The sequence below is a fragment of the Rattus rattus genome, chromosome 1 (assembly GCF_011064425.1).
Source record: "Rattus rattus isolate New Zealand chromosome 1, Rrattus_CSIRO_v1, whole genome shotgun sequence".
NCBI lineage: Eukaryota > Metazoa > Chordata > Mammalia > Rodentia > Muridae > Rattus > Rattus rattus.
Genome location: NC_046154.1, coordinates 120,871,757 through 121,015,935, shown reverse-complemented (window position 1 = coordinate 121,015,935; position 144,179 = coordinate 120,871,757). Strand labels below are relative to the sequence as shown.

At 39.8% G+C, this 144,179-nt stretch overlaps 1 protein-coding gene and 1 non-coding gene across 5 annotated transcripts; both read left to right on the top strand.

Moving 5' to 3' along the window:
* The first annotated feature begins 35,144 nt into the window (after positions 1 to 35,144).
* Positions 35,145 to 118,435, top strand: Fbxl4 (F-box and leucine rich repeat protein 4). 4 transcript variants are annotated; one of them, XM_032905185.1, is made up of 10 exons: positions 35,145 to 35,277; positions 38,486 to 38,570; positions 47,702 to 47,811; positions 48,545 to 49,126; positions 58,784 to 59,129; positions 66,512 to 66,756; positions 79,422 to 79,635; positions 100,533 to 100,604; positions 111,075 to 111,387; positions 117,924 to 118,435. In XM_032905185.1, the coding sequence occupies exons 4-10, from the start codon at positions 48,615 to 48,617 to the stop codon at positions 118,085 to 118,087; spliced, it is 1,866 nt and encodes a 621-aa protein (XP_032761076.1). In that variant the 5' UTR covers positions 35,145 to 35,277; positions 38,486 to 38,570; positions 47,702 to 47,811; positions 48,545 to 48,614; the 3' UTR covers positions 118,088 to 118,435. The 4 variants fall into 4 exon arrangements, with proteins under 4 accessions (XP_032761076.1, XP_032761069.1, XP_032761084.1 ...); XM_032905178.1 differs by lacking the exon at positions 38,486 to 38,570; XM_032905193.1 differs by lacking the exon at positions 38,486 to 38,570 and having other exon boundaries at positions 48,530 to 49,126.
* Positions 72,573 to 72,702, top strand: LOC116890564. Its single transcript, XR_004386734.1, has one exon. It is a non-coding gene; the product is annotated as a small nucleolar RNA SNORA17 (small nucleolar RNA).
* Positions 118,436 to 144,179: the final 25,744 nt, after the last annotated feature.

The window sequence follows — 144,179 nt, the reverse complement described above, 5'->3', positions numbered from 1 at the left end:
AAGGCATTTAATCAAGAGGAGGTCAGTTAAGAGAAACTGCTAGTTTCTGTTTCCAGACTTGCCCACGGCTTTCAGAAGGGGGCAATTTTCTAATGGTTATGTCGTTCACTGATCAAAGACATGCATCCATTTCTCCATTGCCACAGAGTGAAGTCCCGAGGCCAGCACAGACTCAAATTCTCAGCATGGCATTTAAACCCCTCAGTGATTTATCACAAACCACCACTCAAAGACATTTGTCACTTATCCCTTCTGTGCTCCAGGAATATTAATCTAAACTTTGAGTTTAAACTTTGAAAAATCCCTTAATAAACATTACTAATAATTTCCTTAAGCAAAGACTGATCATATTTAAATCTTTTGCTTCCTTCTTCCTTCAAATAGTAAAGAGATATAAAGTATGTAGAAAAGGAAGGGGACAGGAAGAAACACAGGATTTATTCTCTAGGGTTCCGTGTCAGATTCTGCTTTCCAAATTCGGCTAGGGGAATATTTCTGATTCTACCCATTTTCATTTCTATTTTTAAAATGTTTTGTTACATTTCATTTGCGTGTATGTGTGTGAGAGAAAGACAGTGCATGTGTATGTGTATGTGTTAGTGTGTACGTCTGTGTGTGTCTGTGTTTGTGTGTGGGGGGTGTACGTACCACATGGTGCATATGTAGAAAACAGAACACAACATTCAGGAGTCATCTCTCAAATTCTACCATATGGCTCCTGGAATTGAACTCTGGTCATCAGGCTTGGCTACACATATCTTTACTTGCAGAACCACCTTGACAATCCCTACTTTAACCATTCTTGGTGAGTTATATTCTTACTCACCATGAATCTGGAACCTATAAACCCTTCCAGACAATGAATATGACAAAAATACTAAGGCTATATGAGTTGTAAAGGTAGGCCAGAGTCAAGAGAGGCTACACTTCACTTGTCCTTTGGTCTTTGCACTCTGTCAGCTTAATGCAATGAAGCCAAACTAGAATTTTTGGAAGTGGTCTACACAAGCATAAGTGAGAGCAACTCAGGTTTCCAGTTATTATCTAGGGCTGAACTATAAGACACGAGGAAACCACCATTATCTTGTTTTATATCCTGACCCTTACCCCCAATTTCTAAGCATAGTAAACGGTCTTATTCATCTAGTTTTTGAATGATTTGTTACAGACACAATAAGAATAAATCTTTTGGACAATGAAACATATAAATAGCATTTTGGCCCTAAATTTGAGCTAGAAATGACCAAGAAGCAACTCTGTTTTTGGATTATTTTAATCAGAGTTTTACCCTGAAGTCTGAAGTGATACCTGGTACCCCTGACAGGTTCTCACCTCAGTTACCTCTTGGGTCTTCTCATTGTCTCTGTGTCATATCCTTGTCAGGCACTTCCTTTGGGCACCATTACATCCCTGGTGAAGACTGCTAATGTTATTGATTACAAGCCTCAGTTACCTTGGGAAATTTGAAGTAGTAAACTTATTCTGTAAGTGCTCTCTTGAAAAATCACTTCGGGGACTGAGATCACTAGGGGAAATGTGTTTGTCACAGGGTCTGAAGACCTGATTTCCATTCCTGTGACTCACATGGTAGAAGGAAATAATCAAGTCTCAAAGAGTTTCCATTTAGCTACTGTTCCCGTACTTAGGCAGGCACACACACACACACACACACACACACACACACACACACAGAGAGAGAGAGAGAGAGAGAGAGAGAAACAAATAATTGAGTGCAAAATTATTTCTTAAGACAGAACTTATTTTGTTTCTTTCTTTCCCCAAGACCCAACTCCTCAGTCTCCTGAGACCCAATCTTCTGAGTCTCAATCCCACCTCTGTAGCAAGCTACAGACATCTCCCTTTCATCTTAGACTCCTGCCCTGATAGATTAAAAGATCTTCTCCGACCAATTTCCTTCCCTCAACTCATTCCAATTATTCAGCCTCCAACACCAGTAGGTATTCTCTGTGAACACACCCATTGAACAGGTCAAGAAAATAGACAACACACAGCCATCACCCTCTCTAAAAATACAGGGAGGAAACAGAAACAAAGGAACAAAATACCCATCCAATAAAGACAAATCCAGAAACCAGCACCTAAACCTTTAATTGCCCCAAACCCAAATTCCAAGAAACCAGCATAAAAACACAATCAACAACAGCCAGGATAATATGTGCCCACTAGAATTCAGCTATCTGATCACAGCAGATCCTGAATATTTCCACATAGCTGAAGCACAAGATGATACCTTAAACAAGATTTATAAGTATGATAGCGTTCTAATAAGTTATAAGGAAGAAATTAATAAATCCCTTAAAAAGTTAGGAAAACACAAATGAACAGTGTAAAGGAATAAATAAAAACTTCAGTTCAAAAACTGAAGTTTGGAAAAGAATTAATAAAAAAACTAAAGTGAAGAAATTCTGGAAATAAAAGAATTTATGAATTTGAACAGAAACTATAGAGGCAAGAATATAAGAGATGGAAAAGAGAATCTCAGGCACTGAAGATGTGATAGAAGAAATTGATATATTGGTTAAATAAAGTGGTAAATATAAACAAAACTCCTGATAGAACACATCCAGGAAATCTGAGACAATATGAAAAGTCAAACCTAAGAATAATATGTATTATCATCATTATTATTATATAACAAGCTCAAAGGTCCCCAAAATTTTTTAACAAAATAAAAAAATCTCCTAACATAAAGATGGAGATGCTTATAAAAATGTCTAAATAGATTGGACAAGAAAAGAAAGTCCTCTCATCATATAATAACCAAATCACTAAACATATAGAACAAAGAAATAATAGTAAAAGTTGCAAAGAAGAAAGGCAAGGACCATAAAAAGGCAGACCTATTAGAACTATATTGTACTTCTTAATGGAAACTAAATGCCAGAAGGGCCTGGACAGATGTGCTACAGACTTGAAAAGACCACAGACACCAGTCCAGAGTACTATACCCAGCAAAACTTTCAATCACCATAGAGGAGATTCCATGATAAACTCAAACTTAAAGAATATGATGTATAAATCTATCACTTACAAAGGTACTAGTAGGAAAACTCAAACATAAAAAGATTAACTACATACATGAAAACACAGGGAGTAATCTTATAGAAGAAAAATCAGATGAAAGGAAGCACATGTACACAAACACACACATACCACCACACCCAACAAAATAGCAGGAACTGACAGCTGTTAGTTATTGATATCTCTCATTTTCAATGTTCTCAATTTCCCAATAAACAGAGACAAATGAACAGAATGGAAATACTTTTTAGAATTAAATAAGAATGAATACATAGTTATCCAAACTTATGGGATATAATGCAAGTGTTGCCAAGAGGGAAGTTCATAACACTAAGTGACTATATTGAAAAAAAGAAGGAGAACGAGAAGGAGGAGGAGGAGGAGGAAAATGAAGAAGAAAGAGGAGAAGGAGAAGGAAGAGAAGGAGGAGAATGAGAAGGAGAAGAAGGAGAAGGAGAAGAAAGAAAGAAAGAAAGAAAGAAAGAAAAGGAAGAAAGGAAGGAAAGAAAGAAAGAAAGAAGGAAGGAAGGAAGGAAGGAAGGAAGGAAGGAAGGAAGAGAGGACTCATATTAGCAGTGTAGCATCTGAAAGCTCTAGAAGAACAACAGAAGTATTCATGCCCAAAAGAAGTAGATGGCAAGAAATAATCAAATTCACTGCTGAAATGAGCAAAATAGAGTCCAAAGGAACAATACAAAATGAGTTGCTTCTTTGAGAAAATCAAAAAGATAGAAAAACCCTTATCTAAACTAAATAAAAGGCAGAGAGAAACTATCCTAATTAACAAAATCAGAAACAAAAAGAGGGACATAACAACAACCGTGGAGGAAATCAGAGAATCATAAAAACATACTCTAAAACCCTGTACACCACAAAACTGGAAAATCAAAATGAAATAGATAATTTTCTAACACTTAGAAAAGTTAAATCATGAACAGATAAACAATTTAAACTAGACTTGTAACTCCTAAGAAAATAGAAGAAGTCATTTAAATAAAATCTCCCACTAACAATAACAACAACAAAAAGACAGTGCTTCTGTGGTTTAGCAAAGGATTCTACCAGACTTTCAAAGAAGAGTTAACACCAATACTCCTCAAATTATTTCACAAAATAAAAACTGAGGGAACACTTGCCAAATTCATTCTATAAGGTCACATTTACCCCTATACTCAAACCACAGAATGACTCAATAAAGAAATTATTATAAACCAATTTCCCTTTTGAACAAAAATGTAAAAAATTCAATAAAATATTTAAACAAACCAAATCCCAAGAACACAGCAAAAAAAATCACTCACCAAGATCCAGTAGTCTTCATCTCTGAGATGCAGGGATAATTCAAAACAGGAAAATCAGTAAATGTAATCCACCATATAAACAAATTGAAGAACAAAAAGAGGAATGATTATCTTAATAGATGCAGAAAACCTCTTTAATAAAATACAACACTCCTTCATGATAAAAGTCCTGGAGCTATTCGGGATGCAAGCAACATCCCTAAACATAGTAAAGGCAATTTACTGGAAGCCTGTATCTAACATGAAATTAAATGGAGAGAAAAATACAAAACAATTCCACTAAAATCAGGAACAAGACAAGGTTGTCCACTCTCTCCATATCTATTCAGAATAGTTCTTAAAATCTTAGCTAGAGAAGTAAGACAATGGAAGGAGATCAACTGGATGCAAATTGGAAAGAGTCAAAGTACATTTTTTACAGATGATATGATAATATATAAAAGTGAAACTAAAAATTCCACCAGAGAACTCCTTCAGTTGGTAAACAACTCCAGCAAATATGATAGATACTAGAAAGTTCTCCCATACTTATGGATTGGTAGGATTAACATAGTAAAAATGGCCATCCTGTCAGCAAGCTACTGACAGATTCAAAGCAATTTCCATCAAAATTCCAACGTAGTTCTTTACAGATCTTGAGATGACAAATCTCAACTTCATACAGAAAATCATGAAACAATTCTGCACAGTAAAAGAACTGCTGGAGGTATTGCCCTTTCACATTTCAAATTGTCCTACTGATGTATAGTAATAAAATCTACATGACATTGGCATAAAAGCAAACATGTTGCTCAATGGAGTTGAATTGAATTGAAGACCCAAGTATAAATCTAAACACATATAGAAACCTGTTTTTTTTTTTAAATAAAGAAACTAGAAATGCACACTGGAAAAAAGATAGCATCTTCAACAAATGGTGCTTCGCAAATTGGATGTCAGCAAATAGAAGAATGCAAATAGACTCATATTTACCACTCTAAATGAAACTGAAGCCCGAATTGATCAAATACCTCAACATAAAACCAGACACAGTGAAACTGATAGAAGAGAAAGTGGGGAACAGCCTTGAACTCATTGTCACAGAAGACAACTTTTTGAACAGAACGCCAATAGTGAAGTCCCTAATATCAATAACTAATAAATGAAACTGAAATATTTCTGTAAAGAACACTATTAATAGGATAAAGCAGCAATTGACAGAATGGGAAAATTTTTTTTACCAACTCTGAACTCAATAGAAAACAGGTACTCAAACTGTATAAAGAATTCCAACTAAACACTTAAAAACCAAATAATCCCACTTAAAAATGGGGAATAGATCTAAACATAGAATTCACAGTAGAAGAATCTCAAATGACTGAGATACACTTATAGGAATGTTAAGTAACCTTAGCCACCAGAGTAAAGCAAATAAAAGCCACTTTGAGATTCCATCTGTCAGAATGACTAAAGTCAATAATTTAAGTGACAGGTCATGCTCACAAGGATGTGAAGCTAGGGGAACACGCCTCCATTGCTGGTGGGAGGGCAAACTTGTACAGCCATTATGGAAATCAATATGTTGGTACCTCAGAAAGTTAGGAATTGATCTATCTCAAGATCCAGCTATACCTTTAATGGACATATATCCAAAGGCCACTCCACTCTCTCTCTCTTTCTCTCTTCTTTCTTGATTGTGTTTTCCTGTAATTCTTTCAGGGATTTTTATGTTTCCTCTCTAAGGGCTTCTACTTGTTTACTTGTGTTTTCCTGCATTTCTCTAAGGGAGTTATTTATGTCTTTCTTGAAGTCCTCCATCATCATGGTCAAAATGATTTTAAATCTAGATCTTGCTTTTCTGGTGAGTTTAGATATTCAGCGTTTGCTTTGGTGGGAGAATTGGTCTCTGCGGATGCCATGTAATCTTGGTTTCTGTTGCTTGGGTTCCTGCACTTGCCTCTCGCCATCAGGTTGTCTCTGGTGTTACCTTGTTCTGCTATTTCTGACAGTGGCTTGACCATCCTATAGGCCTGTGTGTCAGGAGTGCTGTAGACCTGTTTTCCTCTTTTCTTTTAGCCGGTTATGGGAACAGAGTGTTCTGCTTTCAAGTGTGTAGTTGTTCCTGTCCACTAGCTTTCAGCTATTCCTGTGGGCGTGTGTCCTGAGTCCACCAGGCAGGTCACTTGGAGCAGAAAAGTTGGTCTTACCTCTGGTTTTGGGCCTGAAGTTGCTCCTCATGGCTGGATTTCAGCTGTCTGTGAGGGCAGCAACCAGAAGGGCCTGCCCCTCCTTCTGTGTCCCTGTGCACAGAGGGCCCAGATGACACTGGGAATGTTCCTCTAGGGTCAGAAATGTGGGCAGAGAGTAGTCTCCTCTGGTTTCCCAGGCATGTCTGCACCTCTGAAGGTCTCTCATGGGATTTGTTTGCAGGTAGCTCTTTGACTGGGTCTGTTTAGCTCTGGGCACAGTCTGGACCGCGCAGGGCTCCTGCAACTTGACTGCCCCCAAACTTTTTTTTTCTTAAAAACAAGAGAATCACTCTCTGCTTTAGAATATTTGTCCTAATTGTCTGTGTTCAATAACAGCGTTTACACAGCATTGAGGAAAGGGAGGCAAAATGGCCACAGTTCTGTGTGTTGTAAAAGCTCCAATACTCTTTGTTCTACACATCCCTTTCTTATTACCAATGCCAGATTCTTCCTACCCTTTTCTTGCTTTGTATATTTATATTAGTGCCTTTGCCCAGAAATCCCCACACTATTTGCTTGGGGTCTAGTTAGACTGGACTTTTATGTAGTCAGGCCTAGCGACAATCTTATTCAGGTTTTTCACTCCAGGGAACTTTGCTCATAATGTTTTTAGACCTTATTCTTGTGATTATTTGCACACATGTATCACGCTTTTATGTGAATAGCAAGCTCCCTGCTGATCTTTACTTCTGTACAGGATTTATCTTGATGCCTTTCAGTGATCCTCGGTGTACATTTGTTGAGTCAAATTTCTAATACAAAGCAATGGTAAACTAGGAAGTGTAGTGTTATAAGTTTTATTTACCATGCCATATGGAATGTAATTTACAAATTTCAATTTTGAATGTCAATAGGAGTCTAGGATTATGTATATGTATACATTTAGATTATACAGATATGTATACATTTAGATGTGATGTAAGTTGATATGCCATTTCCCACAACATTCCTAGAAATTGTATTTCTCATCTTTTGACCTTCATTTTGTGAATAAATGCATAAAAGAGTCTAGTTTGCTTCCAGAGAAATTTAATGGGATGGGCTGGAGAGATAGCTCAGTTGTTAAGAGCACTGACTACTTTTCCAGAGGTCCTAGGTTCAATCACAGCAACCACATAGTGGCTCACAATCATCTGTAATGAGATCTGATGCCTTCTTGTGGTATGCATGAAGAGATTAACAGTGTATATGTAACATAAGTAAATAAATCTTTTAAAAACAAAAAAGTTTGGGGAAAATTTTGGCATTCATTTAGTGTTTAATCTAGGTAATTGGTAGACTCCCACAGTAATTATTTAGTTTAGCTTAAGAATTAACAAATCCTTGTAAAATGTATGAACATTTGAACATTGTGACAGAAAAGTACAAAAAGAAATTTAAAAATTTTTTATTTACCCTAAGTTTAATTTTTTTAACAGTTTGCTATCCCAAAGTATTTGCTAGATATATTGAAGAGTTTTGACTTTGGGAATGAAAGAAAATACATATAATAATTGTTTATAACACACATGAATAAAGGAATTACTTCTTACACCTTTCATTCAAAGATATTACTATCAATCTGTCTTTATGTAAGATTCTACAGCTACAGCATGCCCAGTAACCTAATCATCTATTGTCAAAGAATTAGAGTCTGTGTTAATATTATACTAATTCTTAAAAATGAATAATTAAGATATGGGATGCAATGTCTCAAAAATCTATATTTTGTTTGGTGTGTGAAGTAACAAACCCTGAGGTGTGAGTTTATTAAGAAAATTATGTATAGGTCTTCATGAATATAATAAGAATCAGCCCATCAATACAAATATTGTTGCATATCCTCATTTAAGGGTGAAAAATTCAATTCTATAAATCATAGTCTGGAAGAGTAGTATCTAAATAATTCCTCCTGCTTACATGGACCTTACATTACTTACAATGCTTACATTACCTTCCTGTGGGAAGAACATAGGTCTTTTGCATAGTTTCTTTGAATAGACACATTTAAGTGCAGATGTCATTATGGATACTTGACAAAGTATCAAAAAGGAGATATAATTCAGCTAAGATTACAATGCCAGAGAAAGGTCTAAATCACCTCCAGAAATTCTGTTGTAATTAGCACAACCCTGAACCCAGAAACATGCAAGGCAACAAATATTTGTATATCTGGACCCTTCCAGGTTATTGTGGGGATTCAACAGAACTGTCATCAACCTTTGTTTTTCTCCCCACAACACAGTAGTGAGAAATAGCAGTGAGCCAAGGATAAGGCACTCTATAGGAATGTGGTCCCCCCACTTCAGAAAAGAATATAGATGGAGACCTGACATGCATTATGTATAACTACTGAGAGTGACAGTTTGATCATAAACACTTGATATTATGGCTTATGGAATTTTGTCACTTGGCCGCTCATGATTATAGAATCTGACACTGTAAATCAAGGGCCTCTCTAGATATGTTAAAGTAGAAAAGTTGCCATCGAGGTGATTCTGGGAAGCCCCCAGTACTTGGCTATAGGGAATTGAAGGTAAATAACAAAGACGTAGTTGTTCTAGGCCCTTGTCATGAGGCCTTGTCTAATTTTGGTGTGTGGCTGGTCCGTGCAGCTAGGTCAAGGGTAGCAGATAATGAAAAGGAAAGATGATCATGATTTAGAAGTTTGGGTTGGTTTTAGCAATGGATTGAAAAACAACATTCATGCCTGCCCATATTTCTCTGCCCTATGGCACTGGAAGTGAACACCGTTTGCCATCTTGGACTAATTAGATGGACCTAAGAAATTCTTCTCAATATTGGAAACCTTTCCCAAATTGTATAAAAAGGCTTTAAAAATATAGTAAAATGTAGTGTATCCCCTAAATGCTATATTCTGGCTACTTGTCTTCCTTGAATACATAGAAATGTTATCAACTTTAAGTGAAACATCATGAGGTTGTGTCAATAGTACCAAGAGGGACTGGAGAGATGGCTCAGTGGTTAAGAGCACTGTGTGCTCTTCCAGAGGTCCTAAGTTCAAACCCCAGCAATCAAATGGTGACTTACAACCATCTATAATGAGATCTGGTGCCCTCCTCTTGTATTCTTAATCAAAATAAATAAATAAATCTTTTAAAAAATAGTAGCAAGAAAGAGAGCAAACTGTCCTCTGTTTATATATGTGCACAGCAAAGTTTACAGAGAACGTGACTTGACTGATTCAATGTGTTTCCAAAGGAAAAAGGTATATTAGATTCCTGAAGAAAACAAGGCTGAGGAAACTTTGGCCATAAATCAGCAATTACTGGTAGTTAGTCAATATCATAGGTTTGATAAAGTGCCAGAGCTTACTAATGGTATGAGAACATTAAGACATTGGTCACAAAGTCACAGCAAGTCCTTGTGCAGATTTACTTTGAAGCTGTCTGGACTTGGAGCTGCTGTTCTGAATAACAATTGTAATGTTTTTCTTATGTCCTCATTTCCAGGGTACTGGGCTGTGCTCACACTTGCTGAAAACAAAAGCAGGCCAGGATGGACAGCAGCTGCAGGGGTGACCTTGCTGCACCACAGCTCTGACATTTAGAAGTTAAAGTATGAAACTCAGGTATTCACAACATGACCCAAAATTCTACCCCATAAATTCTGCTAATGTTGGCTACTAGGCTTCTCAATTACTTGCGAGATTGGAAGTTGAAATCTTCTGAGATTAAAAGGATATCCACTCATGTCATCACCTCGTGGCTTTTACTTTGCATCGGGCTTCATAGTAAATGAACGTGAATTGACTCTTCCCAGTTCTAGGGACATCTAAGACAGTCGAAAGGAATGCAAATAAACGTTTAACATGAGTTCATACATTTGCCTCACACCAGTCTCCATGTGAAGTTCAAATATTTATTGCTTTGTAATATTAATACATGTTCATGGGAAGTCTTAGGCACAATATTTTATAAATCAAATCATCTTAAGCTTTTCACTCAAGATATAATTGAGGTTTTCTTGTATCCATGTCATCTGGGAGCTTGTTATAAGTTCACAATGAAGACCCTGCTATACCCCAAATTAAATTCTTCCTTTTAATATGATCCCTGGAAGATTCACAAGCACATGAAGCTTGGGTACTACTCGCAGGTACTCATTTAAAAAAAAATCCCTGCTCATTTTCATATCCATAGTTAAAGGCACGGTATATTGAAATGAATTATACTAACAATTTGTATTTAAGACTGAGCCTTCATTGAAGTGAAGACAATTTTTTAAAATTTTATTTTATTTTAATTAAAATAATGGCACCATACTCCTTTCCTCTCCTTCCAACCTCTCTTATGTTTTCCTGCTACATCAAGCTCACAATTTCTTTTTCCTTATTGTTATTGTTAATGAATGTGTGACTAGAACCATGCCAAAATTCTATCACCTAAATACTAGAAATGTTGGCTACTAGACGTCTTGATTACTTGTGAGACTGGGTCAGGTGAAGTCTTGGGAGATTAAGCAGATATGTACACTTGTCATCATCTCATGCTTTGATCTTACATTGGCTTTCCTCTTTCATGCACGTACATTTCTAAGGCTGGCCACTTACTATTATATACTAAGGTAGGAGCTCATCTTTAGAGAAGACTGATTATCCCTCTCTTAGCCATCACGAACTGCCTGAAGCTCTAATCTAGGTTGGGTCTCTGAGATTTTTCCCATCTGTGATAGTGTGTCAACTGGTCTTGTCACTATTCAGGTCTTCGTTAGGCTGCCATATTTTGAAGTTTCATGGGTGTATATCCCCTTTTGTATCTAGAAGACACAGTCTTACAGCAGACTTCCTGGTTATGTGGTTCTTACAATCCTTCTGCTACTTCTGTGATGCTTCCTGAACCTTAAGTATGGCGATTGTGTTGTAAATAGATTATTTGTGGAAGGGCACATTTGCTATCTTCATTTTGAACAGTTGTGGCTTTTTGTAATGACACTGCTCTGCTACAAAAGGAAGCCTCTGTAGGTATAAATATTTAGAATGCAGTTAGGAATTACATCAGTTGAGAAATATGGCAGTAGTATGTTCTCCATCCACGACCTCACTAGCTGTGAGTGGTTGACTAAATACAATACCAGACATGATTTCCCTTCTGTCAAGTGGGCGTGAAGTCCAGTTAGAGAGCTGTTGATTACAACCAAGATACAAATGCTACTGTTTCACCTTTAGAGATATTTTTCCATGCTGAATACTGTCATAATCCATAGTCATCACATATGAGTAGGGTTATTGATTGATTTCCTTATTGGCAGCTTGCATAGCACATTCCAGTCCTCTGAGATCTAATCCTTGAGAAGCAGGCTTTGGGGTAGCATACAGTGCTAATCCTCCAGGTCCTGTCTCTGAAGTACACGGTATCTTCAACTACAGGAACTTAACTTTGATCTCTTAGAGACAACCAAGGGCAATTGCTTATATTATTTTGAGAGTCCTTTGATGCCTGTTATCCTTAAGTTTTTAGACTCTAGCAACTTGAAAGTGCTCATGCCTGGTACTGGTATTTTTTGTTAGTCTATGACTCTTGCCAGGAATACTATTGTTACCCAAAGTGGTGTAACTTCACTTAAATTATTTAAATTTTCTCTCTCTCCTCCTCTCTCTCTCTTCACACACACACACACACACACAGAGAGAGAGAGAGAGAGAGAGAGAGAGAGAGAGAGAGAGAGGGAGAGAGAGAGAGAGAGAGAGACTTTTTCTATGGGGGGCATCAAGTAGGCTATTTCTGATTTCTGGCTATTATGAGTAGAGCAGCAACAAACATGTTTGAGTAAGTGTCTGTGGGATAAGAAACATCCTTTGGGTATTAAGATAGATTAATTCCCATCTTCCAGAGGAACACACTGTTTTCTATAGTGGCTGTACAAGTTTGCACTCCCACCAGCAATGGATGAGTGTTCCCTTTGCTTCACACTTTCACCATCATAAGCCGTCACTTGTTTTATTGATCTTAGCCATCCTGCTGGCTAAGGATGTTGAACAGTTTACTTCTCAGCCATTTAAGATTGGGAATGGTGAGACATTCCCCAGTTCTTTTTTTGTTCAGGATTATTTTAGCTGTTCTGGGATGTTTGAAATTCCATATGTAGTTAACAATTGTCCTTTCAAGGTTTGTAAGAACTATGTTGGAGTTTTTATGGGCGTTGCACTGAATCTGTAGATTGCTTTTGGGAGGATGGCTATTTTTACCTTATTAATCCTACTCATGGGAGATTTTTCTATTTTCTGATAGCTTCAATTTCTGTATCGAAAGACTTGTAGTCTTTTTCATACAGGTCTTTCACTTACTTACTTAGAGTTACCCTCAAGCCATTTTATATAATTTGAAGATATTAGGAAAAGGTGTGGTTTGCTTGACTTCTTTTTCAGTCCATTTGTCATTTTCAGATAGGGTGGCTATTGATTTTTGTGACTTAGTTATATCCAGCTACATTACTGAAAGTGTTTATCAGTTATACAAGTTTAATGGTCACTTATGTATACTATCATATAATCCACAAATAAAGACACTTTGACTTCCTCATTTTCAATCTCTATCCCCTTGATCACCTGCTCTAACTAAGATTTCAAGTACTATATTGAGTAGGTATGGAGAGAGTGAACAACAATGTCTTGCTCCTGATTTTAGGGGAATTGCTTTGAGTTTCCCTCCATTAAGTTGGTGTCTTCTATGAATTTGTTGTAAACTGCTTTTATAATGTTGAGGTATATCTTTTGTATCCCTAGCTTCCTCAGGACTTTTATCATGACAGGCTTTTGGATTTTGTCAAATCTTTTCTGCATCTAATGAGAACATCATTTAGATTCTATCTTTCAGTTTGTTTATATGGTGGATTACATTTATTTATTTACCTGCATTGAACCATAACCTCCCTGCATCTCTGGGATAAAGTCTGAGAGCATGATGGACTATCTTTTTGATGTATTTTTTTATTCAGCTTGCAAGTATTTTATTGAGAAATTTTATATTTATGTTCATAGAGTAAATTGGTCTTTAATTCTGGTTTCTTTTATTGGGTCTTTATGGGGTTTGTGTATCAGAGTAACTATTGCTTTATAAATCACAATGAGTAATATTCCTTCTGTTTCTATTTTGTGAAACAGTTTGAGGAGTATTGGTATTAACTTTCCGTTGAAAGTCTGATAGACATCTGCAGTAAAACTATCTCAGTGTTTTTTTGGTTAGGAGACTTTTAAATGACTGCTTTCATGTCACTAGGGTTTTTACTTTGTTTATTTGTTTATCTGATCTTGATTTAGCTTTGGTAGTGATACATATTAAAAAAAATTATAGGTTTCTTTTAGACTGTGTGGTTGGGGCAATACAGGTTTTTAAAAAGTATATCCTTATGATTATATGAATTTTCTTAGTGTTTGATTTTTTTTTACTTCTAATCTTTATTAATTTGAGTATCTCTGTTTGCTTTTTAGTATTTTGGAAAAAGACTTGCCACTTTTACTGATTTTTTTTTTTTTGAAGTACAACATTTTGTTGCACTGATTCTTTGTATTGTTTTTGTCATCGTCATTTGCTTGTTTGTATTTAATTGATTTAGCGAAGAGTTTAATTATTGCCATCATTCACTCCTTTTGAGTATAATTCCTTCTCTTTGCTCTAAAGCTTTCACATGTGCTTTTAAATCACACGTATGACAGGTCTCCAAATTTTCTTTTATTGAGTATTTTTTATTTACATTTCAAATAGTATTCCCTTTCCTGGATTCCCTGAGATAAACCCCTATCCCACCCCCTCCTCTTCTTCTATAAGGGTGTTCCCCTCCCCATCTGCTCACATGCCAACCCCTCCCCCAACATCCCCCTACACTGGAGGTTCTAGCCTTGGCAGGGCCAGGAGCTTCTCCTTCCATTGGTGCCCAAGAAGGCCATCCTCTCCTACATATGCTGCTGGAGCCATAGGCCAGTCCATGTATAGTCTTTGGGTAGTGGTTTAGTCCCTGGGAGATCTGGTTGGTTGGCATTGTTGTTCTTATGGGTTTGCAAGTCCCTTCAGCTCTTTCAATCCTTTCTGTAATTCCTCCAATGGGGACTCCTTTCTCAGTTCAATGGTTTGCTGCTAGCATTCACCTCTGTATTTGACATGGTCTGGATGAACCTCTCAGGAGACAGCTATATCAGGCTTCTTTAAGCATGCATTTCTTGGACTCATCAACCTTATCTAGTTTTGATGGCTGTATATATATGGGCTGTATACCCATGTGGGGCAGGCTCTGAATGGCCATTTCTTCAGTTTCTGCTCCAAATTTTGCTTCCATATCCCCACCTTTGAATATTTTTGTTCTCTGTTTTGAGAAGGAGTGAAACATCCAAACTTTGGTCATACTTCCTCTTGAGTTTCATGTGGTCTGTGCATTGTATCTTGGGTAATTGGAGCTTTTGGGCTAATATCCAATTATCAGTGAGTGCATACCATGTGTGCTTTTCTGTGATTGGGTTACTTCACTCAGGATGATATTTTTTAGTTCAATCCATTTGTCTATGAATTTCATGAAGTTGTTGTTTTTCACAGCCAAGTAGTACTCCACAGTGTAGATGTACCATATTTTCTGTATCCATTCCTTTGTTGAAGGGCATCTGGGTTCTTTCCAACTTTTGGCTATTATAAATAAGGCTGCTATGAACATGGTGGAGCCCGTGTCTTTGTTGTATTTTGGAGCATCATTTGGTTATTTTCCCGAGAGGTATAGCTGGGTCTTCAGGTAATGCAATGTCCGATTTTCTGAGGAAACTCCAGACTGATTTCCAGAGTGGTTGTACCAGTTTGCAATCCCACCAACAATAAAGGAGTGTTCCTCTTTCACCACATCCTCGCTAACATCTGTTGTCACCTGAAATTTTTATCTTAGCCATTCTGAATGGTGTGAGGTAGAATCTCAGGGTAGTTTTGATTTACATTTCCCTGATGACTAAGGATGTTGAGAATTTCTTTAGGTACTTCTCAGCCATTTGATATTCCTCAGCTGAGAATTCTTTGTTTAGCTCTGTTCCCCATTTTTTAATAGAGTTATTTGGCTCTCTGGAGTCTAACTTCTTGAGTTCTTTGTATATTTTGGATATTAGTCCTCTATCAGATATAGGATTGGTAAAGATCTTTTCCCAATTTGTTGATTGCCATTTTGTCCTAATGACAGTGTCCTCTGCCTTACAGAAGTTTTGCAGTTTAATGAGATCCCATTTGTCTATTCTTGATCTTAGAGCATAAGTCACTGTGTTCTGTTCAGGGAAATTTCCCCAGTGCCCATGTGAGGAAGACTCTTCCTCACTTTTTCTTCTATTAGTTTGAGTGTATCTGGTTTGATGTGTAGGTCCTTGATTCACTTGGACTTAAGCTTTGCACAGGGTGATAAGAATTGGTTGATTTGTATTCTTCTACATGCTGACCTTCAGTTGAACCAGCACCATTTGTCAAAAATGCTATCTTTTTTCCATTAGATGGTTTTAGCTCCTTTGTCAAAGATCAAGTGGCCATGGGTGTATGGGGTCATTTCTGTGTCTTCAATTCTATTCCAGTGATCTACCTGCCTGTCTCTATACCAATACCACACAGTTTTTAATCACTATTGCTCTGTAATACTGCTTCAAGTCAGGAATGGTGACTCCTTCAGAAGTTCTTTTATTGTTGAGGGTAGTTTTTGATATCTGGGTTTTTGTTTTTGTTTTTCCAAATAAATTTGCCAATTGCTAACTTTGTGAAGAATTGAGCTGGAATTGAAGTAGGATTGCATTTAATCTGTAAATGGCTTTTGGCAAAATGGCCATTTTTACTATATTAGCCGTGCCAATTCATGAGCATGACAAGTCTTTCCATCTTCTGAGATCTTCTTCAATTTCTTTCTTCAGAGACTTTAAGTTCTTGTCATACAGATCTTCACTTGCTTGGTTAAAGTCACACCGAGCTGTTCTATGTTAATTCAAACCATTGTGAATGGTGTCATTTCCATAATTTCTTTCTCCATCTGTATAGCCTTTGACTAGAGAAAGGCTACTGATTTGTTTGGGTTAATTTTATACCCATCCACTTTGCTGAAGTTGTTTATCAGGCTTAGTAGTTCTCTAGTAGAACTTTTGGAGTTATTTAAGTATACTATCATATCAACTGCAAATAGTGATATTTTGATTTCTTCTTTTCCAATTTGTATCCTTTGACCTCCTGTTGTTGTCTGACTGCTCTGGCTATGACTTTCAGTACTATTTTGAATAAATAGGGAGAGAGTGGTCAACCTTGTCTAGTCCCTGATTTTAGTGGGATCGCTTCAAGTTTCTTTCCATTTAGTTTAATATTAGCTACTGGTTTGCTGTATAGTGCTTTTACTATATTTAGGTATGGCCCTCGAATTCCTGATCTTTCCAGGACTTTTATCATCAAGTGGTATTGAATTTTGTCAAATGTTTTCTCAGATTCTAATGAGATAATCTTGTGTTGTTTTTTCTTTTCTTTGAGTTTGTTTATATAGTGGAGTAAGTAGATGGATTTCTGTATATTGAACCATTCCTGCATCCCTGGGATGAAGTCCAATTGATCACGATGGATTATCATTTTGATATGTTCTTGGATTCGGTTTGCAAGGATTTTATTGAGTATATTTGCATTGATATACATAAGGGAAATTGGTCTGAAGTTCTCTTTCTTTGTTGGGTCTTTGTGGTTTAAGTATAAGTGTAATTGGGGCTTCATAGAAGGAATTTGGTAGTGCTCCATCTGTTTCTATTTTGTGGAATAGTTTGAACAGTATTGGTATGAGCTCTTCTATGAAGGTCTGAAGGAATTCTGCACTAATGGTCCTGGACTCTTTTTGGTTGGGAGACTTTTAATAACTGCTCCTTCTTCTTTAGGAGTTATGGGGTTGTTTAGATGGTATATCTGTTCCTGATTAAATTTGGTACCTGGTATCTGTTTAGAAAATTGTCCATTTCCTCCGATTTTCCAGTTTTGTTGAATATAGGCTTTTGTAGTAGGATCTGATGATTTTTTTAATTTCCTCTGATTCTGTTGTTATATATCCCTTTTCCTTTCTGATTTTGTTAATTTGGAAACACTCTCTGTGTCCTCTGGTTAGTCTGGCTAAGGGTTTATCTATCTTGTTGATTTTCTCAAAGAACCAGCTTTTGGTTCTGTTGATTCTTTGTATAGTCCTTTTTGTTTCTACTTGGTTGGTTTCAGCTCCGAGTTTGATTATTTCCTGCCTTCTACTCCTCTTGGGTGTATTTACTTCTTTTTGTTCTAGAGCTTTTAGGTGTGCTGTCAAGCTGCTGACATATGCTCTCTCCAATTTCTTTCTGCAGGTACTCAGAGCTATGAGTTTTCCTCTTAGCACAGTTTTCATTGTGTCCCATAAGTTTGGGTATATTGTACCTTCATTTTCATTAAATTCTAAGAAGTCTTTAATTTCTTTCTTTAGTTCTTTCTTGACCAGGTTTTCATTGAGTAGAACATTTTTCAACTTCCATGTATATGTGGGCTTTCTGTCATTTTTGTTGTTATTGAAGAGCAGCTTTAGTCCATGATCATCTGATAGGATGCATGGGATTATTTCACTCTTCTTGTATCTGGTCAGGCCTGTTTTGTGACAGATTATATAGTCAATTTTGGAGAAGGTACCATGACGTGCTGAGACGCAGGTATATTCTTTTTTTTAGTGTGAAATGTTCTATAAATGTTAAGTCCAGTTGGTTCATATCTTCTGTTAGTTTTGCTATGTCTCTGTTTAATTTCTGTTTCCATGATCTGTCCACTGATGAGAGTAGGGTATTGAAACCTCCTGCCATTATGTGAGGTGCAATGTGTTCTTTGAGCTTTACTGAGGTTTCTTTTATGAATGTAGGTGCCCTCGTATTTGGCACATAAATATTATGATTGAAAGTTCATCTTGGGGGCCTTTTCCTTTGATGAATATCAAGAGTCCTTCCTTATCTTTTTTTGATAACTTTTGGTTGAAAGTCGGTTTTATTCAATATTAGAATGGTTACTCCACCTTGTTTCTACAGACCAATTTGTTTAGAAAGTTGTTTTCCAGCCTTTCACTCTGAGGTAGTATCTGTCTTTGTCTCTGAGGTGTGTTTCCTCTAGTTATTTTTGTTGTTAGAGTTAGAATTATGCTTGTGTGTTTCTCTTCTTTTGGTTTCATTGCAAGCAGACCTCTTTCTTGATTTTTCTAGGGTGTAGTTTCCCTCATTGTGTTGAAGTTTTCCATCTATTATCTTTTGTAGGTCTGGATTTGTAGAAAGATATTGCATTAATTTGGTTTTGTCATGGAATATCTTGGTTTCTCCGTCTATGTTAATTGAGAGTTTTGCTGGATATAGTAGCTTGGGCTGGCATTTGTGTTCTCTTAGGGTCTGTATGACATCTGCCCAGGATCTTCTGGCTTTCCTAGTTTCTGGTGAGAAGTCTGGTGTTATACCGATAGGTCTACCTTTATATGTTACTTGACCTTTTCTTCTTACTGCTTTTAAAATTCTGTCTCTGTTTTGTGCATTTGGTGTTTTGACTATTATGTGACAGGAGGATTTTCTTTTCTGGTCCAATATGTTTGGAATTCTGTAGGCTTCTTGTATATTTATGGGCATCTCTTTCTTTAGGTTAAGGAAATTTTCTTCGATAATTTTGTTGAAGATATTAACTGGCCCTTTAAGTTGGGAGTCTTCTATCTCTTCTATATTTATTATCCTTAGGCTTGATCTTCTCATTGTGTCCTAGATTTTGAGGATGTTTTGGGCTAGGAGCTTTTTGCATTTTACATTACCTTTGATGGTTGTATCGATGTTTTCTGTGGTATCTTCTGCCCCTACGATTCATTCTTTTATCTCTTGTATTCTGTTGGTGATGCTTGCATCCATGATTCCTGATCTCTTCCTTAGGTTTTTTATCTCTAGAGTTGGCTCCCTTTGTGCTTTCTTTATTGTTTCTATTTCCATTTTTAAGTCCTGTATGGTTTTGTTCATTTCCTTGACCTGATTGGTTGTGTTTTCCTGTAATTCTTTAAGGTATTTCTTTTCTTTCTTTTTTTTTTTGTTCTTTTTTTTTTTTGAGCTGGGGGATGAACCCAGGGCCTTGCTTCCTAGGCAAGCGCTCTACCACTGAGCTAAATCCCCAACCCCCCTTTAAGGTATTTCTTAAGGGACTTTGTATTTTTGTGTTTCCTTTTTAAGGGTTTCTACTTCTGTTGTCCTGTATTTTTTTTAAGGGAGTTATTTATGTCCTTCTTAAAGCCCTCCATCCCATCATAAAATGTGATTTTTAAATTCAATTCTAGCTTCTTAGATGTGTTTGAATATCCAGTATTTGCTTTGGTGGGAGAATTGGGCTCTGATGATGCCAAGTAGTCTTGGTTTCTGTTGCTTAGGTTTCTGCACTTGCCTCTCACCATCAGGTTGTCTCTGGTGTTAGTTTATCTGGCTGTTTCTGACAGTGGCTTGACTCTCCTCTAGGCCTGTGTGTCAGCACTACTGTAGATCTTTCTTTCAGCTGGATCTGGGAACAAAGAGCTCCTCCTGGGTTTGTGTGACCTGCAGCCTCCAGACAGGTTGCTTGGCACAGAAGAGTTGGTCTTACCTCAGCTCTCTGGTGTGTAGGCGCTCCTGACATCTGGCTTTCAACTCTAGGTGCAAGCAGAAACCCGTAGGGTCCTGCCCCTGACTGCTCTGAGGTCCCTGTGCCCAGATGGTTCAGATGGTACTAGGCAATTTCCTCTTGGGTCACAAAAGTGGGCAGAAAGTAGTTGTCTCCTCTGAGTTCTCAGGAATGTCTGCACTTCTGAAGTCCCAGCTCTCTCCCCCAGGGGATTTGGATGCATGGAGCTGTGGGGCTGGTTCAGTTCAGTTCCAGGAGTAGGCAGAAACCAGCAGGTTCCTGCAGCTGACTGCTCCTATATTCCTATATCCAGAGGCACTAAGCAGTTTGCTCTTGAGCCAGGAATGTGAAGAGAAATAGACAGAAGTGGTGGTCTGCTCTGAGGTCTCAGGATTGTCCACACTTCTGGGAGTTCAGCTCTCTCCTCCACAACTTTTTTATATAGGCACTTAGTTCTTTGACCTTGCCTCTTAGAACAACCTTCCTTGTGTTCCATAAGTTCAGGTAATTTGTGTATTCATTTTCTTTGAATTTTAGGAAGTATTTTCTTTCTTAATTTTGGTCTTGACCCATTTTTCATTTAGTAGTGAATTGTTCAGTTTCTCTAAGTTTGTAAGTTTTCCATTATTGATATCCAGTTTTAATCTGTGGGGGTCATTTAATATGCAATGTGTTATTTCAATTTTCTTGTATCTGTTGAGACTTGCTTTGTGTCTGTGTATGGGATCAGTTTTGGAGAAAGTTCCATGATGTGCTGAAAGGAAGATATTGTGCTTGGTTAAATGTTCTATAAAAATCCGTTAGGTCCATTTGATTTAAAATATCATTTAGTTCCAATATTTCTCTGCTTAGTTTTTGTCTGGATGATCTGTTCATTGGTGAGAGTTGGGTATTGAAGTTTCCCTCTCTCACTATGTGAAGTTCAACATGTAATTCATGCTGGAGTAGTCTTTGTTTTTATTTTTTACGAAGTTAGGTATTCTTGTGTTTGGAACATAGATATTAAGAATTAAAATGTCCTCTTGGTGGATTTTTTTCTTTGATGATAGTGTACTTCCCCATCTCTTTTGAGTATTTTAATTTGAAATGTGTATAGTCAGAAACTGAAATGGCTACACTAGCTTCCTTCTTAGTTAGGTCATTTTGCTTGGAATATCTTTTCCTACTCCTTTAGCCTTACGTCATCATCATATTGATCTGTCAGGTGAAGGTGTGGTTTTTTGGATACAGCAGAAGGATAGATCCTTTTTTTTTTTTTTTTACATATATCCTGCTAGTCTGTGTCTTTTTATTGGAGAATTGAAACTATTCATGTTGAAAGATATCAATGACCAGTGTTTGTTAATTCTTGTTATTTTGTTGTTGTTGTGGTGGTGGTGGTGGTTGTGGTGGTGGTGGTGATGATGGTGGTGGTGGTGGTGCTGCTGTCACTGCTGCTGGTGATGGTGGTGGTGGTGATGGTGGTGGTGTGTGTGTGTGTGTGTGTGTGTTATATGTGCATGTTTCTTCTATTTGAATTTTCTAGTCTAGTATTTTTTATTTCCAGCATTTTCTTGTGTGAAATTAACCTTTTTAGGTTGAACGTCACCTTCTAGTGTCTTCTGTAGAGCTGGATTTGCTTAAATTTGGTTGGAATCTTATCTAATCAACTTATTTGGTTTTAGTCTCATTCTCTCCAACCATGGTGATCGAAAGGTTTGCTGCATATGGTAGTCTGAGAAGGTATATATGGTCTCCTGGAGTCTATTGCACATCTGTCTAGGTTCTTTTGGCTTTTAGAGTCTCCATTGAGAGGTCAGATGATATTCTAATAGGTCTGCCTTTTATATATTACTTTGTCTTTTTTTCTTAGCAGCTTTTAATGTTCTTTTGTTGTTGTTGTTCTGTACTTTTAGTGTTTTGGATATTATGTGCCAAAAGAACTTCCTTTTATATTCTAATCTATTTTGTTCTGTATGTTTCTTGTATCCTGATTGGCACCTTCTTCTTTAGGTTAGGAGAATTTTCTTCTGTGATTTTATTGAAAATATCTTTGATCTGGGTTTCTTCTACTTTCTCTACTCCATTAAAATCAGTGTAATTATATACTCTATTATTTGTATATTTGTTTTTCATGGTGTCGCAGATTATCTTGGTTCTTGGTGCCCGGAAATTTTTAGCTTTAACATTTTCTTTGACCAAGTTATTTATCCCTTCCTTCTCTTGTATGTTGTTAGTGAGGCTTGCTATTCAAATTAGATTGTCCTATTCAAATTGCTAAATTTTCATTTCCAGATTTCCCTCCATTTGGCTTTTCCTTATTGATTCTATTTCCATTTTCATTTCCTTCCACTGTTTGCTATGTTTTCATAGGTTTCTATAACGGGACTTAGTCATTCCCTTTTTGAGCACCTCTATTGTGTTCATAAAGACTATTTTAAGGTCCTTTTCCTGTGTTGCAGCTATTTTGGAGTATTCGAGGCTTGCTGTGTTGTGTTGATGATCTCAAGTGGAGACATATTGTCTTGCCTATTATTAGTTGTGTTTTTATGCAGGTTTGGAAAGACTGCAATTCTTGGGGCTGATATCTGGCCTCCTTTTTCTCAGTGGGTGGGTGGGTGTTTTTTTCCTCTTGGTTTCTATGGTCCTGTCTGGTTTTTAGGATAGTGTGTTGGTTGTATATGACTTGGTAGGAAGTTCTTCTGTGATCCTGGTAAATAAGGCCACTGAGAGTTCAAGTTAAAATATATGTCTGAGTATTAGAAGTTGACACTTAGGGATGGAAATGGAACAGGAGTAGGGGGCTGAAGGGGTTTACAGGAGTGAGGAAACTAGGATGTTCCACCAGGATCTGCCCAGTTCTTTGAGATAGGCACAGAGTGTGAAAGGAGGCTGCATCATGTGTTCCGCTGCAGAGCTGGGATGAGACTGAGAGGTTGGAATTAGAAGAATACAGGGAGAGGTAAGATTTGCAGTTAGCCTATTTGCTTCCCTGATCAGAGTGGTTTGTGGGTTCCCTGGAGTTGGGGTGTGGGATAAAGCAATTAGAAGGGGGAGAGAAGATAGGAGGGGAAGATCTGTGTGATCCACTGAAGATGGGGTTAGGGGACAAGATGCTGCAGTGGGTGTTCTTATAAAAAGCTGGGGATAAGATTCTGAGATTGGACTTGGAGGATCTGAGGAAGAGTGACATTTGCAGTCATCCCATATGCTTCCCTGCACACCATATTTTCTTATCTGTATATCAGCCCAAGGACATTTAGGCTGTTTCTATTTTCTAGCTATTGTGAATAAATAGTATGGCAAGTATCTAAAAGATACAGAAGAGAATGGCAAAACCTTTGAGGATATAGCAAAGATTGTTACAGCTGGCTCATATGGTAGATTCATTTTTAGTTTATCATTATCATATTATCTTAGATTATTTATATATATGAATTCATATATATATTCATGTATCTATATATCTATTTGAATATTTTCCTGCCAGTATTTCTTGCATACCACATTTATGCCTTACACCTGAGCACATCATAAGAGGGCATCATCTTTCCTGGAATTGGAGTTATGGATGGTTGTGAGACACTATGTGGGTACTGAGAATTGAGCCTGAGTCTTCTGCAAGAGCAAGAAGTACTTTAAATTGCTGAAACATCTCTCTAGCCCACTTGGAGATTTTTGAGAATTTCTACTGTTGCCTGTGCCCTGGAAAGCTATCTACCTGACCTTATCTGCCCTCGGAATTGGGGGCGAATTGGTGCAGACTCAAAAATACAGATTCTAGGAGCAGGTAAGAAACGCTACAGCAAGCTCTCTGAAAACAACTGCAAGCTCTTTTAATACCCTCCACCTGTGCCCTCATTGATCCCAAGAAAGCATCTCTTCTAAACTGCAGTTCTTGATTGGCTGGTATTATTTGCTTTAGCAGTCTTTGGTCTCTCAAGCAGTCCTCAATTAGGTCCTCCTGCGGGAGATGCTTTTGTGGCTGTGTGGGCCCCTGGCATTTACATAGAGGTGGCCCATTGTTGACTCCACCTTGGAGGATTCACAGTATACTGGACTGTGCTTGTCTTAGGTTGTCCTGTCTTCCAGGATCTTACCCATCATCGACTACCAGTCCTCAGAGATATTGCTCAGGAGGCATGTCACAGAAGGGGGAGATGAGGAACAGCCTACATGGTGTTCTCATGTGCCATCCAGGCTTTAATCACTTCCTTAGTGGGGTACAATCAGGATTTTCAACAGCCATCAGCACCTGGAGGCTCACCTTACTTATGGAACACTGCCTGGAGATATTGGGTTCCAACAGTTTGAGGAATTAGAGTCCTATTCAGAAAGTTTTCCTACATCAACCTCATGTAGATACTTATTACTGTGTTTTCTTCTATCAATTCATATTTTAGGTTTCACACATATCTTTGATCCATTTGTACTTAGCTTTTATTCAGGGTGATGGGTTCAGGTCTAATGTTATTTTCTACATATGAACATCCATATGAACTATTTGCTAAATATGGTGTCTTTTTCCGATGTATGTTTTTAGAATCATTGTTAACTATCAGATGTTTACAGTTAAAAGCAGTAATGTTTGGTGGATTTTGGGGGATCTCATATGTATCATATTTTCTTGCCTTATTACTTCACCTAGTACTTCTAGAAATATATTGAAAGAAAGGAGGAAAGTGAATAGCCCTGTTTTGTTCCTAATTTTAATAGGATTGCTTTGATTTTTTTTCTCTGTTTAAAATGATGCTGGCTGTGGGTTTGTCATGTATAGCCTTAATTATGTTGAGGGATATGATCTGGAATCCTACTTTCTCTTTATTATGAAGATATGTTGGATTTTTCTGTATCTTTTGAGATGATTTAAGCTCATTTATATAATTTAATACATTTATTGACTTACATGATGAACCATCCTTGTATCTCCTGAATAAAACCAACTCTTGATTGCTGTAGATGATCTACTTATTATATAACTGTACTCAGTCTGCAAGTATTTTATTGAGGAGTTTTGCACCTATCCTCATCATAGATATTGGCCTGTAGGTTTTTGTTGTTATCTTGTCATTGCCTGGCTTGAACAAAAATTTTTTTTCAGAGACCACTGATATCGTGATTTCCCCAAACAATCCTATTTGATGGAGAAATATCCTCATGGGCTCCTGTGTTTGAACATTGAGTCTCTAGCTGGTGGTGCTATTTTAGGAAGGTTATAGAGACACTGAAGTGGGTCACTAGGGGTGGAGCCTCGAGCTTTATACTGCTTTCCAACTGTGTGTGTGATGTAATCAAGCATCTCCTGCTCTAACCTACATGCTTCTCCAACACGATTCACCGTATGTTACCTTAAACTATAGCTAATATAAAACTGTTTTCTCTATGCCTGCTACTTTTTATTGCTGTAGTAAAATACTCTGACAAAAAGCAATGTAGGAAGAGTTTATTTTGGCTTGAGATTCCAGCAGGATTGAATCCATCCTGGTGGGGAAGACAACAGGCAAGGGAAGCATGACATCCGGAGCAGGAAATTCATTTTCATCTGTATACAGGAAGTAAATGAAGGGGACAGGATGAGATGCTTCTTCCTCCAACGCTCTGCTGGCTAGTAGTATCATAGTCATCATCCCCAGTAACTTCATCAAGTATGAAACAAGTGTCCAAATACATGAGACTCTTGGGGACATTTCACATGTAAGCCACTCTAGTCCTTTAACTGGCTTGTCACATTGTGGGCCAAAGCAACAAGGGAAGTAACTAATAAGATTTCCATCATTAAGATTTGACATCAGTGAAAATAGGTCAAAACTCTACTCTTAAATGCATGTGTTGGGCTTCCAGGAAAGAACTTTTGAGCGTCTACGTTGAGGTTTTCTTTCAGCTGCATCAAAAGCTATAAGAAAAAACAGTCATCATTAGGGAAATAAGGCACACAATATGAAATTAGCTTAAATCTCTCCTCTTGTGCGGCAGTCCAACACTATATGAATGGCAGTGTACTTAGTAAATGGTAAATAAAGTGCTGGGTTCCATAACGGATTGATCCCAACTGGCCATCATTACGTTTTATCCGGCCCATCTCCAAGCTGTTTGTGCTGTTCTGGCAGCTGCAGGCTTTGGAAGGGCAGGAGGCCAGGAGTAGGCGCAAAAAGAAATGAAATGCAGCCCATAGCAGTTCCTGGCTCCTTGCCTTTTTCTGTTCCATGGCCTGTGTGAGTCATTTAATTTGGAGAGAAAAAACTCCTATTCAAGAGCAACCAAATCCTTCAGCATTAAAAGTGAAATAATAAACCAAAAGAGAAATAACAAGAGAATCCTGGTTTTTTATCCTTATTCTTGGTGATATTTTGATGATCATGTAAGAGTAAGGATGTGTGTGTGTGTGTGTGTATAACATATATCTATATCTATATCTATATCTATCTATATATATATATATATATATAGATAGATAGACGGAGAGAGAGAGAGAGAGAGAGAGAGGAGAGAGAGGAGAGAGAGAGAGAGAGAGATGGTATTCCTGACTGCAGTTTCCCCCTCTATCCTCTCTGCCCAGCATCCCCCCCATACACTCCTCCCTTTCTCTTCAGAAAAGGGGAGGCATCCCATGGATATCAACTTAGTTTTAGCATATCAAGTGGAGGTATGATTGGGCACATCTTCTATTGAGGCTAAATGAGGCAGCCTAGTATTGGAAAAAAGGGTACCAAAGACAAGCAACAGAGTCAGAATCAGCTCCTGCTGTTAAATGTCCCATGTGTAGACCCTGCTGCACAACTGTACATATGCAGAGGACTTGGGTCAGTTCCGTACATGCTCCCTCATTAGCAGGTCAGTGTCTCTGGGCCTCTATGGGGCCAGGTTAGCTGATTCTGTGGGTTTTCTCGTGGTGTTGCAATGATACTTTTTTTATTTTTAATTCTGTTAACCTGCCGATTTTTAACCAGGAGGGAAACATAAAAGTGAATTTAGAAATAATTTTTCGATATTTTTTAATGATTTTTGAAATAGAGAATTTTCTTTTCTCAAAAGGCACCAGCGAACTTAACAAAGAAACTCTAAACTGGGTGTGATTGCCTAGGTTGAAAGTCCTAGCATTTATAAAGTTGGGGTCTGAGGATAAACTGGACATGGTAACCTAGGCTGGTGAGTCCTAGCACTCAGGAAGCTGAGGCATGAGGCATTTTTAAAATAAGGTTTTCTATTTAATCTTGGAGAACTTTCTAGATGTAAGTAGAGTATTTTGATTTTATCTGCCCCACTCCCTGGACTTCTCTCCATTAGCCCCTCTGCAGGCTTCTTCTTTCAAGTTCATCCCCCCCATTTAAACCTACTGAGCCCATTCAATGCTCCCCCAAGAATGGGGATATCTACTGGAGCATCAACTGACCACGAGCTACACCCCTATAAAATTGTGACTCTTCCTCCTTCAGTAACCATCAACCACAATAGCTCCCCAGTCAGGAGTAGGGCCTCCTGGGCCCCTCCCTACCAACCCTGAATGTTGACCATTGGTCTTCTAACAGTCTTATGCATATAACCATAGTGGTTGTGGGTTCATGAGTGCAATGGCCGTGTAATGTCCAGAAGATAATGAGTTTCAGAAATCCGCCATGACCTCTGACCCTTGCCTTCTGCCACCTCTTCATAATAGTCTCTGAATCTTTGAGGGATGGAATATATAGATGGTCGTTTATGTCTGAACTCTCTATCCCCACTTATGCTCTTTGAGTTCAAACTCAGACTGAGCCATACAGGAAAATTTGTCTAATAGAAAGGAAAACAAACAAACAAACAAACAAACAAACAACAAAAAACCCCAACTCTAAGCAGCAACTATATTCAAACGATCCTATTTAAAGATGTATTTATTAGTTTTCCTATATTTTTAAATTTTTATTTTATGTGTGAATGCTTGGCTTGGATGTATATGTGTACCACATACAGGCTTGGTGTCCATGGAGGTCAGAAGAGGGTGTCAGGTCCTGAGGGTGCTGAACTAAGGTCCCCTGAAATAGCAACAAGTGCTCTTAACTCCTGAGACATCTTCACCCCCTAAGGAAGCACTTTTTGAGGACCTTCTTTGAGATTACCTTTTTCAAGAGTCACTGAAGACATTCATTTATGTTAAAGACTGTATTGTCAAAGGGTACTGGGCTTAGGGAAAAACTTATAATAAAAACTCACCATCTATTGTAAATATTAAGTTACATGTAGCTATTTTGAATTGTTTGTGTTAGAATATAAATTGTACTACTTATTTTAAGAATATGGAGAAATATTTTTGACTCAATAACAAGAGCAGGATATACATCTTTGTGTATCAGTGGAGATGAGCAACCCAGATAATCCTGGTCTCCAGAGTTTATTTAAATGAATAGGATATGTTAGCTTGGAGTAGGGGTATTAATAGTTATACAGGGGTACAAATAAATGAGTAAATACTGAAAGTTTATCAGAATAATCAGTTCTTTTCTATTCTCTGCCAGGCAGGGTAGACTTGTCAATCATGTGTGAGGCTTTGGGGTTGATCCTCAGTGATGAAAAGGATCTTCTGATGAGGACAAGACATTGAGGAGAAACTGAAGCCCTTGATCTGTGTGAGCGTCTATGTCGAAACTGTCCGCTGACCAGTGAAGCTTTAAAGAGTGGAAAGGCTCTACCTCTTCATTGCTTACCTTGTCTTTCTGAAGAGATGACACAATTAATGTAGATGCAATGCTTTTAGAAGAGTCATCACATAAAGAAAAGAGAAAGGAGCCGGGCACTCAAGCTTGTGGTTTGAGTTTCCTGGCTTTTCCACCCATTCTAGAACTGCAGAGGTGAAGGTGCCTTAGAAAAAGACCTAGGGTATCTTATCCCTCATCTCCATGCTACCTCTCTCATATTATTCCCAATCACTGGAAACCTTAATTATGTCTTTAAGTAAATGAAAAAAGAGACAGAAAAAAGACCGGCAGAAATGAAAACTGTACAATCACAATAGGTTTTTGCTTTTCAATGTATTTTATTTCTTTTAGGCCTCTACTAATTTGGCTTATAGCTTTATCAGGTTGTTTTAACCCATCTTAGTGACATTAGGTCATGCTAGTATATTAAATATGTTAGGAATTGTTCACTAGAAGGTACAAGGAGACCAGCATCCGGGTCTCAGTTTTATAAGCCGCTTGCCGCAAATCTAAATCTCTGTAAATCACCGAGTCGCTTCAGGCTTTTCTCGTGGCTGATAACAATTTAAAAAGTTAAACTAGAATGATCTTGAAGGCTCTACACTGACATTTTGCATTGAAGAGTCTCAATTACTGATCTTCAACATGTGTTAATAAATATTAATAATATTCACCCATTTGCATACTATTTTATCACTCACAAAGCACTTTCATTTATATGATCTCTTTTAAATTTCTCTAGTGTCTGTGAGTTAGTCACATTTCATAGAAGTGCCAGCAAGCTCCGAGAAGCTATAACTTATCTAGGATCACAAGTTCCTAAGCATGGCAGAGCTGGACAGACAGGGCTCCTGAGAGTATTTCATTTTTTTCTTCCTGTTGCATACAGTTACTCCAAGGTTATGGTAATATGGAAACATCATTAGTTGTTATTGAATTGTAAAGCAATTCGTTATCATTTTCAGAAAGCCATTTTGACTTACAGTTGGAGAACTAGGTATCATTGACAGCTCCGAGGACATGATGTGGACAGTTCTTCTCATTTCGGAGCCTGCTTCTAGGTCTGTAAAAAACGGGTTTGGACTATATGGGCTTGTTTAAAAATGGTTTTCTTCTTGTTGAAAATTTGGATATTCTTAGTAGTTACTATGACTACTTTTTAGACTAATATCTTGAGAGATTAATATCAAAATGAAAAGCTCTTATGATCTGTATGATGTTGAAATCACAGACTAAATGGTTTCTATCAGTGGCTATTACTCATGTTCTCTGGTCATTAATTAGCACCTTAAAAATCCCTATCATTACTGCTTGAATTCTGGTTTTCAACAAGTTAGTTCATTTAAGATTTCACAGGGCCAAACTTGGTGGTGGTGCAGGTCTGTAATCCAACCTACACAGGAGGGTGAAGATGAGGCAGGAAGGTTGCAAACTCAAGTCCTGACTAGGGTACAGAGTAAGTTCAAGGCTAGTTTGGGAAACTTAGAGAGACACTACCTCAAAATAAAAAGTAAAAGGAAGACTGGGTTTCTCAGTTTTAGAGAATTTATCTAGGATCTAGTGTGCATGATGACCTGGGTTCCACACCCAGACACACTCGCACACATACATACAGGCACACACACAGGCACATTCACATCCACACATACACACGCACACAGGGGCACACACACATGCAGGCACACTCTCACACACAGTCACATTCATACACCCAGGCACATACACACACACAGGTACACACACACAGGAGAGCTCACAGATTATTTTGGCTGAGTTTTGTGAAAAGCATGTGGCCTTGCATTTTCTAAGAAGTCTTGATTACAGAGAACAACTAATTGGAACAAATGACAGAAAACTAAGAGGAACTCACTGTGGGGACATTTCATTTTGAGCGATGCCTTTACCTTCCTGATGTAGGATTTTATGGTCACGCATGCTCACGATCCCAAAAGGTATCTAACCGATAGACATTTCATGAAGAAGGTCATTTGAGAATAGTGGTGGGGAGGGTGGTGCTTCAAGGGGTCAGGCCAAAGAGGAGTTTTGAACCTGCTGCTTCTGTGTGTGACTCCCCATGGCAGCAGAACATTGTAACTTTTGAAACTAACACGGATGAATCACAACCAACTTGCTGAGCTGGTGACTTTATGCACAATTAAGCCTTGTTGGGATTTTATTTTTAATAGTGCCATTACAGCGTGGGATGCTTTTCAGCTCTGAAAAACATTCCATTTAATAACTAGGCATTAGTTCACACACTAAATCAGGGCACCACTAACTGATAAGCATCACCCCCCCCCCCTTTGGCCTTATTGTGCCCCTGCCCAGAAAACAAAGCAAGGCCCTTGGGAAGAGAAGTTTCGAGGGAGGATTGCCTGGGTGATGACAATTCCATTTAGTCACAGAAGGGAAACGTTGCTCTCAGCTGTTTCTTTTCTTAACATGAATCAGTCTATTTAACAACCAGCATTTTAAAGAACATTGAAATAAAAAAAATAGAGCATCATCCCTGGTTTCAAACATTATTACCCCCAACCTCAACACATAGTCCAAAAGAAAAGCAAGCAAACAATAGCACTAACTATATCTTTGAAAAAAAGGTAGAAATTGAAGAAATTAAAATATATATAAAAGGACGGGCAAAGAGCGTGCACCAACAGACATAAAAACGAATGCCAAAAGCAGCAGCTTGTAATAAGTAAATAATATAAAAAACAACAAAACTGCAGGATGTTTATGAAGAATAGGCTATACAGTCTTCTTCTCCTCCTTTTTTTTTTTAACATAAGAGTAACTGAAGAAACCACCACTACACTTAACCTGAATTGTTCTCACCAACCTGATGCTAAAAGAAACCATATCAAATTAAATGAGTAATTTATATGATTCCCCATCTACCTTAAGACCAAAAGTTGACAACATTAATCTGTTAGAAGTCAGAATAGGACCGGAGAGATAGGTCAACAGTTAAGAGCACTTGCTCTTTTAAAGAGGACCTAGGTTCAGTTTCTAGCATACACATGGTGACCAACAACCATCTATAACTCTAGTTCTAGGAATCCTGACAGCCTCCAGTGACTTCCACTGGCACCAGGAATGCAGGTGATAAAAACACTCTTTTTAAAAAGTCAGAATAACGCTAACACTGGGGGAAAGGCAATGGGAAAAGATCAGAAGGACATATGGGGACTTCTTTTTTATTTTTTTATTGGACATTTTATTTATTTACATTTTAAATGTTATCCCCTTGTTTCCACTCTGCAAAACTCCTATCTCATCCCCCTCCTCCCTACTTTTATGAGGGTGCTCCCCCACCTACCCCCAACTCCCACATCACCACCTTAGCATTCCTCTACACTAGGGCATCGAACCTTCACAGGACCAAGGGCCTCTCCTCCCACTGATGCCAGATAAGGCCATCCTCTGCTACATATGCAGTTGGAACCATGGGTCCATCCTTGTGTACTCTTTGGTTGGTGGTTTAGTCCCTGGGAGCTCTGGTTGGTGGATATTGCTCTTCTTTCTATGGGGTTGTAAACTCCCTCAGCTTCTTCAGTCCTTCCCCTAACTCCTCCATTGGGGTCCCTGTGCTCAGTCTGATGGTTGGCTGCAAGCATTTGTATCTGTATTGGTCAGGCTCTGATAGAGCTTCTCAGGGGACAGCTATACCAGGTTCCTGTCAACACATATTTCTTGGCATCAGCAATAGTGTCTGGGTTTGGTGCCTGCAGATGGAATAGATCCTCAGGTGGGGCAGTCTCTGGAGGGTCTTTCCTTCAGCCTCTGCTCCACTCTTTGTTCCTGTATTTTTTTGGACAGGAGCAATTCTGGGGACTTCTTGCTAGTAATTATCCAGTTTTTATCTGAGGACTTATTATGTGAGTGTGTTCCCATTTTTATCCAACTGTACAGTCACTTTTTGTGTCAGCTTCTTTTTCACTTTCCCTTTCCTTTCTATTTTTTTCTTTTTTGAAGACAGGGTCTAACTCATCCCAGGAAGGCGATGAGTTTGCTATGTAACTGAGATTTGCCTAGAATTCCTGATCCATTTATCTCTGTCTCCCAAGTGCTAGGACAACCAATGGACAACTACTATATCCAGCTTTTGTGTCCTTTCCTGAATATGTTTTATCCTTCAGTTAGAACCATAACGCTACTTGAGACCCTTCCCATGGGCAAGCACCGGTCCATGACACTATTAATGATACTCTGTTATGCTTACAGACAGGGGCATGTTGTCCTCTGAGAGGTTCCACCCAGCAGTTAACTCAGACAGATACAGACACCCAAAGCCGAACAGTGGATGGAGCTTGGGGACTCTTACGGAAGAACAGAAGAAAGGAACTGAATTACCAACCAAAAAACATACATGGTCTGGACCTAGGCCTTCCCACACACATGTTGCAGATGTATAGCTTGGTTTTCGTGTAGGTCCTGAACAACTCGACTGGCTATCCCCAAAGCTGTTGCCTGTCTATGGGATATGTTCTAGCTGGGCTGCCTTTTCTAGCCTCAGTGGGAGAGGAAGTGCCTAGCCTAGCAGAAGTGTCAGGGTTGAGGGATACCCAGGGTTCTACTCAGCAGGATGTAAAGTGAATAAGTAAAAAATAAAATAAAATTTAAAAAATAAAGATAGTGAAGAAAGGTAGAAATGTGAAAAGTGAATAAGGACTAAAGGAAGGTCTGTTCTTTGTTTAAAAAACATACTTCATTCTAGAATGAGAAATTTCTGCAGTTTAAATAGGATTTGAGTTCTTTATAGGCATAAACTGAGGAATTATATCAGGAAATAGAAAGGGTCAGCTTGTCATTTTTATTTTTAATAAATTAGCATGATTTAAACCCAAGTTTTATTTTAGAATAACTATTCAGATTTACAAAGACCCTGTGATGAATAGAGTGAGATAACCAGACAAGTGGACCGCACAGTTACCCCTTTTGTTCACAAGATGGAATGCCCTTCTGGATGGCCTTGAAGTCATTGAGATCTGCCTGCTTCTGCCTCCCACCATACCCAGTTCCAATACTCTCTTTTTAGGAAGCAGCTCACAAGGTAGTAAGTGCCACAGTCAAGCGTGGAAGATGGAAATTGAGTTTGAATTTCTTGATTAAGATTTCACATCCGTATAATTACATGGCATACCATAACAGTTTCACTTCATGGGGTGGTTTGAATGAGCTGCCTTTCATATGCTGGGCCATTTCAATACTTGGTTCCCAGTTGTTCTGTTTGGGGAGGTTTAGGAGGTATGGCTTTGCTGATGGAAACCAGCCATTGGCTATTTCCTGGTTTGTCCGTTCTACTTCATGTTTGCTGTTAGAGGCATGAGCTCTTAGTTGCTTATGCCGCCATACCTGGTGCTTGCTGCGATGCTCCCGTATGTAATTGTGATGGATTCTTAACCATCTAGAATCCCAAGTCTCAACCCTTCCTTGCATAAATTGTTTTGGTCATGATGTCTTCTCACAGCGATGGAACAGAAAGTAAAGTAAAATTAACAAGTGTTCTTTCTATTTTGCTTCTTCAGGAGAAATTTGGAAATGATGAATGGTTCAGCATGTTATTGAAAGTTTCCCATTAATAAGGCTGGAAAGATGGCTCTTTCTGAGAACCTGTTTGGTTCCCAGCATCCACTTCTGACAGATCACCCCTGTCTAATTTCAGCTCCAGGATATCTGACCACTTCTGCCTTCCATGGCATTTGAACACCTGTATGCACGTGAATAGGACACACACACACAGACACACACACACACACACACACACACACACACAGATTAATAAAAAATTAAAATAAATCTTAAAGTTTGTCATTAGTGGAAACCTTCTGAAAAGGCAAATGTAACGACAGCAAAAGAAAGATTCCTTTGAAAAGAAATGGAGACTAAGGGAGACCCTTGACAGCGTCTTCATCACAGGGTCTTCATCACAGGTGGTCGGGTGAATATGAGCCTGAAGGTTTGTTTCTGCGTGCTGAAGAATTTGTTAATTAATTGGTGTATTGGCCTGCTGAGAACTTCTACTGCCCTAGAAGTTCTCATTCTACTGCTCAAGTGCTGAAGGGCTTTTTGCATAATACCTGGGTTGAGTCACCAAGTCCGAAGAAGCTTCAGCAGAACTACATTAGTTTTGGAGGGCTATCTTTGGAAGGACGAGTCGTGTAAAGGTTCTGCCACCCACTGTCAGTTCTGGATCAAATGGGCCATTTCTAAACCACCACTGGCTTTGCTAAGCAGCTCAAAAGACAAACAGTCCCGCAGCAGCTAGCCTGGCCCTGGCCCCGCCCTTTGCCAGGCTCCGCCTCGTCGTCGCCTGGCCCCGCCCCGCCTCCCGGCCTCGGTCTTCCTTCCGGGTCGCGCTGGGCCGGGCTCGCCGCCGCGGCAGCAGCACGGGATACTGGGAGCAGCCTCCTGCTGCCCACGCTGCGGGCTTGTGGCGAAGCTCTGCTCGCCCAGTCCCGGACCCTGCAGGGTACGGCGCTTTCTTCCTTCCTCCCTCCTCAAGGTCTCGACGTCCCCCTCGGCGTGGGCGGGGCCGGGCGCGCGCCACTCTGGGGAGCGCGGGGCGGAGGCTCTGGGCCCACGCGTGCCTATGGTGCTGTGCTGCTGTGCAGGCGGAGACCGGACGCGGGTGCGGCCGTCTCTTGTCGGGGCTCTCTTGGGCCTGACGCGCTCACGGCGAGCTGCGGACACCCGGCCTGCAGGCTGCGCAACCGTGACTTCCCTCTCACGGGGGAAGGTTTCTGTCCAAGCAGGCTCAAGGCACGAGATGCCAAGCTGCAGCCTTCTTTCCATGGTCTGGGGTGGGCCAGGCACTTGTCACTCTGTTTTGCGATGGGGTTGGTTCTGCATTTCCTCTGTTTCCCAAGTGCTCCTAGTCCCAGAGCTTTTGGGATTCAATTCTACTTGCAATCCACAAAGGTTAGGAAGTTAGCTGCTGTGGCCCACTGGTCTGCTCTGTTGGGAGCCACCCGCTCCCTCTGCTTCCTGCGCACACTCTCTGGTCTGAGTTTCTAAGACAGGCACACTGCTTGTCTTGCACACTCTTGTCCTAACGATAGTGAGTATAGGGCCCCTCGCACTCCTGTATCTTGGAGTAAGTTCTTGGGTAGGAAGTTCAGTCTTACTTGGTGGCTCTAAATAATAGACAGCCTTGAGTATTCATTGAGTTCCATTATTTCCAGACGTGAGTACCAATTTTAAAAATTCCTGCCCCAAGTTTTGGCTCTTTTGAACCCTGTTCTGCCTTTGCTTTCAAAGTCAGAGTGGTCAGGGCCTAAGACCATGGTTGTTTGTGGTCTCATTGCTGCTGTCTTACAGTGTTGTTTACAGCTGATGTTTCACTTCCAAATATGGTCGTCGAATAGAAGCTTCCTGGTCTTTCCTTATCAAGTCATTCTTATTACCCAGTCCTCTCAGTTTGGAGGAGTTAATATTTGCCATCTTTGCTCTAACATTGGAGTCCTCTTTGGCCTTAAGAACGTGAATTGTGAATAACCCCCACCCCTCCTCCGTGCACGTGCCCAATGGTTTGCTGTTTTGGTGTGGGAAAAATAAAGCTGTGCCTTTTTGGTTATTACTAGCTAGTGGCTTAAGCATAATTTGTTGAATTCTGTTCTTCCTGACAAGTGCTGGTATATGGTGGACACTTGTGTCTATGTGTTCTTGAGACTTTCTGAACTGATAGGAGCGACCTACTTCCTGTGGTAATGCCATGCTGCTCTTGTTACTCCAGCTTTACAGCGTGTAGCGATTTGAACCTTGTCTGGCGTATTGTGAACATCACTGAATATTTTTGTAATGAACATTTAGTTGGGGCCAGATTGGATTCCTTTTGCGTTTGAGTGTTTGTTGAGATGGAGTGCTCGAGTGCTCTCTCTCTCTCTCTCTCTCTCTCTCTCTCTCTCTCTCTCTCTCTCTCTCTCTCTCTCTCTCTCTCTCTCTCTGTCTCATGTATATATATATGTTCTCGGCTCCCTTAGAGATTTTGTTGCCCCTGGCTGCTGAGAGCTGGGGTTAAAGGTATGTAGCACTGTACTCAGTTGAATTCCCTGTGTCTTGCACCTCCCCCTAAAATGCCTTGTCAGTTTTTGAGATTTGTAAATTTGTCTCCCCTTTGGCCAGTTGAATTAGTGGACATTCTTAAATAACCCCTCATTTTGCTCACTCAGTTCACCCTGTAGAATTGTTCCACACAGAAGCTGATTCGCAGTCTGTACATCTGTTGGTCTTCATGTGTGTAGGGTCAAGTCAGTCTTTATCAGTGCTAACATTCTATGCCTGTTTTCAACCCAGGTAAACTCATTGCTCCTCTCAGATATCTCTTTGAGTTTCATCATTCCAACAGGGTATCCCAAACAGAATCAATTTCCTGTGTTGATATAGTAGATGTGTAAATAATATTCCCTGCTTAGTATTTTGTTCTTTCCTGATAGAAATGCGTGTAAGTGTGTTTCACATAGTCTGTGGTGTAGCTTTCTGCAGCTTCCACTTAGTAATAATCACTGGTGAGCGTGTCTTTATATAGAATGACATCTTATCCTTTAAAGGCCTTTTTGGTTCATTACTGTAGGAGCAACCTAACGTTGAACCAATCTTCTTTTGGTATTTAGAATAGTACACATTTATTTCTGCTACAGGTGAAATTACTAGGTCATTTCTGCATGTAAATAGCTGATTCTTGTTTCCTATGTCTCTTTGCTTGGTGTCAATTAGTCTTAGTTTGAAGATATTAAGTGGAAAATTCCAAGGGTAAACAGTTTGTAGGTTTTAAATCCCGTGCTATTCTGAGTAGTGTGATGAAAGTGCATCCCTTCCTGATCTGTGAACTATATCTTTTTCTAGTCCAGCAAAACACCATATGCCCATTACATATTAAGTAACAGACCGGGCTATCAGATCAGCTGTGTTCAAGTAACCTTTTTTATTTTTAATTTAATGTTGCCAAATTTGGCTCAAGAATACTGAGTTTAGAAATCCAAGCAGGTCGAAGAGAAGCCAGCCAGTAAATATTTCCCTTATGATTATGCATGTATGGGGCATGCATCTATATAGAAAGCAGCATAATCTACCTAGGATTCTCTGCTATCCATGGACCACAGTGGGATTTCAAAACATCTGGTGATTGAGGGACATTATTGTGTATATTTGCATATTTGTTTATTTTCTTGGTGCAAATGATTACACTGTTGGGTGAAAGAGTACTTATAACTTTTACTTTTGCAGGGTTTCCTTCACAGTATCCTTTAATATGACTGTTGATAAGGAGTCTAGGAGATGGGTCAGCGCTTAAGAGTGTTTGTTGCTTTTGCAGGGGACCTGGGTTTGGTTCCCAGCATTCACAACTACTTGTATCTCCAGTTCCAAGAGATCCATTGCTCTCTTCTAACCTTTGTAGACACCAGACAAGCACATGGTACACATTCATACATGCAGTCAAAATACTCAAACACACAAAATAAAACATATAAATCTAAAACAGTAAATTTTTAAAAAGCTTGATAGTACTCAATAGAAACAACTTATAATGCTACTTTTGTCATATTGTTTCAAGAATGGTTACAAGTTTGTGATTATGTCCTACTTAGAAGCCAAGAGTCTGTGGATAATTTTGGAAGGCTTGGGGCACCTGGATCAGAATCAAAGCACTGTCAGACTATGCCATTTTGTGCTGCCCACAGGGTCATATGACAATGGCCACATGACACTAGCACCTGCAGTCAGCTGTGTTAAAGGGGGAGAATCCCGAGTCTTTCATAGTGAGCTGTAAGTAAACATTCCTGTCTTTTGGGGTGAAGATGGAGACATGCTGGTTATTTTCCTAGATAGTTAATAGAACTGTGCTATTGATTCCTAGAGAGAATTCCATATCTACCAAGGCCATTTGCTCTAAACGTCAGTACGCTTTTGTTTGAGACATGCAGAGATACACTTGAACGCCATATTGAGATAACGGTCACTTTTTACATTTGGTAGCATGGGGATGAAAAATGCTATCTTACTATTGTTTTAATATGGCATGATTGATAAGGTTGAGTAGCTATTTCTTTTCTCATCATTTGAATTTTTGTTATGTACCATATACCCTTTGTTTATTTTTTATGGGATCCTCTTTTATTGACTTGTTATAATTTTTTATATATTGGGCCATTAAGATTTGACAAGCCATTAATATTTTTTCTCAGTATTGCTTCCTTTAATTTTCATTTGTATTTATGTGTATTGCTGTGTGTCTGGCACCCGTGTGTGGGGTACCTGCAGGGGCAAGAAGAGGGTGTCCGATTCTTCCTCTGCAGCTGGAGTTATAGGCGGTTGAGAGCAGCCTGGGCTGGGTACTGGGAACTGAAGTCAGGTCCTTGGAAGATCAGTACGCATCCTAACCACTGAGCCATCTCTTCAGTCCTTACTGCTTCTTTGAAAGTTGATTCTAAGAGCTCTTGCTATATAAATATCTTGATTATATTTTTCTCGAAACTCATATAATTTTAATGCAATTTAATAATTTTCTTGGGATGTATATTTTCTTGGAATGCAAATTATGACCCAGAGTGAATTTAAAAGAGTTATGCCATTTTAGTCAGTAGAGATCTATGATACTGAACATGAATTTTTGCTAGATAAGTTATCTGAAAATCTCAAAAAACAAAAAACAAAAAACAAAAAATAAAAACAAAAACCAAAAAAACCCAAAGTGGAGTGAATGTACTCTGCTGTACAGAAATGGATAGATAGTATTTGGGTAAATTAAATGCGTATAATTAGTGTGGCTTTAACAATTGGGGATGCTCTTTCTTTTCTTTGTCTTCAACCTCACATCCCTAGATTTTAGTTAAATGTTAAATGTATGCCTGTAAGTGTGTGTGTGTGTGTGTGTGTGTGTGTGTGTGTGTGTGTGTGTGTGTGTGTGTTACAAATTCAGGGTTCTTGCCCCACCTTGGGACTCATCCTGTGTGTGGACACCAAACCCTGGCATTATTGCTGATGCTAAAATGTACTTGCAGACAGGAGCCTGGCATGGCTGTCCTCTGAGAGGTTCTGCCAGCTCCTGACTGAGACAGATGCAGATACTCATAACCAACCATTGGACTGAGCCTGGGGACCCCAATGGAAGAGTTAGGGGAAGGACTGAAGGAGCTGAAGGAGATTGCAACCCCATAGGAAGAACAACAATATCAACTAACCGGACCCCTCAGAGCTCCCAGGGACTAAGACACTGACCAAAGAGCATACATGGGCCAGTCTGTAGCTCCTGCTACATATGTAGCGGAGGACGGCCTTATCTGGCCTCAGTGGGAGGGCATGCGCTTAGTTCTGTGGGGCTTGCTGCTGCAGAGATGTGGGATGCTAGAGGAGTGAGGTGGGAGTGGGTGGGTGGAACAGCACCCTCTTACAGGCAAAGGGGAGGGGAAATGCGGTTGGGCGTTTGTGGAGAGAGACTGGGAAGGGAGAACAACATTTGAAATGTAAATAAATAAAATAAATAATACAAATTAATACAAATTAATCTACTAATTACCTTTTTTTTGCAGCCAAAGAAACATACTAAATATGACTTAGGAAAGATGTAGGAAACTGTTGAAAAAAATCAACCTGTTTTCTTATGCCTTAAAAAAATTCAGAGTGCTTCTAAATTCCGTCTTTCCTATATAATCTTTCTTGTCCATGATGAGACAGTGAAGGAAATGGTTAAACGTAGATACCATACATCTGTAAGATACTCTGTCTGTCTGGTAGCCTGTGGCTACCAACACCTTCACTGTGCCAGACAGCATGGTGGGCAGGAAGAAGCTTCGTATCTGTACCCCAGAAAATAATCATTCAACTCATCCTTCAGCTCTCCTTAAAAAAAAAAAATCCCCTTTTTTATTCTTTAACTAAATTAAATGAGTTTGGTGAAGTGTTTTGGAAGTTTAGATGTACTTGTTAAAGGATCCTGGGGAAATGGGAATGAGAGTCGATTTTGCAAAGTAACCATTAGTATTCTTCATTTTAGTTAGGTGTGAATCCAGTCTCTTGCGTGTTCCACTTTCTCACAAGATACCCGACTTCCGGAGATCAGGCCCTAGCCCAGACTCCTTGGATCACATCCCTACTGTCTCTAGGGGATACTTTGAAAACTGGGAGAGTTTCCCCGTTCCTTTCAATTTTCTATCATGTGGGTTCCCTGCTTTCAAAACTGGATGGGAATCATTTTTCTCCATTGGTCCATTGAAGAACTCCCCTATATATTCTGCATTGGAGCCTGCGTTTATCAGGCTCTGTCACTATAACAGATACCTGAGGATCCATTCAAGAACAGGAAGGGTTTATTTTGGGTCAGTAGTTTTGAGGTTCTAGTCATGGTCACTTATCTCTGTTGTCTAGGACAATGGGGGCATAGAACATTATAGCAGAGCGTGTGAGGAAGGCCCGTTTACCTCATAGAAGTTGGGAGTCATGGATGAGCCAGGGTCCCCATGTTCTCTTCAACTCCTTCTCTCTGATGATCTCTTTTCAGTAGAAGTCTCCTCTTACAGGCTCAAGTATCTCCCATGGTACTTAGAGGCTGGCATCTAAGCCTCCAACACAGCCTTATTGAAGCAGGGGCAGGGGCAGGGGCAGGGGCAGGGGCAGGGGCAGGGGCAGGGGCAGGGGCAGGGGGCAGGGGCAGGGGCAGGGGCAGGGGGGGCAGGGGCAGGGGCAGGGGCAGGGGGCAGGGGCAGGGGCAGGGGCATTGCAGTCTTGTTGGAATTTTTAAAGAAAATCTTTTTGTTCTTAAGATATTTAAAAAATAATTCTGTTTTAAATTGTGTGTGTGTGTGTGTGTGTGTGTGTGTGTGTGTTTGTGGATTTGTGTACACTAGTGTGGTGCTCCTGGAGGCCATAGAGGGCTGCTGGAGATTTCCTGTAGCTAAAGATTTTGGCGGTTGTGAGCCATCTAAGAAGAATGCTGGGAACTTAACTCCAGTCCAGGCAAGAGTGGTGCGCACTCCTAATGCCCGAGTCATCTCTGCCACTGCCCACTACCAGCAAACAAACCAACAAGAAGATGCATTAAGTGGAGCATAAACTTAGGGGAAGAGAGGCGCTAAAGGTTTAAGATACTGTCTTCATATCTTTTTTGCTGTGCTATATGTTTTTCCATATGTTTTAAGCATATAGCATTAAAATGTAAATACTTGTGATAAAGGAAGCTAGGCTTTTGCTAACTTGTGCTTTGCTACTCAATAGCATACCTGGTTCCAGGACAGCATTAACCTTGCTGTGTACTCTTACCCTATAGGCTTGTCTTGGTTTGTCTCTTGTCTTAGCTCTTAGTACTCGTTTTACTCCCCCAGTTTCCCCTCTCTCTGTGAGAACTTTTACATTTGTGTTTCTTCTGGTTCTCCACAATCAGCTCATGTCCTTAGCACAGATTTGGAGTGCTAAAGCTGTTTCATATTTGAGAAAATAGCTGTCTTTTGCTTCTCCAATCATATCTTTCATGACTCTTTCTTTAATTTCAATCAGAGCTCCTTTGTGGCCAGAGTCAAGTCTCTTTTATGTATTCAGGGCTGCTTTTGTACTAGCAGAAGTTGCCCCTTTTTGACATTCTCTTTGAACAGTAAAATTTCAATATGTATACTATTCCTCCTTGGATAGCTTCAGGGAAGTTCGTGCATTTAATTCTGGCCTATTGTGTTTCAGGTTTTATTATCCATTTTCCTCCTTTTTCTTCATATCAAGATATAGACCTTTTCTCTTTCTTATGAACTTTGTCTTGAGGACTCACTGATTTCATTTCTACGTTTACTTTAAGGTTGTTTATTATTCTTTTTGTGGTAAATTTATATAAACAGGAAATGTTTATTGAGCTCGTATTGGCTTATTCTTTATCAAGCATAGTTAAAATAGGATACGTTCTTTGAATTTGAGGAACTCATAATCTGTTGTAAAAGAAACATCTTTGCAGGTGAGAAATAGGGCTAAGAGAGTCAAGGGAACATGAATGGTCAATGCATTCTCAAATAGACCTTGGCTGAGAGGAAGGAGGCACAGCCACCGATACCTCAGCAGAGGACTTGAAGATAACAGGCATGGACACTCAGTGTGAGGGTGGACAGGAGCATGGGTCTCAGTATGAGGTGTAGGGGAGACTGTGGAAAAGAAGGGAAGGGAAGACGGGTGCTAATGGGGTTGAATTTTGTTGTGCCTGTTGTATCCAAACCCTTCTTTGAGCATTTTATTTCTCTATATAATTGAGGAGGAAGAGGAAGAGAACCTAGGAGAGGAAAAAGAAGTTCCTAGAAAAGCAGAGAGGATATAGGGATATGTGTTACTGTACACAGCTAGAAGGGGCAGGGATAAATGTTGAAACTAATTTAAATTCAGCTATGAGTGCAGTATGAACCATATTCAAATATAATTCCACTCTTGCGACCTTTTGTTCACGTTTGGATTTCTAGATTGAACCCTGAAGTCCTTTCCTTTACTAGCATTTCTTGATGCATTTCAGTCATTCAGAAATGATAGGCATCGATCGTTTCATGATTTGTTCCCACGTCATACCTGTGGCTGCCTTTGGTACTGCTACGGACTGCTAGCCACCCCTTCTCTCTGTCCCTTAGGGCCACATCTCTGGGAGGCTTTTTAAGTGGTTTGGGCGACCTGCTTTTTCCACTGCCTGTGCTTTACTGTCTGCATCTTCTGTTTTCCCAGTTTTTTCCACTTTCCTGTAAGTTGAGAATCTACTTTTGAGTTTTAAACTTGTTTTCCAGGTTCTTGTATTGTTCTGCATGTGGATCACTCTGACTCCACTTTCTGTTTATTGTTCTGAAGTCCCCTTTATCTCTCTCCCAGACAGGCTTCCTAGATCTCTCTCCTGCTCTCCAGCTTCTTTCTGCCTTACTGACTCCCATCTTACCTCTGGTTTGCATGGTAAACATATATCCTCCCTTGAATCTCTCTTGACGTCTCTTCTCTATTGTTAGTGCTTTGTATGTAATTGTATTATTTAAGTTAGTCACTTTACATTTAAGCAGACATTTTATAATAGGAAAGATGTGATTGAAAAATAAAACTGTATTATAATAAAACCATAAAACCATATTGTATAACAATGTGCTTCCCAAGGAGTATGAGAGTCTCAAGGTACAACTTAAAATGGTAGTTACGTTGTGTTCCTTGTTTGTACTTGTATAAAGTTTGCTGTGTCCTGGGAGTTTCTTGTATAGGGCATAAGGTCTATGTGCTTACAAATAAGCACCAGGGAAACCAGGAATGCTAAGCACACAGGCTTGTTTCTTCAACAGAAGGGATGTGTACCTGTTTCCCACCCAGAAGTGAGAGTGGATGCAGTTATGGTGATTGGTGCTATCTGTAGGGCCCAGCCACACCTGAATCCCCAGACTACTGTCTATCCCAGACTCTCCCTCCCTAGACCTTTATCTTTAGCTTTGTTTCTCAGTCAGTCGAGCTCATCCTTAGGGGAGGTGTTACATGTACATTATAGCTCTACACTGTCTGTGACAGATCACACCAGATCCTAGGCCCTTGAGCAATAAAACCCATCTTTATAGAAGAGGTTACCTTTGCAAAAGAGTTTTGATGTAGTTACACTCTGAGCTCTACTGCCCACATGGATTTGAGACAGTTGTTGTCAGGAAACCTTACCCAAAGTCCTACTGTACTTAAATATCTCTAAAGCAAACTGGCCAGTGTCAGACTCTGGAAGTTCGAAGCAACTAATGGAGTTGTGTTGATGACATTTCCTTCTTGGCTCATGATCATTGGTCCTCTGATGGCCGTTTGTGGAGACCCCACAGTGTCTAGCCTCATAATCACTATTGAAGGAATTGAATTAAGTAGTAACTAAACCTGAAGGCCACTCTCCTGCCAACTTTGGCTTAATAACTGCGAAGTCATATTTTTATATGCTGTGAGAGTCTTTACAATAGCTTTTTGTGTGAGCTTGAAAATTTCTCCCTAAAGGTACATTTTATAATCACTTTTTTTGTACTACTATAGTATTATATATTAGATTTTAGGCTTATTATTTATAATAGCCAGAAGCTGGAAAGAACCCAGATGCCCTTCAACAGAGGAATGGATACAGAAAATGTGGTACATCTACACAATGGAATATTACTCAGCTATCAAAAACAATGACTTTATGAAATTAAATGAGGCAAATGGTTGGAACTGGAAAATATCATCCTGAGTGAGCTAACCCAATCACAGAAAGACATACATGGTATGTACTCATTGATAAGTGGCTATTAGCCCAAATGCTTAAATTACCCTAGATGCCTAAAACAAATGAAACTCAAGACGGATGATCAAAATGTGAATGCAGATCGCTCCTGAGAGACACAGCCAGAATACAGCAAATACAGAGGCGTATGCCAGCAGCAAACCACTGAACTGAGAACAGGACCCCTGTTGAAGGAATCAGAGAAAGAACTGGAAGAGGTTGAAGGAGCTCGAGACCCCATATGTACAGCAATGCCAACCAACCAGAGCTTCCAGGGACTAAGCCACTACCCAAAGACTATACATGGACTGACCCTGGACTCTGACCTCATAGGTAGCAATGAATATCCTAGTAAGAGCACCAGTGGAAGGGGAAGCCCTGGGTCCTGCTAAGACTGAACCCCCTGTGAACTAGACTGTTGGGGGGAGGGCGGCAATGGGGGGAGGGTTGGGAGGGGAACACCCATAAGGAAGGGGAGGGGGGAGGGGGATGTTTGCCTGGAAACCGGGAAAGGGAATAACACTCGAAATGTATATAAGAAATACTCAAGTTAATAATAAAAAAAAAAAAGAAAAAGAAAAAAAAAGATTTTAGGCTTAATTTTACAAAAAATTAACTAGAGATTCTTTTTATTCAGAATTGAAGAAAACAAAATTTCCATTTTACACTTCCAATCTGAAGAAACTTGAGCATATAACATATATTCACAATATATAACTCAGGTTTTATATGTGTTCCTTAATGCAAATTTTACTTAAGCTTTTACACAGCTCAAAAATACTGTTGTCCATATGACAGGTTCGTTGGTTTTTACAGTATCCTGTAATCTGCAGTAGTAAAAGCTAGCTGAGATCCTTTTGCCAAGAATGATTGTGAGGACTGACATTAATGAAGATACCCTGTTTTGAAGATGTTTCCTAGGTTCCTACACTGCTTTCTGAGTAACGGTTTTGAGAAATGAAGCGGGAGCTTAATTTGGAGTAAGAGGCAATGTCTGACTGTCCTTTTGACCAAAGTGCTGTCCTGTGGCACATGGCTTTCGTCCCTGCATGGCTTACTACCTTTCGCTGCAAGGTCTTACTCTAATTGTTCTAAATTTCCTTGCCCCAGAGGGTGCAAATTCCTCTTCAGCAGCTGACCCCTTTGTGATTCATTTTGTAGTGGCTGAGTTTTCACAGGCATGAGTCTTCAGAAAGGGTTTGGCTTTTTTTTTTTTTTTCCCCTCTGTGGAAACATCTTTACAAAGAGACTTCACATTTGTGCCTACCATGTCTGGAATGTTCCTAGTTTGAAACTGGTTTGCTTTTCCAGTTTTTTCCCTCTGGTGAGTGGAATTCCAAACTGTAAAGTGGTGTAAATTTGGCCGTGTGCACAGCATATGCCTGATTGAGTTGACACTGTGTGTGTAGTTTTCTGGCGAGCGAGCCAGTTTGTTATCTCTGGTTCCACGGACAGGATTCCTTCCTTTTTGAGCTTCATGAAGGTTCTTCCAACATTCCCTGTGCTTGCTGGATTAGTAATTTTCTCTCTGGTTGTTAGTGTGTTCTGTTATAACCATTCTGGCTAATAATGTAAATCTGTGAGTCAGGTTAGGTCCAGTGGGTGTCCTCTACTCCGGATTTTCCCCTTTCTCAGGAGTGTGCATTCTCTACACTTGTTTTACACTTAACCCTTTATTATTGCACTGGCTAGAATTTTATATAGCATCTCAATGTGTTTAGACCAGGATGGCATACAGGGGCAGAAGATGCTGTTGTGTATTTTTAGATTACTCCAAGCTCTTTTGGTTTTGTTCCACCTCATCTTTCTATCAACATGCTGACATACACAGTATGCAGGAAGCCACATGGTAAGAAATGAAGACCATTGCCCTGGCTCAGTAGTTCACAAAAAAATGTATTCCTAAATATAAACCCTGCTAAAAGTATTTCTGAGACAAATGCAGGACCATTTGGCGTCAGAGCGTAAGCTTGCATGCTGACAGGCAACACGGGTCAAAAAGAAGAGTATTGAGACATGAAGTGAAATGTAAGGGTTAGAACTGGGTTCTCTAGGTTGCCAGAGAAGTGCTGTCTGGCTGGGGGAAAGCCTCAATATAAGGAATGTAGAATGTATCTGTATTTCAGAAACAGCCATTGGAGGTTGGGATTAATACAGATCATAGTTTGTAATCTTAGTGCTCAAGAGGCTACAACATTGCTGTACTTAAAAAAAAGTGTGTGTGTGTGTGTGTGGAGAGAGTTTTGTATTTTTCTGCATAGAAGAAGTTAGAGCCAGGGCATTACAAGATTAAAATAAATGTTTAGTTTCCTTCTTCATGTTGACAAGCAGTGGTCTTTTTACTAATTTAACAACAGTGAGTTAGTAGAGATGGCTTGAAACAACAGTGGCCTCTTGGGGTCTTCTTGACTGTTGAAGGTTGCAAACTAGTCCAGAAAGGTAAAGACACTGTTTGGCTCTCCTAAAATATTTCTTCAGGCATAGATTGAAGCAAAACAATAGGTTTAGTATGGTTTGTTATATTTTTTAATCAAATTCTGATAAGCAGATTAAAAAATTATTAATTCAGGATTGTCCACAGGTTCTGACAAATATAGCCCAATTGGAAAGTTTCATTTTTAAATTATCTTATGCTTTCGATCTCATCACTTTTCTATTAAAAATGTTTGTTTAAACTCTGTTTCAGGCTGTCTCATTTCAGCATCTGTAGGCGAAAGCAGTATGCGTGTTTCAGACACGTGCATGGGTACCAGCTCCTGCGCTCCCCGAGTGTGTCACGTGACCCTTCGAGCCGGGGTGAGTGATTCCTAAGAGTGTGTGGCAACAAATCAGATGCCAGGTAGCCGAGAAGTGCCTTAACAAATAGCTCTAAGGGTATAGATTAAATGCCATCTGTTGATCTGTGATATGTAAGGCAGTTAATTTCTTTGGTCTAATTAACTGTCATCTTGAAAAACTGTATTTCCATAATGTGGAATCTGTACATAGCATGTTTGGGAAAATCAGCTAATTAACCACAGGGAATCATAGGACCAGGGTGTTGGCTCGGCAGGTAAAGGTGCTTGCTGTGCCTAGCAATAGAGTATTCCTGAAAGTGTGAAAGGATGCCAGTGCCTGAGGTGATTTGAGGTAAAGGTAGTGTGTTACTAGTCCATGACATGTTTTAAATAACTTTAATTTTAAAAGTCCAAGCAGTCGATATTTCTTGAGTGGTGGTTATTTTATATAAAATAAGACTTAGATTCATACGTCTTCCATTGCCTTACATTAGCAATTTGTTCTCCTGTTAGCATGAATTTATATATGTTAGTTTCTTACAAATTATAGTAGGTACATTGTTTGTGCCAGAGATCATATTTATAGTTGAAAACTTACATTTTCAGATTTCATTTTGGGAAATGACACTGGGGATGACTCCTCTTTGTTGCTGTATCCATGCATTTCTTTCTTTTCTTCTCCTTTTGTTCCTTTTTTTTTTTTTTTTTGCTTATTTAAATTATTTTACTTCACCAAGCCATTCATTTTGTAGACCATCCTTCAGAGTTCATGCATCTCACCGAGGACACCTGACCTTTTGAAGCTTCATAATTCACGACTAGATGTCACCAGTGTTTCCCATGTTAACAGTTCTGACCATGTTTTATTATATGTGCCTTCGGCGTCGAGCCAGGACAGCTACGAGAGGAGATATGATGAGCAGCCATAGGACTATAGTATCAAACAGCCGGACTTCCCCTCTCAATGCAGAGGTGGTCCAGTATGCTAAGGAAGTGGTGGATTTCAGTTCCCACTACGGCAGCGAGAACAGCATGTCCTACACCATGTGGAATTTGGCAGGTGTACCAAATGTCTTCCCAAGTTCTGGCGACTTCACGCAGACGGCTGTGTTTCGAACTTACGGAACATGGTGGGATCAGTGTCCTAGTGCATCCTTGCCATTCAGAAGAACGCCGTCCAGTTTTCAGAGCCAGGACTATGTGGAACTGACTTTTGAGCAACAAGTGTATCCCACAGCTGTCCATGTGCTGGAGACCTACCATCCTGGAGCAGTCATCAGAATTCTGGCCTGCTCCGCAAATCCCTACTCCCCAAATCCTCCAGCAGAAGTAAGGTAAGACTCATTTTCTCATTTTTAATGACCGGGTCATGTGGATGGAAGGTCGAGCTGTGTTACCCCTGGAGGTGTTGTTTTGTTTTGCTTTGTTGTTTTTCTTCTTCCTTATTGGCAGCACCAGTCTTAAGTCACTTAGATACCTTTGATTTTGAGAATTCTTTTCTTAATGTCCTGATGAAGAAGAGAGATCACTCACATGAAAATTTAATGCGTGCTTTCTTCCTAAAACACCTCACATTATAATCATAGATTACGTTGTTTTCCTGTCACAGAATTTACCATAAATGAGAGGCATAGTTTAAGGTAATGGGGACGTGGTGCAATCTGCAATGTCATTAAATATCAGGACTTCTAAACTTACTTTAAAGCCAACATCATGCTAACTGTTTTAAAATACCTTTAAGAACAAGTCAAGATACTCCTGGAGAGTGAAGCTGTCGAGAGGTCCTTAGGAGATTAGCCTTGATGTTAGGTGACTGCTTTCATAGTCAGTGTGTTCATGTGAAAATACATGCTAGGTATTAATGAATTGCTGAGTTCCCCCTGGAAGTCTGTCTACATCATTAACCTATAGAGCAGCCCCATGACTCTTGCTTTCGTACATTTCTCTGGGGGATGGTATGATCACGTAGGCCAGCAGTCTAAAGTTATGAAATGCAGCCATGCATACATGTCCTTCCCATGTGCCTGCAACCCATCCTTTTCACCCAAAGGTACAAACCACTTGCAAAGTTTTCTTGGTGTCTGTAGATATAAGCAAATAAATACAGTATTTTTCTTCATCTATACCATAACCAGTGCTCTGGTTGTTTTGTAGCTGATTCCTTTCACTATGAAGCAGTGAGACAGGCTTCTGGTCGTTTCTTTCTTGTGGCTTCATGTAATATGTCCCGTCTGTGTGCCCTATTTATAAATATGCCTTAACCGATAGGTGCTTAGCTTCTGCTAGTCTTCTGCCATTATAAACATTAACGTACAGTCGCCATACGTCACTTCACTCTTCTGTAAGTCTGTGTGAGATCGACACCCCCAGAAGAATTGCTCGGCCAAGGAGGTACATATTTGTATGGAGCCAGACTTCCCTCTGAAGGGTCTGTACCTGATCATATTTCCACAAGAAACGAAAATATGGGCACACTTTGTTGAAATACTCACAATGTTAATACTTTTCATAGTTTTCTAATTAATTTGGTGAACATGTTTTTTATCCTTATTAAGATTCTCTAGCTGTCTCTGAGGTTGAATAACTTCCTATATGTCAGCACCATTTATATATCCCTTTCCTTTGATTATCTGGTCATTTGTCTGTTCTTCTGTGCCTTGTTGACCTCTCCAGTTTGGACCTTTATATTACTCTGAAGTGACTCATTCATTGAACAGTTTAGTGTCTCTCATGTGCTGGGTGTTTTTCTTACCTGTTAAGGGTACATCAACAATGTACATAATGAGAACCTTTGCCCTGTGAGCTTATTCCAGTCGGCAGTGGCTCGTAGGCACCTTTGACAGGTATCTGAACTGGGATCCCAGATGCTAGTGTAGGAGAAGTGAAGGCCAGGGCAGCTCCCGGCACACTGCTGGCTTGCCTCTCTGTGCTTGCTTCCAAGGAGCATATTCTAATCCTGCCAAGGAACAAGTACAGAGGTCGACTCTACTATTGCTGGAAGTTGCTTTGATAATTTATTGTGTACAGTGTTGTTAATGAGTTATTAAAAACACAAAACCATCATCTTATATACAGACTTCTTTCCTGAAAGGTTAAAAAAAAAACAACAGGAATTTGGACAAGATCTTTTCTCATGTGAGAATTATGTATAATATCCTGTCGTTCTTTATCATTCTTATAAAGTAATCCACATTTTAAACACTGTAAACAGATTTGAGATTTATGACACACACACAGCCTTTCCTCTGAGCCCACGTAACTGTTGCACAGTTGATTTGATTGTGTAATTTTAAAACTTAAGCTGTAGATACTTCTGATTTGCTTCATTGATTTTAGCCTTATTCCTTGGAAAACACCAATATATTTTAAGAGAAAAAGTGTCAGATAAATATGTGTTCCTAAGAAACTTTGTTTAGTTTTGGTTTTAGGAAACACCCCCCAAGCCGTCTTGGAACTCACAGCAGTTCCCCCTCCTCCATTCTCCCAGTGCTGGGATTATTACATAGTGCAAAGAAGGCATTTTTTTTTTACTATTGTGAGCTTCAGAGAAGATGTGATCTAGAAGGACGATGAAAGGTTCTTACTCTGCTCAGATTCAGTGACTGTTTACATTTTGCTCAGATTCAGTAACTGTTAACATTTTGCTGAGTTTCCTTAGGCAGTGGGAAACATTCACTGGACATCCCTTCTCTGTTGGGAACAAAACAGAGAACCACACAAAGATGGCTTTTGTTCTGAGCTACAAACCATCCTCGAAGTGGATTGTGACATTTTAAGGGACATGTAGTGGCTAGGGGGAACCTAATGTGTCTGTGGCTCTGGGAAGGCTGATGGAGTGGTTTCCTCAAGGAAGTGAATTCACTCAGGGTTGAGGGTGGCTCCAGTAGGAGGCTAGGAAAAGTGGAGAAGGATAACACTTTCCTTCTTAGGTCAGTGTTGAAGAGAGAAAAGCCTAAGTTCCATTAGGGGCTGTGAACCTCAGAAGATTGGTTTAAGATCTAGACTAGAGATGGGTTTCTAGAATTTGAGGTATCAGAGCTGTCTTGGCACTGATTTTCCAGAAGCTACAGGAAGATTCCTACTTGTGTGTAGTTATTTACTGTGGTACTGTTCTGGGAGATACCATAAGGAGAGGGGGTACTCAGAAGAGAAAGGTACAATTCAGTGTGGTTTCAGTCTCCTATTCCAGTCTGACTACCTGTCAGTCTCTAGCATGTGCTGTAGGACTAGAAGGGGGACTGACAAACCTGACTGCATGCTGCTTAGTGGTTTTGTTAACAGGGTTGCAGAGGAATGTCCCATGGAACAAAGCAGGACTGTCTGGAGGACAAATACAAGAGAGCAGGGGCCATGAGAGGGAGAAAGGAGGCAGCTCCTGCCAACTATGTTATATGGTAATTGACAGATCATTTACTTTGCTTAATATACAGGCAGTAGAAGTCAAATGAAAGAGCAATACCATTTATCATCAAAATTACTACCACTTATATCCAGTTAGCATGAATCTCGACTGAAGATCAATTTTACCGTCATGTGTGTATCTTTGTATGTATGTATGTAACAAGGCACATTCTCTTTCCTTGTAGTTAAGGAACACTGTCTTATACTGGACTCTTGCCTCTTGTTTAACTGAACAGCTTTGTGGCATTTAGGAGTTGAAATGAGTTAGAGAGTGTTGGAGTCGTTCAGGAATTTTATCTAGGAAATGAGTTCCCTATAGTCTTAAATATTCAAAGATTTAAGCCATGCTTTCATAGTTTTTGTGATTTTGTCAGCCAATAGTATAGGAAATCACAGGCAGTTCTATTGATTTTGGTGTCTTTTTGACCTTTTGCCTAGTGCCTTCTTAGGAGGAAAAGGAAAGACGTGGTTCAGAGTGACCTGTGGCTGAGGGTCAGAAAATAGGCTGGCCCAGGATTACACTTTAGAAGAAAGAGAGAAGGTGAGGAGGAAGGCAGAAAAAGACAAACCGATGTCATAATAAGGAAACTGGGATTGTGTTCTTGGGGGGATAATGATTAATGATTTGTTTCATTTTTTGAGTGCTCAAAACACTTTGATAATACAGTAAAGTTAGGAAAGCCAGGCAGCACAGGCTGCCACGGGAGAGAGAATTTGCTGCCAAAAGAAGTTGCTTAAGCAGCAATTTCATAAATTGCCGAATCCTGGTTCCCTTAACCTTGTAGACCTGGGATGGTAGTTTTATCACGAAGTCAGAATTGAAAGGCCAGGCCTTTCACACAATGGCAGCATGTTACTTTCTACTTAATGATGGTCTGCACTGTTGTCTCTGACGTACACGGCAAGCTCTTCTATTTGATGGGTTTTGTTTTAATCTTCAGAAGAGAATCTTCTAAAGATAACAGATAAGGCAGTAATATTTATGGTTATAGAAACTATAAGGGTCCCTGTTAATGTTTCTTGTTTTGTGTTGTATGATGCCCTTGGGGATGAGTTTACTAGAATTCCCATGGAGTATTCTACTTCTGAGTGGATCCAAAGGAAAGAAAATCACCTTCCCAAAGCAGCTGTTCTCCTGTGTCCAGTGCAGCACTGTCCTGAATAGTTCAGTGCCCTTCAACAGATGAATTCATAAAGTAAATATAGCATGTAGCTCAGTGCATATTAGCCAACAATAAAGAAGAATAAAATTTTGCCATTTGCAGCAAAATGAATGGACATTATGAGTTCTTCAGTTATGGAATAAACCTGACCCAGAAATACAAGCACCCTGTGTTCTTCATCATATATGAAAGCCAAGATACTGACAACCTGAAAGGAGACTAGTGACCGTTAGAGATCGAGAGGACTGTGATGGGGGCAGGGGTAGGTTAGGATGCCTAGGTTTGAGCACTGTATATCACATACATGTTTGAAATACCTTGAAGATAGGAATGACCATGTTTTCCTACTCTTTTCTCTCAGGATTGGGGTCCTATGTTCTTCTTAGCTCCATTTTGGCATATGAAGACTATTAGAATACATATTAATGGCTTCCTTTTTTAGATTTCTTGAGTTTTATGAACTTTTGTCTATTTCAATGTCTATGTGCCTTACTCTATTTTTATTTAGGGTCAAGGAAATAAGTAGTGTGTTACATAATGAAAACAGAATTATTAAATACTATTCTAAAGATCTAAGTGTTAATAATCAGTGAGTCATAAATTCCATCATCAGGAGATATGGCCTACTTTGACGTTAGAGATTACTATCAACAATCTGTGATCCTGTCAGTGATCATTCTTTTATATTGCCTGCCATAAGCTCTTTGGAAGGCAAGTTTTAAAATAGTATCTATTGAGAGTTAAATATACTTTCTTCTCTTATTATTAAAGATAGGTTCTTTTCTCACATAATACATCCTGATCACAGTTTCCTCTCCCTCTGTGCCTCCCAGTTCCTCCCCACCTCCCCTGTCATCTGGATCCACTCCCTTTTGTTTCCAGTCAGAAAAAGAACAGGCTTGTAGGAGATAATAATAATAAAAGTATAACAAAATAAAATATATATACAATAAGGTAAAACTATGGCATTGAAATTGGAGAAGGCAAATCAACAGAAGGCAAAGAGCCTAGGAGAAGGCACGGGAATCAGAGACCCACTTGTTCACACACTCAGGAATCCTGTAAAACACTAAACTGGAAACCATCATATATATGCTGAGGACCTGATACAGACCAGTGCGAGCCCTGTGCATGCTGCCTCAGTCTCTGTGAGTTCATATGAGCTTTGTTCATATAAATTCAGAGCCTTGTTTTCTTGGTGTCCTCTATCTCCTATGGCTCTTACATTCTTTCTATCTCCTCTTCCTCAGGTTCTCTAGCTCTAAGGGAAGGTGTTTGATGGGGAAATCCCATTTATGCATGTCCTCCCCCACCCCCGCCACCCATTTTTGACTGTGGATCTCTGTATTTGTTCCCAATCTGCTTTAGCATGAAGCTTGTCTGATGATGGCTAAACTAGGCACTGATCTATGAGTATAATTGGAGCACTTTTATCATACCTTTCATTTAAGACCCATAGTATATGGTTCTGCCCTAGGTTTCTAGTCTCTCTAGTCTCAAGTTCTTCCAACTTCTAAGCAGTGTTGTATATGGGTTCCATCTCTGGAATGGGCCTTAAGTCAAATCAGTTATTGGTTGATTACTTCTACAAGCTTGTCATTGTCATTGTCCAAACAGATCTTGTGGTCTGGACACCATTGTAGATCAAAGGGGTTGTGGTTAACTTGGTGTTTATGTTTCTCTTTTGGTAGCATGCAGCACTCCTTCCTGTATCAAAGATGTTAGAACATAGGAGTGAAGGCTGTATGTAGGCCCCAGCTCAATTTCTCTATCCTCAGTGAGTTGTGTAGGTGTTATCTTCTGCAATGGGACCTGCTAATCAGTTTGTGAAAGCAAAATATTGTCTTGGAAACAGCCTAGGTTGTTTGGGGGTTCCTGTGGGGCTCTTTTGGCCAACAGCTCAATAAAATGCAACCAAATCTTGATATTAGAAGGTTCCTTTGGTAACAAGAGGTGACCAGTTAATACTCTGTCTCCTCCATTATTCCATGATATTATTTAGATGGACTTCTGTTTTAGGGTTTCATTGCTGTGGAGAGACAACCATGACCAAGGCGACTCTTATAAAGGAAAATGTTTAATTGGGGCTGCCTTACAGTTTCAGAGATTCAGTCCATTATCATCATAGCAAGAGGCATGGCAGTCACAGGCAGAGATGGTACTGGAGAAGGAGGTGAGAGTTCTATATCTAGATTTAAGGGCAGGCAGCCAGAAGGGGACTATATTCCATAGGCAGGAGGGTCTTTTCCACACTGAGTGAAGCTTGAGCATAGGATCTCAAAGTTCACCTCCTCAGTCATACATTTTCTCTAACAAGGACACACCTCCTAATACTAGTATTAGGCACTAGTATTACACCTCCTAATGCCTAGTACTGGGCCACGCATTCAAATACATGAGTCTATGGGGGCCAAACCTATTCAAGCCACTACACCTTTGTAAATGTATATATTTACAAAATTTCTGCTATATTAGGTTTCCATACTACTCCTCAAATGACACTTAATTTTGGTTGTCTTTCCCTGTATTCTCTGCTTGTCCCCTCTTCCTCTATCTGAAATGCACTTCTTCCAGCTCCCCATGTATTCACAATTCTGTTCTATTCCCTTTACTAATGATATCTGCACACTCCAGTCCCTTACCCAGTACTTACCCTCTTTGTTTCTGTGGATTGTAGCTTGCTTATCATTAACTAAACAGTAATGCCACATGGGCTTTGAATAGGAAAGGCCCAAAAGTCTCCTATATTTGAATGTTTGGTCACTAGGGAGTAGAACTACTTTAAATGGGTCAGAGGGTGTGGCCATGGATAGGTATGGTCTTGTTGGAGAAAGTGTGCCGCTGGGGGTGGGATTTGGGATTCCAGAGCCCAAGCCAGACCCAGTGGCATGTTCTGTTCCTGCTGCCTGACAGTCCTGAGCTAGAACTCTTGGCTCCTTTTCCAGCACCATGTTCTGTTCAGGAAGCTGTCGCCTGTGCCAGTGAGTTCAAGGCTATTCTTCACTTTCTCTTCTTTCAAGTTCAACGTGTCTGGTTTTATGGCGAGGTCTTTGGTCCATTTGTTGTTGGATTTTGTACAGGGTGATATGTATGGATTTATTTGGATTCTTCTACAGACAGCCATCCAGTTTGACCAGCACCATTTGTTGAAGATGTTGTCTTTTTCCAGTTTTGTGTGTCTGTCTTCTTTATCAAAAATCAAGTTTCCATATGTTTCCATAAGTGTGTAGATATTTGTCTGGAACATCATTGATTGATGTAACTTTGTGTGTGTGTGTGTGTGTGTGTGTGTGTGTGTGTGTGTGTGTGTGTGTGTGTGTGCGCGCGCGCGCGCGCATGCACATGCCAATAACACACTGTATTTGTTACTATAACTCTGTAGTACAATTTGGCTTTTAGAGTCTCCATTGAGAAGTCTGGTGTAATTATAATGTTTTCTTAGGTATTAGGAGCTGACACTTTCTAATAGGGATGGACTAGGAGGTGATGGGGTCCTTTTCCGGGGGCTGGGGGAGTGGGTAGTAGGGTGTTCTGCCAGGATCTGGTTAGTTCTTCAGGAATGGGGGCAAAGAGGAGGCTGTGGCAGGTGTTGTGCTGCCGAGCTGACTTAGGGGTTGGTCTGAGAAGAGAAGAGGGAGAGGAGAGATCTGCAGTTAGCCCGCCTGCTTCCCTGGTCAGAGTGGCCTCTGGGTTTCCAGTGTGAGCCTGCGGGTTTGAAATACAGAAAGTAGTGGGGAAGGGAACTGAGGAGAAGATCTGGCCGGACCATTGGAGATGGGGCGGGGACACGGTATGCTGTAGCAGGTGGGCACAGAGCTGGAGGTAACTGGTGGACTGGACTTGGAGAATCGGGGCAGAGCTGAAGATCTGCCGTCATCCCATCTGCTTCCCAGGCAGGAGCCAGAACAAAATTTATCTCAGTTTTTTAACCTAAGTTGACCTCTGTTAGCCAAAGGAAATAATTATATGCTCCTTTTACTCTGTTATATCTGATAATAATATTAGAGTAGTTAATTATAACCTATATGAAACTGTTAACTATGTGGTGTCACTATTTATGAAAAATCGTATGTAATTTTAGGGAAGTTTTATAAGAAGACTTACGTGGGCACGGGAGAATAATAGAAGTACATTGTACATTTCACTGGAGAAGACGTCATGAGTATAGATTCAAGTTAGTTGTTCCTTTACTGTGAGAAAAGTAAGGATAATTTCTTTGACGGGGAAATGAAGGTTCTATCGTAAGGACAGGAGAGAATGATATTCTGTTGTTATATGTTAGATACTTGTTAAATATTACAGACAGACATGTGACTAAAAGAATAAAACATGGCAATTCAGGATAAGGGCATATAAAACAATTTCCTGAATATCTGGACAAATTTAATGACTGCATTTTAAAGACAGAAAAACATTGCTTGAAGGCTGGGAGATGACTGAGTCCATAAAGTGATTGAAGACACGAGTTTCATTCCCAGATCCCATGTGAAAACAGAAGGGCATTTTCTTAGGGTTTCCATTGCTGTGTGCAGACACCGTGACCAAGGCAACTCTTATAAAGGACAGCAATTAATTAGGGCTGACTTACAGGTTCAGAGGTTCAGTCCATTACCATCATAGTGGGAAGCATGGCAGCATCCAGGCAGGCGTGATGCTGGAGACGGAGCTGAAAGTTCTACATCTTGATCCAAAAAACCGGGTCTCAAAGCCCACCCCAAAGTGACTTCCTCCAACAAGGCCACATCTATTCCAACAAGACTATACTTTCTAATAGTGCCTCTCCCAGGGCCAAGCATACTGAAATCAGAGCAGACATGGTGGTGTACACTTGTCAGCTCAGTGTGGGCAGAGGTGGAGACAATCGTAACAAAAACCAAAACAAAACCAAGGTGAGTGGTGCCTGAGGAATGATACCTCGTTGCCTCCTCTGGTCTCCATACAAGTGCATCTGCACATGTACACTCTCCCACACAGAAAGAACATGGGATTTTGAGTTTTCCTGGGGCCAATAACAAATAAAAGTGCTGAAGAGGAGACATCTATGAAGTAAGAGGACCAGCTTTGCTGCTGAATTAGCTGAGAATCTGCTTTATTATGTGTATTTCTTTTTTGTCCGGGTTTATTGTTCTGCCAAACTGAATTTGACTCTTCAGATACCCTTAACTGTTAATTCTCGTCTCTAACCAATGTGAAATCTTTGGAAAAACACAAAGAACTTTTGGATGGCTTGTAAAAATATTTTTGGTAGAAAGATCTGACATTGAGTGTTTTAGTTTTAAAAATAATATTGTGGAAGTGAGTCTTGCATTTGGTTCTTTTCACCTCATTAGATTGCTTTATTTCACACTGTACTGGTGGGGTAGGGGTGTACACTAAGAGTGCTGTTAGATCTCACCCTAACCTGTAGGCCGATTCTTTCTTTGGCAGGTGGGAGACTCTTTGGTCAGAGAGACCCACGAAGGTGAATGCTTCCCAGGCTCGCCAGTTTAAACCTCGTATTAAGCAAATAAATTTCCCCACAAACCTTATACGACTGGAAGTAAACAGTTCTCTTCTGGATTATTACACCGAATTAGATGCAGTTGTGCTACATGGTACGAAGGACAAGCCTCTGCTCTCTCTCAAGGCTGCACTTGTAGACATGAATGATCTAGAAGATGATGACTATGAAGAGAAGGACGGCTGTGAAATGGACGCTCTTAACAAAAAGTTTAGCAGTGCTACCCTTGGGGATGGGCCAAGTAACGGGTATTTTGATAAACTACCATATGAGGTAAGCCAAACATAATTGCAATATTGGATTTAATGTTACTGGGTTTTACTGCTGAAACGGAGGCTTGCTTTGCCGGGTATCAGAAGAACAGCAGTATTGGAGAGGCATATAGAATCTGATGCGTTAGAGATTTGGGTCTCGGGAAAACTTAAGACACTTAAAGAATTTAACTTTTATTTTGGATTGACTTCATAGATTCTGGACAAACTATTAACTTGTGTTGTTCTATCAGTACACAGTAAGAACCCAGTACATATATCAATAATACCCTATACTTCACCTTTCTTAATTATTCAGTATAGTAGTATGTGCCTGAGTTTATGCCTGTTCTACTGGATAGTAATAGGTGAATGCTTATCTCACTTCACAGCCACAGCTTCCTGGAAAGTCATCTTTACCAGCTGTCCTAGTCAGGGTTTTTATTCTGCACAAACTGCATGACCAAGAAGCAAGTTGGGGAGGAAAGGGTTTATTCAGCTTACTCTTCCACATTGCTGTTCATTACCAAAGGAAGTGAGGACTGGAACTCAAGTAGGTCGGGATGCAAGAGTTGATGCACGGGAATGGAGGGATGTTTCTTACTGGCTTGCTTCCCCTGGCTTGCTCAGCTTGCTTTCTTATAGAACCCAATACCACCAGCCCAGGGACAGCACCACCCACAATGGGCTAGGTCCTTCCCACTTGATCACTAGTTGAGAAATTGCCTTACAGTTGGTCTCATGAAGGCATTTCCACAACTGAGTCTCCTTTGTGATAACTCCAGCTTGTGTCAAGTTGACACACAAAACTAGCCAGTATACCAGCCCTTAATCTATGTTCTAACTCTTTAAGTTTTGGTCTAGGCTGCTCAGTGTTCCTAGAGAAACTTGTCTGATACCTGGCTTGAAATCTTATTTTCAGTGTGTCTGTCTTCTTAGGGAGTCCTTCTGTGGTTATTTAGCCTTCCTAGATCCAGACATCAAATGCAAGGAGAATTCTGTAGCTATGTAATGTCAAAAATCTCTCCCCACCTATTTCTAACCAGGTAGAACAGGTGTTTATGCTTCCCTTTGAAAACAATTGCTTGATGCTCAAAACCAATTTGGTAGCTTTTAAACGAAAATGTGCTGTGTCACATCTGTAAAGCTAAAGTTGTTAGGTTATAGAGGAATTTAAGGGTACAAAGCATTCACTCAATAGACCCAGGGGTTTGCTCCAGCCTTTATTGGGCAGGGGATAGCACAGATTGTTTAAGATCATCCATACCTTAAAGGGGAAAGGGACGCCACATGGGAAGGTGAGCTGGGAGAGAGGGGGATGAAATGGTGGTAATGTCATTCCTTGGGGCTCTAAAATCTGTGTGGTAGCAGTTCACCTCTAGAAAGTGAGTCAGCTTTACTTTTTGCCCACTTCCAAAAACTATTTAGATAGGAATTTAGATGTAATATATTTAAATGATTTTAAAATTTTAACAAAACCTGATTAAAAAAAAAAAAAAACTGCCCAGCTCTTAGCATTAACAGGAATGGTGGAGGCTGAGGGAAGAGAATATTCAGGGATGAGAACAACTGCGGCTTGCAGGGAACACCAGCATGGCTGTGTGCTTCAGCACTAGATGTGTCAAGGAAAGTACAGGGCATGGAACTGGGTGGAGATGCCACATGCACAGCTGCATGCACACAGACAGCAGCTGCAGGGTCACCCTCGCCTTGCTGAACTGTGGGCTGGGCTGTACCGGAGAGCATTTACCAAGAGCTTTGCTTTTTTTCCATCCAGCCAGGGATCTTCAGGGCACTGCCTTTTCTCAAGGCTGAGTAAAATTTGTTGAGATGGGGTCAAAGATAGTGTAGAAATAGTAAATAATTTGCTAAAAAACCAGAGTAGATGCGCGATTATAATACGCTTTGTCGTTTTTGTATAACATTTTGAATGGGAGAGAAGAATATGGAATAATAGCTAATGTTCCCGGAACTGCCCATATTAAGCAGGCCATTTTTTTTTTATTATTAACTTGATTATTTTTTATATACATTTCGAGTTTTATTCCCTTTCCCGGTTTCCGGGCAAACATCCCCCTTCCCCCCCTCCCCTTCCTTATGGGTGTTCCTCTCCCAACCCTCCCCCCCTTGCTTCCCTCTCCCCAACAGTCTAGTTCACTGGGGGTTCAGTCTTAGCAGGACCCAGGGCTTCCCCTTCCACTGGTTAAGCAGGCCATTTTATTTGTGTGCTTTATTCTACAATGAAGAGCATATAAATGAGAGAGTGTGTTTGTAAACTTGTTGTAGGTGTGATCTGCCCTAGCCATAGGAAGCAGGGGGCTTCAGTAGAGTAGGAAAGTCTCAGTGGTGTGGATTGGGAAACTTGCTTATATGTGAAAGGAAAGAGATATAGATGTTTTCAAATATGTACCAAAGGTTTAGTCAATACAACACACTCTAGAGAAACCAGGATGTAGAACCAGCATTCTTGAAAGGACACTGATTGCATGTGATATAAAAGGATGTCCTGTGAACAGTCTCAGAGATTAGATTGAGGGTTGAGAGCAGATAAATCAGCTGGGGATGGGATCCTTTTGAACATCCCACATCCTCTGTTCATTGTGTTCTTCTAAAGGAGCTTCAGGCTAAGATGTACCTCTAAGCAACTTCATAGACACTAGATACTATATTAGTAAAGATGAAGAGATGTGTTTATTTGGTCTGAATCTGTCACCTTTGATTTAGTCAAACTCTAGAGAAGCGCTTTCACATGTTAATAACATGGCTTTGATGACTTTTCATTCTTTTTATAGTTTGGAATTTCTCAAAATATTATATTAGGTATAAGAAGGCCATTAAATTAATATTACGTGTCTTCATACAACATATACCTTTTAATATGAATATTTGGATTATACCAGAAGATGCTAGGGGCTATTTAAGTAATATCTCATTTGGAAGAAATACATTATTTATATTTTGATTCAGGATATCTTTTTGCACAAAGTGTTTTAAAAGTTTCATGTACACCCTAATTTCAGCACTCAAGGAATAGGCAAATAGGTCTGTGAGTTCTAGGCTAGCCAGTGCTACATAGTAAGACTCTGTCTCAAAAATTAATAAATAAATAAATAAATAATAAAAATAAAGAAAATAATTCTATTAAAATAAATTTGAATATTATTGCTAAAATACATTATAAATTTTTCTTAATATATATTTATTCCTACATAAATAATATCATAGCAAATAGAATTAGTTTAAAGTAATACAAAGATCTTCAAGTATTTATTCCTGGTATTAAACATGTCTTTTATATTAGAAAGTCAAGATAATAATACCAAAATACTAAGTCAAAGGAAAATTAACCTCAGGGTCTACTCCAGTAGGTGACAAAACTAATTGGCCAAGTGAAAGCTGGGAGAGGTGTCTGTAATTTTACCATTCTTCAAAAAGTAAATACTAAGTTGTTTGCTATATTAGCTGATACCTTCCATAACTATGAAACAGTAGAAATACCAGTTCCTAGATGTAGCCTCTAGCTGTATATACTCTTGAAACACTTGAAAAATGTAGGTGAATTGCGATATCTACAAAGTGAGTTCCAGATCAACCAGGCCTACAGAATGAGACTATGTCTTTAAAAAAATATGTTTATTAAAGTTTTGAAACTATACATGGCTTTATTAGGTAAGTTGAGTTAGATTGAAAATAAAACTAAGAACAAAACATTACATAATACCATTCTGAAAGTTCTGGTTAATACTTTGGCCATGAGAAAGACATAAAAGGTGTACTTTTTGAAAAGCAGGGTATAAAATCATTTGCAGACAAAATGATTATAATTAGAATATTCAGGAGAATTAGGAAATAAAAGTACATCGACAGACTGCAATAGATAAATATCTTCATCTTTAGAAACTCCTGGGACATTAAAGATTGTTAAATGTTAATTCATACAATGTTCCTAAGTAGAAAGACACAGTAAGTAAAAAGTGTCATGCATGTATATCCATGTACACATGGATCCCACAGTGTCAGTTTTTAAGCTATAATGTATTTACTGAAGTTTCAATTGAAATATAAAGAGATTTTTTTTAATTTCAAAGTTCACCTAAGAAAAAGAAAATAATCAAGAAAATTCTGGAAAAATGGCCATGATTCTCTCTTGCATTCTAGCTTATACACATAGACTGAGGAAGAAAACTTGATTGACATTGAAGATTTTGTAATGAGAGAAGTGATGGATGGACAAGTGCAGCTGAATCCCTGAATAGAATGAGAGGAAGGAAGAGTACATTTACAGCACCTTTGGGATTACAGTTTTACAATTAAGAACAGTAGCAAGAATAAAAAGAAATTGGAAAAGGAGGTGGTGGAGGATGAGGAAGAAGGCTGGGGAATGAAGACAGGTAGCACGTGCCCTGCCTTTGTACCTTTCAGAATGGTAAAGTTTTAATACCATCTTCAAGTATATGGGTGGATGGATACTTACATACATTGACACGGTCTTAGTCAGGGTCTCTATTCCTGCACAAACATCAAGGAGCAAGTTGGGGAGGAAGGGGTTTGTGCAGCTTACTTCCACGTTGCTGTTCATCACCAAAGGAAGTCAGGACTGGAACTCAAGCAGGTCAGGAAGCAGGAGCTGATGCAGAGGCCATGGAGGGATGTTACTCACTGGCTTGCTTCCCCTGGCTTGCTCAGCTTGCTCTCTTATAGAACCCAAGACCACCAGCCCAGGGACAGCACCACCCACAAGGCTGGGTCCTCCCACATTGACCACTAGTTGAGAAAATGCCTTACAGCAGGGTCTCATGAAGGCATTTCCTCAACTGAGGCTCCTTTTCTGTGATAACTCCAGCTTGTGTCAAGTTGACACACAAAACTAGCCAGTACATACACTATGAATATATAAGTTGATATGAACATTCAGAAGGACTTTTAAATGTATGTAACTTATTCTAAGGATACATTGCCAGTTTACCAGGATGAACATGCATACATAATACATATGATATTGCGGTATTATTTGCAATAAGAAAGAAACTGGCAGGAGATAAATCAGTAAACATCTGTTGTTATCGTGTCACACGCGTGAATGGAATAGGGTGGGTCTGTTCGTACAGATGAAGATGTACAGGACAGATCATTGAATAAGACAAGCAAGATGCTGAACACTGACTGTTCTTTCACTTTTTTAGTGCACACCCAAGAATAGAAGTTCATTTATCTGAAAGAGATGAGAAGCAAAGCAAAACAAAACAAAAAACAAAAATCAAACTGTAGATAGTGCTGATCTCTGATGTGTGTGGGGTTACCTCATTTCCCATCTTTCTTCCGTACACAAGTAATTTTACAGGGGTTCTGCCCTGAGTCTAGCCCGTATGGCTCCTGAATAAAAGACACGGAATTGTGCTTTTTATTAACTAGCTGAGGTACTATGCAGGGCAGCATCTGAGCTATTCTAACATACATCCCAGCCATAGGCCCATGTGTCCTCAGGGCAGTTTCTCTTGGCCACATGCTCGTGGTTCATCTCCATGGTTCATCCTCCCCATGGTGATCTCTTTCATCCCCTACCTTTATTCTCTCCTCCTGGTCCCTACCTGAGACCCCACTACTCCATCTCAAGCTCTGCGTTCCTCTCTCTCTTTCCTGTCACAGGCTTTAGCCTTTAATTACCCAGTCAGAGATTCCTGGGGAGCATTCTTTAGAGCACATTGTCAGTACAGCGCCCATGTCCAGACTGCAGTCTGATCTGGGGCTCAGAAATCAGCATCTGAATACACAGTGCACAAGACCAGCCCCAACACTTCTGTGCTTGATTTTATATATTTTTACCTCCATAGTTTTGTTTGTGTAATAACGCTCATGTCAACAGGGTTATCTGACTAATGCAAATTTGTTAACGTATTTGCTTATGACAGAGACTCTTCAGTGGTACTTTCCCCATAAGGAGAGTTATTAGGCTCTTACTGAATACATCTTTGCCTCTTAAAGCCAGTGTGCAGGTTTAGGATCAGGGGATGGTCGGGAGAAGGGAATTTTTATTGGGACAGGTGATCCAACTGTACCTACATCATGGAGGATGATGATAAGTCTTGCTAATTTAATGATACAGAGTTTACTTTGCTTTGATAAAAGCTGCGTTATATAAAGCAACATAAGATAGGCCCGGGAGAAAGTCTAGAAAAAAGACTAAGTTTTTGTCAGAGCTTTTATACTAATAGCTTCTAATTCCCTGTTTTTCCAGTAAGTACATACACAGGCATGCAAACATCCTCACGTCATTTTACAGCCTAGTCCAAATGCTAAAAAGACATAGCAAATGTACGCCAAGCCTCACTAGATACAATTCGTTAATCAGCAACTGCTCATATTTTATAAATAATCTTTCAACTTATCTTAAGATTATATTGTTGTTCATTTGGATGTTAGAATATTCGACACAAACAGTGAAATCTGATCTAACATTAATATAGAATTTACATTAAGCTGAACATCATTTTGTTAAAGGGTATAATTACTTACAAAAGCAGAAAAGTCAGGTGAATGCTTTTATGTTAAAAAAATTAACCTCTCCTATCTAAAGAAGATTTTTATCATTAAACAAATATGAATTTTTAAATTCTGATTCTTGGTTAGGTTTAGGGCTCTTAAGATAGTTCTTTGAAAACTAGTTAAGAAAGTTCCAATAGGAAAACAAATCTTGGACTAGCTCAAACGGATTATTGTAATTAAAGTTATCTTTTTGTGTCCAGCCTGTTAATAATATATGTTGTCCCACAGTTGCTGCTAGCTGCCTTCAGTGGGATCTGTCCTTTCTCTGCTTCCCTGGAATTCTGTATTAGTTTGCTCTCTGCTTCATGGAGAGCCCTTGTGTTTGAAAACACAAAGCTTACTGTGTCACTGTAATTTGAATCTTCATTCCTTTCAGGTTAAATCCAAGTGAAGCTCTGTGTATCCCCATCCTCACCAGACTCTCCGCCTGCTTTGCCCTTCCCCTATAATTGGCACTTTCTGGAAGGAGTATACTTACACCTCTCCAGTGAAGCTGTGCTTAGCTTATCCTATTTACTCATTCCCCCAGAACTCAGAGTGGAAGTTCTTTTTTTCCATACCAATGTCTGACATATCTAAAGTTTTCTCTATGAAAATTTTTATTATTTCAACAGTTACCAGTGTGTATATCTTTGTGCTGTATGAAAATGAATTGTCAACATGAGTTGAGAATTTGAGCAATTTTTAAATGCAGTGCAGTCAGATGTATGTGTTGGATAATGTGGTAAATGTAGATTTATCTACTTTTTGAAGGTAGTGTTTGAAACAATTATACTGCTCTTTATTAGACCTCATTCTGTGTTTAACAAAAAGTGATACGGTCCTTCACTGTTGATGATCTTGGCTTTCTGTTTTATATAGCTCATTCAACTGATTCTGAATCATCTTTCACTACCAGACCTGTGTAGATTAGCACAGACTTGCAGGCTCCTCCACCAGCATTGCTGTGACCCTCTACAGTATATCCACCTCAACCTGCAGCCATACTGGGCCAAGCTAGACGATACTTCACTGGAGTTCCTACAGGCTCGCTGTGCTCTTGTCCAGTGGCTTAATCTGTCTTGGACTGGCAACAGAGGGTTCATCTCTGTGTCAGGATTTAGCAGGTAGGTACAAAACTGGTTAAAGCTTTTTATCAAGAGACTAGACTTGCATATAAGAACATTCACGGTACAATTTTTAAACTGTATTTGTATATTTTGTAAGAATAAAAAGATTGATATTTATAAAAATAAACGAGTGCTAACTATCTTCTTCAGCCAAACTTCATACTGATGTAAGGGCCAGCTGTATTCTTTACTTCTTATTTAAATCCCAAGTGACTTTCAACCCAACTGCTTTTTTTCTCTCTCATATTTTCAGCACAGATGATTAACACATTTAAAAAACTATTTCCAAATCAAAATCTACCTCTCTAATGTGATTTGTCAGAAATGGAAAACAATTTATTACAGAACATTTTTAATTAAATCTTAATTACATGTGCAATACATCACCCAAATTTAGAAGCTCATTTAAGCTAATTATGTTGAAAATGAAATTGCATGCTAAATAGAGGACGACGCTTGCAGACCTGCCCAGGTGTTTCTGCTCCTTTCTATTTAAGCATTTAGTTTCCTTACTATTAAATGTCACCTGTTAAACATTTGAAAGCTTGCAAAAGTGCATATTCATTTAGCACTTAGTAATGCCATAGTAATTTTTCTTAAGACACAAACAGGTGCTTTTCTCTTAACTTTGATGATTGTTCTTGTATGTGTTATATGATTCCATCATTTTCATAAAGTCAAACATGGAGTAGAAACTTTGGAGACAATATCTGTTATTTTAAATTAATAAATGCTCCTTCATCTTGCATGGATCTGTATAGCCCCAGCTCTTTTTATTACTGTTGTTTATTTCTGTTTGGAGATAGGATCTTGCTAAGTATCCTAGGTAGCCCTGAGATTGCTTTGTAGCCCAAGTAGAAATTTGGCTTGGAATTTCCTGCTTCAGACTCCTAAGCAGCTGGGATCGCAGGGATATATAGCAAGGGCCATCTAAAAAACTGTGTGGCAGGAAGGCAAGGAAAAGGTAGCATGATAGGTTTAGGCTTTGTGGTTTGTATTGTGTTGGGCAAGAGGAATGCTGCTTTCTGTGACTCAGTCCATGTGAGAAAGAGGGAAGAGATAAGTGGGCAGGAGAAAGCCAGGAGAAAGACTTTGCTTCTGAGGCCACCCCTGAGATCTTCCACCACCCCTTCCAAAGTACTTTGCAGCCCAGGTATCTGTATTGGGGTGCTTGAATTCTAGTGGGGCCTTAGTCCAATGCTAGTTCTCTCTGCTTCAAAAACAATCCATCTGCAAATTTTTCTCACTACTAATGAGACCAATAAGAACTGAAACTAACTACAGCTAGAGCATGTATTGTTGACCATAAACTAGATAAATTGTACAGTATGAGACAGTCAAGTGGTGTCAGTAAACATTGGCTTATGTTATAAAGGTCTAGCTCTTGCCTCACTGGTTTGCACTAGAGAAATTAATTTTCTATTTTTAAAATTAGGAATTTAGGGTCTGGCAAGATGGCTTAGTGGATAAGGGCACTTGCTGCCTAAGTTGACAAGTTAATTGGATCCCTGGGATGCACAAGAAGGAAGTTGTTAAGTTGTCCCCTGATCTTCATGGGTGCCCGGGTATGCATGCACCCACATGCATACCCTGGCACATGCATGGACACTCACCCTATGCATCAAGGCATGGTAGCAGGAATTGTCGACCATGTAAAAGGATATTTGTGACATCTAATATAGCCCTTCATTCCACAGAGAAGAAAAACTATGAAAATAAACATGTTGCTTACTTTCATAGCAGCTTATGACTGTAGAGGCTAAGGAAAATGGTGGTGAGATCTGACTTTGGCACAGTGGTGTCTGTGACCATGATGGTGACAGTGGGCGCACTGTAAACCTTATATTAAAAACTCTGTAGCCTGAATGTGAAAGAGAAGAAGCATCTGTTGTGAGGCGAAATCTCAGCAGTCCTGTTCATTTAGACCGGCAGTGGATGAGGTCCTGTGTGTCAGTCAGAGCTCCAGCTTTGTCAGTAGCAGTTCTGCTTCTGGTCTTCCGTTCACCTGGATTCCTTGCTCTGTGGCCATCTGCATGATCACAGAAGTGATATATCCTTTGCGCTACCCAGACTTTACTGTGGTGTTTCAGTCAGTCAAACCACACGGTTTTCACTAGCATGCCTATCAGCTGAAGCCACTGTTCACATTTAGAAGTGTATTTAAATACAAAGGGACAGGGTTCTTGGGGGGCATGCTGCAGCTTTGTCTGCTGATTGCTTTGGGTCCTTTGACTTGACTAAAGTGACAGTCATTATGACTCGGAGGCAGCCTTCTCAAAATAAACAATAAATATGCATGAGTTGATTATTAATGAATCATCTATGAATAAGTGGTGGTCTATTTATACACATTACTCTGAAGATTTCTTTATATAATATTTCAAAGAAAAAAAAACACATTTTACAGGAGCACTGTTGAACTGTTCTGGACGAGTATTTGGGAAGAGCTTGCTGGGTTTTTTTTGTGGCCTAAAATCTTTTATCTTTGAAAGTTAGAGCTGGGTAGATTTTAGAGAACCTTTTAGGAACTTTTATCATCAGGAGAGCATGGTCAAATTGGTTAAATTGGAATAAAGAAAAAATTTAATCAGTTATTGAAACCTACTTCCAGCCCCAAATTTATGAGTACTGCCCATGCATACCATTACTTGTTAAAATCAATTCTGTCTAATTCTCCTTCCTTACATCCCTCTCTCTTAGGTCTTGTGTACTCACTTGCCTCCCTTCCTGTTTGTGTTTTAAATCATGTCCTAATATTCTGCTTAAAAGTCTAGGCCCCATTTAGCAATCCTGATTTTGCTTCAGTAGGTGCTAAGTCTCTCTGATATTCCTCTCTCTGTGTAGGATTTTGCCCCTTCATATTCATTTTGTCAGGAAACACTTTGGGTGTTTTTAGATTTGAGGACTTTGTCAGTTATTGCCTTGGTTGATTTCTTGTTGCTAAGATAAAATATCCTTTTGGGGAAAGGGGGTTCTTTTGTTTTACATTTTCAGAGGGGTACAGCCTGTCTGTGGCAGTAGATGGGGAAGACATGGTAGCCGGAGGAGAGGCTGGCTCTATATCCGCACTGAGGAAGTATCGAGAATACAGATCAGAGACGTAAAAAGCTGTCTCCCCTTCCTCCCCCAACACAGGGCCGGTGGCCCACAACCTCCAGTGGAGCTCCATGTCCTAAAGTTATAGACCCTTCCAAAACAGCACCACCCGCGTTTAGCTGCAGACCTAGTTCAGGATTCTTCATCTGAACGTAGGCTCATAAAGCTCTTAGAGAGACCTTGGAAGGAAGAGATGGGGTGTCTCCATCAGCTCCCAGCCCCTAGAACTTAGGGAACCCTAGAGAGGAAGATTGTAAGAACCAGAGGGATTGGTGGTCACCAAGAAGACGAGGCCCTGTAAGTCAGCATGAGCAACTCATATGAGCCCACAGAGCCTGAAGCAGCAGCAGCAGCAGCAGCAGCAGCAGCAGCAGCAGCAGCAGCAGCAGCAGCAGCAGCAGCAGCAGCAGCAGTAGCAGCATGCACACGGCCGTCAGGGTTCTGCACCCATCTGTGCATATCTTCTTGCTTTCTGTTTAGTATTTTTATGGCATTCCTGAGTGTGTGAACGAGTGGGTCTCTGGTTCTAGTACCTTCTCTTGCTCTCTTATTCTTTTATTAATTGCCTTTGTTTTATCTTTCTATGTTCTATTTTGTTATGTTCTGTTGTTACTTTTTAGAAACTTGTTCTTTTCAAATGAGATACAGAAAGGGAGTGAATCAGGATCAGAGGGAAGGTGGGGAAGAATTTGGAGGAGTTCAGAGGGGAAACCGTCATCAGGATATATTATATGAGAAAGAATCTATTCATAATAGAAGGGGAAATTTTAAAAAAAGGAAGTTCTAAAAGAGTGAATAAAACCCTCAATATCAAGTAATAGTAGATAAGAATTCACAATATAGAAGAAACAGGCTGGAAAAAATAAGTTATTTTTCTTCCAGTGATCCATCTCATGATTGAAATGAGTAACTGTTGATCAATGAAAGTAGCCAAGTAACTGCCCTGAAATAAAACTTCCATGAAATGCCCTAAGACACGATTCAGGTATGGGCAGTTGTGTCTGTTGCTGCTGCGTTCATGAGATCAATATACTATGTAAAGATGGGAAGGGAGAATGTGAGCATATTGATTAGAGAAGCTGCTCAGAGTGAAAATATGCATTATCTGAGTCTTGGACGGAGGAAAAGCAAAAGCAAAAAGGCAGTATAAGGGTGGCTATGTGTTTATTGTGCTTTCTGACTCATCCAGGTCAGCTTGAAGTTTTCCTGTTCACTAGTGACTAGTTTGACACTCCGCTATAATTTATTCGGAGGAGAAGTTTTCCATGATGACTGCAAAGAAAGAAAAGAAATGCTAAGTCATTCTAACTCAAATATAAAAAGGAAATCTAGATAAAAGTGCTTTGCCCTGTAAAAGACCATAAGGAGTTAAAAACCAAAGTTTCTACTTCTAAGACTTCATTTACTTCTGTGAAGTCCCTTTTCTAATCTGCGAAACATTGTAAAATTGTTAAATCAAAAATAGGATTTTTGACTGGTTGAAACCCAGCCTTCATTCTTAGTTTGCTAACTCATAAATGAATGACTCACCGTAACAACTTATCTACTTGAAATGAAGTAAGAGTGTTAACTTGTCCAACCTGGGGGAGTAGTTTGCTAAAACTTAGCTTTAGAATGGGTCTGCACAGGTCTGAGTCAGACAGGGCTCCAGCCTTGGGAAGGGAAGTGGACACGAGCCCTCAGGCCTAGCCCAGAAGCTATCCAGCTGACAACTGCTGGCAAAGGAAAACTCACCTTCCCACTGGAGTGCACACTGAGGACAGGCTCCGTGTCCAGCAGTAGATGGCCAACACAACATGAACTCAAGACTGGTTTTTAAAGCCTTACAGGTCTTTTGTTTATATATCCTGGTTTCCGAGACTGTGCTTTTACGGGATTTGTGTGTCAGTGAAAGTGTGTGTCTGTGTCTGTATGTATTTCTTGGGCTCTTTCTTTTTTCTGTTGATTTCCAGGTTGTTTGTTGTTGCCTATTTGTTTTTTTATCAGGGAAAGAAAGAAAAGGTATGGATTCGGGTGGGTGGAGAGTGGGAGGCTCTGGGAGGAGTTGCGGGAGGGGAAATTGATCAGAATGTATTATATGAAAAAGTCTATTTTCAATAAAAAGGTGAAAGATGAAATAGGGTTTTTTTTTTTGTTTGTTTAAATTGGAAGGTTTACTTGACTGCTTTTTAAATGCCGTATGCCTTCTTACTTGTTTTGATGCTATGGCAGGATACCCTGCTAAAAGCTGCTTCCAGAAGGAAGAGGTTGTTTTTGACTCACAGTTTCAGGGTACAGTGTTTCATGGCAGGGAAGGCCTGGTAGCAGGGCTTGAAGCAGGTGGTCACATTGCGCCTACAGTCAGGAAGCGCAGGAAAGAATGCTGTTTTTTTCAGTGGACTGTCTCCTTTGTTTCCAGACCAGGACCCCAGCCTATGGAACAGTGCTGTCATCAGTGAAAGTTGGGTCTTTCCACCTCAATTAACCTAGATAATTCTCCACATCCCTGCCAGGGGCTAGTGTAATCTCAGTAATCCCTCGCAGACATTCCTAGAAACTAACATATCTAGATAATCTCTCGTGGACATGCCTAGGGGATTCTAGATCTGTAAAGTTGATAGATAATACGAGCCGTCATTCTATATGCAATGCTAAGGACTGTATGTGCCAAAGATCTGTTTCAGTTGCTGAAGAATATGAAGAAGCTTACAGAATTCAGTGTAAAATGTTAGTAAATACCTGTCCTAGAGGCATTGCAGGTGTGGCTGCTATGTCACATGAGCCTCCGTAGATGACAGGGGAGAGAGGCTATGTATTTGCTCTGTGTTCTGACCTTTGAACATCTGGGCAGGAGATTACCCTGAGATGACCACCACTTCAGCCCCAGACACTCCTAGACAGGCTCCTAGGATAGAGAGCAAAATGGAGACTAGAAGAATTCTGCCTGAGTCCAAAGGTCCCTGCCCAGGGAGGGTGAGCCCAAGTCAGATGACCCTTGCCAGGGGCCACTTAGGCATGCCCTACCACTTCTCTGGAGTAGTAGTGTGAACAAGGTGGAAGCCTCCTTCCTCATTACCCCCTCATCACCTGCTGCAGGTACAAGACCTGGCCCTGGGGCCATGAGAGAAGGAAAGCTTACCCTGCATCTAACCTGGGAAGCTTAGGAAGCTGACAGTGGATGTGGGTTGCAGGTGAGCCAGCCCAGGGATGTGAGTGTGGAAGAGCTGGCCCACTCTTGTCTGCAGCAGTAGTGTCAGTTAGGGAGAGATCCCCTCCACTCCCTTTTGCCCTCAACACTGGCCAAGGTGGGACAGGAGAGCAGGAGAGGAGGCCTTGTCTCACTTGCTGCAGCACTTGGAAGAGCAAACTCTACCTCACTCGGGCAGCACTGTAGAGCTGGCCCTGGATGTGGGGGTTGCAGATGAACTGGCACTAAGGGCCTGAGCAGAGGAGAGCCAGCCCTGCCTCTCGTCTGCTGGGTGGTGGAGTGGGGAGGGAGAGATACCCTTCTCCCCTACCTCATCCCTCTCTATGGCAGGTAGGAGAACTGGTCCTAGGGGCATGAGATGGGAGAGATGACCATGTCCCTCACTCTGTAGAGTAGGCCCTGCACCTCTCCTGGGCACAGGGTAGGGCTAGCCTTGGTTTGGGGGTTGCTGCTGAGATAGCCCCAAGGGCATGAGAGCATGAGTACCAGCAAGCTGACGAGCTCAGATAGCTCTCAGGCCTAGATCCAGGGCTTTGAATTAGCCTACCCCAACATCTACTCCACAGATGAACTTACAGTGTACATGAAGGGTCTGGTCCTACAGATCCAAAACTACAGGGTCTCCATGACACAGGGCAACAGCAGGACATCCAAGAGGAGTCCCAGTGAGTCATTGCGTTGGACTCATTGGTTCAATTAGTTTGCAAGCAAAGAAATGTGGACAAAAGCATATACTATGGAACACACTGGGACATACTACAGCTTCTACAACGAGATTCTTACTTTTTCTCTGTTTGGGGAGAGGTTGCAAGGGTGGAGTGTAGGTACAAGAGGAGCGGGGGAGGTGAGTAGAATTGGGGTACATGATGTGAAATTCACAAAGAACCAATAAAAAGTTAAAAATAGGTAAATTCACAATAAATAAGTAAATTGTGTTTAGAAAGCCAGTGGGAAACAGATTGTGTGAGAATTGCAGGTGGCTATTGGAAGATTGTTACCACTCGGCATTGCCACCTTTGAAGGGATCCAGAACCTGGCTATCACCATGGTTGGTACTACATTGGGGATTCAGTGGGCAGTCACTCTTCCTTATGGTGCTCTGCTCTTGCCCCCGTTCCTCTCAGTTACATTGTACATTGTACAGAAACCAGTGCAATCTTGGATGCCTCTGGAAATAGAGAACTATTCTCTTCCAAAATGAAAGCGAGAGCCTTTACTGTGACACAGGGAGTGTTGCCTGTTCTCTGACTTCCGGGTTGCTCCTCACTGTGTGCCTCCTGCATCAGTTTCTGCCCCAGCCAAGTGCCCCTGCCCTCTCTTTGATTGGAATGCCCATTCTTTTGATACCTGCTTTGGTTGCCTCCACTTGGACAGAGCCTTCCTTACCCACTCGCTGAGCCTTCTCTGACCAGGCTTTGGTTGTCCTGCTTTGCTTCTGTTTTACCCTTGACATTTTTTCACTCATTAACCTGCTGTTCATTTTACTTATTTCTTTGTTTCTAGCTAAATGTAAGTCAGCTTTATGAAAGTGGGGACTACATTTTATCCATGATAATTCCCGGTGTCCTATCATGTCATAGTGGAAGTTCAATAAATATTTACTGAGTGAATGAATGTGCTGGATGAAGACTGAAGCTTAAGTAATATAACTAGCAGAGGAAATAGAACTGTAGGAGATCCAGGCCAGGGAGTCACAGGAGAAGCATCCAGAGTGTTAAAGAAAGAGGGCCATTGTGAAACATCACGGATAATGACACTAATAAGGTAGGCTATTTGAATTTAGAATTTAAAAGGAATGGGTGACTTTAGGAAGAACTGAAAACAATTACAGAAGATTAGCAAGTTGTGTATATATGTGGACTGCTAAGACTTTTTCAGTATTTGAAGCAAATCACGAACAACCATACTTTTTTGTTTGTTCGTTTAAAAGTGAGATAAGGACTGGCCAGATGGCTCAATCTGATAAAAGTTCTTGCTGCACTCATCTGATTACTTGATTTCCATCCCCAGAACGAGCAAAAAGGTAGAAGAAAAATGGACTCCACAAAGTTGCCTACTCAATGAATGCACACACATACACCCACAAAATTTTCAAAGACTAAAACTTAGCTAGCCAAGGTTTAACTTCTATTTTTAATGTTTGAGGATTACTTTGATCCTTCTGAACTATTTTCATATAATTGGTGTTAAAACCGTGAAGTATTATGGTAGGTACTGTTCAAGTCTGCCTTTTGATAACAGAGAAAATGCTGAGACATGGGTATGGTGGTTTAAAATGGCACCCATACAGACTCCTATATTTGAATGCTTGGTCATTAGGGAGTGCCCCTACTTGTCCAGGAAGTGTGTGTGGTGTTTTGAATATGTTTGGCTCATGGGAAATGGCCTGATTAGGAGGTGTGGCCTTGTTGGAATAGGGATGACTTCCTTGGTGGAAGTGAGTCATTGTGTAGGCAGGCTTTGATGTCTCCTAGTGCTCAAGCTCCACCCAGTAGGGAAAAGAATTTCTTCCTGGATGCATTCAAATTAAGATATAGAACTCTCCAGCACCACATCTGCCTGCACAATTCCATGCTTCTCACCATGATGACAACGGACTGAACCTCTGAAACTGTAAGCCAGCCCCAATTAAAAGTTTGCCTTTTTAAGAGTTGACTTGGTCATGGTCTCTTCACAGCAATAAAACCCAGGAAGACAGAAGTTGGTATAGGGACTGCATTATTGCTGTGATAGGCCCGGCAATGCTTTTGTTTGGAGGAATATGGATTTTGGAACCTTCGATTTGGAAAGCAATGGAATGCTTTAAATTGGGCTTAATGGCCATTCTAATATGAATATGGAAGACATTGTTGCTAAGAGTGATGTGAAGTCGGGGGCCTGGCTCAAGAGGTTTCAAAGGAAAAGAATTTTAGTATGTTGCTTAGAGATCAATTCAGTGATAGTTTGGTGAAGACTGTGCCTCTTTCTACCATTATCTTAAGAGTCTATATTAATTGCATTTACAAATGAAGTCTCAAAAAAGCCTAGTTTCGAGTTTGTCTGTGGTTCACAAGCCTGAGGAACATTTTGACCAAGTTTAACAAGCTTAGAAAGGAAAAATACCAAATGCACAGTTCAAAGAGGAAGTGGAGTGGAGCTTAGTCCTCCGTTCAAGGATATTAAATAGAATAAAGGGAGTGGTGATCTCTGGGCAAGATTCGACCCAGCTAAGCTTATTGTTTATGCATTTATAGTTAAGGGATAGTTATATCATGTTAGGCTATATTATGACCTGGTTATATCATTTGGACATAAGGAGATATGATTATGTGTCAAATTGACAAGGGATGGATTGTGATGGTTATTGTCAATTGTCAACTTGATTATATCTGGAATGAACTACAAACCAGACCTTATGAAAATCTTATGAAAAGGTAAAAAAAAGCTCCTGTGTCCAGGTGAGGTGGTACATGCCTTTAATCCTAGCACATGTAAATCTATGAATTCAAGGTCAGGCTACAGAGCAAGTTCCAGGACAGCCAAGCTTAGGCAGTGAAGGAGCTGGAAAACAGAAAGCTGGTGATGATGTCAAGGAGGGCAGCATGTTCCAGCCCCAACAAGCAACACAATGTGGCAGCCTTAGCCATGTGGCTCTTGCTTTAGAGTCCAGCTGGCTAGCTGGAGCCAAGAAATTAGCAGTGATTAAGAAGAGACCAACAATACTCAGGTGAAATCTGGGAGGTATTTTTTGAGAACACCAAAAAGCTGTGTTCCAGAGACAGACCTTGTGCTTGCAGCTAGACTTAGTAATGTTTAATAGTCACCTAAGTAGTACTGGTTTTGAAAGAATGAAAGGGTCAGGAGAGCCATGGCACTGTGAGAGGCCAGGAAAGGCCATTGGTGAAGGTGCAGCCTCATTTGCAGGTTGAAGGGGTAATGCAAAGAAGCTGAGGCTTGGCACCATGAAGAGAGCCTCTGAGAGGCTATTAGTAAAGCCTAGTTGCAATGGAAGACCCCAGTGCATTTGAGATGCCAGTACTATGGCATGACCACCAAGAACAGCAGCAGCAATGGAGTGGAGTCAACCAGAGTCTAGAGTGCTATAGAAGGCAGAGCTGGAGAAGTGACCCAGGCACTTCGGAAGAGCCCAAAAGATCATGTACAGATCTCAGACATTGGAACAGGAATCTGTGAGATTGAAATTACTTTGTAGACCCCAAGATTATCTGCCAAGGAAAGCTGCTAACAAGGAGTGAAACCAGCCCAAGAGAAGCAAGTGTGTTGCAGTAATCAAAGCTGAAAGAAGTTGGACATTAGACATAGATGGAGTTTACCCTGTTGGTCTTGCTTTGGTCTAATATTTCCTCAATATGACATTTTAGAACAGCAATGTATATCCAGTTCCTTGATATGTTAGAAGTATGTGATTTGCTTTTTGCTTTTAATTTTACAGGGGATTACAGATAAGAGAATCTGCCTGAATCTCAGAAGAGACTTTGACCTTTGGACTTTTAACACTCTTGAGACTATTATAGACTATAGGAACTTTTAAAGTTAAACTAAATGTATTTTTATTATGCTATGGCTAGGTATGACCCCCAAAGACTCATGTGTTTGAAGAAGCCTGTGAGGACTAGGGAGTGGAATGTGGTGGTTTGAATATGCTTGGCCCATGGGATATGGCTCTATTAGGAAGGTGTGGCCTCTTTGGAATAGAGGTGCTCTTGTTGGAGGGAGTGTGCCCCTGTGTAGGCTGGCTTTGCGGTCTCTTAGACTTAAGCACCGTCCAGTGGGGAAGAGAGCCTGCTCCTAGCTGCATTCACATCAAGATACAGAACTCTCAGCTCCTCTTCCAGTATCACATCTGCCTGTACAATGCCATGCTTTTTAACATGATGATAACAGACTGAACTTCTGAACCTATAAGCCAGGCCCAGTTAAATATTTGCCTTTACAAGAGTTGACTTAGTCATGGTGTCTTTTTACAGCAATAAAATCCTAACCAAGACACTATGTTACTGGGAGTTGAGTTTTGAAGTTTCAGAAACCAAATCTAATCCCCATGGCTTGCTCTCTTCCTGCTGCCTACTGATTCAGAGGTAAAACGTTCACCCACCTCTTTGACCATCATGTCCGCCTGCATGCCCCCATGCTTCCTGTCATGATGGCATAACAACCAAACCTCTGAAATTGTAAGCCAGCCCCAACTAAACCTTTCCCTTTATGAGTTGCTATGGTCATGGTATCTCTTCACAGCAATAGAGCATGACTAAGACAATGGGAGAATAGTTCCCCCTGCCCCAGGTCATTAATAGAAAAGAGTTGAACAGGAAAATCCATATTTGGTGCTTAGCCTCATGTCCTTCTTTTAAAATTCGAGTTATATGATTCAGTTCAATTTTATGTTAAATGTGTATACGGTAGGAATAAGTTTTGGTGAAAAACTTATTTCCTAGGAAAAAGTTTTGGTGGAAGTCAAGAGTATTAATGTTGTGTGTCTCAGAAGAATAAGCACAGGCCAAGGATAGTGGGTGCCGTCTGTGGCTACAGCTTACTCAGCTAATAACATTTCATAAATTTACATACTTTCAAATCACACTAAGACTTAGAGTTTCTCTATGGCAGCTGTGGACAAGCAGTTCAATCCCAATTATTATTCAACATGATAAGTAATGCGATTTGTATTCTGATGAAACACTTTCTATATCTTTATCTTTTCTTATTTCTGTGTATTTATAGGAAGCTGCAATTAGATATATTATATTAATTCTGGCATCAAGTAGTCAAGTTACTCAATGGCAACAGCTACAGAGAACATCACACAACAGCTCAGTTGTTATATTTTTATGTTTCTATATGAATATAAAATGTTACATATATATATGTATATATATATATATTGTTTATATATTATAAATATCTAAGCCAGCCTAGATATTTTCTGGATTAAGAAGCTGAGCTGACTTGTTTCAGGGTCACTTAATTAAACCCGTCATTATGTACACTGTATACAAAGTATATCGCCCCATTCTGAATGGGGTAATATGAAATGAAAGTGATGTATACTGAGAGCCTAGGGTTTCATGTTCTAGATTTTACAACTCGGATGTGAAATGCAGGTAAGTAGAGCTTTCTCCTCTGCCGTCTTAATTTCTGCTTAATATCAACTGACTTTGTACTCTGTTAATCCATGTGACTTTATCGTCTTCTCAGCTTGATTTACTTGAGTTAGCAATGAACATTTCACCGTGCAGTAAGAACTTAGGGAATCAAGTTCTGTATTTTCTTCAGTAGAGATCTGTTCTCTTACCTGTGTCTATTAAGAGGTGACATAATTTCAAAGTCTTTACAAAAGTATTGTTTATTTTTATAAAACTTCCATGGAATGTTGTTTTCACAGGTTTCTGAAGGTGTGTGGATCTGAATTAGTACGCCTTGAGTTGTCTTGCAGCCACTTTCTTAATGACGCTTGCTTGGAGGTGATTTCTGAAATGTGCCCAAATCTACAAGACTTAAATCTCTCATCCTGCGATAAACTGCCACCTCAGGCTTTTGGCCATATTGCCAAGTTACGCAGCCTCAAGAGGCTCATTCTCTATCGGACAAAAGTAGAGGTAGGAATAACTCGTTTGTGTTTTTCTTAAAGAAACATCTGGCTGAATGGTTAACTTCTTTCAAATATTCCTGTGATTTCTCATTTTTACGCAGAGGGTATGACATCATGTGGATACTCTAAAATCATTAAGGCATTGTTAGTCACTTCAAAGTTGAAATGTATCATGGTTTTAAATGATAAACTTTTAAGTGATGTTTGTGATTCCTGGGAAAGAAATGAGTAGGGGCGGGGCAGTGAGCCAAGTGCTGACAGAGAATGATTTAGAGGAAGAGGCAGGCAGGTGGCATGCAGAATTTTTGCTTGAAACAGGAGGAAGCGAAGTGCACGGTGTTAGAAGTGGATATAGAAGTAAAATAATTAATGGTACCATAGTACCCCGGTCTCATGTTCATTAAACAGGATCTGTCATGTATATACTTACTTTTTTCACATAGGTCTGCAGGACATACGTCCATGTTAGTATGTGTTAGTACTTAACTTCATTAACTGTATATTGTGTGTTAGACTGCAGCTACTCACCAGTCCCTAAATGATCACTATAGTTCATATATATATATATATATATATATATATATATATATATATATATTTTTCCCAAGGATTTCTTGGACCTGCCAGCAGAAGAATAATGACTTAGACACTAAGCTTAGAATACTTACATACGGGGTTGGGGATTTAGCTCAGTGGTAGAGCGCTTGCCTAGCAAGCGCAAGGCCCTGGGTTTGGTCCCCAGCTCCGAAAAAAAAGAAAAGAAAAAAAAAAATACTTACATAGCTTAGGCCTTGCTTAGGCTACCTGCTAGCTAGCTCATCGAACTTAATTAACCAGTCTATTGTCTTCCGTGTGGCTAGTTACCTCCCTTTCTCTCGCTCCAGGCCTGCAGTAGCCGTCCAGACCAAGCATGGCAGGCTGGAAGGGGAGATCACACTTCCACACACTTACCACACTCTGCTTACCACTAGTGTCTGGGCCTGTCTGAGAGACTGAGGCTGCTAGGAAGCCACCTCTAGCTCTGGGAAGTGCTTGTTCCTCACCTTCCTTCCAAAACTTTTCTCTGGGCCTAAGCTAGCATTTACTGCCCACATTGGGTGCCAATATTTCTGGGCTTTTACACACCTGTAAGCAATAGTATTAAAGACACAGAGTATATTTAAAAAGCTCGTGTATATTTAAAAAGCTTAGGCCTTTAGCTTGTACTACTCCCCAGCTCCTCTAACCCAACTAATTCTGCCTGCTTCTTGCCAGAACCCAGTCTTCCTCTCTGCTCATGTTCATGTCCATCCACCTCTGCGCCCGCTTGCTGAATCCCTGCTTCTGACTTTTCTCCCATGATCCCTTTCTCTCTACCAGGAAGTGCACCTTCCATTTCTTGCCCAGCTATTGGCCTCCAGCTCTTTATTACAGCCAATCAGAAGAGACCTTACACAGATGAGAAAGAACAGAGAGGCACCTTTACAGTGCAGGCCAACAAAACATGATTTTATTTTCGGTGTTTATTTTATAAAATGTCTGACTAATAACAGTCTTCAGTAGAGAGTTTCCACTTGCATAATATTGTTACTATGGGACAGTGTTATTCTGGATTAAAGAAGAGATGCAAAGATCCCTTCTGTTTCTTTGTTCTTTCTCCTCCAGACATGTAGGCCTGCTTTTGGTGTGTTCACCCTTCTTACTTAATTCCAACTCAGGTCTCTGTTCATCTCCTTATCTGTACTGATTTCCCAGCATATTACATTTCTTAATAATTAACAGAGATCTTGCTCATTTTAAGTTTTAAAATGTGGCTCCTTGAATAGTGGTTAAAATGAAGTGTCTTTTCTGATTTGCACCTCCTCTATTACCCTGTTTTATCTTTTAAACATTCCTACTAAGCTCTAGCATGATCATTATTTTCCTTTTTGTATTCTGTTTCATCATATTAGGATATAGCTTTACATATAGTAGTGAATAATGTCATTCTTTTTCATTGCACTGTTTCCAGGTTCTAAAATAGAATTTGGTTAGGATTTGACATGAGTGAATATTTACTAAGTGAATGAATAAAAGATCTGAGTTAGTTCTTAAAATGCTATACCATTGGCTTTTTTCTTGTTTTTTTTTTTTTTTTTAAGTCCACTATAATGGACTTCTATGGGTCTTAAGTGTTGCTTGGTTCAGGGTGTTCATCATCTTAGTATTTCAGTTTCCCTCTCTAAGATAAAAATACAGATCTCATTGGGTCATTATGAGGACTAAATTATATACAATATACTTAGGTAGGTCCTGATATAAGCAACTGATGTATGTTGTAGTAACATTAGCACAACAATTTTGTAGGACAATGTTTTATTGTGAAGGGAAAGGACTTCCTCACTATTTTATTCAAATACTTTTGGTGGATCTAGATACTTATTCTACTTGATTTTCCATTTCTCATTGGGAGTTTCATTTAGAAGTTATTACATTCCATTGCCTTCTGATAAAGTTTCCAATCTGTTCATGTAGGTCCTCTTTTATATCTTAACACGTTATAGTTTTCTTCACCTAGATCCTAAGTAATTCTGACTATATTTATATGTTATATGTTACACTTTCAGGTACTGTTTTCTCTTTCACTTAATTTTTACTGTTTTTTGTTAATATATAGGGAAATTGGGGTTTTAAATAAATTTATCTTATATTTGTTCCCCTTAATGAATGCTTGCAATTGTTCTAGTCTATTTTCATTTACATCTTTTGGATTTTATCTTTTATGTACATAATCTGGAAATTAATTTTTCTTTCTTTTTTCTAGTATTTAAAGTATTACTTATTAGTTAGAATTGTGTAGATAATGTAGAATCAAGAGTTTTAACAGTTTGTCATTGATTTTTTTTCAATGCAGTAGGAACTCTCTCATAAATCACACCAAATATTTGATGACCCATAGGTTTCAGGTGCCTGGAACATGTAGTGAATTAAATAAACTACATCTCACGCAATATTGTTTTTATACTTTTTGGCATTACACTTCAATAAGTAGTTCTGATCACTTTTATTTAAATTCAGAATATTACATAAAATATGTATCAAAATTTTGGGCCTCAGTTTATGCAGTCCTTACATTGTTGGGTAATTCCTTTGTGGTTTGTTGTTGATGGTTGGGGGCTGGGAATTGAACCCAGAGCCTTGACTATGAAAGCATAAAGCCATACTCCCTACCCCTCTCTATGTTTTAAAGTTAGTGTGTAGGTAGGTTGGTTTCCTAGTATTTTGTAGCCATGGTGCTTGCATTTGGGCAGTGATGATCACTTCCTACTTATGTACTTGAGGTTATTGTCTCCCTGTACTTCCCTTTATAAACTAGAGACATACAGCATCTTGAAAGGCTGTAAGGATTAAACGATTTAGTGAATGTATGGAATCTACTACAGAGCTTGATTCACTGTAAATGTTACAGAGAGATTTATGCTGATAGATGCTTGTTACAGCTATTGTCTTCAGTGAGATTAGGTATGATCTCTCCACTTTTATTATTTTTATTCACTTTATATTCCGAACAGTGTCCCCTCTTCAAATTCTGCCTCTGACAGTCCTTCCCCCATCTCCTTTCCCCTTTCCCTTTGAGAGAATAGAGGTTCACCTGTGTAATTCCCCCCACAGTGGTACATCAAGTCCCTGCAGATCTAAGCACCTTTTCTCTCGCTGAGGCTACAAGGTAGCCCAGTTGAGGGAATTGATTCTAAGTACAGGCAAAAGCATTAGGGATTGCCCCACTCGCATTGTTCAGAGCCCACATGAAGACCTAGCTACACATCTAACATGTACATGTTGGGGTCCTAGGTCCAGTCCACAAATGCTTTTGGTTGGTGGTAGAGTCTCTGAGAGCCCCAAGGATCCAGGTTGACTCTGTTGGTCTTCATATGGAGTTCCTCTCCCTTTTGGGGCTCTCAGTCTTTCCCCCCACTCCTCCATTAGAGTCCCCGTTCTCCATCCAGTATTTGGCTGTGGTCTCTGCATCTGTCTGAGTCAGCTGCTGGGTGGAAGCTCTCAGGACAGCCATTTTGGATCCTGTCTGCAAGCATAACAGAGTATCGGTACTAGTGTCAGAGACTGGTATTTGCCCATGGGGTGGTTTTCTAGTTAGGCCTGTTACTAGTTGGCCATTGCCTCAGTCTTTGCTCCATCCCTTGTCTCCCTGCATTTCTGGTAGGCAGGGTAAGTTTTGGGTTGAAAGTTTTATGGGTAGGTTGGTGTTCCTATCGCTCCATGAGGGTTCATGCCTTCCGCTGCTTTGAGTCTCAGCTAAGGCCAGCACCATTGTTTTTTGGGAGCCTCCCCTATCCCAGGTCTCTGGCATCTACTAGAGATGCTCCACCCTCCCCCACATCCCTGCCAGCTGTAGATTCCATTCATTTCCATGGCCATCTGGCCATCTCCCCTGTCTCTCCCCACACCTGATCCCGAAACCCACACATTCCCCTCCCCATCAGCTCTCCCACCCAGTTCCTTCCCTTCATCTGCCTCTTACAACTGTTTCAGTCCTACTTTTAAATATAATCAAGCATCCTCCTTGCTTGGAGCTTCCTTCTTGTTTAGCTTTTTTGGATCTGTGGAGTATAGCGTGGGTATCCTGTATTTTATGGCTAATATCCACTTATAAGTGGATACCATATATATCTGTCTGAGTCTGGGTTGCCTCACATAGGATTATATTCACAATTTCAATACATTTGCCTGTATGATGTCTTTGTTTTTAATAACTAAATAGTATTCCATTGTGTAGATGGAATAGTTTCTTTATCCATTCTTTAGTTAAGGGACATCTAGGTTGCTTTCACGTATTTCATTTTTTTTTTTACAAATAAAGCGGCTATGAACATAGTTAAGCAAGTGTCCTTGTGGTATAATGGGGTATCTTTTAGGTATATGCCCAGGAATGGCATAGCTAGGTCTGGAGGTAGAACTATTCCCAGTTTTCTGAGAAAGCATTAAATTGGTTTCCAAAGTGGTTATACAAGTTTGCATTCCCACCAGCAATGAAGGACTGTCTCCCTAGCTCCTCATCCTCACCAGCATGTGCTATCACTTAAGTTTGTGATCTTAGCCATTCTGACTGGCGTACAATGAAATTTCAGCATTATTTAATATGTATTTCCTTGATAACTAAGAACTTTGAACATTTCTTTGAATTTTTTCTTTAACTCTGTATCCCATTTTTATTTGGGATATTTTGGTTCTTGGTGTCTAACTTCTTAAGTTCTTTATAAATTTTGGATATTAGCCCTCTGTCAGATGTAGGGTTGGTAAAGATCCTTTCCCAATCTGTAGACTGCCATTTTGTCCTGATCACAGGGTTCTTGCCTTACAGAGAAGCTTTTCAGTTTCATGAGGTCTCATTTATCAATCATTGATTTTTGAGCCTGAGCCATTGGTGTTTTGTTCAGGAAGTTGTCTCCTATACCAGTGACTTCAAGGCTATTCCCCACTTTCTGTTTTATTAAGTTTAGTGTATCCAGTTTTCCATTGAGGTCATTGATCCACTTTGGACTTGAGTTTTGTGCCGGGTGATAGTTATAATCTGTTTGCATTCTTCTACATGCAGACATCTAATTCAACTAGCCCCGTTTGTTAAAGATACTTTCTGTTTTTCATGGTATAGTGTTGGCTTCTTTGTCAAAAATCAAGTGTCCACAGGAGTGTGGGTTTATTTCAGGGTCTTTGATTTGATTCCATTGATCAACCTATCTCTTCCTATACTGATATCATGCAATTTTTATTAGTATTGCTCTGTAGTACAGCTTGAGGTCAGGGATGATGATACCTCCAGAAGTTCTTTTATTATTCAGGATTGTTTTAGCTATCCTGAGTTTTTTGTTTTTCCATATGTAGTTGAGAATTGCTCTGTCAAGTTCTATAAAGAATTGTGTTGGAATTTTGATGGGGATTGCATTGAATCTGTAAATTGCTTGTGGTAAGATGACATTTTCACTATGTTAATCCTAAAGATCCATGAGCATGGGAGATCTTTCCATCTTCTGATATCTTCCTCAGTTTTTTCCTTTAGTGACTTGAAATTTTTGTCATATAAGTCATTCACTTGTTTGGTTAGAGTTAAACCAAGATTTTTTATATTATTTGTGGCTATTGTAAAGGGCGTTGTTTCCCTAATTTCTTTCTCGGTCATTTATCATTTGTATTAAGGAGGGTTATTGATTGTTTTTGAAATGATTTTTTTGTCAGATGAGAAGATGGTCCTGAGTACCACTGTTGAAGTGGTCTGTGGAAAAAAGCAAGTCATCAGTTGTATGGATGTAAAATTGTCAACTGTCTTTTCTTAAATAGGATTATCTATTCTGAATGCCCTGTTTTCATTCTTGTATTTACTGTATATGATATATATACACAACTTGTTAATATCTATTCTTGGTGATATATTTTATATGACTGTGTAATTTAGATTAATAAGCCATAGTTATTTTAAAAAGACAAGCAAAACCATACTTTATTGGTCAGTGTACTATATAGTCTGAGATCCTTCAAATGGGATAATGCCTCAGTTCTAAATTTTCTGATTATTTCACTTTAAGAACAAATGTAATATACATAACTATTAAAAATACCTTTGAAAAAATAAGGTGAAATCAAACTTTCAGGGTATCTTACAATTATGGTGATTTGTGAAAGTAAACTTTTGAAATGCTCTGTATTCACATGACCTAATTGTCAATGAATCTTTAGTCTATTATTTTCTTAAATTTTCTGAAAGAGACTGATGCACTGACTATAAGTTTTTAAAGTGTGACTTGCGGGATTGAGATCTCCTGTCTAGAGTGGACATTTATATTTGCATATTGAAGTCTAGATAGTGCCAGTTCGAGTTTCTCCCACTTACTTAAATATGGATGTAAACTCATTCACTGTATGGATGCATTACATAAGGTCTAGATAGTACCTTATCTTACTTACCTAGTTTTTGGGGAGTTATCAGTTAAATTAATAATTTTTATGTTGTCTATATAAAAAAATAGATATTTATTTAGCTAAAGTCCATGCATAATAAAATTTGAAAATGATGTTATTTTAGTAATATAAATGGTAGAATCAAAACTGAGAAACTTCCCCAGACCGTTTCTCTTTACTGCTTCTCCCATATATTTAAGCTCTGCCCATGCCTTCCTCATTTGGGATCTCCACCAGAGTCCTCACAGACACCAAGTAGAGCTTGTGAAGAAGGAAGTTTCTTTTTCGTCAGTCTGCAAACACCTTCCTTCTTTATTTTTTTTTAACTATGTTCGCAAATTTTTTATTTTTTTAAATCTTTTCACAAATGCAGGCAAAAAAATGTTTAACCTGAAAAATGACTCAAAATAACTGCACATCTTACCACCCCACTAGCTTCTCTCAGAACCTCTCACCTGATTCACTATAATGGCCACCTATTAAGTCCCTTTGCTTCTTTTTTTTTTTAACCCCACTTCGTTCTCCATACAGTGCAGAGTGATCCATTTCACATGTATGACAATGCCAGGGCATGTTTCTCCCTGCTTAGAAGCTTACAGTTCTTCTTCAGCCCTTACAAATAAGTCTCTGCCTTCATCCCTTACTTCTTGTCTTTTTTTCCCCAACATAATATTTTCATTGATTACTTGGGAATTTCACATAGTGCACCCCAATCATGCTCACTTCCCAGACCTCCTAGGCACATCCCATAGTGAAAGATTTGCCACTTCCTTTCACACACACATCCTTTGTATGGCTTAATGATGTTGGGGGATGGAAATAAGCAGAGACAAAGAAGGCAGTTAGGTGACTGGTCTCTCTTAACTGTCTACATAATCAGCAGCAGCATGTTCAGACGCTAGGATCTGATTTCAAATGCACCTCATTACCCTGAAGGGGATGAAGGGGGAAAAGATGAGCTTTCTTGGAGAGGTCGTTTCATTTTTAAAGGGCCAGACATTGCACGCTGCAATGCTGAATCGCTTCAGTTAACATTCTCAGTATGATGTCCAGGCTGTCTTTGAACTCCTGGACTCTGGGAGGCTTTTTGTCTCATTTCCTGAGTAACTGGAATTACAGATATGCACCACCGTGCCTCCTCAACCTTTACCCTGCAAAACAGAAAATAAGCAAAAGTCAGTAATACAATAGTGACTCTATTATACAGTATTGGTGCTACAGGTCAAATTATGATAAGAGAAAGTCATATTTTATGTTTCTATGTGATCCATATTAATAAGTCTAATATGTTTGTGTAATTTATGTATAACTGTGTGTATAACAAAGACTTAGAGGGCTTTGGAGACATGTTTTAGTTCCAAAATTTGACAAATTTTGTGATGTGTTTTGTTTGATTTGCCAGATACTCTATAAATATTGAACTTTCTGACCATTCCAGTGAGAGTAGGTGGTGCTTCCATTTCCTAGATGATGAAATTGAAGTGTTAGAAGATATGGCCCAAAACAATATTTACATTCAGATTTGAACTCAGATCTGCTAACTATGCTAATATAGATAAATTTGTAGAAATACATAAGATCTTAGGAAAAATTACTCTAAAAGCTTGGCTGCTTCTATTGTAAATACTGGAATCTCCTTACCACTTACTCTTGTTCTGATCTCTCCATTAAGAGGGTCCTACAGATAAGTCTGCCTTTCCTGGAGCAGTCTGGGTTACTGTGATCAGTTTGAGCATGTTTATTTATTTATTTATTTTTTTGAAAAAGCTGTGTGGAGTGGGGAGTCAGGATGGAATGACGGATATCTCAGTAAGGATGCCATCCTGTTGCTAAGCAGCGGGCAAGAAAACCAAGAGTGCTTTTTAAAAGTTGGACTTATAAATGGAACACCTGCATCCAGTTTTGATTGCCTCGCTTCAAGAATGATAGAGCATAAATTGAAAGAATCTGAAGAAGTGAAAAAACTGATTATAGGTTTTGTGGGGAACTAGTATATGTCAGTAATCCACAAGTATGGCTCCGCAGCTGTTTACCAGCATAGTAGGCTGTGTCAACAGTTTCAAGGACACCTCTGCCTACATCTTGATGAACTAGCATGCAAGAAAAGTAGTTGATCTTCACTGCTGTTGGAGAAGAGAGTGCCTGTTTTCTTTTTCATGTGCCACATTAATCTGCAAAGTAAAACCTCATACCAGCCTATTGGTAAAAGTGCCTTGATTTTTTTTCTCCAGAAGAGACATGTGAAGTGACTCTCAGAAGCAGTGTGGTTTGTTTTGGTGCCATAACTTTGCTTTCTGGCATATAGATATGGTGGTCTCCTAACTGCTTTTTACCGACTTTTAAAACATACAGTGTGCTGGCAGGCACAGTTCAGCTAACAAACAGCCACTGCCTATAAAGCCAAGTAAGGGAATGGCCTCTCTCTTAGCAGAGCCAATGCCGATGGCTAACTCAGGAGTTGAGATTAGTAGGAAGAAATAATTTTGTCTGCCTGTGTTGACTAATGCAGGCTGCCATTAGCTGTCATCTCAAATGTTGTCTATTTCAGTGGGTTAGTTTAACTAGTGAACATGAGGCAGAGGGATAGTATAATTTGACCCCATTTGGTGGCATTCTTTGGTGAAGGTTTACTTAAATCCTAGTCCCATTCCAGTTTGCTCTCCACTGCTGTGATGAACACCATAATCAAAAGTAACTTGCTTGGCGTATGCATCCCATTCACAGCCCATCTTTGAGAGAAGTCGGGGCAGGGCCTGAACCTGGAACCTGGCAGCAGGAACTGACACAGAAGCCATGGAGGAAGGTTATTTACTGGTTTTTTGCCATGTCGCACTCAGTTTCTTTCTTAGACAACCATGACCTCGCGCACACACACACTGGGCTGGGTCCTCCCATATCATTCTTTAATCAAGAAAATGTCCCAGAGACTTGCCTGCAGGCCAGTTTGTTAAGGGCAATGCCATGATTGAGAGTACTAATGTGATAATGAATATGAGGATAAAGGTAGCAGCCAATCTTGTAGTCCTTGATAGGTCTCCAAGCCAGAATACATCTGTACTCTACTCTCCTGATTGGCCTTGTAAAAGTTGTGAACAAAGCACTGAGGCTTTAGGTAGCACTTGTTTTGTGTTACTGAAGTGAGTAGGTTATCCTGGTCGGGGTCACAGGGCCTGATTAGTCACTACAGTGAGAAGGGAGGTTAGCTCTTGGTTACAGATTCACTGACCATAGGCATAACCATGACCAGAAGCCAAGTGTAAGAAATTTCAAAACATCTGGCCAGGAGAGGACACTAGTAGAGGTAACTAATCAGCTCATTGTAGTAGTTAATTGTCAGCTTGGCAGATTCTAGATTCCACTGGGAGATGGGACTCTGAACAAAGCTGTGGGGATTTCTTGGTTGTGTTAATTGAGGTGAGAAGACTTGCCCACGTTGGGTGATGCCCTTCCCTGGTTGGGATGCTGGACTAAAATAATGGAGAAAAATAACAAAGCAGCAGCAGCATTCATCTTTCTCTGCTTCCTGATTGTCGCTTTTGTTTATGACTAGCTATTTGAAGTTCCTACTGCCTTGAGTTACCTGTTTTCTTAGGGCTTCTCTTGCTGTGATGAAACACAGTGACCAAAAGCAACCTGGGGAGAAGGAGTTTATTTCAGGTGAACTTCCAGGTAACAGTTCATCATTAAGAGAAGTCAAACTTCAATTCAAGCAGGAACCAGTAAATAAGAATTGCAACAAAAACTCTGCTTCCTGACTTACTCCATATGGCTGCTGAGCCTACTTTCTTATACAACACATGACCACTTGCCCAGGGATGACACGGCCCATAGTCATCTGGGCCTTCTCACATCAATCATTAATCAAGAAAATGTCCAACAAACTCATATATTCCAGTTTAGTTGAAGCATTTTGTCAATTTCAATTCCCTCTTCTCAGATGACTCTGGCTTTTGTCAAGTTAGCAAAAAATTAATCAGGACACCTGCCATGATAAACTATATCCTTGTAGTGTGAGTAGGAATAAGCCCTTTCTCCCTTATTGCATTATTCAAGTGACTGAAAAAGAAACTAAGGTACAGATTCTCTCATTGGTGTGTATTAAGAACAAACAAATGAAAAGATGTTTGGCGAGGATGGAAGGTATACTGAAAGTTGTGTGAATTAAAGTTCTTAAGACATCAACCTAAACAAGGCTGATGTCTTTTTTATTGTGAGCATATTGGAGCTTTTGGTCTAATATCCACTTATCAGTGAGTGCATACCACCATTCACAATAGTCACAAATAATATAAAATACCTTGGTCTGACTCTAACCAAGCAAGTTAAAGATCTCCCATGCTCATGGATTGGCAGGATTAATATAGTAAAAATGTCCATTTTACCAAAAGCGATCTACAGATTCAATGCAATCCCCATCAAAATTCCAATCCAATTCTTCATAGAGTTAAATACAGCAGTTTTCAAATTCATTTGGAATAACAAAAAACCCAGGATAGCTAAAACTATCCTCAACAAGAAAAAGACTTCCGGGGGAATCACTATCCCTGAACTCAAGCAGTATTACAGAGCAATAGTGATTAAAAACTGTATGGTATTGGTACAGAGACAGGCAGGTAGATCAGTGGAATAGAATTGAAGACCTAGAAATAAACCCACATATGTATGGTCACTTGATCTTTGACAAAGAAGCTAAAACCATCCAATGGGGAAAAAAATAGCATTTTTAGCAAATGGTGCTGGTTCAACTGGAGGTCAGCATGTAGAAGAATGCAAATGGACCCATTCTTATTGCCCTGTACAAAGCTTAAGTCCAAGTGGATCAAGGACCTCCACATCAAACGAGATGCCCTTACTAATAGAAGAAAAAGTGGGCAAGAATCTCAATTACATGGGCACTAGGGAAAATTTCCTGAACAAAACACCAATGGCTTATGCTCTAAGAGCAAGAATCAACAAATGGGACCTCAAACAACTGCAAAACTTCTGTAAGGCAAAGGACACAGATATTAGGACAAAACAGCAACCAACAGATTGGGAAAAGATATTTACCAATCCTACATCTGATAGAGGGCTAATATCCAAAATATACAAAGAACTCAAGAAGTTAGACTCCAGAGAGCCAAATAACCCTATTAAAAAATGGGGTACGGAACTAAACAAAGAATTCTAAGTTGAGGAATATCGAATGGCTGAGAAGTGCCTAAAGAAATGTTCAACATCCTTACTCATCAGGAAAATGCAAATCAAAACTACCCTGATATTTCACCTCATACCAGTCAGAATGACTAATATCAAAAATTCAGGTGACAGCAGATGCTGGAGAGGATGTGGAGAAAGAGGAACACTCCTCCATTGTTGGTGGGATTGCAGACTGGTACAACCATTCTGGAAATCAGTCTGGAGGTTCCTCAGAAAATTGGACGTTGAACTACCTGAGGACCCAGCTATACCTCTTGTGGACATATACCCAAAAGATGCTCCAACATACAACAAAGACACATGCTCCACTATGTTCATAGTAGCCTTATTTATAATAGTCAGAAGGTGGAAAGAACCCAGATGCCCTTCAGCAGAGGAATGGATACAGAAAATTTGGTACATCTTCACAACACAGCACTATTCAGCTATCAAAACCTATGACTTCATGAATTTCATAGGCAAATGGATTGAACTAGAAAATATCATTCTGAGTGAGGTAACCCAATCACAGGAAAACACACATGGTAGGTACTCTCTGATAAGTGGATATCCACACACCACTCACCACATGAAGCTCAAGAAGAAGGATGACCAAAGTGCAGATGCTTCATTCCTTAAAAGGGGGAACAAAATGTTCATAGGAGGGGATGTGGAGGCAAAGTTTAGAGCAGAGACTGAAGGAACAGCTATTCAGAGCCTGCACCACCTGTGTATACAGCCCATGTATAGACAGGCACCAAAACTAGATAAGATTAATGAAGCTAAGAGGTGCATGTTGACAGAAACTGGATATAGTTCTCTCCTGAGAGGCTCAGTCAGAGCATGTCAAATATAGAGGCGATTGCTAGCAGCAAACCATTGAACTGAGAACAGGAAACCCATTAGAGGAATTAGAAAAAGGACTGAAAGAGCTGGAAACCCCATAAGAACAATACCAAAGAACCAGAGCTTCCAGGGACTAAACCACTACCCAAAGACTATACATGGACTGACCCATGGCTCCAACTGCGTATGTAGCAGAGTATGGCCTTGTCAGGAGACAAGAAGGAGAAGGCCTTGATCTTGCCAAGGTTGGACCCCCTGCCCCTCCAATGTAGGGGAATGTCGGGAGTCGGAAACAGGGGGTGGATGGGGACATGAACACTCTTATAGATGAAGGGGAGGGGAATAGGATAGGGAGCTTATGTCCAGGAAACCAGGAAAGGGAATAACATTTGAAATGTAAATAAAAAATCCAATAAAAGAAAAAAAGAAAAAAAAATCCTACCGTTGTGTAATTAGCCATGTCTTTTTTTTTTTCTGCTGCAATTCTGTGATTTCATTCATATGAGTTGTAAAAAAAGTTGATCAGTTTACTCATCTGTAAGGAAAGATGAATTCAAGTTTTTACGGTGGGCAAGATTTACCATGGTGGAGTAAGTTCTGATTGGAGAGAGTTAAGCAAGACAGATGTGGAAGTACGTAGTTGTAGATTGTACTTCTATATACATACAGGTTATTGGAATGTGGCAAGCATCTGAATTTTGTGCTGAAATTGGTGCTTTAAATTCTGAGCCTCTGATTTAGAGTAGTTGTGTGTGCATGTCCGTAGTTAGGTTTACAGAACAGTTTTTTTTTCTCAAACGCCTGGGTAAGCTTTATTTATATAATTTATGATCTTTAATCAGAAGTATGTCTTTTCCACCACAATATTGATTGATCTTAAAATTCAGTTTGTAAAAGCTAATATTTTGAGTTTGTGATTATGTTATGTATTTGAAGTGTATAAAAAGAATAATTTGTAGTAGATAGCTTATAGGAAGCCTGTTAAACAAATTTAAATATTTATCCCTTCTTCAAATTTACGGGTTTGTTACTCAAAGCTAAAAAAGTTCAGAGAAATTCACGTGTATGTGTGAATTTTAAGCTGAATGACTGTGTTCTTATGATTTCTTCAAGGATATCTGCATCTAAATTTATGAGTTTTCATTTGATGAATATACTTTAATAAAATCCAAATTTATTACTTGGAAATTTCTCTGAATTGTTTGGGATATATTATGATCAGTGAAATGACACTCGTTTGTGATCACAGAGTGTCATTAGTCCATATTTTAGGCGGTCTCTGTTTTTAATACATAAATTTGCCCCTTTATCAATATGCTTTCTAGGAATCATGTTTTAAAGCTGAGAATACTGATTTGAATTCAACATTCCAATATCGAATTTGTTATTGAAGGTTGTATTTTTTTTGTTACAGATAAGCAACAATTAATTTTTAACACCAAGCTAAAAGGGGGGAGTGTCAACTAGTATAACAATTGTAAGCCTGCATCACCATATTAAAGGAAACAAAATGTACCGAATACATCCATTGAGAATGTGCATGGTATTCCTAGGTAACTCTACTAAGCCATAAAGCTAGACTTTCTGAAAGTTATGTAAGTGTAAATGTCATCGTAGGTGGCATTTCTTGAAAAACTGTCAGTGAAGATTTGAACCCATACCTCCTTTTACCTGCTAATAAATGTCTTGTAACAGAGTGCCATTAGTAATAGTTCTCTGTAACTGCATGAGACTTCATGTCTGCTTACACCATTGAAGTTGCATGTTTGATAAGGAACCATTGCAACATCTGACTGTTCGGAGGCCTCACTGAGAACGCTATTAGTGAATGTGCTGAGGAAACAAGAGGGAGGCAGCCATGAACTGAGGCTGAGAAGGAGCCCTCACACTGTCACACTAGAATATGGTGTTTTGTCGTGATTCCTACACAGTCAGGGACCTTGAGTCCATGAGCATGCATGATGTGGTTTTTGCCTAATTGCATTTTGTTTTGTTTTTCTTTCTGTTCACAACCTTTTGCATTGTCATTTACTCCTTTACTTTTTATTGTACCGATAGTCATGTGATTGGCATGAATATTTAATTACTTTTTTTTATAATTTGACACTACGTTATGAAACTATATAGGGAACAATGCTGGGCCATTGAATTGTGAAGCTGCTGATTTTAGGTTTTAGGTAGAATGTAGAATGCGTTCTTTTCTGAACATATAGTAGATGACACCATTTTCTCAGAGTACAGTTTGATCATTTTGCATGGTTCCAAGCACTCCTTAACATACTTTTTCTCATAATAATTTGACTAGAGTTTGAAAATTATAAACTCATTTAAAAGAGAACATGATGCCTTGTATTTTTAAAGCTACTATTTAAACTATTTTAAGTTATATGTGCATACATTAAGTAAGTTTTGCAGAAGCATCCAATAGAATTTGTGGACTTAGAGTTCTAAAGGGTACTTAGAGCCTTAAAAAGAGTTTTATAAAACTTTTACTTTGGACTGTCGAATGTCTTTATTACAAATTCTCTTTATGTAGTTTCATTCTCCTGTTGGTATGTTATAGATATACAGAAATGTTGCAAGTAGTTACTATTGTAGAATTGTTTTCAGAGATTAAATATTTTAGATCAATGGTTCTCAACCTTCCTAATGCTGAGAACCCTGAATACATTTCCTAATGTTGTGGTGACCCACAGGATCAAATTATTTTCATTGCTACTTTCTAACTGTAATTTTGCTACTGTTTGAATCATAATGTAAGCATCTGTGTTTTCCAATAGTCTTAGGTGACTACTGTGAAATGGTTGTTCAGCTACCCAAAGGGCTGGTGACCCACAAGTTGAGAATCATTGTATTAGATACCATAGGTCTATGTTCTTCACCATAGGCAATTAACTATATCACTGTGATAACATCTACAGACAGTGCTGAAATTATTCCTGTAGAACTGTATTTACAAAAACATCTAGCAAGGTAGAGTTTTCCTGTGAGTTGTAGCTTGCCAACTCTTACCCTAAATGGCCGAGTCTCCCAAAATCTGATCTTCTTAATGAACAGTTAGTTTCTTTTCCTTGCTTTGACATTAGCCTCATTCTAAATATGAGGACATAGACAAAGACTGTTGTGTAATTATTCTGTGAGGACATGTGTTTACTGGATGTGGAGAGATTGTAAGCTGATACCACAGATACAGTCCTTTAACCTAGGCTTGTTACCACTTTGCCGTGGGGAGGGAACACTGGGAATCGGGGCATTTACATTTGCTGTTTCCCTGTTGTATTCAGGCCTCTGGTTTGTCTGTTTTAGCTCCTCACAGCGTTAGTCCCTCACAGCATCTCTTCCTTCCTCATCGTCCTTATCCTTCTACATTGCAGTCCTCCTTTCATCTCATATCTCTCAGCAAAGATGAATGAGGTCCTTAAACAGGAAGCCTTTTCTGTTCTATGATAGTTCCTTTTGAAAGCCAGAATAAAAATGATAGTTTTCTCTATTATTTATAACTTTTGTAATTTCCAATTTAATGTGAACACTGGTTAAATTTTTGTAAAATATTTGCCAAAGTACATATATTCAGACATAATTTTTTTCTATATTTTAAAGTGACTTCAAACACTCAGCCCTAAATGGGTGTCTCCATCAAATCCTTCCTCTCAGAGTTCAGGGAACCTCTAGGAAGAGTAGGTGCAAAGAGTAAAGGCCAGGGCGGATAGAGGACGCCAAGAAAACAAGGCCCTCTGAGTCAGCATGAGCAAAGGCCTAATGACTCACAGAGACGGGAGCAGCATGCACGGGGCTTGCAGCAGATCTTCTCAGTGGATCTCGGTCTCCAGTCTAATGTTGTTAGGGCTTCCTGAGTGTGCCCACAAGTGGGGCTCAGGTTCCTGTGCCTTCTCTTTCTTACTGTTGCTGATTATTCATCTTCTTCCTCCTTGATGTGCAGTTTCTGTTTTATATTATTTTATTTTATTTTTTTAAATGAATGAATAAATGAAAACCGACCCAGGAGGGTGAAAGTTAACGATTAAACTGGCATTTACATCTGCTGGGAGAAGTGGAGCGTCACTGGGTACATCACCCAGGGCAGGCTTCATGTTCAGGAGTACTTGGCCAACCAACAGTGGACAACATAGTTTTTTGGTTTTTTTTTTTTTCTGTGTGGTTTTATTAGTTACAGTTTGATGAGTTTCATTTTGTTTTCTTGGTTAATTTGGAGTTTTGTTTGTTTTTTGAGAAAGAACTTTAAGTTGAATGGGGAGGAGCTGGAAAGACTTGGGGAAGGGAAAGAATATAGTCAGAATATATTTAAACTTAAAGATTGTTTTATATAATAAACTATAATTAAGAAGGGGGATTTTGTTGAAAGAGTGCATTAGGATGTTTCTAGATTAAACTCTTGGTTAGAGGTGTGTTGGGCAGGATGAAGAGATGTCTGGCTTAGAAGAGCATTTAACTTAAAGGGCAAAGAGCACTTGCTGCTCTTGCAGAGGGCCTTGGATTCGATGGCTCACAACCTCTGCTAACACAATTTCAGGAGAGCCAGTGCCCTCTTCTGCCTTCCACAAATACCAGGCTCACTTGTAGTGTATATACATACATTCAAACTTATAATAAAAATAAATTAGCATAAAGTAAGTAATAAATAGTTTTTTTAATGAGTTAGGAAGATGAGCTGTTAGGCTTGTGCCTTACAGTTCCAGTGTCTTCCTAGAGCATCACCACTAGAGAAAGGTTGGGAGGATTGTAAGAGCGGGAGGTTGTGGAAGACTGCTCTGAAGCAGCGACTTCTGCTTACACAGACCCTTTGTGCTCAGCAACTCCGGCAGTATGGTTCCTGACAGAACCCGTACAAGAGTGAGAAATAGTTAATCAGTGTAGATAGAGAAGTGACTCAAAAAGTCTCCCTCTTAACTGAGGTGCTGTTGGCAGGTGATGGTTGCTGTGGGAGGGCCAGTTTTCTTTGAGAATTTGGCCCTATTTTGTGGATATTTTCCAATAGACGGCCTGCACACAGGCAAGCCATATAGGCAGGTAATTTGATTTAATGCATTCATCTCCAAGTTCATCTCAAACAATTCCAAGAGAATATTACTGTCCAATCCTGGGTTTGGATACTCAGATCTGAGTGATGGTGAGTCTCCAGGCTGTTGAATGAGAGTCTTAGAGAAAGGATTCACGTCCGCACAGATAGATCCAAAAGGACCATAGTCTATGTGTTATGGTCAGAACTGAACTAAGTTTCCTGCTGGCTTTACAGTGTCCACATGACTCATTCAGAGTGGGACCTCCACACCCTTTTCTAATAGAAGTCTTGGTCCTAGAAAGAAGTCCTGATCTTAGAGAGGAGCTATCCAAGAAACATTAAGAAATAAAAAGTAGGGGTAAGGAGTGAGTTTCCAAGAAGTGAATGAAAACACCTATAAAAACAAGCTGGAACTGGGTGTGGTGGTGCACAGCCCAGCACTCGGAAGGCAGAGACAGCAGAGCTCTTTGAGGCTAACCAGATGTGCATAGCAAGTTCCAGGAGAGCCAAAACTACACAGTGAGACACCGTGTCAGACAAAACCTAGAAATTAACAATATAAACAACAAGGCTATATAACAAAAACACATACTTGTAAAATGAACTGATTTGAAGTCTAGGACATAAGCGATTCCTTTTTGGAATTTTAAAATGCATAAATGAGATAAATTCCAAATTGTATACAAAGAATGAATTGCTGAATTAGCACAGTTTGAGGAATCTGTTCATCAGGTGCTGCTATAAATTTATGTTTTTAATCCTCAAAGGGAACCCTGTTCACTTAATAAATGCCATACTCACTCTATCAATCACTGTATTATTCATATCATTATGTATCAGTTACTCCAAAACAAACTACATTTATCATCTCGCTCAGGTCTATGACTTGGTGTTCCTCGTGGTAGTTTTGACTCCAAGGGAGCCCAAAGAAGGCCTCATGGGAGACTGCAGCAGGTTTTCAGCTGGGGTTCTGTCCATCTCAAAGCTGTGTCCAGAGAACCACCTGCCAGGCTCGCTCCCCGGGAACCTGCAGAATTCCTCAGACCTTAGGTCTCTCTCTTTCTTTTGTTCTGTTCAAGCCTTAAACTGATTAGATGCACACTAGGGAGGGCAGTCTGCTCCATCCACTTATTTAGTCTTGCACAAGTGTAATGTTTGATCAAGTACCTGTGAACCCCGTGACTCCGTCATATCCCATCACCAGTCACCTCTGCTGCACACAGTTTGTTAAGAATGAGTCCCTCTGAAAGGAGGAAGTCAGCTCTGTGCCTGGAAGGCAAGTGTCTGTGATAATATGTGAACATATTTTTCAAACCACTGCAAACACTGGTACTTGGGAGAGTCTAGCATTTATTGAACAGAAGTTATAGAAGAAAGGAAGTAGGAGTGTCAGAGAATTAATATTGGAAGCGAAAATTACTATAGCTAGTACAGGCTCGTTAAAAAGACACAGTACATTAGTGAAGACAAATGTGATGTCATCGTACTGCTAGTTGGATAATATGGTGACCCTTAAAGTTAACCTGTCTTGATGTGGCCTGTCTAGTGTTCATTACGTAATATCATCTTACAAGTATCGCATTATATTAGAAACAAGGTATAAAACCAAGATAAACTTTTGTTTAGCTTTAAAAAATTAGTAGGGTAACAGAATGAAGTCTAGTATTTTCTAAAGGTTTTTGTAATTAGTATTTTATTTTGCTTTAAGTGATTTTATTTTTAGGAAGTACTTCATTACCACATTCCTATTGAGAATTATCTGGGGTTCCTTTTCCCTTTCTGAATACATATAAGATTTAATAATTTGTTTCAATTAAAAAGAAAGTTTGCCATGCACATCACATTTGAATAATTCTCTTCTAATAAAAGAGAAACTAAAATGTCTTTTTCCCTTTTTTATTTTTTACAGTTGTTGATGGTAGGCATGCCATGATTTGAATTGATACCTTAAATGTATTTTTAGGGGCTTGCAATATGGTCTCGTGGCTAAGAGCACTTGATGTGCAAGTATGAGAACTTAAGTTCAAGCATCTGTACCCATGTAAATGGCAGAGCACTGCCACATGTGCCTGGAACCCCAGCACTGGGTACAGCAAGGAGAAGGCAGGCAGATCCCAGGAGCTCCCTGACCAGCGACCCAAGCTGAAATGACAGTGACATTGAAATGACAGACCGTGTCTCAAAGGAGTGAGGTGGAGATCAGGGATAGAGAAGGAAAGTAGAAATCCTCTGGCCTCAGCTGTCTAGCATACCTTTGGATGTTTGGTAGTCAGACATTTTCATTGCAGAGGATAGATGGGATTAAATGGCAGAAACATGACTAGAAAGTGCATGTTAGATATGATTCCGTCAGCATCTGCTACTGACAGGTGCTCAATGGTTGTTGGTATCTTTGTCAGCAAAGAGAATCCTTTGACATTAAAGTCACCAGCTCAGCCCTGATTTGGGGTGACTCTATTGGCAGTTCCATCAGACTGCAGCTGATCAGTGAATGTCAGAGCTGCTGCTGCTCTTCAGAAGTGTCACCAGCCCCCTGGGGGCTGCTCCCCCCTCCCTGTCACTCCGGCTTGTACACTCTCTCTCTAGTTCTAGCTCTCGATCTCTCCCCCATTGCTCCTAAGCAGGCTCCAAATGCTTACCTGAGAAATAAACTGATAGGCCATGGGGAATACAGATGTCTTTAGACTATGTAAAACCGTACTAAGTGATGACTTACATGGAGACTGCTAATGATTACCTTGAAACCAAGCCAGTCAATGGTGGGAGCACCTGGGGACTCATTAAACGGCATTTGTGGACTCTGTAACCTAGGTTTTCAACTGTATTTCAGGAAAAGCAGTGACAGCCTTTAATGTCTAATTGACCCCTTCTCTTTGTTTCACGTTCATTCACTTTCCGCCTTTGCCTCTGATGTGCTCCCCCGATGGCAGCAAACAGCACTACTGAGCATTTTGAACTTCTGTGCAGAGCTTCAGCACCTCAGCCTGGGCAGCTGCGTGATGGTAAGCACGTGAAAATTCTTCATACTCAATGGCTTCCTTCTCTTTTTGTTCCCATGGGTGAGGTTTACCTGACCCACTCCACCATATACATCTCCATATACTTTTACCCCACATTCGAACTGTTTTCCCCCTTGAAGTGGAGGGTATGTCTTGAAGGACTTAACTTTATCACAAAACAGGACAGTGTAGTGTGGTGGAAAGAGCTCCGTCTCCAGCTGCTTACATTCTTCATGCTCTGGTGAGATTAATTCTCAGAAATAAATATGATAGATCATAGTGTGTTATTACTGTGCAGTTTTTTACTCCTTTGTCAGGTACAATACAAGATTGATTCCCTGTATTAGGACTCAGTGTGTTTCATTTGCTCTTTTTAAAATTTTGCTACTCTGAAATCCAGATGCCTGATTCTTAGATTAGAAAACTTCACTAGGCCTTTAAGACTTAAACTGTAGCTTTATGTCTATAGAAGAGGTAATGAGAAAAGGAACCTTTGTTTCATCTAAACTACATAATTACATGCTTTATGAATTATTCTGAGACTTAAGGGATAGTTGAACTGTTGGGATCTGTGTGTGCACATCTACACATGCACAGAAGTGAGTCTTCCTATGGAGTAATCCATTATTATATCCTCCAGTACCTACAACCAAAGCAGATATAAGAGATTTCCAGACTTGTCCAACATTGCAGCCACTTAGTAGCGAGCTGTAAATAAGATGGCAGTCAAAGAAATCTGGTATTCTAGTTTTGGATCCTAATTGGACATCTTTATAGTTTACCATTTGCTTCAAAGATGTCCAGAAAATGACAGTATAGCCTAGAGAAACCTTGTATTGGGATTATATAAGATAACATACAGAACATCTTGTGTTCTGTAATCCCAGTGCTTAGGTCTTATAAAGTGTAAGCATGGACTCAAATAGTCCCAGTTTCCAGGGCCAGTCTTTGGAACCCACTGGATTCACGTACTTGAGTCCAATTTTTACCTTTGTAAGCCATTTCGTAGTCTTCTTTGGAGCTCTCCTGTAGCTCCTCTGAAGGATCCCAGTGACTTGATGGCAGTTTCTATGACAACAGATCAGCTGCTTGACTCTTTACATATTGCTAGCCTACCCCACTAAGATTGGTAAGGGACCTATTTAATTTTACTCAAAATATTCTATTGTTTGTTATTACCACCCCACTCTTAAATTGGGGCATCATTTTCTGGGAAATTAGGCCTCTAGCCACAGGTTGTGTTGGAATTTGTGTGTGTGTGTGTGTGTGTGTGTGCGTGCGCACGCACATATGTACATAAATATTCATAGTTAAAATTACCTGTATTTTAATTCAGTGTTTCCTAAATTGATCTGTGCAAAATTAGCCCTGAAGAATTTTCAATTATAAAAGCGTTTACATATGAGAATAGAGCAAGGATTCCTAATCAAAATTAGGATGTGACACTAGTGTTTTCCCTATAAAGAAATTATTTGCCCAGAACCCGTGGGAGAGATACCTTACCTCCTGGTCAGGTGGGCACTCCTGAGGCTGCAGAGCGGAAGAGACCACCAACACTGCCCACCCCTGCCCACATCCCTGGCCCAAGAGGAAACTATACAAGGCCTCTGGGTTCCTGTGGGGGAGGGCCCAGGAGCAGCAGGAGCCCTGCCTGAGACACCGCCGGAACCTGAAGGAAACAGACCGGATAAACAGTTCTCTGCACCCAAATACCGTGGGAGGGAGAGCTAAACCTTCAGAGAGGCAGACACGCCTGCGAAACCAGAAGAGACTGCTCTCTGCACACATTACTGATTCCAGAGGAAAATACCGGAGGCCATCTGGAACCCTGGTGCACGGAGGCCCCCGGAAGAGGCGGCGAGATCTTCCTGGTTGCTGCCACTGCTGAGAGCCTGTGGGCAGAACCCCCTGAGCTAACTTGAGCCTCGGGACCACAGGTAAGACTAACTTATCTGCTGCAAGTGACCTGCCTGGTGAACTCAAGGCACAAGTCCACAGGAACAGCTGAAGACCTGTAGAAAGGAAAAACTACACGCCCGAAAGCAGAACACTCTGTCCCCATAACTGACTGAAAGGGAGGAAAACAGGTCTACAGCACTCCTGACACACAGGCCTATAGGACAGTTTAGCCACTGTCAGAAATAGCAGAACAAAGTAACACTAGAGATAATTTGATGGCGAGAGGCAAGCGCAGGAACCCAAGCAACAGAAACCAAGACTACATGGCACCATCGGAGCCCAATTCTCCCATCAAAACAAACATGGAATATCCAAACACACCAGAAAAGCAAGATCTAGATTCAAAATCATATTTGACCATGATGCTGGAGAACTTCAAGAAAGACATGATGAACTACCTTAGAGAACAAGTAGAAGCCTACAGAGAGGAATCGAAAAATGCCTGAAAGAATTCCAGGAAAACATAAATAAACAAGTAGAAGCCCATAGAGAGGAGACACAAAAAATCCCTGAAAGAATTCCAGGAAAACACAATCAAACAGTGGAAGGAATTAAAATGGAAATAGAAGCAATCAAGAAAGAACACAGGAAACAACCCTGATATAGAAAACCAAAAGAAGAGACAAGGAGCTGTAGATACAAGCTTTACCAACAGAATACAAGAGATGGAAGAGAGAATCTCAGGAGCAGAAGATTCCATAGAAATCATTGACTCAACTGTCAAAGATAATGTAAAGCGGAAAAAGCTACTGGTCCAAAACATACAGGAAATCCAGGACTCAATGAGAAGATCAAACCTAAGGATAATAGGTATAGAAGAGAGTGAAGACTCCCAGCCAAAGGACCAGTACATATCTTCAACAAAATCATAGAAGAAAACTTCCCAACCTAAAAAAGAGATACCCATAGGCATACAAGAAGCCTACAGAACTCCAAATAGATTGGACCAGAAAAGAAACACCTCCCCGTCATAATAGTCAAAACACCAAACGACAAAATAAAGAAAGAATATTAAAAGCAGTAAGGGAAAAAGGTCAAGTAACATATAAAGGCAGACCTATCAGAATCACACCAGACTTTTCGCCAGAAACTATGAAGGCCAGAAGATCCTGGACTGATGTCATACAGACCCTAAGAGAACACAAATGCCAGCCCAGGCTACTGTATCCTGCAAAACTCTCAATTAACATAGATGGAGAAACCAAGATATTCCATGACAAAACCAAATTTACACAATATCTTTCTACAAATCCAGCGCTACAAAGGATAATAAATGGTAAAGCCCAACATAAGGAGGCAAGCTATACCCAAGAAGAGGCAAGAAACTAATCGTCTTGGCAACAAAACAAAGAGAAGAAAAGCACACAAACATAACACATCCAAGTATGAATATAACAGGAAGCAATAATCACTATTCCTTAATATCTCTCAACATCAATGGCCTCAACTCCCCAATAAAAAGACATAGATTAACAAACTGGATACGCAACGAGGACCCTGCATTCTGCTGCCTACAGGAAACACACCTCAGAGACAAAGACAGACACTACCTCAGAGTGAAAGGCTGGAAAACAACTTTCCAGGCAAATGGTCGGAAGAAGCAAGCTGGAGTAGCCATTCTAATATCAAATAAAGTCAATTTTCAACTAAAAGTCATCAAAAAAGATAAGGAAGGACACTTTATATTTATCAAAGGAAAAATCCACCAAGATGAACTCTCAATCCTAAATATCTATGCCCCAAATACAAGGGCACCTACATACGTAAAAGAAACCTTACTAAAGCTCAAAACACATATTGCACCTCACACAATAATAGTAGGAGATTTCAACACCCCACTCTCATCAATGGACAGATCATGGAAACAGAAATTAAACAGAGACGTAGACAGACTAAGAGAAGTCATGAGCCAAATGGACTTAACGGATATTTATAGAACGCTCTACCCTAATGCAAAAGGATATACCTTCTTCTCAGCTCCTCATGGTACTTTCTCCAAAATTGACCATATAATTGGTCAAAAAACAGGCCCCAACAGGTACAGAAAGATAGAAATAATCCCATGCGTATATCGGACCACCACGGCCTAAAGCTGGTCTTCAATAACAATAAGGGAAGAATGCCCACATATACGTGGAAATTGAACAATGCTCTACCAATGATAACTTGGTCAAGGAAGAAATAAAGAAAGAAATTAAAAAACTTTTTAGAATTTAATGAAAATGAAGGTACAACATACCCAAACTTATGGGACACAATGAAAGCTGTAAAGAGGAAAACTCATAGCGCTGAGTGCCTGCAGAAAGAAACAGGAAAGAGCATATGTCAGCAGCTTGACAGCACACCTAAAAGCTCTAGAACAAAAAGAAGCAAATACACCCAGGAGGAGTAGAAGGCAGGAAATAATCAAACTCAGAGCTGAAATCAACCAAGTAGAAACAAAAGGACCATAGAAAGAATCAACAGAACCAAAAGTTGGTTCTTTGAGAAAATCAACAAGATAGATAAACCCTTAGCCAGATTAACGAGAGGACACAGAGAGCGTGTCCAAATTAACAAAATCAGAAATGAAAAGGGAGACATAACTACAGATTCAGAGGAAATTCAAAAAATCATCAGATCTTACTATAAAAGCCTATACTCAACAAAACTTGAAAATCTGCAGGAAATGGACAATTTCCTAGACAGATACCAGGTACCGAAGTTAAATCAGAATCGGATAAACCAGTTAAACAACCCCATAACTCCTAAGGAAATAGAAGCAGTCATTAAAGGTCTCCCAACCAAAAAGAGCCCAGGTCCAGACGGGTTTAGTGCAGAATTTATCAGACCTTCATAGAAGACCCTACCAATATTATTCAAACTATTCCACAAAATTGAAACAGATGGAGCACTACCAACTCCTTCTATGAAGCCACAATTACTTTTATACCTAAACCACACAAAGACCCAACAAAGAAAGAGAACTTCAGACCAATTTCCTTATGAACATTGACGCAAAAAATACTCAACAAAATTCTGGCAAACCGAATCCAAGAGCACATCAAAACAATCATCCACCATGATCAAGTAGGCTTCATCCCAGGCATGCAGGGATGGTTTAATATACGGAAAACCATCAACGGATCCATTATATAAACAAACTGAAAGAAGAAAACCACATGATCATTTCATTAGATGCTGAGAAAGCATTTGACAAAATTCAACACCCCTTCATGATAAAAGTCCTGGAAAGAATAGGAATCCAAGGCCCATACCTAAACATAGTAAAAGCCATATACAGCAAACCAGTGGCTAACATTAAACTAAATGGAGAGAAACTTGAAGCAATCCCACTAAAATCAGGGACTAGACAAGGCTGCCCACTCTCTCCCTACTTATTCAATATAGTTCTTGAAGTTCTAGCCAGAGCAATCAGACAACAAAAGGAGGTCAAGGGGATACAGATCGAAAAGAAGAAGTCAAAATATCACTATTTGCAGATGATATGATAGTATATTTAAGGATCCCAAAAGTTCCACCAGAGAACTACTAAAGCTGATAAACAACTTCAGCAAAGTGGCTGGGTATAAAATTAACTCAAATAAATCAGTAGCCTTCCTCTACACAAAAGAGAAACAGGCCAAGAAAGAAATTAGGAAAACGACACCCTTCATAATAGACCCAAATAATATAAAGTACCGTGTGACTTTAACCAAGCAAGTAAAAGATTTGTACAACAAGAACTTCAAGACTTGAAGAAAGAAATTGAAGAAGACCTCAGAAGATGGAAAGATCTCCCATGCTCATGGATTGGCAGGATTAATATAGTAAAAATGGCCATTTTACCAAAAGCGATCTACAGATTCAATGCAATCCCCATCAAAATACCAATCCAATTCTTCAAAGAGTTAGACAGAACAATTTGCAAATTCATCTGGAATAACAAAAAACCCAGGATAGCTAAAACTATCCTCAACAATAAAAGGACTTCAGGGGGAATCGCTATCCCTGAACTCAAGCAGTATTACAGAGCAATAGTGATAAAAACTGCATGGTATTGGTACAGAGACAGACAGATAGACCAATGGAATAGAATTGAAGACCCAGAAATGAACCCACACACCTATGGTCACTTGATTTTTGACAAAGGAGCCCAAACCATCCAATGGAAAAAAGATAGCATTTTCAGCAAATGGTGCTGGTTCAACTGGAGGTCAACATGTAGAAGAATGCAGATCGATCCATGCTTATCACCCTGTACAAAGCTTAAGTCCAAGTGGATCAAGGACCTCCACATCAAACCAGACACACTCAAACTAATAGAAGAAAAACTAGGGAAGCATCTGAACACATGGGCACTGGAAAAAATTTCCTGAACAAAACACCAATGGCTTATGCTCTAAGATCAAGAATCGGTAAATGGGATCTCATAAAACTACAAAGCTTCTGTAAGGCAAAGGACACTGTGGTCAGGACAAAGGGCAACCAACAGATTGGGAAAAGATCTTTACCAATCCTACAACAGATAGAGGCCTTATATCCAAAATATACAAAGAACTCAAAAAGTTAGACCGCAGGGAGACAAATAACCCTATTAAAAAATGGGGTTCAGAGCTAAACAAAGAATTCACAGCTGAGGAATGCCGAATGGCTGAGAAACACCTAAAGAAATGTTCAACATCTTTAGTCATCAGGGAAATGCAAATCAAAACAACCCTGAGATTTCACCTCACACCAGTGAGAATGGCTAAGATCAAAAACTCAGGTGACAGCAAATGCTGGCGAGGATGCGGAGAAAGAGGAACACTCCTCCATTGTTGGTGGGGTTGCAGACTGGTACAACCATTCTGGAAATCAGTCTGGAGGTTTCTCAGAAAATTGGACATTGAACTGCCTGAGGATCCAGCTATACCTCTCTTGGGCATATACCCAAAAGATGCCCCAACATATAAAAAAGACACGTGCTCCACTATGTTCATCGCAGCCTTATTTATAATAGCCAGAAGCTGGAAAGAACCCAGATGCCCTTCAACAGAGGAATGGATACAGAAAATGTGGTACATCTACACAATGGAATATTACTCAGCTATCAAAAACAACGACTTTATGAAATTCAGAGGCAAATGGTTGGACCTGGAAAATATCATCCTGAGTGAGCTAACCCAATCACAGAAAGACATACATGTTATACACTCACTGATAAGTTGCTATTAGCCCAAATGCTTGAATTACCCTAGTTGCTCAGAACAAATGAAACTCAAGACGGATGATCAAAATGTGAAGGCTTCACCCTTCTTTAAAAAGGGGAATAAGAATACCCTTTGGCAGGGAAGAGAGAGGCAAAGATTAAAACAGAGACTGAAGGAACACCCATTCAGAGCCTGCCCCACATGTGGCCCATACATATAGAGCCACCCAATTAGACAAGATGGATGAAGCAAAGAAGTGCAGACCGACAGGAGCCGGATGTAGATCGAACCTGAGAGACACAGCCAGAATACAGCAAATACAGAGGCGAATGCCAGCAGCAAACCACTGAACTGAGAACGGGATCCCCTGCTGTAAGGAATCAGAGAATGAACTGAAGAGCTTGAAGGGGCTTGAGACCCCATATGTACAACAATGCCAAGCAACCAGAGCTTCCAGGACTAAGCCACTACCTAAAGACTATACATGGACTGACCCTGACTCTGACCTCATAGGTAGCAATGAATATCCTAGTAAGAGCACCAGTGGAAGGGGAAGCCCTGGGTCCGGCTAAGACTGAAACCCCAGTGAACTAGACTGTTGGGGGGAGGGCGGCAATGGGGTGAGGTTGGGGAGGGGAACACCCATAAGGAAGGGGAGGGAGGAGGGGGATGTTTGCCCGGAAACCGGGAAAGGGAATAACACTCGAAATGTATATAAGAAATATTCAAGTTAATAAAAAAAAAAAAAAAAAAAAAAAAAAGAAATTATTTTCCTTTGCTCCACTCTTGTTTCCCAGTCTTCCTAAATGCTGAACTCACTTTCCCATAGTATGTCTATTAGAATGTAGCTCACTATGGGAAATGGAGCTGTGAGTGAGCTGTTTATTAAATTAAGTGAGTGGTTACTGGTCAGATAGCACTACACTGATCCACACGACTAACACACCCAAGGGCTTCTGACAGGTGCTGGCACTCTTGGTAAACTGATTTTTCCTCTAATTGGTGAAGAGGATAAAACAGTTATTTTTCAATAGATGAGTGGTTCTTCAGTTAAGCTTTTGGGGTTTGTTTTTAGAGCACAAGTCTCCTTTTGTTTACTTATTTTCCCTTAGTTTAAATTCCCAAGCATTACAGGATCACATGAACTCATGTCCAACAGCCTTGGCAGGACGGTTGTTTCAGAATTTGGCAGCAACTGCCCATTTCGAGATCACTTTGGTTTTGCTTGATGTACATAAGCTCACCTCTTCCCCAAGGAGTGCTCAGCTCCGTCTCAAGCATCAGCCACAGCCGCTATGAGAAGACTTGAATGCTGCCTTTCCCTTTGGAAGTGTGCTTGTAGCTAGCACCACAGACATACTTGCTTTGGAGAAGCCGTGTTCCCAGCACACCTCCAGCGGTTCTGGGACAGCATCCATATTCATCCAACTTAAAGTGTTATTATCCATCGTAATAGACAATAGCAGCCATGTAGGTAATAAAGCCCCCAGAGTAATCTGAAGCTTGCTTTAGCAATTCATTTCAGTCTTTCATCTTTAAAGTATTTTATCAAGTTTCTAAGCAAGCATAACAATTAAAGTTAGGTAAAAACTACCAATGACTGTTTCTACAAGATTGTTTATTTCTCTTCTCTGTAAATGGAATGTAGGAGGTCAACGATCCAGGCTGATTTGCCAACCTGACTCCACATTCCTCTGAGAGGCCTACACTCTGCTTAAAGACTGTGTGTTCACACATTTGATGTCAAAGTTAGGACTGGAGCTCGGGCCATCTCCTTCCCATGTTAAACTGTAGGGACCCGGCAGAGGTGCAGGACCCTCCCTGAAGGACTCTTTCTAGAACTATCACACCTTTGCAGATGTATTTCCTAGTATACAGAACTTAGTCATATGGCTCACTTTGGAGCATGGGAAGATAAGAAATACAGTGAGTATTCTGAGTAGTCGTGAGAGCAAACAAAATTGAGATTAAAAGTAAAAACTTGAATGAGTGTAGTTCTGTCTTTACTCTCTACCTAGTCAGGCCCATGAAAGGGAACAAATGTGTAGAAAGAGAACATATGTAATATCCTGAGCACTCTACATTCATAACTACATTCTACTGCCATGCTGTCAAGTCTGCTAGCTGATGGCCAGTTGGAAATATTCTAGTTTCCATTTTGTATGATGTAAATACAGGATACATGCCAAATTTTGAAGGCTTAGTTCCAAAACTGTAAAATATTTAATGTCTTAATATTGATAACATGTTGAAATGGTAGTGTTACAACTAGATGTTTAAAATTAATTTTGTTTCTTTTTGCCATTTAAAGGGTACCTAAAAATGTCCATGAGTTCTTTGCATTATTTGGTGTTTCTTGAAGTAATTTAAAGTTGCCTGGAATCTGCTTGCATTTCCTTAGGTTTCCTATTAGTTGTTTGCCTCTAGTCAAGCTGTCTTCTTTCTGGTTGGTCCTTGGTTACTAAATGCTTATCTGTATCATGAATTAAGTCCTGGAGACTTTAATCCTTAATACTGGTTAGCATAGTATTGTCTAAAGTCCTTTTGTATTGTATGTTTAGTCTATAAATTTTCTTAACCCCAAACTACTATCTTAATTAGTACTTACAGCATTTCTACACACTTTTAGAGACTATCAAAGTATACACCTTTGTCAGGGAAAGATGAAGTACCCAGCTAAGTACGTCAGTCATACACAAAGTAGGAGAAACTAGACCCTACCAACAGGTACCAGTGGCAGCATTCAAACACTAGGCACAGAATAATAACACATACTCCTCAGATCGTTCTTGAGAGACAAGATTGCTTTGGAACTTAACTCCTTAATATTCTACCTTGTTCTAGTACATGAATCTTAAGTGATTTCTTTTTGCTTTGTGTGTGAGAGTGTGCATATGTATGTGAAAATGTTCATGCACATACATGTGTACGCAGAGGTCATTGATACCCAGATGTTACTGTGAGCATCTTCAATAGCACTTCACTGTATTTTTGAGACAGGGTCTCTCACTAAACCCAAAATTCACCTATTTGGCTAAACTATCTGGCCACGGAGTTGTCCTCCTGTCTCTCTCAATGCTCTGATACAGGTGTATACACCGCCCTGGGTTCTCCATGGGTGCTAGGGATCACATTCAAGTGCTCATGTGCACATGACAAGTAAGCTCTTCTCTAGACGAGTCGTCTATGAAGCACCGAGAGATGTAGGATGACTAAGCTAATGTGTATTGACGAGGACATGGGTGTGTTTATTTGAAGGCAACAATGAGGTGATTAAGAATGTTCTAGGCAGTTTATGTCTCTGCCTGTGCTGTGTAACATGTTGGAACTGTTTGATCTCCAGATTGAAGACTATGATGTGATAGCCAGCATGATTGGAGCCAAGTGTAAAAGCCTCCGGACCTTGGATCTGTGGAGATGCAAGAATATTACGGAGAATGGGATCGCAGAGTTGGCTTCCGGGTGTGCTCTTCTTGAGGAACTTGACCTTGGCTGGTGCCCCACCCTTCAGAGCAGTACTGGGTGCTTTGCCAGACTGGCACGCCAGCTCCCAAACTTGCAGAAACTCTTTCTTACAGCTAACAGGTCTGTGTGTGACACAGACATAGAAGAACTGGCATCTAATTGTACCAGATTACAGCAACTGGACATATTAGGTAAGAGTACAATATATACATTTTTTAAAGTTTGCCTACAAAATGGTGGGTTTTATAATGGGATTTTCATACCTATATATCATTTACTTTATTCTTACTCATTCCCTTTTCCCAAAACTCCTTCCATTACACCATAGCCACCTTCCTGGGCTCTCCCCAGGTAGTACCTGCTCTTGCCCTCATGTAAATGCATTCCATTACTCTTCTCTGCCCTGTACCCCCTTAATGCCTCTTCTGTTCTTCTCCAGTCTCCCTTCCTATCACAGGAATTCTAACTCAAACGTCCACACATGTATGTGAATGTAAATCTAGAGTACACATGTGAGAGAGAACCTACGGTATGTGTCTATTGTAGTCTGCTTTATTTTACTTAGCATAATTATCTTGAGAAGCATCATGCAAATGTGCATGAATTTTTATGCAAATGTTGTGATTTCAGTTTTTTCCTTCATAGCTGCATAAAATTACATGCATATATTTACCAGAATTTCTTCATGCTTTGGTCCATTGCTAGAAGTCCAGGCTGGTTGCTGTCACTGCTGCGAATAGTACAGCAATAAACATGGACATGAAGGTATCTCTCTGCCGTGTGTTGACCTGAGTCCTTCAGGAGTCATGTAGTTCAGTCTATGTTGCTTCTGTTTGTAGCTTCTGAGGAGCCTTCGAGGCTGTACAGTTTCCATTCTCATCTTTCCTCATCATTAACATTGGTCGGCATGTGTTGTCATTTGCTTGCAGAGAGCCATTCTTCCTGAGTAGGGCATTGGGTGGATAGAAGCTTAAAGCAGTTTTCATCTGTGTTTCCTTGGTGGTTTAAAATGCTAAACACTTTTTTAGATATTTAGTGAATAATTGTACTTCTTTTTTTGAGACTATCTGCTTAGTGCCTTAGCCAACTGGTTAACTAGATGGCTTCCTCTTCTGGTGCTGTTTGTGTATTTCCTTATATAGGTTCCAGCCTCCTTTCCAAGGTACAGTTGGCAAGACGTTTATCCCCATTCTGTAGGCCGTCTCTACTCTAGTGATTATTTCCTCTGTTGTGCTGAAGGTTTTAAATTTCCTGTAATCCTATCTGGAATAGATCTCTTAGAATCCAAAAATATCTTGGAGTTATTTTCTGTATTGGATATTGGAGTCTTTTTCACACAGTCCTTGCTATACCTACATATTGAAGTGTTCTCCTGGGGTTTCATCTGGCACTTTCGGAGGACTTCCGTTAAGGTCTTTGATCCATTCTGAATTGATTATTGTGGAGGAAAAGAGATAGGGATCAAGTTTTATTTCTTCCTTCTACAGGTGGATTGCTAGCTTTCCTAGAACCATTTATTGCTAATGTGTGTTTTTGGCAATTGTTGCACCTATGTTCATCAGAAAAACTGTTCATTAGCACTTTTTGTTGTTGTGGTGGTCTTACCCAGTTTAAATAACAGGGCAGCAGTGGCTGTACATAGTGAATCTGGTAGTTCTCTTTCTTTTCTTTTATGTATTGTTATTTTAGTTTGCATTGACTTGTATCTTGATCTCCATTCTTCCATGCTGCTGAGTGCTTTTGAATGCATCTGCTAAGGCATCAATGTATCAAGAGCTTATTTGTTTGAGGGATCTTTTATTTTTCAAAGTAAATAAAAAGGTAAAATATTTAAACTTTTCTCTTAAAACTACCTGAGCTGTTTTTCAAGGTTCTGGTATATTGTGTTTTAAATGTCATTTAATTTAGGAATTAAAAAAAAAAACTTCCTTGATTATTTTCAGTGACTCTATTCATCGCTCAAAAATGTTCAGTTCCCTCTTCTTCCGGGGACCATGCCTAGTGGCACTCAGGAGGGTCCAGCGTTTGACAACTGTCATAGGCTTCCTACAACACAGCCTCTCACCAAACCAGGCTGTCTGGAACAGGACTGTTCACCTTTACACCTAGAAGGTCGGGAAAGCACCCAAATCCTCATGTGCTGAATGCCCAGGCAGACTGCGAGGGGTTTGTGCTGTGAGACCCAAAGTCCTTATGAGATTGTCTGAGACAAAAAGGCACATCAGCAGGGCCTATGGTGGCTCCATGTGTGCCGAGTGTGTCCGTGCAGGATCAAGCGGGCTTTCCTTATTGAGGAGCAGAAAATTGTGAAAGTGTTGAAGGCACAAGCACAGAGTCAGAAAGCAAAATAAATACGCAACTTTTTTAAGTAATAAAAATCAAGATTTGGGGAGCTGGAGAGATGGCTCAGCGGTAAAGAGCACCCGACTACTCTTCCAGAGGTCCTGAGTTCAATTCCCAGCAACCACATGGTGGCTCACAACCATCTGTAAAGAGATCCGATGCCCTCTTCTGGTGTGTCTGAAGACAGCTACAGTACTTATATATAATAAATAAATAAATCTTTAAAAAAAAAATCAAGACTTGGTCTAAAAACAATGTTCAGTCCCCAAGAATTTCCATTGTTTTTCTTCCTGTTGATTCTAGTTTTATTCTGAGTCCAGTCAGAAAAGTAAGGTTCATATGAGTCGGATTCTCCATTTTTATTAAGGACAGAAAAATGAATCCATTTGTAAAATGAATTCAACTTGGCTTTTTAATTTTTTTGTTTAACTCTTGACTAAAAAAATCCTAAATCACTGCCCCTGGCAATTCTAGATTTTAGAAATTGTTCTACGACCAGGCAGCTCTGTTGAGAATTCCTCAGAGTCCGGGAATTCCGTCTGTCTTCCCTGCGTCTGTCCACTGGGAACCCAGGCCAGGGGCACCTGCAGTGCCACTGCTGGTGTAATTTTTCCCACAGATCAGGACAGTACATGAACTCAGCACTGTCTTTGGCAATATGTCAGTACCGATAAAAATTAGTCTCTAAAGTACTTGCATATCCTTTCCTCTGTATTTAATACTCATCAAAGGAAAACCTGGAGGTGTTTAGCATCTGGGCTTGGTTTTGGTTTATGATACATTCATAGATGATGCTTATATCGCTGGACATGACTGATTCTGACTAACCTTAAACAGGAAGCCCCACATCATTTATACACTTTGGATCAACTGCTTCACTTGTGAAATATTTTGCCTGATCTTCACAGCTAAGGGAGTTGTAGTATTGTCTTTTCATAGATGAAGCCCAGCATTTCCTAAGAGATACAACCAAGCCGCAGGCCTGAGATGTCGATCCTGTATTTCAGTACTCTGCTTTGTGCAATTCTTCTGACGGCTCATTTTCATATTTCTTTTCCTTATGACCTGTCTCCTGCTTGACTTATCCTAGTTCTTTTATGGTATTCTAAGTCTTCCAGAATATTTAGAAATATTTTGAAAACTCCCAGAAGCTGTCATGGTTCCCAAGAATAATGAAAGTCAGCCACGACCGTTAACGGTGATGTAAGGTTCACTTTAGTGGATAGCACCATGTTATTTAAATCTGTTTTGCAGCTCTTCCCTAAAAACAATGCAAGCTATATAGTAACTATGAACAATATTCGTAGTCTGAAAGAGATGCTATCGAACCACAAAGGAGTCAGTCACACTGACTGGGCAATGGCCATCTGTGATGAGCAGTGGCGGTCAGTTGTCAGGGGCCCCACTTCTTTCTATTAAACCTAAGAATGACTCTGCAGGGGTAGAAAGGGGACCCTGTCTGGGGAAGCACAGAGGCCAGCAAGAGGTAGCAGAGAGGGTGTTAAGTGGGCAGTGGGGCAAAGAAGAACAAAGTATAATTGTGTGTACATATGAAAATACCATATGAAACCCATTACTTTATATGGTTAACTTGCTATATTTCTATTACTTTTATCATTGGGTTTTCTTTCTTTCTCCAGTACCAAAATCCTTAAAGTAAGGATTTTAAAATAAGGAATCTGTTAATTCAAAGTAAAGCAATAGTGATTGTCTCCATCATTGTCGGTGGATTATGAGGGTTAAATGACATACTTGCCGTATTGAGACCCTGCTTTATGTACAAAGCGGAGTAAGATGCCATGTTTCCCCACCTTCTCATAGTTCATAAGCTAGCAAGAATGAGGGGAAACAAGTGTATAAGTAATGCAAGCTGGCAAGTCTATTTTGTTGGTGCCTAGGGTGTGGGGAGGCAATCTAAGGAACACCTTTCTTTTAAAAGTTATTAGACACTCTGAAGAGACCATTCAAAAGTGAATAGGAAATTAAGTAGAAGGAACAGCATGAAACAAAAGCATAGATGACAGTACAGGAAGTAGCCAGTCTGACGTGGCCTGGCATGGCCACTTTCCTGCAGAGTTTGAGATGAGTGAGGAGACTTAGGTTAGAGTTAAGTAAGGTTAGTGAGCTGTAGAAATACAGAGCAGATAAACTAGAGAAGGAACAGGCCAAAATCCCAGGAATCCGGTGTTCTAATACTCCGTTTAACAGAACTCCAAATGTGATATACAATCAAGATGGAGTGGACCCTGCCCGATGGAGCTAGCTGACTGAGCAGAGAACTGTGTCTTCTGTGGGTAATAGAACAAGTGCCAAGTAGTTTGGAATCATACGATGGGGAACTTTGGTCTAATTAAAATTTAAATCTCTAATTTTCCGCATTGTTTATCATCATTTATTAGGGAACATACTTCTGATTGGCAGGACCAAGAAATAGAAAGCAGTTACCGTCTGGGTGAAACCAGACAAAACCTTCCAGCAAACTGAAGAGTGGAGTTGCAGTTCTCTGATCTCACTTACTTGAAGCCCATTTTATATAAATTATTATGAAAATACAGTTTTATTCCTCAGGTCTCATGCTTAGAATCTATAGTCAGATCTCTGAAGGGATTAGAACAGTCATCAGAAAACAAAACAAAACAAAAAAACACGGAAGCCATTTTCTTTCCTCTCTCTCATTTTTTAAAATTAATTCTCTGATCATGTCTGTCTTCCTTAACTCCTCCAAAACTCTTCCCATGTTCCTACCCACCCAACTATATGTGTTCCTCCCCTCTCTCTCTCTCTCTCTCTCTCTCTCTCTCTCTCTCTCTCTCTCTCTCTCTCTCTCTCTGTGTGTGTGTATCCATGTGTCCTGTCTGTCTATCTCACTTTCTTACAAAAACAAAGCAAAAATCCTCACAAAACCAAAAGCAAAAACACTCACCAATAAGACAAAAGGTAATGCCAAAATGAACCAAAAAGTCCACAAAATCACATGGAGTCTGTGTTGTGATGCCCACTACTTCTAAGCATGGAGCCTGCTCTGAAGGGTAGTTGGTATAACCGATGGACACTCCGTTAGAGGAAACTGATTTCCTTTTGCCCGTAGGTATCCATTGCAAGTATCTTTAGCTTACAGATACGAGCCTGTGTGTCCTCATCTTCCTCTCAGTGATGGACCCCATTAGGCTTGAACCTGTGAAGGTCTTGTGTGTGCTGCCATAGCCTTTCCCTTTCCTGCCCTACATGTTCCTCCTGCCCCTGTCTTCTGCACCACATCAGGGTGTATTGAAAAGATAGATTCCTCCTGCTTATGCCTGTTCTCTTCTCATAATAGCCATCGGTACTGCCCAGGGCGCACAACCAAACACAACAGTGCCATCCCAGCTTTCTATGTCCTTGGGGCTTGGTATTTATGGATTTGAAGGCTTTGCCAATCCCAATTTCAGGGGAAGTCTGGGTGGGTTTTGCTTGGAACCAGGTGCAGACAGCTGGCAGGAAGTTCCAGATGCTGAGAGAGAGATGGGTGTGGAAAGAACGAGGTTTGTGTTGTCCTGCTCTGGGAGTGTAGATTAGTATAGAACACTTGCTTAGTTACACAAGGTTACAGGTTTGAATCCCAAGCACTGTAGAAACAAAATGACGCAATCCTAATAACTCTGTCAGTAGATATGCATATGTGTTATGACAGTGATTCTTTCCTCCAAAAAAAAACTGTAATTAAACCAGGGTGTATTTTGTAAAGAACTTCTCTTGGACTCATGTAACATTTGGTATCTATTAAGTGCCTATCATGTGTTAGATGCCTATCATAATTTATTAAATTTACCTTCCAACTGGATATCCTATAATACTCCAAATTGAACACAGACAGAAGTCACTTGTCATCCTTGATCTGCCTTCCAGCCACCCACCATAAGACAGTGAGCTGTGCTGGGTCATTGTTTGTGCCCTGGCCAGTGGCACCTGACACCAGATGTGTCCTGCCCATCGTTCTGTTCCCAGGCCTGAAACAGGTTCTCGAGGCCGTTAGGCTAGTTGCTCAGTTGTGATTGGAGGGTGAAATATTAGCCTCGCTGCCTAGTGGGGACCACAGGGGTTGCCATGAGCTAAGTAAGGCGAGATGTGCAGATCCTCTTGCACTGGGGTAATGAAGTAAAGGAGGGACAGTCAGAACTACAGTTGCAGTGGACACAGTGGATGAAAGAGAATTGGCAAGGTTCAGATTCCCAATGTCAAGTCGTCTAAGATACTCAGTGTTTCTTTTGTTAAGCCAAACCATTTAATATGAAGTATTTTGTTTTTAAAAGTGCTTTGCTTTAAAAGTTTGTTTATCTTATACAAGCTTAAAATAAAGGAGCTCATTATTAGGATGTTTTTATAAATGCTTTGTTTTTTTAAACAGGAACAAGAATGGTAAGTCCGGCCTCCTTGAGAAAACTCCTGGAATCTTGCAAAGATCTTTCCCTACTTGACGTGTCCTTCTGTTCTCAGATTGATAACAGGGCTGTGTTGGAACTCAACGCAAGCTTTCCAAAAGTATTCATAAAAAAGAGCTTTACTCAATGAGTCCACACCCACTCACCACTAAAATCATGCTTTGGTGGCTCTTGTGGGCGGTGGTTTTGTTTGTTGTTTAGTTTTTATTATACTGAGAATTAAGACATTTATAGAATGTAAACTTAAATGTAAAATTATCTATTGAATCAAGTAAAAATGTAAAGAATGCTCCTTAAAATATTACAGGCACTTTTCTTTAGGAATGTATGAATCTCTGATGTTATTTCCCATCATGTGATCAGTGGTATGCTTTAATCAGTAATTGTATATTAAAGGAATAATATGGAAATATTCTAATTTATTTTAAGGGAAAAAGTAATCATAATATTTATGAAAATAAAGTTGATTTTACACATCTTTCTTTGTAATGAGTCATTATTAAGCCATATGAGCTGGCAAGTGTTTTGTTTGTTATACAAATTGGGAGAGCCAGTTGAGAAGGGGAATATGGAAATTATAAGTGCTTACCTAGTGCTAAAGTACCAAAAAAGTAAGTGAAAAGAATCAGTGAGAGAGACTCATTTAAATATAATTGTTTTGTTTTGTTGTTGTCATTGTTTAGTCATTTACTTTGAGACAAGGCTTTCCATGTAGCCCAGGCTAGCCTCAAACCAATATCATCAGGCTGCTTTTGCTTCTGAATGAGATGGTTTTCAAGCTGACATATTAATTGTTAGGCTGGAAAATTGTTACTTTTCCCACTTCTATCTGCATTTTTCTTTGGATGCGGATATATAAAAGCATAGACTTATTCAAGTATAAGATATAAACTACTAACTGAAGTAGTTTTCCAACTGCTGAACAGATGCCTTCAGACTTCTCAGGTATGTGGATAACAACAGATATGGATTTCATTTCTATTTTTCTATAATTCAAAACTTAAGTAATTACAATTCAGCTGTAGTTCAGGGTCAGGAGAAGGAGAGGGAAAATGTGTTACATAATGAATTTATTGAATTCTCCTCTTTGGACAGTAGACAAAAATGCTTTGTGGCCTTCAGAGGCCCTATTAACCCTGTAGTATAACAGAGTTTTTCTACCCAACACAGAAATGTGATATTCTAATATCCATGTGCCCTGCAGTAATTCTGTAGGATTGTGCTGTTTGGTTATCCCCTTAATTTTTTTTTTATCTTTATTAACGTGAGTATTTCTTATTTACATTTTGATTGTTATTCCCCTTCCCGGTTTCCAGGCCAACATCCCCCTAACCTCTCCCCCTCCCCTTCTTTATGGCTGTTCCCCTCCCCATCCTCCCCCGATTACCGCCCTCCCCCCAACAATCACATTCACTAGGTGTTCAGTCTTGGCAGAACCAAGGGCTTCCCCTTCCACTGGTGCTCTTACTAGGATATTCATTGCTACCTATGAGGTTGTGGTTATCCCCTTAATTGTATTTTAATTTCTAACACTGTTTCTGTGTTTGAACTGCCTGTTTCTCCTTGCTCATTAGATGAATGTAGCCAACTAGTAGCCACCATGTTGGACATGTGGATGAGGAACATTCTCATCATTGCAAGAAGCTTTTTGGATAGCAATGGTTGAAATGTTCTCATAGCATAATTCATTTACAAAAATGCACATTAGCAGAGAGTATCTCCAGGCAGTTTTTAAGATACTCTCACTAGTACATATATAAGGGCACTTTTTCATTCGAAGGTGTTAAGCTACTAAATTTATACATAAGCAAATGGCAGACATTGAGCATATATTTATTTAACAACTAATGTATGTATTTTGAGTTATCACATTTTAAAAGTGTGAATGTCATACATTACTATTACTATGTTTATTCTTATTTAGACTCTAAGAATGGCATATGAAATGTAAAATAGTTACGATTAACACCGTCTCTCCATTGAAAGAGGGATATGAGAATTACCACCCTGTTCAAGTTGTAGTAGGCTCTGCCTGGTCTTCTGTTGGATGGAAATAATGCTGGGAAAAAGCCTCCTTAGTTTCCATCATGCACTGGGACTTTATTTTTGTCTCTGAGTGGATGTTAAACATTTCTAATGTTTTATCCAATGAGTAGGAAATATAAAATTGATTACAAGCTTTTATCTTGAGCTAGCAGAGTACCTTCGCTAAATACGTACCTACCTGGTGCAAAGCACTGTACCAAGTGTGCATTTACTAATTCACTTCCCCCGTACTCTAAACCTGTGAAATCGATGAAACGCAGAGAAATGAGAAACGCAGGCAGAGAAAGTTTGATGAGTGCTGAGGGTCAGCTGGTGACAAAGCCAGCACAAAGCCAGCATGCAAACCCAGAGCATTTAACCTGTGCTTTGTAAGTGTTCAGTGTGGCTTCTGTTGGAGAGCTGAGGCCTGGAAACCTGGAGAAGGGCTACACCGTGACTGTGAGATTTTGGGAGCTAAGAGGCAAAATTGAAAACCTTCTCGCAGCATGGCTCTACTAATGAGAAGAGTTAAATACATTATGGAAAGATTTCACTTAATTAAGATTCAAAGTGTCCTAACATCAAATTCAATTACAGAGACTGAGGATGGTAGGTGAAGAACTTACCTAGCGTGTGTGAGTTCCTGTGTTCAATCCCAGTACCCATGCACCATACACACACACACACACCCCATAACTGTTTATCTGCTGAGACTGGTCTGTAATAAGAATTTGTGTATATAGAATATGTCCTTTTGAAGATAGATATTGCCAAATATTTACACAGGTAAGTGAGGAGTGGTTTTTATGAAGCATATTCATTACCTGAAAGGAAGGCATTGATGAACTCTTGGTTAGCTTTTTCCCCTCTTGAAATGTTTATTTTAGCACATGATAGATTAATCAGTTCTACTTGAAGGTGAGATAGAAGACCCTGTACCAAATACTTAAGTGGATTTTGAAATCAGAATTTGCCTTTACATTTGTATTACCCTCCTAACATGGTGGTCGAACTAATTTGAACTACAGCTTTTTGTTTGTAAAGGTCTTGTCTACCTGTTACTACATTGAGCTATGAAGAAAGTTTCAGTGTGTTCCACATATAATACGGTTTGCCCTACAATTGTGGTTGAATTCAGTACAAAACACTATCAAGTCTGTAGCAAAGGCTAAAATCAAAAGCCATTCAGTATCCTGTTGACTATCTCATTCATCCTTACGATAGATGAGGACATATCAACCTTGAGTTCAAAACAAACTGTCATAAAACTGTACTAAGCCAATGACCTGATCCTTGGGATGCTAATGTGGGATGTTCAGTGGTTGTACCTGCAAGAGCAAAGGAAGGCCATTCTTGACATCCCTGATTCAGTAGCACAAGACTGAGTGAAATATATGCTGAAAAGTATCTACTGATGAATGACACTGTAAATGAGCCCAGGTTGTTACATGTTCATAAAGTTTAACAACACTTTTTATATCACAGAGCACTTCCAGTGACAGCTGTTCACAGCTTCTGCTACAGGCTGTGTGGAATCCCTGTTTCCTAGAAAATATTCTTGCCTGTTAAATTGTTCCATTACAAAAACTTCGAAGACCATCCCTTCAGTCATTCATTCCTGGCATTAATTTCTCCAATACGCTATATTCCTTGATTCATCAATACCCCAGGGAAACCATTTTCCTTAATTTTAATTGCTATTACTGACTATTGATGTTCCTTGGTGTTCTCCATTCTTCAGCTGTTCTTGCCAAAATTAATTTGATAGTTAAGCAAGTTTATTCTGCACACATTCTTCATCTGATAAAATCAAACACAAGTAAGTTATCACTGGTAAAAAGACTTCCGTTGCTTTACTAATGTTTAGTCAACTGGGTTGAAATTTTCTTCTTTTTATTGTGGTATATAAATAGCCTTGTTTTACACTTTTCTAAACTACCTATGGATTAAAAATGTCCCTATGAGTATTTGTTAATTCTAACACATAAAATATTATTTTAGGTCATCTGTTGTTTCATTGCATGCTAAACGCCAAGCTTTGCCGTCTAATTCTATAACAAGATAATCTTTATTCTTCCATGCCTTGAACACATGGTACTTACAGTTTACTGATTTTCCTATGTTGATATTATGGATACTGGTGCTGAAAGTAACAAAAAAAGTGGTCTGATAATCTGTGAGGTACACAGAGTGCTGGGGGCTGCAACTTGGTCATTACAGTTTATAGTTTGCCAAACAGCTAGGCAAAAATGACAAGATCATGCAATGCAAACACCACCTCAGTCTCCTTGGCATCTCAACTGTGCCATTTGAATGTGAAAGCAATTGTGGACAACATGTAGCCATGTTACAATAAAACTTTATTTGTATCCAGAAGAACTTGAATTTCCTGGGTTTTGTGTGTTACAAATTAAAAATTCTTTTAATTTGCAACTATTGCAGTTATTTAACTTGTGAGCCAGTATTGTGACTGTTGTCGTAGGATGTTCTTGTCCTTTGTTTTTGTTTTATTTGAGACATGGTCTCATTATATAGTGTAGGGTGGCTTCACATTCAAAGTAATCCTCCTGCCTTTGCCTCCTGAGTTCCAAAATTAAAGATGTTAGCCACCATGCCTTGGTTTTCCCTAGGATATTTTTGTCTATTTTTCTTTTTATAAACTGAATTGAAACCTCTTCTCAGTCCTTATCTTTCTCATTTTACCATTTAGAGCTTAAAATGTAAAATTCACAACTATTAGGGAAAAACTAATACATTTACTATGATGCATAATTATTGTAGCTTCTGGTCATTGAAATTTGAAGACAAATGACTAGCCAGCTTTTGTGTAACAAAAGTTTTGTGTGACAAAGTTTTGTAGTAGTATTATTAGTATTTAAATAGGGAAAGCAAAATTAACTATAAACATATTTTACTTCTTTAATGTTTGCCACACATAAACTAAAGGTTTAAAACTTGTATTTGCTGGTCCTTGGTGTGGGTCATGTCATAGCTGGGTAGGACTTGACTTTCTCCCTCCTTTGGAAGCTTGCATGATGTTTTCTGATACCATGAAAGCTAGTTCTTAGAAGAGGGACATTCAGGTCAGTTCCAGCTCAGATGTCTCTGGGCCCCATGCCGAAAGTGTATGGTGTCTTCAGCTTAATTTCCACCTCTGAGGGGTCAAGTAAGGGCAATAGCAGTAGACTTAATGTTTGGGAAGTCTCTGGGACAGTCCTGACTAACAACTCAAAGGAAGGCTTCTCATGTCTAGTATTGGGTTTTTTTTAGATAGTCTTTGGTTCTTGGTCATAGCATGGTAACCCTAAGGATATAGTAGTGGCACACACACTTTTAACTAAGTATGTAGTGAAGTCATGGGTATGGGAAGAAAAGCTACAAATACCACTTTACTGAATATAATCCCTAACAACAGTCGAAACGTGTGTCCTTATATCTACAGACAGGCGTAGTCATCACCTCTCATCAAGGACACTTGTCCTTGTAACAGAAAGAGACCAGAATATAAAACCACAACCGATCAAAATACAGCGTTGTGGAGCCCAGAACTGTCTACAAAACACACCCACTTCAAGGGTTCAGGGAACTTCAAAGAGGGGACAGAAAGATGGTAAGAGCCAGAACAGAGTTCGTTGTGAGAGTGTGTCTCCTAGTGATGTCAGAAGCTACACCCAGAAAGTCTCACCAACATGACTGACTGAACATGAACTGAAAAAGGATGATCCAAATGCCAAAGTGGATTTGGAAAATCCCACAAGGTCATAACCCTACACAAGGAACTACAAGCAAGCAAAGACTGCTGAGGGCAGAGGAAATCTTCTGAGGAGAAGAGCACACTAATTATTTGTCCAGTAATACATGGTAAACCCTTAGAATATACATAAAACATTATACAGACTGAGCAAGTTATATCTAGAAATATATATGTATATAAGTTTATGCACGTAACAAAAATAAATGGGAATAGGTCATGAATTTGAAAGGAAGCATGAAAGGAGAAAAGGTAGAGGAGAAATTTAACTATAATCTCAAAAAATGTTAATTAATTTTTTTTTACTCATTCATTTTATATTCAGCTCACTGCCCTCCTCCCAATCACTTCCCCTTGTATTTGCAAGTAAAGGAAACAGTAAGGAGCACCAGGAAGACTCACACATGGCTGCCATATCTCTTAGTCATGAGTGATTGGGCTTTGTTTTTACTTGACTTTGTAAAGAATATTACTGTTAGCAGACTTTTTAAAATTTTAAGCCCCTTTTCAGCATTGTTTAGTTTCTTTTAGCACATTAGATGTGGTATGTCATAACTTGGTAACCGCTCTGAAAATCTTGTCAGTGATTCTTAAATGCCAATCACCGCCTTATTTGCATGCTGACTATATTGCTACATTCCTAGGTTTCACCTGTAACTGTTCGGAGAGGTAGCCTTCTGTCAAAGGTCATTACTTTAATCACAAATCATAATAGTTATATGTTATATAAGCATTGGTAGGGCCCAGGTTTTTTTCGTTGACACAGCATACAGTACATTTAAGATACTTGCTTATAAATGTGGATTTTGGATGTACAGTTTTCATATTTGGCACTTTTTGAGATGAAAAGGGTGTTTCTATCAGAGTTGACACGTTGACAGGGAGTGTTTCAGTGTGTTTTATAAAGTGATATAAATAGTGGCACCATCACTGAAAACAATTGAAAATTGTTACAGCAATATCATGATGTGAAAAACTATAGATTATACAAAACCCCACTTTTGATGGGGGTAGAGTTCTGTGCAGATAACTAAAGGACGCCGTGGTATTTGTGAAAATGTCCTTGTCTAATGGTTCCCATTGTGATGTGTATTTTGGAATAACAGGTATCAGTGTCTCACTGGCTCGCATCAATTCAGGACACTTCAGAACATAATGGAAGGTTTGGGCTAACAGATTTGTATCACGACCCTTGTGGTCAAGACACCACCTTTTTAAACCATGGCTCATGACACGTAACTAAAAGTGGAAAGTTTCCAAATGCACAAATACTAACTCAAAATCAAGTGTGCTTTGAGTCTTTGGTGTTCCTGGCATTGCTCAGCCAAGCTGCGTTGTGTAGTCCGTGCGGATTTGGATCTGAACAGAAACCAGCTCCTTGTGCTGTGAGTGCTACCACACCAACCCGTCCCAACGGAAACTGGGGAGGGAACACCTTGGCTCGGATTCCAGACTGTTGCACACTGTGAGCTACAGTGTTTTTACCTTGCAAAGGCATTTTCTGCCTTTATAGAAAACAATGGTAAAATTACAGAGAATAAGGATTTTCAATATTCTGTCACTTTTTGTATATAAGTATTAGACTAGTATATTTTTAAATTGTGTCAAAATATTTGATTTTTAGCAATTGTTTGAGTTGCTCACTAACTTCTTACAAAATCATTGACCAAATTACAGCTTGGGACTAGAACAAAATGTCTAACTGTGTCGGCAAATGGCCTGAAATAGACCTCAGCTGCTTTGTACTACAAACAAAGGAAAACAAGGTGACGTTTCTCACTGACTCAGTAGCTGTTTTGTTTTCATTCTTGTATACTTGATTTTACTTCTGGTATCTTAAACTAAATCACAGCCTGAGAGTTGAGGATGTCTAAAGGGATTTCTGTATCATCTGATAGATTTTGCATCTTTTCTATGTAGGCTCTTGCTGTCAAGCTGCCTTAATGGTTATGTGTTTTGCTAGTCAATAAGCTAATTCAGTTATCAATTGTATAGTAGAAAAGAGGAAAATGGCTTGGGGGTTGTTTTTTGATTGGTGACAGTTTTTAATGTTTAACGTGTAACATAACTCTTAAAGTATCATAAAAGCTAACTAACGTTTGTTTTTCTAAAGTCTGGAAATAAAGGGGAAGGGCAATTTCTTCTGAGAATTGTTTCTTCCAAAACAGCCATATTTATGTGTGGTCACAAATGTTTATACATATGCAACTAATTTGGTCTCTCCAGTAAGCATGCGTTTATTTTGTTAGGTCTTTTTGCATGGGAGGTCATTTCTGCTGTGATTTTCTAGAATACTTATGAGTTCCTGCTCGGATTACAGCAGAGACCTGAAAACGGTTCATACACAGCTCTTACTTGAGACACTTTAGCTGTCAGATACTTTTCTAGAAGTTCATGTTTCTTGAAATTCTGGTAACTTTAAGAGTTCTCAAAAAGAATTCTACCCAGGACAGCCCCGAATAAATGTTCTTAAGCCCTTCTAATTGACAAATTTGGAAGACTTTTCAGTGTGTATACCTAGCATGTATTCTCTGTCAGTGGTATTTGTATGACCACATGCAGTTGCACAACAAAGTCGGATCATGGAGGAGTGCTGTCCTTTTTCCAAAGGTGAACATCTTCTGCTCTCTCCCTCCTTTTGGGTGCATGGTTTTCCCAGGCCTAGACTGTAAGTGATTTGGGCACTTCCTCAGACTGCGTTACTCAGAGCCTTGAGTTCTCTGTATTTTTAACAACTACTATTTTTAACCCCGGCCTGAATGAACACCCCCCCCCCTTCACAAACCAAATTTGGCTGATTTTAAAACTATTTTAAACATTTAAATATCAAACATTAAAGAAGCTGTGATGGTTAGTCTTGGTTGTTAACCCAATTGAACCTGGGGTCAACTTAGAGATGGGTCTCTGACTGAGTCTGTAAGTGTATTTTCTGTAAAGAACGTGCCAGATGTAAAGGGTCAAAGGTAAAAGCAGAGCCCAGCGGCTGCCACTGCCACCCTGTTCACTGACATCAGAACCCACCTTTAGCAGACAGAAAGGCCTATTGGGAGCACAAAGGTACTCAGTCTCACAGATCATGGGGGAAACCAGAAATGTTAAGCATGAGAGGGTTGTCGTTTTATAGAGAAGATGTATAACCTGTTCTTCTACCCAGAAGGCCAGGAATTGGGAGTAATGAATAGCCTGGTGATCTGTGCTATCTGAAGGGCAAGGCTTATCAAGCTCCCACAACCAGTACCAGAGATACTTAAACAGCCTTATATTTTCTGTATTCCACAGAAATACAGGTGGCTAATAATCCAAATGACCTCTATGATATCTGTATGACCAAGACCATGCCCGGTCCTTCCCTAGGATATTAAAGCTAATACATGTAGCCTATCTCTAAAACCCATCCTTTTGGAAGAAACGACTTGTACTTTGAGTTCTGTTTGGTTTTCTTTTATTTTCTGTTTGTTTATGTATTAGTCAGGGTTCTCTAGAGTCACAGAACTTATGGGTAGCCTCTATTTAGTAAGGGAACTGGTTGATGACTTACAGTCTGTAGCCCAACTCCCCAACAATGGTCAGCAGCAGCTGTGATTGGAAGTCCAGCGATCTAGTGGTGGCTCAGTCCCACAAGGCAGGCAAGTGAAGAGAGATTTCCTTCTATGTCCTTATGTAGGTCTCCAGCAGAAGGTGTGTCCCAGATTAAAGGTGTGTACCACCACGCCTGGGTCTGGGACTTGCTTTGTCCCAGATGAAATTGAACTCAGAGATCTCCTTGCCTTAGTCTCCTTGGATTCATAGCCATTATGCCTCAAGATCTCCATGCCAAGATCAGAGACTTGTATCTCCCAGCCTCAAGATCAGGATCACAAGTGAGCCTTCCAATTCTGGATTGTAGTTCATTCCAGATATAGTCAAGTTGACCACCAGGAATAGCCACTACAGTTTGATTGATATTGGGTCTTCCAAGACAGAGTTTCTCTGTATAACAGACCCTGACTTCCTTGGACTGGCCTTGGAGACCAGGATGGCCTCAAACTCACAGAGATCTGCCTCCCGAGTACTGGGATTAAAGACCAGCACTACCACACCTAGCAAAATTTATTTATGTATGTATTTTTTAAACGTAAGAGTGCTCTGTCTGCATGTGTGCCTACGTGCCTGAAGAGAGCATCAGATTCCTTTACAGATGGTGGTGAGACACCATGCAGTTGCTGGGAATTGAACACATGACCTCTGGAAGAGAAGCCAGTAACCACAGAGCCATCTCACCAGCCCACTACTTTGAGTTTTAGTGTAATTATGCCTCCTTTGTGCACTGGGGATTGTATTACACCGGGAAACGTTTTATCCAAATTGTGCTACTTAAATGTTTACAACTGTATCAGACTCCAGCAGTCTGATCCAGTCTGGCTGATGAAGTTGGGCTGAACTGAAGTTTACTTCTTGCCTCTTTGCTGCACACCAATGCTTGCAGGGACAACCTTCACCACCATATGGGAGCTGCTGAGGCACGTAGCCTGGTGATCTGAGCAGAGAGCAGGTTCTCTGCCTCTCCCTCATGCCAACAGCAGTTAGATTGCCTAACCCACATCATGTAACTCAACCTAACAAATTTCCTTTGTAACCATTCTGTTGTTAACTGTGTCTACTATTGCAGTTGTTGTACTGGACGTGGAGTCAGCACCATAAGTCTCACTGTGTGGTTTCTAGGCCTTTGGTTTGTGGAAGAGTGCAACTCTGAGCTACAAAAACACTAGAGATTTGCAAGCAGTGCTTGTTGAACTGTCCTGGTAGGAGCATGGAAGAGAGAAATGCTGAGAGAAATATGTACGGTAGAGGCTCCACTCATGAGTTTTCAGAGGTGAGCAGAGCTCATTAAAGAACTAGGCTAGAGTTGTGATGGCTATAATCACCTAGGATACTTCTGGACATGCCTGTGGGGAATTATCTAGACTAGGTTAATCGAAGTGGGGAAACTCACTCTGAACGTGAGAGGCACCACATCCAGGGGACCTAGACTCCATAAAAAGGGAAACTGAAACTGGTTATGAAGGAAACAGAAGCACGTGGCCTTCCTGAGTTTGAAGCAAGCCAGGGCTACAGAGTGTGGCCATATGTAAAACAATAAGAAGAGAAAGATGAGGAGGAGGAAGGAAGAAGGAAGAACAAAAAAGAAAAGAAAAAGAAGTGGACATGCAGGTGATCTGATTGCAAGCATTCATCGCTCTGCATCCAGACTGGAAGGATGTGACCAGCTTCCTCATGCTCTGTCACCATGGCATCACTATGATGAGCTGTACCTTCAAAGTATGAGCCAAAATGACCCCTTCCTTCTTTCATTGTATTTGTCAGTATATTTTATCACAGCAACGGTAAAAGTAATGGATCCAGACTGGATTTCCTTAGCCTAGACGTTCACTAGTAGATGTTATAAACTGGAGGAGAAAGAAGCCCAGATGTGTGGGCTTATCAGTTCTTGTTATGTAGATGCTCTCATGGAGGCTGTCTTTGATGGAGCCACTTAAAGCTGAAGCATGATGAGATTGAGAGGCCAAATCTTTTAAGTTCAGACTCTATTTTAGAGAACCTGACCTAAGTTTAAACTCAGGTAAACTAATAGGCTGCTACCTAGCATTAACTTCCAAATTGCGCCTCAGTGAAAACCCAAGCCTTCCTCCAGTCTCTAGGCTAATCCCCAACAAGATCAGTGTCTCCAGGTTACACGCTCAACAAGACGACCATCTCTAGGTTACTACCACAACAAACCTGCATCCCCAGGTTACAAGCTGACCCCCTGCCTAACAACCACCACTGTAGAGGGGAGCAGAAATTAAGTTTATGATATGACTCCCAGCACCAGCCAATTAATGTTAAAGGTCACAGTCGCTCTCCAATTAGATGCACACTTACCCTCCTCCCGCTTGCCGCTTACTATAAAGCCTTGTACTGATAGATATTGGGGACTCCCACACCACCAAGACTGTCCTGCATGATGGTGGTGTGTTGGAGAGGCCCAAGCAAGCTCCAATAGAATAAAGATCCTGTCTTGCGATGCAAAAGATCAGCTCCTGCCTGTTTTATTGCGGGGGGGAGGGCATCACTACCGTTTCCCTGGCCCTACAACGCCACAGCCGTTGCTCTTCTGAGTTGATATTAATTGGTGCCAGGTCACCACCGCCAATGAAGTCCTTAAACATTCATCTCATAATTGCCGGGAAAAGCCACAATGAGATAGGCAGCTTTGTGCAAGTAGTGGCATTATTAGCAGTCAAGTGGCTCTTGAAACTTTCTGGAATTCTTTGCCGTTGGCTATATTGAAGAAAAAAAATAATTCTGAAACATATTCAGTAATTATCTGAAGCGAAGGAAGTCTAAAGAGATACTTTGAAAAACTGTATGGAGACGTGAATTATTTGTGCTAAAATCTAACATAAATATGTAAATTGACAGGCCATCGGATGTTTGTTGGCTTGTGGTTTTTTTTTTTTTTTTTTTTTTTTTTGAAAAGCCCTACATTTCCCTTGTTTGAAGTTTTTTTCATTGACTTTGAAAATTGTATCCCTGGATAAATCGTGACATTTCCTTTCTACGTGTTGGTACAATTTTACATTATGGAATTGTCAGATAGATTCATTACTCCTATTTCTAAACACAAATGACCATAATTCACATATGTATCGTGTTCCAGGCTCTAACCTACATAAAAACCTTCTACCACTACTGCATTTGGAGGCACATCGAAATGTATACACTTTTATAGGGAAGATCTTTGGTCTTTGATTTCATTTGATTTTTACTTTTGATAGCGTTCCACTCCGACCTCAGGTCTTTGGTGCAGGCTTAAGCAGACCTATTTACACATAGGCTTCATTAGGCATAGGGAGTAGAAACCTAAAATGTCCAGAGGTGTTAAACAGGGTGTCTCTTTCATAAGTGTGGCATGTCTGTCTTGTGCTGCTATAGATTCTGTACAGAGAACAGTTCAAGATCACGTCAATGTCACCTGTGACCTAGTGTTGCACCGAAAATTTGTTCCTGTGATGGCAGAGAATGGAAAACAACAGGAGTGGATCGCAAAAACTCTGTCACTGGTTCTCAACCTTCCAAATGCGTGACCCTTGCTCATTTTGCAATGACTCGGACCATAAAATTTTGTTGCTACTTCATAACTCTACTTTTGCTACTATTATGAATCATCATGTAAATACCTGATATGCAGGATGTCTGACATGCAAAAGGCTCACAATCTACAGGTTGAGAACCAGTGCTCTAAGAGGATACAGAGGGTCTGAAGTCGGTTTGGATTCTATTGGTCCAATATTATGTGGCCTAAGCAATCATCCAATACTGAGCTTCTTTTGCTGTAGGAGTCAATATGAACCGTATACAAAGGCTTTGGGGCTGTGCTTCTGAACGAGAACAAGCCAGGCTGCACAATGCACCGGGTGCTCCATTTCACTCCAAGTACTCAAATATGTCAGCAGGGAAGGAAAGGAGATGGCAATAGTCTTTGAAATTCCTTTAATTGTTTGAGATTATAATTACATCATTTCCGCTTTCTTTTCCTTGCTTCAAAACCTTCCCATATACTTCTTGCTTTGCTCCCTTGCAAAGTATTAGCCTCTTTTTTTCATTAATCGTGTCTGTCTATCTGTCGGTCTGTCTGTGTATGTGTGTGTATGCATTTGTGTGTGTGTGTGTGTGTGTGTATGCATTTGTGTGTGTGTGTGTGTGTGTGTGTGTGTGTGTGTGTGGGCGCGCGTGCACTCGCGTGTATTCCTAAACATAAATGCAACCTTCTCAGCCTGTATGTTGTTACTTGTATGTATCTCTTTTTAGGGCTGACCATTTGGATATTGGGGTGCTCTTTGAAGAAATGTACCACTACTTAGAGCTGTTTAAACTCAAGATTTTCAGAAGGACCCTTGGTAACTTGTTTGCTGTTGGAAATAAACACGTTTTCCTAACTCTGGTCATCACGGAATTCTGGAGGACTTGAGGTCAGGTATAGAGTTACAAAGTTGCTGGGTTCTCACAATGCAGAGGCCAAGTAGGTGAGAAGGTGCCACACACACCACTGTGTTCATTCCTGACCTTCACTTGGAGTCACAGTCTCTTCCTCTCTTATTTAAGGAAGTTGCCCCTAAGCTTACCAAGGCCACCATCACTGTAACGTTCTCTTTCTAATGCTGGTTTGCTGACATCTTGTTAACAAAACACATCCTTCTCCAATTTTTATTACAGTTTTTTATTATTTTCCTTAGAATTGTGGCAGATCCGTGGAATTTTAATGCTTCTTTATTCAAATGCCACCTTATTAAAATGGATGGGAGATTAAGTAATAGTGTGATATTCCTCTTGTTTTCATTTTTAATATTCAATTCATCCTAACTAGCTCTAAAATATGCAAATTACTAAAATACTGTTGTTACGGGGAGGTTTGTTTACATCATTATTTGTAAGAAAAACCTGAAAGAGTGTCTAAAAGGTAAATTCCTAGTCCACAAACACTTTGAATCTGCTGGCGGATAGAGACCACATGCTCCAGCTGATTTGGAGGATGCTAATTTCCTTTCTGGCGTAGAGGAACTGTTGGAAGTAGCGCGCTTCATTGTGGCAGAGCAACAGAGGTAGTCAGCCTGCTTCCCTCACATTCAACCCTCAATCCCTTCCTCTTTCCTCAGAGCTGCCTTCCATTTTCATGTCTTCTTTCTATCAGGACTAACCTGGACCCCTGGAGCTCTCAGGGACGGAACCACCAACCAAGGAACATACACAGGCTAAGCCTAGGCCTCCCCACACATACGTAGCAGATGTGTAGCCTGGTCTTCATGTGGGTCCTGAACAACGGGATTGGGGACTATCCCAATGCTATTGCCTATATGTGGAATGTGTTCTTCTAGTGGGGCTGCCTCGTCTGGTCTCAATGGGAAAGGAAGCACCTAGCGTCTCAGAGACTTGAAGTGCCAGGGTGGAAGGAGAGACGGGGTGGGGGATGGAGGAAGGATTGTGGGACAGGGTGACCATAAGAGGGTCAATGAGTGGGATGTAAAGTGAATAAGTAAAAAGTAAATTAAATCGTTAAAAAGGACTGTATATGAGAGAAAGTAGACGAGATTTATCTTTCTAAGTCTGTTTTTACTTTAGCATGATACTCTACAGTTTCACCTTTTCCCCTAACTGTGCGATCTTATTCTTCTTTGTGACTAAATGCTCCATTGCATGTACATTGCATGCATGTGCCGCATTTTCTTAATGCGTCCGTCCCTCAGTGGGAATCTAGACTGATTCTCTAACTTGGCTAGTGTGAACAGTGAAGGGATAGATACAGCTGGAACTTGCGATGAGTCTTTCACATGCTGATGGCGAGTCTTCCTGACCCATACCCGGGGATGGTCTACTTACATCACATGTATACTTTCTGTAGAAAACCTAAGCAATGGTAAAATGGCTGGTCTGGTTGCATTACTATCAGTAGTAATGATTTTCCCACCCATGTGCAGTCAAGCACTTGTTTTTAATTTTTAATTTTTCTTAACGATAACCATTCTGACTGGGGAGCTGGAATCTTAATTAAGTTTGATGTACATTTCTCAGATGGCTGAAACGTTTTTTTTTTCCTGTGTACTTACTAGCCATTTATATTTCTTTTGAGAAATATGTATTCAGTTAATTTGCTCATTTTTTGTTTGGATCATATGGCTGTTCGATATTTCTTTTGCGAGTTATATATTTTGAATGTATACATATGTGTTGATGCTTTTATATTAATTCATTTTTGTTTTTATATTCTTATTATTATTTATTCACTGACCATAGTAATAGGTTTCTTTGTATGTGTACATGTATGTGTTTTGAGTATGTATGCTCCTTCAAATGTGTGGCACATGCATGTGAAGTGGTTTTTTAAAATACTTTTATTTGTGTATGTGTATGTGCACACTCATGTGCATATTTGTGCATCTGTGCAGGGGGCAGAAGAAGATGTCAAGTTCGGTTGTTCTTTAGTACCTTTAGATAATTTTTAAAATTATCTTTAGTCTTTTTACAGTCCCGTCATTATCCCTCTCCCTGTCTGCCCTCTGACAGTTCCTCATTCCATTCCTCCTTCCTGTCTCCAAGCCCATCCTCACCCCCAACAGACCTCCCCACTCAAGTCTCTTGAGGGTTAGGTGTGTGTGTGTCTTCTCTCACTGAGACCAGGTTCCATCTACCTTGTTTCTTGAGACAGTCTTTCATTTAACTTGGAACTCAGTCATCCAGTGAGTTTGGCTGAATGCATCCACCTCTTTCTGCCTTTCCAGTACTGAGATTACAAGCAGTGTGTGACTGAGAGGGTGTATGGACATGTGTGGGGACAGTGCTTATGCATATGCGCAGAGCTCAAAGGAGGAGGCTAGGTTGCCTTAGTCTCCTTCCTCCACTGTTTCTTTGAGACATGGTTTCTTATTGAACCTGGAGCTCGGCTTGTGGCAGTAAGACCCCAGCAGTCCTCCTGTGTGTCATCCCTCCTAGTACTGGGGTTTCAGGTGTGCACATGGCCATGCCCAACTTTTATGTAAGTACTGGGGTCCAAGTTCAGGTCCTCATGCTTGTGCATCATGTAGTCTTACCCTCTGAGACATATCTCCAGCCATCCTCTTTGTTTGGGTGGTACTGTGATCCAGTGCATGCTACGCAAGCCCTTTACTGCTGAGGTGTAACCCAGACCTTACTTTTTGAGGTAGTTGAAATAGGGATGCCCGCTTACTTCCCCGTTCTATCTGCTCTGGGTACCTTTTTTTTTCTTTCCATTCTTTCACTTTAAAGTGCAATTACCTTCCCTCAAAAAAGTCTGCTCCTCACAGAAAACTAATAGATGGGTCCTGTTTTCCAATCTTGTCTGCCAGTTTATGGTTTTTCTAAGTGGAATATTATGACCATTGACATGAAGCTATTGTGGAAAGGTATCTATTAATTCCTGCCATTTTGCTAGAGAGAGAGAGAGAGAGAGTGTGTGTGTGTGTGTGTGTGTGTGTGTGTGTGTGTTGTGTTGTGTGGTTTTGCTTTTATTTTGTTTTGGTTTTTAATACTTAATGTTTTCCTAAGCCTCATTGTTTCTTTGCTACTCTGAGGCAGCTTTTTCTTTCCTGTGGCCTCATGGTGTGTTAACCCTGCTCTTCAGTGTAGGGCTCCTTCAGCTGTAGCAAGCTGTCTCAGGGGTCGCCAATCACTCCAGTGCGCTTCTATCTTGGAAAGGTTCTTTCTTGGTCATTTGTGAAGGACAGCTTTTCTCTGCACTGTGACTTGGTTGGTCATCATTGTCTTCGAGAGCTTGGAATGCACCACTCTGTGCCACCCTGGAATTTACATTTCCGTCCAGAATTCTCCTGCTGCTGCAGTGGATTTGCCTTTACATGGGACTTGGTCCTTCTCTCTGGAAGCTTCATTCTTTTCCCATGGTCTGCACGATTAGTGTTTTAACCATATGATCAGGAGCTGTGTGTCTTGTTCGTTTGACATTATAAATGCCTTCTGTAGCCCAGTGACTATCTCTTCCCCTAGAGTTGCTTTCTCTGCTATCTTTTGTTGTAGTTCTTTTATGCTCATCATGATTCATAACTTTGTTATTTTGGTGTTTGCTGCATCTCATATGTTCTGGTCACATTTTCTTATTAGTTTATCTTTCCTAGTGTCTGAATTTCCAAATCACCCACCTTATTTTCAAACCCTAATGTTCGGTATCCCATTTGATCCTTTCTGTTAGTGGTAGCTTTCCACTGAGCATTCTACCTGGTTGGCCATGCTCTTCATTTCTAACATTTAAACATTTCTTTCATTTCCTTTCTTTTTCCTTTCTTCCTTCTTTTCCTTCCTTTCCTTTCTTCCTTTCTTTCCTTTCTTCCTTTCTTTCTTTTCTTTCCTTCCTTCCTTTCTTTCATGTATGTGAGTACACTGCACACTGTAGCTGTCTTCAGACACACCAGAAGAGGGCGTTGGATCCCATTACAGTTGGTTGTGAGCCACCATGTGGTTGCTGGGATTTGAACTCAGGACCTCTGGATGAGCAGTCAGAGCTCTTAATCCCTGAGCCATCTCTCCAGCCCTAAATACAGTTTTTTTTTTTAAATATGTATGTCTCCTCACTGAATTGTTATTGCATTTCCTGTATTGGAGTTCCTATTTCATTCACCTATTTATTTCTTTTTTATGAATTACTTCAGGAGCTTATGTCTTCTTTGGCTCTCTCAATTGTTCTCATAATATATTGAGATCATTTTTTTCTAAGATCACAACCTACTCACTCTTACTGGAGATCAATTGATAATTTTCGGAGGAATCCCAATCATTTGACTTATGTTTCTTGTGCTTCTGATTTGGGACTTGTACATCTGAGGTTATATCATTGGTTTGATATTTTTAAATGTCATTTTTATTTTTTCCAGTAAAAGCACTTACATTTTTCAAGTGAGCCTAGATTGTAATAGAGTTGAGGTGTAATTCCTTCCCCCTTGACTGAGTGTGAAGCTTAGTAACTCAAAACCTATGTGCTCAAAGCAGTAGTCGCAATCTCCAGTATGATGCTGAGAATAGAGTACAAACTACAGAAACAGAGACCCACTGTACAAATAAAGTAATAGTTACAAATACTCATATCAGCTCCCATAATGTCTGAGGGATAAAGAGAGAAAAGACATGGGTGTGAAGTCCGATATTAGTTACTGAAGGTAGGGATGGGGAAATGTAACTAGCCATTAGAATGGGAGCAGCAGGGAAATGGCACAGGACGTCCAAGTAAAGAGAGGAAGAGAGTTAAGAAGTTGGAGAAAATGAGATTTCTAAGGACTGGTAATGCTATTTAAAAACTTACAATTAAGGCATAAAAGGAAGAATGGTGGTGAATGAAACAAAAGTGAGGTAGAAATGAGAAGGAAGTATATGCATTATAGGAAGAAGAAATAGGATAGGTGTAGAAACACGTGGACTGATTATAAATCGAGCATATCAAAATGGAAACTAAAGGATGGAGAAGCAGTAAGAAGGATAGCATTAGTCAATATGTGTTCCTTAAGGGATGGGTATCAGGCAAGTCCTCCCTCTGAAATGTCTTAGGGACAAAACTGGGCCATCAGAAGTGTGCTGTTGGAATTGAGACATCAGCCCAGCCTCCAAACCATCTACTTATATATAATCTGTCCTGCCTGCAGGATGTGCTGGGTCTTTTATCTTAAGTGCTTGTTGTAATGGAGCTCCGGTTAGTTACTTGTCAACATTCGCCAAGACTTAGCTTGTGGTCGGTCCACTCCATTTCAGTTCAGGTCCTCTGGTGTTCAGTATTCATGTGATCTTGTGACTTTCTGTATCTTATGCTGTTTGTAGGGAAAAGTGAGGTTGGGGTTTTGCCAGCTTATTATCTTTCCTGGGAATTTGCTAGCTGCCTCTTACAGCTTGTGGTGCTGTTCTGAAAGATTCTGTTTCAGTTGTCTTTGTTTCTGAAGACATATTTTCCTTGTCTTTGTTAGCCGGAAGTGAGGGAGTAGAATTCTTCCCGTTTGCTGCTGTTTTGGTCCATGTCCTTGAGCTAGAATCTGTTGCTTCTCTTATAAACCTAGCATTTGGTATTTCTACATTTCATCTAACGTCACAGTTGGCTGATGAGTGCTCTCCTACATCCACTTACTTCATTCAGAAAATGGAATATAGGCCAGTGCTGTTTATCCCTAGTCTTCCATCGTCTCAATTTCTTTTCTGTTTTTTCCTTCCCCCTCTCCCAATTTAGATTTGTTTTCCTAGTATTGTCCAGGCTGGCCTCAAACTTATTGCAATGTTCCTACCTCAGCCTCATGAATGCTAGCAATGTAGGCAAGAACCACAACCCCAGTTATAAATCAGTCCAATATGTAGGTAGTGATTTTTCTTCTATCTTGTCTTTTTACCCTGGTGATTGTTTCCTTTGCTATGAAGAAGCTTTTTAGTTAATCTTATTTGTTCTTTTATTTGTTTTTTTGTGTGTGAGTGTTTTGCCTGCATGTATATGTGTGTGTGTGTATATATATATATATATATATATATATATATATATATTACCTTTTGTAATCCATTAGGTTTAAAAGTTTTGAATTAATTGAAACTTGGAATACACCTCAAATAAAATGCATTTCTTCATAAAAAATTGTGATCCATTTTGGGCTTTTTTGCACAGGTTAAGAGATAGAAATCTAGTTTCATTGCTGACATATAGCTATCAAGTTTTCTCAGTACACTTGTTCGAGGAGTCTATCCTGCCTCCAGCACGTTTTTGGGCACCCTTGTCAGAAGTCACAGGCTGAAACTATGACTTTCTGAGTTATTTTTATGAGTCTTTTATTCTGTTGGTCTATGCTTCCATTTTTGTGCCAATACCACTCTAACTTTGTTGACATAGCTCTGTATATAATCTGAACGAGGTGACAAAATACTTCTGGTATTGTTCCTTTTACTGAAAAATTTTCTGGCAATTTTGGAGATCTTTTAGAATCCATATGTTCTTTCGAACTTTTCTAATTCTATAGAGAGTATTATTGGAATCATGATGGTAATTAAATTCAACCTATAGCTGTATTTTGGTGATGATAATATATTTATAATATTAGTTCTCACAACTCATGAGCATGGGAAGTCTTCCTGTTAACTAATGTCTCTGTTAGTTTCTCTCTTCTGTCTTTTAAAGTTTTCATTGTAGAAGTGCCTCACTTCTTTGATTCAGTTTATTTCTAGATATTTTATGAATTTTTGAGGCTGTCGTGAGTGACATTATTTTCCTGATTTTTTCTCAGCATGTTTGCTATTGTTACCTTAAAAAAAGCTCTTGAGACAGTAGGAAATAGAGGGGTCAAGGAGATTACAAGAAAAAAAAAAAAACATGGAATCAACTAACCTGGGCTCATAGGGGTTCACAGAAACTGAACTGCCAACCAGAAAACCTGCATGGAACTGACCTAGGCCTGTGCATATGTTATAGTTGTATAGCTTGGTATTCTTTTGGGATTCCTAAGAGTGGGAGCAGGGGCTACCTCTGATGTTGCCTGTTTTGGGGACCCTTTCCTCCTACTGGGTTATCTTGTCTCTCATAAATTGGAGAGGAGGTGCCTACAACTTAATACTCCATGGCTGGTTGACATCCATGGGAAGACTGCTGTTTTCTGGAAAGAAAGGGAGGAAGAGTGGATGGGGTTGGGGAGAGGGATGTGGGGATAGGCTGGGAGGAGTCAAGAGAGGGTAGAGATGTAAAAATAAATTCTGCCCTTTATTTTTTAAAAAAGCTCTGGAATTCACATGGTGGCTTGGTATTCTACAACTTTACTGAATATACTCATTCGTTCCAAGACACTACTGATGAACTCTTTAGGGTCATATAAAAATTTCCTATATTTAAAATTGTCTGCAAAAAGGGACTTATTAACCTCTTGGTTAAATTGTTGTAGCCGTAATTTCTTTTCTTGTCTATTGCTCTAGCTAAGAATCAAACCACTATAAGGTTTAAAATTACTTCTTTATTTTTTGAGGTTGTAATATAATTAATAACTCTCCCTTCTCTTTCCTCTTTCCAAACTCTCCCATATTCCCATCTTGGTTCTCTTTCAAATTCATGGCCTCCTTTTATAATTATTCTTATTTTTTAAGATTTGTTTTATGTATATGACTACACTGTAATTGTCTTCAGACACACCAGAAGAGGACATCAGATCCTATTACAGATGGTTGTGAGCCACCATGTGGTTGCTGGGAATTGAACTCAGGACCTCTATAAGAGCAGCCAATGCTTTTAACCACTGAGCCGTCTCTCCAGACTTTTTATAACTATTCTTAATTGTAACTAGTTCAGCCTGTATAATGTTACTTGCATTTACGTTTTCAGGGCTGACCATTTGGTATTGGATAACCAATCAGCGAGCTCCTCTCTGGGTAAGCCTATTTCTCCCCCCATCTGTATTCCTTAGTAGCCTGTAGTTCTTTAGTAGTGTTGAGCCATGTCTATTGTTGCCCTTGTTTAGACAACGTGTTACACATGTTTAGACAATAAAGTTGGTGAGACTTTATGGATCTAACTTCTAACATTCCCAGGAGACACAATCTTACAGCAAACTTCCTGTTCCCATGGTTACATCTCCCACTCTGCTCTCTTCTTAATGATCCCTGAGCTTTAGGTGCAGGAGCTATGTATGGATCCATTGAGACTGGGATCCACCACTCTGCCCATTGATTGGCTGTGCTTTGCTGTAATGGCTTCTTTCTGTTAAAAAGGAAGGCTCTCTTGGTGAAAGGTGAGGACTATACTTACCTGTGGGAATAAGAACAAATATTTAGTTAGCAATTATGCTGGTTTAGTTGAATGATAGTTGGAGGTTCTCCTCCAAGATCCATGGCGTCATTAGCCCTGGGTTTCCAGTACCAGGCATGGTTTCCCTCCTGTTGAGCAGGTCTTAGGTCCAATGAGAGAGCTGTTGGTTACCATCAAGACATGTGTGCCACTACTGCCCATTTAGTGTTACCTTGCCTTGCTGGCCACTGTGTTTCACAGGTTTCACAGCTGGGTAGGACTGTTGATTGCTTCCCTGCTTCAAGACATCAGATGGAGAGTGACTGAGGAACATACCCTACATGGATTCCTGGCCTTTATTACACATGTGCATACTAATCTACACACACACACACACACACACACACACACACACACACACACATGAGCAAGTGTAATATTTTAGGAATTGAAGTCCAAAGGACACTAAACTGAAGAGATCTTAATATCTGTTCTGTAAGAACCTTCGTGTCTAGAATAAGGAAGGTCCACTGTCCTGTTTTTAAATCAATTTGGCAGAAGCTGTGGTTATTGGGAAGAAGAACCCCAACTGAGAAAATGTCCAAATCAGACTGACTATGGGCAAGCCCATGGTGCATCTTCTTGATTGATGATTGATGTGGGAGGACCCAGATCACTGTGAGAATTGCCACTTCTGGGCAGGTGACCTTGGGCGCTAAGTGAAGAGCAGGCTGAGCAAGCCATTAGAGCAAGCCATGAGGGCAAGCCAATAAGCAGCTCCTTTCCATGGCCTCTGCATTAGTTCCGTCTCCATGTTACCGCCTTGAGTTTCTGTCCTGACCGCCCTGGACAATAGACTACAAGCTGTGAGATGAGGTTAGACCATTTCTTCCTCAAACTTCTTTTGGTCATGGTATTTTATCACAGTAATAAAAATCTCAACTAAGACAAGGTACCTGTAAGCTGGCTCAGAAGTTAAGAGCACCAGCTGCTCTTCTGTAAGAACTGGGCTCAACAATATCAACCAACCAGACCCCACCAGAGCTCCCAGCGACTAAACCACCAACCAATGAGGACACATGGAGCAACCCATGACTCCAGCCACATATGTAGCAGAGGATGGCATTGCCTAACATCAATGGGAGAAGTCTTTGGTCCTGTGAAGGCTGATGCCCCAGCGTAGAGGAATGCCAGGGCATTGAGGATGGAGTGGATGGGTGGGTGGGAGTGGGAGCGTCCTCACAGAAGCAGGGGGAGGGGAGGGAAGAGAGAGTATGGGAGAGGGAAGAAAGGGGTGACATTGGAAATGCAAATACATAAAATATCCAAGAAAAATAAAATTAAAAAAAAGAAACAAAACAAAAAGCCAAAATGGAAGATTACAAATGTCTTTAGCTCTAGTGCAGTATCTTTGCTGATGAGATGATATCCGTATTGGTGCCAGCAAAACACCAATAAATATAGAATAATTAAAAATTAAAATATATTCCTGATGGAGATAATCTTATATTATATTGATTGTGTAAAATGCAGTAACAGTTTACTCTGTTTTATCCGTCAGTCGTGTTTAGTATTTAGAAGCTGTCCCACTTGTTTGTAGTCCTTATCATATTTGACACATCATATTTTCACTGCATCCATTGCTCTATATTTTAGGCGTGTAAGCACAAATATTATTTTGTACATTGCTTTATTGCCAGGGCTTGAAATAGCTACCTGGCACACAGTAGATACCCAATAAATATTTGTTGAGCAAATATTGGAAATTATCTACATCTTGGCCTGTCTCCAGGATAGTGCACCACACTTAAGATCCAAGTTTTATAGATTGGGCAATGTTTTTCAAAGGTAGCTTTATTTCCTTTTAATTCCCCATCCATTTTGAAATTCATTTTATTACTTTTAGATTTATCATCCTGTTTACGAACTTTATTCTTTCCATCTTTCCCTAGTCAATTTTTTTAATTACGCGTGGCACTTTATTTTGAATTATGGCAGTTGAAAGTTGATATTTCATTCCAACAAGTTTTAATTGCCTAATTGAGACACGAAACTCCTGCTATGAATGCTTTGCTAGTGTAAGACACCAGATTTACATTCCCATTAAACTGGTACTTACCCTCCTGGGCCATACATCTGGGATAGATATACAAATGGGCATTCACTCCGGATTTCCTCTCAAAACCAGGAATCCTCTTGATTAAGTAACTAAGGGTGCAATTTACTTCTCAGCATCCTCTGAAACCTTTTGTAGTGACAGAGATGCTTATGCCTTATAAATATACCTGCCTGGAACACAACTAAGGTTCGATGGTCTCCAAAACACTTTAAAAACTGAAGAAAGGAAAGTGGGTCTTTAAATGTGCAAATTCCCTTTACTGACAGGAGATTTAAGGCACTTTAAAGCAGTTCACTTATTCAGGCACTTCCCCTTGATGGCCTGCCCTTCTCTGCTAATTGCTTACTGCCTTCTTCATTGCCTAAATCTTCCCTGTGCACTTGCACACTATGATGACCAATAGATCTGTTTCAACTCATCCCTGTCCTGAGAACTTAAGATCAACACCAAGCACTACTAGGCCCTGACTACTCTTCTAATGACTTAAAACTCACTCAAAGTCGAATTAGACCATCTTACTGAATCTACTTTTAACATATAGAAAAAGTCAACTAATTTTATATTTAGTTGACTCATGGCACTATATAGCCAGTAGACGTAATTTATCATGTAACACACCAGCTATTATGCTGCCATGCTGGGTGACTGGTTAATGACATTGGACAACTTCCATCGAAGGAAGAGGCAGCATTATTTTGTTATTTTCAGAATATGAATTTGCTTTTCCTGCATGTAGTACTTCTGTCAATCCAGTATCTGTAGATACAGAACACCTTATCCGTGACCGTAATGTTTGTATAGCTCGAGGACCTAACTTTGTAGAAAACGGGGCCAGAGTCACAGAGTTTGCTATTTGCCCAGTCCTTTACCATCCTGACATGGATGCCATGATAGAATGGGCCTGGTACACTAGGGAGGCAGAAGCAGGTGGATCTCTGTAAGTTCACGGTCAGTCCATCCACGTTTAAGTGAGTTTCAGTCTCATTGGGGCCCAGAAAGAAAGAAAGAAAGAAAGAAAGAAAGAAAGAAAGAAAGAAAGAAGGGAAAGAAGAAAGAAAGAAAGGTAGAGAGGAGGGAGGGAAGAAAGGTCTTTTTGAAGGCTCCTATCCAGCAGGACGACAATACTACACGTGACTATGTATAGCTGGAGTGAGATTCTCTAGGAGGCTATGCATGCTGTAAATCAGCATTCAGTATATGAAATTATAGTCAGGATTCACAAGTCAGGGAAGCACTGGGTGGCAACGAGAGACATATTACATTAATCACTATCCTTAGAGATCCTACATAATGTTTACTTTCTATTCCGGGAAGGTGACCACGGGGGACCTCATGATGGTGGATTTTGTCAGTGGTGTCAGACCACAGGATGTGAAAATGTTTGGGGTAATCCTATTCTGGATGCTTCTGTGGGATTTGTTGGAGGCCAACATTTAAGTAAAAGCCTTGCATGGTGACACGTACATGGAAGGTGGAAGGTCACTTGCTCTGGAGGTAGGGAGTGGAGAATCACTTGAGCCAGGAGTTGTCTGCCAGCCTGGGCAAGAGTAGGAATTGCTTTTTTTTTTTTTTTTTTTTTTAAGTAAATAAAGCATCGCTTTCCACATGTGATCGGGCCTTAACCAGTCCTTTGAAGGCCCCTCAGAGAATAAGAAACTGGCCACGAAGCCTTTCTCCAACAGACTGCCTCTGAGCTTACTTTCAGCATTGATTTTTTTTTTCTAGTTCTATAACAGCTTCAGGACTCAGGTTGAAACACTAGCGCTATAGCCTGTTAATTTTCTGTGGCCACACAGCACTGGTTCTTCTGGATCTAAGCCTACCAGTCTACTCTGGAGATTTTGGATCCAACAGCATCCATTGTGATGTAAATTGATGCCTTATAGTAAATCTTTCTTTCTTATATAGCTATGTCAAATCTCTCTTTACATCCTTACAAATCTATTATTACCCATGCCATAGAGTGTGTGAAGGTCAGAGGATAATTTTTCGTCATTGGTTCTCTTCTTCTTTGGGACCTGGGGAGCAAACACAGGTTATTAGGCTCGTAGAACAAG

Coding starts and splice junctions, on each gene's coding strand:
- Fbxl4 (XM_032905178.1), top strand. CDS start 48,615: ATGTCACCAGTGTTTCCCATGTTAACAGTTCTGACCATGTTTTATTAT. Junction 49,127..58,783: donor AATCCTCCAGCAGAAGTAAG/GTAAGACTCATT, acceptor TTTCTTTGGCAG/GTGGGAGACTCTTTGGTCAG. Junction 59,130..66,511: donor TTGATAAACTACCATATGAG/GTAAGCCAAACA, acceptor TGTTTTATATAG/CTCATTCAACTGATTCTGAA.